Here is a 121,896-nt window from a genome sequence, read left to right on the forward strand (position 1 = left end):
CTTCCATTTTTTTTTTTGGGTGAGGCAGTTGAGGTTAAGTGACTTGCCCAAGGTCACACAGCTAACACGTATTATGGTCTGAGGCCGGATTTGAACTCAGGTCCTCCTGACTCCAGGGCCGGTGCTCTATCCACTGCGCCACCTAGCTGCTCCTGGATTCCATATTTAAGAGAGGGCTTACTCTTGCAGACAACTAAGAAGACAGCAGTATTGGACCTCCTGCTGTCCAAACATCTGATTTAGAATGTCCTCATTCCCGGTAAGTTACAGGATGGAGGTCTCCATTTTATTCTATCTGTAATCAATTTGCTGCATTCTCCCATTTCCCCCACAGGATTCGGTAAAGTTTTAAAGAAGATCAACAAGGCCATCGTCTCCAAGAAGAATAAAGACATTGTCACAGTGGCTAATGCTATGTTTGCAAAGAGCGGCTTTAAAATGGAAGTGCCTTTTGTTACAAGGAACAAAGACGTGTTTCAGTGTGAGGTCCGGAATTTGAACTTTGAAGCTAAAGGCTCTGCTGCTGATTCTATCAACCTCTGGGTTAAAAATGAAACGAGAGGTGAGTATGTGCAGCACCCTGAAAAATACTTAGGGTGAGACATAGTGGATGAATGGTGAGGTATGAAGATAGATTCTGAACATCTAAATGGGTTGTCCCACTTACCCCTCAATAGGGGAAGACCTCATTAATCCAGATCTTGCTAATTCAGAATTTGTAATCATTTCAACAGCCATTTATAGTTATAGACAGCTGCCCCAGATAGTCTCTTCTTCTTAGTAAACATCCTCATTTCCTTTGGCAGATCCTCGTATGACTTGGTTTCCAGTTCTTTCAGCCTCTACTGGGCATGTCCTAATTTTCAATGCCCTTCCTAAAACATCAGAACTAACACAGTGACACACGTGGTCTGACAAGCATCAAATACAATGTGTCTATAACTTCCCTCATTCTAGACACTGTGTTTCTATTCATGTAACCTAAAACTAAATTGGTTTTCATTAACATTCTGTTGACTCGTGAACTTCCAGTCTACTAAGGTGCCCAGGTTTAGTCAGAGAAACAGTTGTCTAATCACTTGTCCTTTGTACTATACTTTGCAATTCATTTTTTAAAAACTGAAGTATGAAGCTCTGCCTTATTAGAATCACACCATCATTCATACCTTGCTTATCATTTTGGATCCCTGTTTTGCTGTGTAACCGATTAAGCCATCCCTGCCAAGTTCAGTTATTCAGTTCAATTCAGTAAACATTTATTAAGCACCTACTGTGTTCCAGGCACTGTTCTAAGGATACTAAAAAAGGCAAAAAAAACCCCAAACCAGTCCCTACCCTCAGAGAGTTTGCAATCTAATGGAGGCCACATTCAAACAAATACAGACATAGAACGCTACATATAAGATAAATAGGAAATAATTCAATTAATTAGAAAATAATTAAAAGAGAGAAAGTACTAAAGTTAAGAGAAAGGTAATTAAGGGAAGGTTTCTTGTAAAAGGTGGGATTTTAGTTGAGATTTCAAGGAAGCCATCTGCAAGATGGATAAACATTTTTTGTCAGCGAACTGGATTCAGAAATAAATAGTGTGGCTAGCATAATAGGCAAAGGACACAACCTAAAAGCATTCCACTATGGATCTCCCATAGGTTAACACTGATCCTTAAATCACCTCCAGCTTTTCAGTCAGGGCCTGGTTTACCTAACTATAGTATCATCTAGCCCCTCCTTGTCCACAGTGATGTTATGAAAGACTTTGAAATGCCTCACTGAAATCCAGGTATAATGGGTCTGTAGTAGGCCAGAAGAAGGCCAGCCTTTTAGTAACCTTGCTTGAAAAGAAAAGAAAGAACATATTATGAATCTGTCATGACTTGCTCTTGGTGAACCCAGTTCATACTGATCATAGCTTCCCTTTCTCAATGTTAACCACTTTGCTGTGAATGGAAGTCAAAGTCATCTGCCTATAGTTTGAAGAAGCTCTCCCCATTTTGAACATTAGTGTTTTATTTTCCAGTCTCTAGTCCTATGGCACTTTTTCCTTCCTTCATGATTTTGCCCCCCAAAAAAATCAGTGGAATCACAGGATTATAGATTTAGATTGAAGGCTCAGCAGTCAGATGCACAATTCTTTTAATGCCTTAGGATGCAGCTTTATCTAGGTTAGATGACTTGAATTCAACATATCTATCAGGTAATATTCTCTTACCTATCTGTTAACCAAACTGTCGGTAAGTTGGGGGGGGGGTGTCTACACCAACCATGTGAAGACTTCCCCAGGTAGAATGGGAAGAACGATTTGTTTCAATGGCCATGAAAACAACTAAAGTAGGTGCTGTAGAGTGCCTAGAGCATGGTCAGACTTAGAAGACACAAAGGTCATCCATTGCAGTTATCTTGACTTTTGTCCTTCCACTGAACTTCAGTGACTCAGGAGGAGTGAGCCTAATGACTTTGTGCAACTCTGCCTCACTTAAATTCAATTCACACACAAGTCAAGACATTACCCCATGATGTCATTGGTCTCCTTTGAAAACAAAGAATAAACAACAACCAGCTCCTGATCATCTTATGAGAGGGAATGTGGCCTTGGAATCAGGAAGATCGTGGATAGAATGTTGGCCCTGGAGACATACAGATTGAGAGAGAGCTCATATGCTGATGGGGGAACACAAGACATAAAGGTGCCGAAAATGGAGGCAAAGAGGAGAAAGAGCACTCCCCTGGGGCAATGCCAAGGAGGGAGACTGTAGGATGTGACATCGAAGCCTGGTTCCCAGCAAGCTAAGGCAAAAGGCTTACCTCTCAGAACCCAGGGGGAGCTAAGGGTAGATGCAAGAAGTCTTTGCTCCACATCCTACCTTTGACCCTTAGCAACCATATGATCATGGACAAATCACTCACCTTTACTCAGTTTCCTTATCTGTAAAAAAGGACTTAAATGAGGACATGTATTACAAAGCACTTTGTAAATTTGAAATCACTATGTGAAAGTCAACACTTATTATCTGCTCACTTACCTGGCATTCTGCTTACCTGTTACCCATATGTTCTATGCATCCTCTCCAAAGGTCATTCTTCTTTTGTAGAAAAAACAGAAGCCAAGGTAACAATGCCTTATAAAGCCATCTAGTCCTAGGCAGCCATTCTGTCACCTCTTTGACCCTGAGTGACATTGAAGAAAGGAGAGGCAGCTGGTGGTGCAATGGATTGAGTGCTGAGTGAGCCTTGAGTCAGGAAGCCCTAAAGTCATAACTGGCCTCAGATACTGATTAGCTCTGTGAACCTGGGCAAATCACTTAACTTCTGTTTGCCTCAGTTTCTCAACTGCAAAAGTGAGGATAACATTAAATTTTAGATAATATGCATATTATCTAATATTACATGTTATTTATATAATATATATGATCTATAAAATATATATAGTTTATATATAAATATTACCTAATATAATTATATTATCCCCATTATATAATATATATATTATTTAATATTATATAATGGGGATAATATACTATCACAGGGTTATTGTAAGGATCAAATGAGATAACATTTGTAAAAAGTTCTTAGCCCAGTGCCTTGGCACATAGTAGGTGCTATATAAATACTTATTCCCCAGAAAGTACATTGACTTTGAAGTTGAGCCTAGACTCATCTAGACATTAAGACTTGCCACATGAGCCAGGGCAAGTCACTTTTTATAACTGTAAACCTCGGTTTCCTCTTCTGTAAAATAATATCAGTCATGATAGCTTCCATTTATATAGTACTTTAAAGTCTGCAAAGCTCTTTACAGGCACTGTCTTTTGATCCTTGTAACAGCCCTTTGAGGTAAGTATTACAGGTATTATTATCACCATTTTATAGATGAGGAAACTGAGGTTCAGAGTCAGGTCAAAGAACATGTCATAGTCACCCAGTTGGGAAAGATCCAAGGTAAGATTTGAAATCTTAAGTCTTACACAGCATCCATTGAACCCATCTGCCTCTCCACAGCATAGGTGCTTAATGTATAATTTTTAAATTGCTAAAGTTCCCAAACCGTCCTTGGGTTTGTTTTTTTTTCTTTCAACCTCATGACATTGAACGCTAGAATTCTGCCACCAATGCTTCTTTCTTGGGTCCATGGTATTCTGCTCCTAATAGAATCTAGAGCCATTCCAGCTGGGCTTTCTCCCTTGAGACTTTGAAATGATAATTTTTTTAAAAACTGGACTGTACAGTCAGTCCTCAATTGAGGAACACAGAAATTTTGAACTGGACTTCAATTTCCCGCAGAATTATTCATACAAATTGTGGTTAGAGTCTTTTACCTTGCTTACAAAATAAGCTTGCAAAAACTGATTTTTCCCATAAAAGAAATGCAGTACTGTACAGTAACAAGAAATGGTAGAAAACAGGTCCCTCTTCTCTATTAAATGTAAAATATATTTAAAGGTTTTTTTTTCTCCCTGCAATCCAAAGTACCTTCTACATGAAGGGCCTGGCCCTGAGCCTTGGCCTGAGCAGCTGGGAGCTTGCTGGCGCTGCCCATTACCTAATCACTGCAGCGTGCTACAGGAGGGGGATGGGTGTGGGGGCACTCTGACCCTGGAAGGGAGTGACTTCCATTCCCATAATAATCAAGGTGCTGTTCTTCCTGCCAAGAGGAATAAAAAGACCATGACAGAAGTAGTAAGCCTGGGATTGAGGTGAGAGGAGTGAACTGTCAGCATAAGGTACAGGCAGAAAGCTAAGATAGGAGGTAGCACCAGTGTGCCTCCTGAGGTCTGGTGCTATTGTGTAGTGTGGTGTTTTCATAGTGTGGGGAAAATGGGGATAGGCAGGCAGGAAAAAGATAGTTATTCTGGTCCCTTCTCTCAACTGATTATCTCTACTTTGTCCTATCTATAGCTGGTAGGCACATATTTGCTTGTTTTCCATGAGATTGTAAGCTCCTTGAGGGCAGGGACGGTTTCTTTGTTATTTATATCCTCAGCGCTTAGCACATGTGCCTGACACATAGTAGGTACTTCATAAATGTTTATTGACTGACTGGTGAGGAGAAAATTAGAAAAGCTCTTGTGGTGACCAGAGCATGGGGCCTTTGTACAACAAAAGGATATATCCATCAGTTGATCAGCAAGCATTTATTAAGTGTCTGTTGTATGCTAGGCACTGGAGATAAATATATATATATATATATATATATATATATGTATGTATGTATGTATGTATATAAAGAATGAAACCATCTTTGCTTGCAAGCATGTATGCATCGGCACTACCTGCATTTTTGTCGTTGCACTACCTGAGGAGATGCTTCAGGACTGTTGGAAATTGGAGCACGGGTAAGCAGCCAGGACATGAGTGCTGATGGAGACTGTTAGGAACGGCTTCCTTTTCTCTTCTGCTCTCTTCCTTTCTCTACCCAGGCCCGCTGGCACCCTCATGGTAGTCTTGAGGTTTCAGGAGCTAACTGTATAGTATACAGTTGTATGCTAGGCAGCTAAGAGGTACAGGGGACAGAGGGTTGTACTTAGAGTCAGGAAGGCCTGGTTCAAATCCTGCCTCAAACACTGATTAGCTGTGTGACCCTGGGCAAGTCGCTTAACCTCTCTTAGCCTCAGTTTGCTCATCTGTCAAATGGGGATAATAACTGCTACGAGGATTAAATGAAGTGATATTTGTAAAGAGCTTTGCAAACCTTAATGCTCTCTATAAATGCTAGCTATTATTATTATTAATTTGAGGGTGATTAAAATGGTTTGATGCAGGGCAGCTAGGTGGTGCAGTGGATAGAGCACCAGCCCTGGAGTCAGGAGGACCTGAGTTCAAATCCGGTCTCAGACACATAATACTTCCTAGCTGTGTGACTCTGGGCAAGTCACTTAACCCCAATTGCCTCACTAAAAAAAAAAAAAATGAATGAATGAATGAATGAATGAATGAATGAATAAAATAGTTTGATGATGGCTCTACTGGGATCATAGAAACATTGATTTCTAAGAAGGAACTTGAGATATTTCCTCTTCCAACCCTCTCATTTTATAGATGAGGAAATTGAAGTTTAAGTGATGGCAGAGTTAGAATTCGAACCCAGACCCTCTACCTCCAACTCCAGTGTTCCTTAGGATGCTGTATATAAGCTCCTTGGGCTTTCACCTTCAAAGTGCTATTTAAAGTTGTATTGGAAGTACCCTCTTGTGTTAAATCATGACAGAAATGAAATTGGCTCACAGGGGCAGGAAAGCCAGTGCACAGTTTGAGAAATTTTAGCAACTTACAGAGATATCACTAAAAATAGTTAATATACCCTGCAGTGATAGGAAAAGCTTCAAGTATTTTTAAATTAAACTTAAATTTTCAAGGACCCTGGTCTTTAAGCTTTCTGTCTCTCCAGAGCAGTTGGTATCACTTCTGTTAACTAAATGTCAAAATGCTACAATAGCATGTTTGCTGCTTGGTTTTTAGTATCTAGGCAGAAACCACAGTTGGAAGTCTTTAGAGAAAAAGTGAAAGGAATTTTTAAAAATTATTTTTTGACCAGAGTTCATGTATTTTCATAGAAGCTGGTCTCCTGTGCACAGAGACTGGGTTGATGCCTTTTGTGACTTTTAGTAAGTGATGTAGGCCATTTTCAACAACTTGAGATCAGAAGGCTGGAAGCCAGGACACCTGAGTTCTAGACCCAACTCCTTTATCTTGAGCAAGCTGCTTTTTTCTGGACCTCTGTTTCCTTGCTTGTCAAACAAAAGAGCCATACTAGATCCAGGTTCTTAACCTGGAGACCATTGACCTCGAAGAGTTATATGTATAAATTTCAGGGGGTCTGCAAACTCAGATGGGAAAAAAAATATATCTTAATTTTTACTAACATGTAAATGAAATTTAGCACTTCCTCCAGTTAACACATTCTGAGAAGGGGTCTGTAGGTTTCACCAGACTGCCAGAGGGATTCATGATATATGTATGTGATGGACTGCTATTATGCTCTAAGAAATGATGAAGGGGATGGTTTTTAAATGACCTGAGCAGGCTTGAAGCGAGCAGAATCAGGAGAACGATTTATACAATAATAAAAATACTGTAAAGACAAACAACTCTGATTTCCACAGTAGAACCAACCACACGGTTCCAAAAGACTCAAGATGAAAAATGCTATCCACCTCCAGATAGAGAGGTAGACTCCACAGATTGAAGCATTTAGATAGATATGTGTGTTTATATACATATATAGATATCTATTTTTATTTATATTTATTTTGGGGCATGGCTAATGTGGGAATTTGTTTTGCTTGACTATACGTGTTTGTAACTAACTTTGTTTTTCTGGCTTGCTCAGTCGATTGGGGAAGGGGCAGTGTGAGGGAAAGAATTTGGAACTGCAAATAAAATATTTTTTTTTAAATGGAAGATCCATGTCACAAAAATAGTTTAAAGAACTAGATGAATGAGTGGCAGAATGCTGTGATGCCTAGAGCACTGGGCTTAGAGTCAAGAGATCCAGGGTTCAAATCCTGCCTCAGATATTTCATTTGCGTGAACCTTGCTTGGCAAACCACTCTTTACTTCAAGTTCTACATCTTCACGGGCGGGGGATGGGGGGGACACATGGACTCAGTGGCCTCCAAGGTCCTTTCAACTTAAATCTATGATCCTTTGAACTTCCAGTGCTGCCCATATTGTCTCTATGATCTCTAAATCCCTTCTGCTTTCTCATCAACGGACCCCTTTGAATTTGTTCTCTTACTGTTTTTTTTTTCCTTTTGATTTTACAGGAATGATTGACAACCTCATCTCCCCAGATGTTATTGATAGTGTGCTCACCAAGCTGGTGCTTGTTAATGCAATATATTTCAAGGGTTTGTGGAAGTCACGATTTCAACCGGAAAACACAAAAAAACGCATGTTTATGGCTGGTGATGAGAAGCCTTACCAAGTACCAATGCTGGCTCAGCTGGCAGTGTTCCGATGTGGTAAGCTCACATTCAAATGCCAAGAATTCAAAAACAAGGACAGACTTTTGGAAAATCCATTGTTTAGAACAAGGGCAGGGTAATAAGCCAAGGTCTAGTACATATGAACAATTGTTGTTTTTGCTTTTTTTTTAAGTAAAAATAAAAAGCTTAGTTGTGAGAAGGCTCTCTTTTCTTAAAAATAATGTCATAGTCTGTTGCCAGGCATTCATTTAAAACCTTTAGAGCTTAGTAAGACCTGTGAGAACCTGGCTTCTTTGAAAGTCCCTAAAATCACTTACATACCTGAAGAGTGTGGGCCATGTGATGGCTATGTTTTAATTATCTGAGGACTAGCCTGGGGGGGGTGGGATGCTCATTGCCAGAAGTCTGGCAATGAAAGTGAAGATTTTTAGCCACAGAAGTTTAAAAAGGCCATCTTAGAGAAGTTACAATCTCTATCCTTAGGAGGATTTAACACAATCATAAAATTATAGATCCAAGGTATTTTTTTATTTTATGTATTTTATTTTTAACATGTGTTTTAAAAATTTTGGGTTACAAATTTTCTCTCTTCCTCCCTCCCCACCCAGCCTCATTGAAAAGGCAAGCATCTCGATACAGGTTATAGATGTGTAGTCATGCAAAGATCCAGGGCATTTTTAAGGAAGAATGGTATAATGGTTAGAGAGCAGTCCTCTAAGCCAGGAAGGCCAGCTTCAGGTCATATCCCTCTGGACAAGTCCTACATCCTTTCAACACTCTAGTCCAGTGGTATCAAACTCAAAAACACAGATCCCTGGGGGCTACATATTGACCAAGAAAACCACAAATTAAGATTATCTATGCTGTATGGCATTTTAATTTATTTTGTTATAATTTTCCAATTGCATTTTAATCTGGGTTAGGCTGCACTCACCCAGAGTTTAAGACGTCTATGGTAGTCAGCCCTCTGAAATGGAAAGATATTAATCTCAATTGGTAGAGGGAGTTTCTTGCTCTTGGGAGTTCCCTGTAACAATGAAATCACAGATCTAGTACCTATCCCTGTGTAAAGATCGTGTGAACTTTCCTGTTAATGACTTAAAGACTTCTGTGCTCATTATCACTGCGTGAATGAATGAAGGGCCAGTCTCTCTTTCTTTCTTTTGTAATCCTGGCTATTCTGAACCGTTATCACTTCTATAATTTGGTAAACTCCACTGGCTCCCTGTTGTCTCCAGGATCAAATAGAAGGTCTCCTGTTTGGTTCACAACCTGTTCCCTTCCTACCTTTCTAGTCTTCCTATACCTTACTCCCTTCCACCTGCCCAGAAGTCCAGTGCTACTGACCACTTTGCTCTTCCATCTCCTGACTCCAGGCATTTTCTCTGTCTGTCCCCCAAGCCTGGAACTCTATTCCTCTTCATCTCTGCCCCCTCACTTTCCTGGCTGCCTTCAGGTCACAGCTAAAACCCTACCTTCTACAAGCAGTCTTTCTCAAACCTTAATCTTAGCATCTTCCCTCATAGATTACTCCCAGTTTATCCTGTAGAGATCTCGTTTATCACTGCTTGTTCTGTATGTTCTCCTCTTCCACTTAAATTGTGAGTTCCTTAAGAGCACAGTCTGGTTTTTGCCTTTTTTTTTTTTTTTGTAGCCCTAGGGTTTTTTGCAAGTGCCTGACGAAGAAAGTGCTTAACAAATGGAGTTGACTGAAATACACAGGAGCCAATTTAAATTAGTAGTGATTACTGCTTGAAAATGATGACATTTATAACTTGAATCTAAACCTGGACATTTGGTTCCCAGTATTACATTTTTATATATCCTCAAACAATTTAAACTTCAGTACTCAAATTATTCCTATATGACTTCCGTCCAGGTACACTGTCTACCTGAAATCCTCTGAATATACCAAGGATATTTTAAAATCTTTTTTTTTAATTGGTAGATATTTTCATTGTTAACCCAAGGTGAAACTGTGGGCTATTCCATTAGTTATCCCAATTAAGCCTTAATATAGCTGTGTAAATAGCCACTTGGAAAGAACAATTTATTTGAGATAACATAATTGTTCCCTTTCTCTTACTACCAATGTGCCTCCTAGGAGGAAGGCAGTCTAGTAAAACTTTTGCTTATTCAAGAAAGTGTTTTTTGGCTGTAATCCACTTAACTGGCCTTTCCCAATTCTATTCTGTTACCTCCAGATTGCCCCTGGCCATTTCCCACCCTTGATCCTATCTAGACTGTACTCTCCCTGGGCTATGTGGTCCAGGTCCCTGGCCATTCTATTTGCCCCGGCTTACTGGCCATTCCCATCCAGATTCTCCTTAGACTCCTCCTCCAGTCACCCCAAACTACTTGCCCACTCCTGGATCCCTCCCACAGTCTTTCTATATATAAGGTCCATCTTGTCTCCTTGAAGGTGCTAAGATTCTTAAAATCTCGCCCGCTTGCATTAGCGATACAAATGCTTAGATTCCTTAAGAATCTGGCCAATATGGCAGATTCTTAAAATCTCCCCCCACCCAATGATGTTCTAATAAACCTTGTCTTTGGCTGAGAAAAAAAAGTGTTTTTTCGAGCTCCTAACATGCTTATGGCATGTCCTTGGGGCTATTGAAATACCAGAGACAATAGAAGTTGGTCTAATATAAACAAAGTTGTCTAAAAGTTAGGCTGTTTGAAAGTGAATGGAGGGATGGGTATCTTAATATCTTTCTCCAAAACTCAACAGCATTAGCCCAGTGTAACTACTTTTCCTCACCCTTAGCTTTTGCATTGTTTATAGTGATCTTGCCAGATAATAGTACATATGTCCTTATCAGTTTTTAGCACAGGTCAGCCATAGGTACTTTCTGGTACCAGGCATGGAGTCGAGTTGCTATTTGCAAAGCTCTTTTAGGTAATCTTTGTTATGTTGTCTGGAGGAAGAAGTGTACATGTTATATTTATGGATCTCTATTAGAAATTTGACAAATTATATCATGCTCAATTATGGTTAAATCATAGTTAACGATGCTAAAACAAAACTCTAATCATTAGAGGTTGAAATAAAGTGCCAAATTCTGCCATTCCTTTTTAGAGTGTAATTTGTAATAGAATGAATAGAATATTAATAGAGATTGTTTTCTAAAAATGGTACCATGTTAAGCTTAATAAACATTTATTTGTATCTATTACATGTAAGATACTGGGGACAGAAAGGCAAAAGCAACATTTTTTCTGCCTCCAAGAAGCTTACCTTCTACTGGGGGTTAAGGGAATGCAACATTTACACAGGGAAGTTAATACAGAGTAATTTTAGGAGGAAAAGAATGCTAATGAATGAGTCTCAGGAAAGTGTAAAGAGTGACTCTTGAGCCATTCTTTAAAGGTAGCTAAAGATTCCGTGAGGTAGAAGTGAAGAGACGGTGCACTCAGTTACATGTGCCCACTTGTACAAAGACAGAAGGAGGAGAATAGAAGGTTGTGTACTGAGAATCGCTAGCAGGTGAATTTGACTGGAATAAAAAGTGTGCACAGAGATCTATCAAGTAATACTGGAAAAGTTGATGGGAGCAAGACTTGGACATTTTGGAAAGTTTAAACTGAAACCTACTCCAAAACAGTAAAATAAACAGGGGTCTAATTACTTTTATGTCTTATTTAGTTGAGTTAGATGAGTGATTTCCACCAAGTGGGTTGGAATCATTTTTTGTTAACTGAACAGATTTTCCTATAGTCACATCATATCGATGTATTGACCCTGGGGATAAGAGAATATAGTGGTTTATGACAGCTACCATATGCTCTGCTCCTAGCAAGCATTTGTGCCTGTGGCAAGAGTCAGAATCATTGCCCAATCAATGATCTGTCCGAGGTGACTAAGGAGAGCCTAGTGAAAATCATAATCCAGATTTGGGCAGGCCAATCACCATTATCTGAGTTTTATCTGGACAGACTTCAAATTACTTGGGTTATCAGTTTTGGCAATGTAATTTTTTTTTCTATGTGGGTTTTTAAAGAAACATTCTTATAGTTTGCCCCATTCATTTTATCTCTGTTTTCCTGATTTTTTTTTCAGAAACATTGAAATATGCACCAGAAACATCTCATTGACCCATGGGACAAACTTTAAATGCTGGTAGTTTGAAACAGCCTTGGCACTTAGCATAGTGCATGGCATAGTAGGCCCTTAATAAATGTTTACTGATCGATTGAAAATCATAGTTTCATAGTATCATAGATTCAGAGTTGGAAGGGCCCTTAGAGGCTATCGATTTGAACCCTTTCATTTTATAGGTGAGGAAACTGTGGCCCAAAGAGGTTAAGTAATTTTTCCAAGATCACACCAGAGTAATTATCAGAGGCCAGATTTGAACCTAATTCTGTTGTAGAAGGGGCAGCTAGGTGGTGCAGTGCATAGAGCACTAGGCTTGGAGTCGAGAAGACTCATCCTCATGAGTTTAAATCGAGTCTCAGACATTTAACCCCGTTTGCCTCAGTTCCTCACCTGTTAAATGAGGTGGAGAAGGAAATGGCGAACCACCCCAGTGTCTTTGCCAAGAAAGCTCCAGAAGGGGTCATGAAGAGTCAGACACTACTGAAAAACAACTAAACAAAAAACTATTTTAGGAAGGACGCTAGCCATGCTTCTCCTCAATAATGCCTCCCCACACTCCCCATTCCCCTTTATATGTTCTGTTCCCCCATTGGAATAATAACTCTGATCAACGCAGTGACCAACCAGAATTGCGAAGGATTCATGATAAAACATGCTATCCACCTCCAGATAGAGAGCTGAAGACTCAGTACAGATTCCTTTCTTTCTTTCTTTCTTTCTACATGGCTAATGCAGAATTTGGTTCACATGACCACATATTTGTAATGGGTTTTATTTTTCTTGCCTTCTCATTGGTCAGGATAACAAGGAAGAGGGAGAAAATTCAGAACTGAAAAGAAAATCAAAGTAAATTTTAAAAATAGAATAGAAGCTCCTTTGAGGGTAGGAGCTTGCTTTGCTTGCTTGTATTTGTATCCTCAGAGCCTAGCATAATACATGGCACATAATAAGCACTAAATCAGTGTTCTTTCTAGTATCCAAAAGTTTTTGGCACATAGAAGGCACTTTAATAAATGGGATGTCTAAAGAAATGTATATCACACAAGCCAATAATGTAGATTCAGGATGCGGATGAATACTAACCTTGTTGATATGATAACTAGATTGATTTCTTCTGGTACTTCAAATTTTTTTTTTAAACAACAGATCTTCTAGGTGTTAACCTAATATTTTCATGAACTAGGAAGCCATATTTAGTTCCCACTGTTAGCACACACATGCACAGCACTGCACTGTTGTCTTAGAAAGTAGCTTCTTGATAGTCCTGGGAAGACATTTGACCACATGTGATGAGAGTTGATCAGTGTGTAGAGAGCCAGAAGAGCTGATTTCCTGTGTAAAATCTTCCTAGAATTATTTATTTGAAAAGAAAGAAAGCTGTATAAACTTAAAGTTATTTCTTTTCCTTTGGGTTAAGAAACAGAGCCTTTTTTTTTTCCCAGAAAGGATGTGATTACCTTTTTTATATCTTCTCTTTGGAGGCTAAGAATAGAAATGAAGTATAATTGAATGGGCTTCCCCATAGAACCACATACTGGAATACATAAAGGCTCTCTAAGTATCTATGGTCTTTTTGATACTTTTTCATTCCTTAATTTCTTATTTTTCATTCAAATCTTCTTGGTTATAATTCCTTCAAGGAGAAATGTTTATCTTCCCAATGTTTTTCTTTGCAGGCTATCGAGTGAGATTGCCTCCTTTTTGACAGCATCCTCAAAATCTTCTAATTAGGAAAGATACTGAATGTCCTTTAATTCCCAAGAACGTGGAACAAAGTACATAGAATTTTAGAACTGGGACATATCTTAGTGGTGGGGAAAGAAATGTTGTGTTCTGCCAAGAGGCTGCCTGCACTCCCTTTTGTTCCTGATTTGATTCATTGTTTTATGGAAACAATAACTTTCAGCTGAAGCTGGTGTGGTTTCTTTTGGTCACTAAATTATCTTGTGTTTAGAATACTACTTCAGAAGTGAAGTGGCATTCAAGAAGATTAGGATTCTAGAAAATTTCCATAAAATCATGCAATGAATTATTCCTGTCTTTTAAAAAGTGATGAGGGCAGCTAGGTGGCACAGTGGATAGAGCCTTGGAGTCAGGAGGACCTGAGTTCAAATCTATCCTCAGATGCTTGATACTTACTAGCTGTGTAACCCTGGGCGAGTCACTTAACCCTGATTACCTCACCCCCCCAAAAAAAAAGGTGGTAAAAGAATATAACTTAGTCTCTGAAAAAGTAATCTTTTATTTTTTGGAGGGAGGCTTTTAGTTTATCTCCTCCTCAAGCCCACCTCATTATTCACCTTATCCATCTTATATGAACAAACACTGACAGATTTGTGATTTAGAACATGTAGATACAAGATTATATGGGAGACCAGCAAGGCAGTTGTCATTGGCTATATGCAGTGATTAGTACTACAAATGGAAATCAATAAATCATATATATACACATATATATCTTCATTCCCATACACAGAGGTGCTTTTATGTGTGTACATATACAGAATGCCTCCCTGATTGTTGACGCTGTATTCTTCATACTGTAACAGATTTAAAACTAGAAAGGATTTCATTAGCCATCTTTTCCAACCTCCTGCAAATAATGGCTGAGTAAAGTAAACTCCCAAAGTGGTGAATTGAATTTGTACAAAGCCACATAACATTTTACTCCTGACCTCTCTCTCTCCATCATTAATGACTTAATCCTGCTGATTAAAAAAATGTGGCTTATTAAGAAAAAAAATTGCTCAGGTCTTCTAAACAGTCTTAAAGTATTTCCAAATTTCCAGTGAAATCACAGGGACTCTCATAAAGTAAATTTCTGGCAGAATTAAGACTGAGAGGGTCATCATTCCTTTCCAAGGAATCAAAAAAATACTAATAGTCCTTACTTTGCCTTTGACAATTCAGCTCATTTACTTGAGAATATTTAGTGCCTAAGGCTAGGGAAAAAAATAGAGAATCCTCTGTCTTTTGTGTTCAAGTAACCAAAGGACAGAGTCACTCATATCCTGAGAGTTATTATGTATCCTGGAGCAGTGGCTGAGTGTGCTGAGGTGGCTGAATGCTGTGACTAGAGAGAACACTGTGTTCCAAAAGGTTACACTAATATGCTTGTCTAACTGTTTCCTTTTTAAAGAGAAACTAGTGTCATGCATTCCACTAGCTGGACTAGTTCTGTTGCATTTTATGGTTCAAGATGTTCTTTGGGTAACAGAGTGCCCTATGTCCCACATAGGGGCAAACTCATTTATATTTTTGATAGGTAGACTTTATAGCAGACAGAAGCCTTCCAGAATCTGTGGAAGAGGGCAGACAACCCCAGCAAACAGTTGCCCCTGATAGAGAGGAATTAGCTCAAACGCCATCTTCTGCAAAAGTTCTTTCCCAGTCTCACAAGATGCTAATGCCTTCTCTGCTAAGATTACTACCTTCCATCTGCTCTGTGTATATCTTGTATAGACCGTGTGAATTATTGCTTGTGAACATGTATTTTCTCAACCATTAAAATATTAGGTCCTTGAGGGCAAGGAATTTTTTAAAGCATTTTCTTTGTATCTTCAATAGTCAGTGCAGTGCCTGGCAACATTTTTTGTTCAGTTATTTCTGTTCTGTCTGACTCTTCGTGGCCCCATTTGGGGTTTTCTTGGCAAAGGTACTGGAGTGGTTTGCCATTTCCTTCTCCAGTTCATTTTACAGATGAGGAAACTGAGGCAAATAGGGTTACGTGACTTGCTAGAACTCTGGAAGATGACTCTTCCTGACTTAAGGCCTGGCACTCTATCCACTGCACCACCTACCTGCCCAACATAGTAGACTTTTAATAAATCCTTCTTGAAGGATAGATGAGAGTTCTGGTTTCCTGGAAAAAATTGATTTCCCTCTAATGCACTGATTCATCTTCCTTAAAGACAGCAAAACTCAGGCTGCTAATACCTCTATTTTTTCTGCAACATCTGTATTCTCCTTTGATCTTCTATACCAAGCTTATTAGGTAGTATGAATGGTTTGTTTTTTAAAGTAGGATCTGTGATTTCATCCATGTAGAGAACTTCCCGAGATGCACCCCAACTTATTATGCTGAAGAGTTGCCTGGGGCCCTGAGAGGCTAAGTTTGCTGTGATTTGCTGTGGTCACACTGCCAGTAAGTGTCAGAGACAGAGCTTGAACCCAGGTTTTTGTGACCCTGACACCAGCTTTCTACCAACAGTACTATTCTGCCTCTGAAGTTAATATAGTTTAGAGAGGTGGGGGGAACACCAGATATGGTGTTGACAGTCTTAGCTCTGTAACTTGCTATCTATGACCTTGAACTAGTCACCTCACCTCTAAATGCCCGTTTACTTATCTGTAAAACAAAGGAAAATAGTATTTGTACTACTCATATACCGTAGGAAGATTAGGAAAGCGCTCTACAAAAGTCCTTTGATATGTCACTTTGTTGATGGATCTGTTGTGTCATTGATGGGCAGCAATTCACCCACTTAAGTCCTGTGGACCTTCTCATTAGGTCCCTTGACATGGGCGGGATAATAGCTGGACACATGTACTCTTCATCAGTCATCCCTTCCTCTTGCTACATGACTGGCCCATGGCTTTTTCTAGTCATTAGGATTTCTGGTCTTCTTTACATGGTTCCCTTTGTGTGGTTCTTCACTGACCAGTTGTCATACCCTCACACACCTACTGCGAAACTCTTAAATGAGGGCCACTTACTGCATCCATTTTAATGAAGGCTATTTACATGAGTTCTAGGAGGGTTTTGTTTGTTTATTTTGTGGGGTTTGTTTTGTTGTGGGGTTTTTTTGCTTTTTTTTGTGAGGCAATCGGGGTTAAATGACTTGCCCAGCGTCACAAAGCTATTAAGTGTCAAGTGACTGAGGCTGGATTTGACCTCAGGTCCTCCTGATTCCAAGGCTGCCCCTAGGAGTATTTAAAATGAGAAGACTTGATCAGTTTCCCCTCTATCTATTTAGATTCCTACCTTTGTCTGGGAAGGCCTTTCCAAAGGAGTAATTATGGGCTTATACAGTATCCACGCTGGGAAGAGAGGGCAAAAAAAAAAACCCACACCTCAGTTTGATATCAATCAATATGCAATATTATCCATCAAGCAAAATGCATTTTCTCAGAATCCAGTGTGGAGCACTTAAAGCTTGGTCAGGCATCAAGGACACCAAAGTCATCCACTGTATCCCAGGCCATCACTGGTTGTCTTGATTTTTGTCCTGCCACTGGATTTTGAATACTCAGAAAGAGAGAGAATGACTTTGTGTAACTCTCACTTAAATCCAATTCACACACAAGTCAAGACATCACTCTGTAATGTAATTGGTCCTCTTCAAAAACATATACACACATATGATACAAAGGCCTTTTGGGAGAAAGCACTTGGAGCTGGGATGGACAGCAGTACAGGGAGGAAGTACAGGTCGAGAAAGACTTCATGGAGGGGCAGCTAGGTGGCGTAGTGAATAGAGTTCCGGCCTTGGAATCAGGAGTTCAAATCTGTCCTCAGACACTTGACACTTACTAGCTGTGTGATCCTGGGCGAGTCACTTAACCCTGATTGCCTCACAAAAAAAAAAGACTTCATGGAGAAGTTGGTACTTGATATAGGGGGTTCTAGGAAGCAGAGGGGTAGATGGAGAGATTTCAGGCACAGAACAATGGCCAGCATGAAGGTATAGTGGTGGAAGATAGAATGCTGAGTGTGAAGAACAGCAAGTAGACCATTAAGGCTATAATAAAGAGTGCCTGGAAGTGGAATGAGATCAGACTGAGATTAATAAAGGATTTTCCATAAAGCCAACTGAAGGAGGGCTGAAAACTGGAAGAATCCTGTGGTCCACGAAGGCTTCATCCAGGTTAGGGTGGTGATGTGGACCTCCTTTTAAGCTAGTTCTATAGCTTTTTCCTTTTGTACAGGAAATGTTCTCTCTGCCTTGATTTGCAAGAGTTGGGAAGGGGGCATGGCGGTCAGGTTATCACTGAGGAAGCAAGGTGGTTTCTGTTTACCTCCACTTTAAAGTCCGCATTTTAGAAGTTTTGAGCATTATAATTGATTGGGAAGGAAAACGGAAAGAGAATTCGACCCTTCATATGGCTGGCTTTGAGCCTGTTCTCATAGAGATTTGGAGATTCTTCTTCATTGCTTTGGTTTGACTTCTGAGAAACTGTCACCTGCACAGGTGGTCATGAGCTCATACAGCATGGTGGAGTTGTTTATGACCCAATCTTCTGATTTAACTCTTATCTCACCTTGATCAGCCTCCAGACTTAAAAGTAGTGATGTCAAGCTCAGATAGAAACAGACACCACTAAACTATACCTAAAGCTCCCCAGAAGTGCATATTGACTTAGAAAACATATATGCATATTATCAATGTTCAGTTGTTAAATATTTACCAATTATGTTTTAATCTGGTTTGGATTTCACTCAGGAGGCTATTTCACTCCCCAGGCTATGTGTTTGACATTTCTGCTTTAAAGCATGCTATAGGTACAGTGAATAATATATGGCATTTATTGAAGGGGCTAACAGATAATTGTCCAGGGCGTATAAACACTGATGTACATTGCTGTTTGGGGGATGAATGAGTAAAAAGCATTTAGTAAACACTTACTATGTGCCGGGTATACAAAGAGAGGAGTCAGTCCCTGTTCTTCATGAGCTCACATTCTGATGGGGGAGACTGCACACGAGGAAGGCTTCAGCTACAAGTCGGCTGGAGATTGTGGCCTTTTATGACTCCCAGGCTTACAGCATCACTAGAAGAATGTTGATGTTAAAAAGATGCACTTTCACTTCAAGGAGAATCTTGGAGAAGGGTCATTGAAAGTACTGCATAGTTCCTCAAAGTCACTCCAATCTATTCTTCCCAATTCAAAGCACAGCACATTATCCAATCTGCATGTACTGATGGACCAGCTCAGTGGGTAGTTATATACACATATACTGTATTTAGTAATGGGCCAGCTCTAGAGGTTAAACACAAATCTATTAGTCACCGTTTTGTGTATCTTTACGGACTCTGGATGCGTTTACTAGGATGGCTACAGAAATGAATGGAAAACATCCCTTGTTATCCTCCTGTTCGCAACCTATGGCAAATGGATTGACACCATGGCAGCCTGGATTCACTCTTTTTTCACAAGGTCTCTGCCCTTGCATTTCAGCTGAATTCCACACCAGGACAAATGCGGTGATTGTGAAACACAGTAGCTATGTTATTCAGGCATCCTTTTAATTTGAAGAAATGTAAAGCTGCACGGGGCATGAAGATGTAATTATACTTGGCCTTGTTCCTTCAAGGGAGCCATTGTCTATGGAGAGGAAATGTCAACGTGAATTGCTCTCTTCCCCTGGGGGATGTCCTAGTGAACACTTTGTTGCTTTCTGTTGGCACCATTGCACACGGGAGTAGGACAGTCTGTGGATTTCTAGGAAACCATAGAGGCTGTACTGAAGCTGACTGATTTCTTTTTCCCTGTTTAGGGTCAGCAAGCACACCTAATGATTTATGGTACAATTTCATTGAACTGCCTTACCACGGAGAAAGCATCAGCATGTTGATTGCCCTGCCAACAGAGAGCACCACCCCACTCTCTGCCATCATCCCTCACATCAGCACCAAGACAATACAGAGCTGGATGACTAACATGGTACCAAAGAGGGTGCAGCTGATTCTGCCCAAGTAAGTAGCACTTTGTACTGAAGTCAAAAGCTTATTGGATGGAAGTGCTCAACAGACATTTGTTGGATTAAATTTGGGTGACAGATGGAACTCAGAAATAGACTTACCACTAGAGTTAGAATGGTCTGGTAGAAAGGACATCTAGTACACTGAGAGTCATGTGATCTGGGTTCTGGTCACAGAGCCGCCATTTATAGGTTGTGTGACTTTGGGCAAGTCATTTACATCTCTTTGAACCTCCATTTTCTCTGCTCACAAAATGAGAATGGTTAGACTCCTGAACATAGAAGTCACCTTCGGCTCTTGGATTGTGAATCTCAGAGACCTCCAATTTGGGGTGCTGAGAACATATTTCTTCCCTGAAGCATCAACTGTTTGCCAAGAAGTTAGGCTAGGTATTCCTGGACCTAGTTTGTTACAGTCACCTCCATCTACCGATGGAGAAGCATTCATTCTACGTCATACATTTCCCATGTGCTCTGAATTAGATGATAAAGAGAATACTTTGGAGTCTCTTTCCCTTTCCCTACCCTGCCCCCCAGGCTTAAGTAGAAGAGGACACTGAGCTTTTTCTCCCTTGCTTCCTTTTCATATGTACAGATTGTCTGTAATGCCATTGTTAGGGATTGCTTTTATTTGCTTGATATTTAAATTTGGGGCTTAAAAATAAAGATGCCAGTTAAAATTCCTATTTTTAAATTTGCCGCTGGGTACTAACCATTTATTTCCTAGGTTGTTTCTTTGTTGAATTCTAATAGTACGTTTGTTCTGTTTTTTGGGTTTTTTTTATTTCCTTCTCTTGTACCAGATTCACAGCAGTAGCAAAACTCGATCTGAAGGAGTCCCTGAAGGCTCTTGGCATTACTGACATGTTTGATTCATCGAAGGCAAATTTTGCCAAAATAACAAGTATGTTCGACAAGTTTTAGTTCCTAAATGAGCCTGTGCTTTCAGTTAGGAGTAAAGGCGCTAGTAGATAAGATACAGGGCTGGGCTTTAAGTCAAGAAGACTGGGGTTCAAATCCCACCTTTGAGAATTTCTGGCTATGTGCTCTGGGCACGTGTGTGTCTCAGCAGCTGCCTATGAGGTACCTACTAATGTCCTTGCAGATTCTGACTAGGAAGAGGGAAAGAATTCGCATCTGAGAATTGTAGATCCTTTACATTCACTTACATGGGAAGCAACCAGAATTTAACATATGTTACAACTCTCTAGGTGACCAATTCAAATTTTAATTTTCGTGCTATAGACAAGACAAAATGGTCCAATTGAATATTGATGATAATTATAATCTTACATAAACACTTGATTAAACTTATCAGAACTTAATCTTTAAGTTCTGGAAGACTTTCATTTTGTAAAGTGGGCATCCAAGCTATTTGACTCTGCCTTTTACATTCCTCCCAGTATCTCAAAGCTCTGGGTTCATTGTTAGTCTTTTCAAATGCTCAAGTGTGAGGTTGGTAGCTATAGGATTATCCTGAATCCAGAAGTTCTGTTTCAAGTATGTTTGTATCTGTGAATTTGAAATGAAATCCCAAAGATGAGCTTGATTATAGTTTGCTTTGAATTAAGAGAAAAATGTTCCTTTTGCAACCACTTTTAAGATTTACAGGTTTGAAATTACACTTATTGTATCTCACTTTATGTAACTTTCCCCCCAAAATAATATTTAAAAGGGGTGATCTCAATACATATATATGTATATTTTACCTCTTAAAATTTTGAATTTGTTCTTTCATTTTTGGAAGTAAAAATATCTAAACACTTTGCACATATATGTGTATGTTTATATGTATGTATATAGATTATGTATGTGTGTATATATACATACATGCATATATATATATAGTCATTCCCCTCAAAGATTAAGAACTCAACCAATTATCATTAATCCATCAATCAGGATACAGCTGTGGGTGTTCTCTCCCCACCCCCACCCCCAGCTGTATATACCTACCAGGTGACAGATGTGCCTGACAATGTGAAACAGCAGCTGCCTACGTGGGTTTGACAGAGCACTTTAATAAGGATGCTGTGCCTATGACTTTGTCATCCATGTGTGAAATGGATGCTGATGCTGATGGTGGTGGGAATGCTATGCACAGAGCTCCCTTGTGAAGGTCCTCTTGAGCTCTTGGAGAAGTGTTTGGGGTACAGTGGAAAGAATGATGTTGCAAACGTTTGGAGTCAGAGAACTTGGGTTTCATTCCCTGTTCCCACTTCTTACAGTCTGTGTGACCTTGAGCAAGCCAATTAGCCTCACTGGCCCTCAGTTTCCTCATCTGTAAAATGAGGTTGGATTAGATAATCTCTACTGTCTCTTTTAGTTCAGAATTTATGCTCTCATGATCTATGGGGCATCAGTCACCTCTGAATGGAAAGTTTAAGGTCATTTGACTCCTGCTACATGACTTCTCATCTCACTAAGCCACTTCTCTGGCCCTCAGTTTCCTCATCTGTAAAATTAAGGGGTTTTATTTGCTGGTCATTAAGGTTCCTTTCAGTCCATAGAATTGTTGTATAATTCAGCAGAGACTTAAAATTATCTGAGGTGACACTGCGACAATAAACTTTAGTCATTGGCTCACCCTATTACCTCCCCTGCCACCTTCAAGAATAATGGTAATAATAAATAGCTAGGCCTTTATACAGTGTCTGCTATGTGCTAGGCACTGCATTAAGCACTTTACAAATATTATTTCATTTGATCCTCACAACAACCCTAGGAGGTGGGTGCTGCTGTTATCTCCATTTTACAGATGAGGAAACTGAGGCAGACATCGGGTTAAGTGGCTTGCCCAGAGTCCCAGAGCTAGCAAATGTCAGAGGCTGGATTTGAACTCAGTTCTTCAGCTCCCGGTGCAGCATTCTCTCCACGGCACCACCTAGCGGTCTGTAAGAATGATAACTTGCGTGGGTTTTGTACACACTAGCCCAACCACAGAGACCAGCAGTGGTTTGACTTAAAATTCAATCTTACTTTGTTTTGCCTGAACAGGATCAGGAAACCTTCATGTTTCTCACATTGTGCAAAAAGCAAAAATCGAAGTGAGTGAAGATGGAACCAAAGCTTCCGCGGCGACAAGTAAGTGCGGAGTGCGGAGTGCGGACGCCGTGCAGCCCTCCTCCAGCTGCTGGGCCGGAGAAGCAAGCGTGGCTCCTGCTCATGGTCGTTCTTCACTTTGGATGCTAGGAGAGGCCGTACTTTTCAGACCATGATCCAGAGGCGGCAGAACGTATTCTTTCTCTAGTGCGAAGTAACCTCCCTCTCTGTCCAAAGCAAAGTGAAGGGTTGACCTCTGTCTGATAAATCCCAGCTATGTGGTTCATCCATTCAGCAACCTTTCATTGACAGTCTGCTGTGTGCAGGGCACCACACTGGGGAAGAGGGAAAGTTGAGATAAGCCACAGCTCCTGCCCTGTGTGTGTTAGCACAAAGTTAACAGCCCAGAAAGCTGAGGGTAAAGATGCAGGGTAAAGACGGGCAGACAGACAATCAGAAAGAATCATCTAGATAGTGCCGTGGACCTGGAGTCAGAAAGACTTGAATTCAGATCCAGCCTCAGATATGCTTAATAGCTTGGCTAATCACTTAACCTCTGCTTGCCTCAGTTTCCTCATCTATAAAATGGCAATGGTAATGATAGCACTTACCCCCCAGGGTTATTGTGAGGATCAAATGAGATGACATGTAAAGCACTTGGCAGACCTTAAAATGCAACATAAATGCTAGTTATCATCATCACCATCTTCATTATTATTAGAGAAGCAGAGAACACATGACTTTTCTCTCCACAGCTAACTATGTTTGAGTCATCTTTCCAATCTTGATCATTGCGATGCCAAATCTACTTTTCCCCCCCCATCGTTTGTGTAATGTAGGAGAAGAGCAAAAATCAGTGAGTCGTTCACTTAATTTCTCCATCTGTCCAGCAGTCAATGAGGATTAATGGTTAGATGAGCTCCTTGCACATAGGAATTGTTTCATTCTTTTATGTGTATCCCAGGCACCTCAAACTGCCTAAGAATTTGATTGATTAAGCACCTAGTGTATGCCAGATACACTGCTAGAAACTGAGGCCACAAATACAAACAATGAAATGATCTCTACTCTCCAGGAGATGACATTCCAGTGGGGGGAAGGGGGGAGTACACATACCCAAGATTATAAAACTAGAGAAGTAGCTGGAATTTTTTTTAGCTGAAACAGATCCCCCCAAACTAGGCAGTGTCACAAAGTACAAACCTTCATAACAACTGCAGCCTTCGTTAATATATTTTGGTCTCTGAATCTAGGCCCTAATCCAGGTTGGATTAAGTACACTTTTGTTTTCAGTTGTATTTTAAAGGATAGTGATAAAAAGTCCTGGACATCTGGAAGGTTAGGAAAGTCTGAAGGCATGCTTTTTTTTCTTTTGTAAATTATTATATTTTGAATTTTATGTTAATATTTAGTTCTGAGTCATGGTCCCTGAACTGAATAAGAAGGGGAAAAAAAGTTGCTGTTTGACTAACACTGATAAAATATAAACGTATAATAGTAAGACTGTAGTTGATCAAATCTGGACTCTGACACTTGAAACTTAGTAGCTGTGTGACTCTGGGCAAGTCATTTAACCCTGATTGCCTTACCAAAAAAAAGGGAAAAAAATGACTTGTTAGTCATTAAAAGAGCAACAGAACCTCGTTATTATAGAGTTGGTTTTTAGTAGATTAAAATAAGCAGTGTATCAATGAGTCATATGTAAGGGACAAGAGCGGCAAGATGGGGAGAAGATGGGTCAGGAAGGGAAGAGACAATAGTATAAGGCACACTCCTTGTTTTTAATGGTCTTACAGACTAGACTGGAGGAGGACTGGATAGAGTCACAAAAAAATAAGTTTACTTGCAAGATTATATATCATCAGTGTAAAATAAATGGCATCTGAGTATTATAAAAAAAGCAGTCATAGTGGGCTAGAGAGGTCAGAGAAGACTTCATAGAGGTGGCAGCTCAAAAAAGGCCTTAAAGGATGCTTACCAGGTGGGCAGACTAAAAGAGGATGGGGAGGCATTATAAACAAAGGCAATGACATTAACAAAGGTGTCACCATGTGTCAAATCATTCTCACCAAACCATATCTGACAAGGGGTGGGAGGAAAGAGCCTGGTGTGACTTGGTTCTCTAGTAAGAGAAATATTAATTCCACCCCAACCCCCTTTCCCCCTATGTCTTCTTTAGATTACTGACATTTTCCTCTTGTTTTTTCATACCTTTTTCTCTTTTTTTCTTAGCTGCCATTCTAATAGCAAGGTCATCACCTCCTTGGTTTATAGTAGACAGACCATTTATATTTTTCATTCGACACAATCCTACAGGTAAGTGATTACTACTGATTCTATCATGTACTGAATGTTAGCAAAGATGTATGTGGGGAGAATAGCTCTATCAAGGCTTATAGCCCAAGGACTGTTCGACTTAATACTGTAATTACTATATGGCAGCAATTACCTAGCTTTTGTATACTATGTCAATCAACCTTGAAGATCTTCAGGGTGGTGTTTTTAAATCTAGGAAACTTTTTGGCAAGAGCTCATTTGTGGCAGCATGCTGCCAGAGAATGATGGGACCTTTCAAAATTTGGCAGAATCGTAGGTAGGTTTCTTTTTGTAATCATTTAGGGCAGGCATAACATTTTAAAGGCTTGAAACTAAAACCATCTGGATTTTCCAAAGGCTTAGAGGTAGTGATCAAATTTAGTAGGAAATTTCACCTTTTTGTGTAACACCAGTGAACATGTTGCAACACTCTGACCCATACTTAACATGTTCATTGACTGTAGACTTTAATCTAGCATGTCTTTCATATATTGCCATACTGGTCCAAATACAGGCCAAGCAACTAAAATGAAATCTCTTTAAAAGGAGAGTAGGGAGATAGAGATATGCGTATAGAGATTTAGAGATATTTCTAATACACAGATAAAATTATTGAAGTGATAATACATACTTTCCTAGAAATAGAAAAAGGTTTTCCTGTTCCTTATGATTCAAATTTGATTCATTATTATTCATTATTATGATTCAAATGATTCATTATCATCGTCTTTGTTCTTTGTCTTAATCACTTTGAATGTCATTCTACTTTTCATAATCCCTTCCTACCCTATAATCTTTACTATCATCTATGACTCTACAACCTTGTGGAGTGGAAAGATCAGAGTCAGAGAGGACCAGTTCTGCCATTTAAAACATTGGCAAGTCACTTAACCTCTCTAGGCTTCAGTTTTATCATCTCCAGAATGAGGGGGTTGGATTAGATCAGTCGATCAACAAGCATTTTGAAAGGGCCTGCTGTGTACCAGGCTTTGTATATACAGATACAAAGAATGAAGTAGCCCCAGCTCTGTGCTCCAGTGATCAGAGGTCACGATCAGGTTTTATGAAAACCAGGTTTGGAAGAATCCAGTATTTGGATCCGTTTTATCACAACTCCTGAATGCCATAGTATCTGTTTTCATAGGTTGCTGTAGACAACCACCTTTGTTACCTGGTGGCCAGCTACCCCTCTGATAAAAAGCAGGTCCTCAGCCGACACTTGGTTGCCAGCCCTGGGCTGGATTTTTGCAGCTAATGAGGACCTACAAAAGCTTTTGTTCTAGAGGCATAGACTTCGAGAACCCAAGGTCATCTCCATGTCTCCTTGCCTGTAGCCCCAGAAGCCCCTGTACTTCATGCCTAGGCTAGACAGGGATATCTAGTCTCAAAAAAAAAAATTAACAAATGAATGAATAAGGATTGAGAGTTTTTTCATGAACTGTGTAACAGCTTTTTTTCCCCCTCTTTACTTCTCTAGGTGCCGTTTTATTCATGGGACAAATAAACAAACCCTAAAGAATATGCAAAAAAAAAATGCAGTTTTTCTTTGAGAGGCAAAAACTCCTTTGCTGTGAAGGAAAGACTCCTTGACTACATCTTTAATAGTTCTGTTGAATATTTTTGTACATTACTCTGACTCTGTTCCAAAACTAGGTCTTAGGAAATTTGGCTGTTTTTTTTTTTTTTAATAGCGCTTCCGCTGTAGAAGCATTGCTGTTCTGGGCTAAATGTCCAAGGGGGAGAAGGATAGGGATGGTTGGAGCATTGCAAGGAGTGAATAGAAAGGCTTAAGACTTCAAAATGTTTAAAAGATTCTTCAGACTACTGAATGGTTACCTAGGTTAACAAACCTCTTGAGTATTTACTGTCAGGTTCGGGATTTTTTTTTTTAAATTTTTTTTGAAGCTGTGGCTTTGGGAGAAGCAGTTTAACCAGTGTGACTAAAATTTTTGTGATAGTGTTGACTTTTTTTCTATGGAAAAAAATTGTTGGATGCCTTTTTAATTCTCTTCTTTGCCCCTCAAAGACTTGACAGTAAGCATTTGGGGGACAAATAACTCAACTCTCAGCCTTTTGTGTGTTTTGTTTTTGTTTTCTATAATGCATGTATTCACTAAAATAAACTTAAATGAACCAATGGCGTCTTTGCTAGACAAGGTTTGCTATTCTGTGGTGGGCCTGCCCTTGCTGGAGTGTGATTTTTCCTGGACTTGCATTTTTGTATTTTGTACAAAGGAAACAATAAAGTGTTTGTAAACAGTGGGAAAAAATGCTCCTTCAAACCTCATCCCCCTCCCCAAAAAAAATCCTTTGTGCTTTTTTCTAGCATTTGAAAATAAGACAAAAGATTTGTGGGAGTAGGACCACAGAGCAGTGATACTTTGATCTGACAGCAAGCTTTTCCTCTGCCCTTACCAAAACAACAAAAAATCCAACACCTCCACATCTTTCATCTCCTTTTTCCTCCAAGCCCGACAGCTAAAACTTAATTCAGTCCTTCAATGCTTCTTTGTTCATCTAGGATTGCAGAGTGGTCTGAAAGGTGACCCGTTTTAATCTCCTCTGCACCCCTCCCCACAACCCCAACCCCAAGAGAAGTCTGTTTAGGCTTCCAGCCAAGGGAAGACACTCTTCTGTAGCAAGTACCAAATGAAGAAGTGGTAACTTTGGTAACTTGAGAGAGTGGGTTTTTTTCTTTTCTTTTCTTTTCTTTTTTCTTTTTATACCAAGACTCTTTCAATGCTCTTTGAAATCCTAGTTTTCTAAGGTAAACTTATAAACAATTTTCATAAGGCTAATGTTACCACAAATTCCTTTCCGTTTTGATTAAGGGACTTCTTAAAACCCTGACTATGCCTAACACAGGCAGAATACTTTTAGAGGTTTCTCACCACAATTTATAAATATGATTTTTCTCCTGGACTTTTCCTCCCACTTCTTCAATCCACAGGTTCTATTTGTCACCCTTCAATGTGTACATGAAAACATCAGACTTGGAACTGAGCTAATTTACAACTTGCAATAATGCCAGTGTGCTGACTGAGTGGAAGTTTACTGCTTTACATCAGTTATTTTAAAATACCATTGGCTAAGCAAAGAGTAGAAGCCAGAGGAATGCTTACTTAAAAAACGAAGACTTAGGAGTTGGCTGCAGGGCTTCTTTCACCAGCTGTTTACATGCAAAAGTGTGGTGTTTACATGCAAAAGTGTGGTAATTACATGCAGTTTTCAGCGGTTTATTAAATTACTGGAGTCTGTAAGACACTTAGTTTCCCTTATCCTTGGACTCCATGTAGACATGACTTTTTTTTTTTTGCTGTACAAAGCATGATTTAACAGCACACATCAGTGACAAAATGGCTTAGTTCCACGTAGGACATAGTACAAGCAGCTTTGGAGACTAATCATATCCATAGCAGAAAGCAAATAACCATAAACAGCAAAAAAGCATATCAGTACCAATAGCCCATAAAACTAAAATAATTACTGTGTGTACAAATCAACTCTGGGCAACACAATTAACAAATGAATATTGCTATACTACAAATAGTACTGGTACATAATCAAATTAACATGATGGCAACAATAAAATAAGCATAACTCATGTATATAATAATATGTGCTCTATTAAACTTATATAATGACATACAGGAGACATTTTACATGGGCAATCTCTAGTACTGTCTCCTGGATATGAGTGTAACTCTTCAGGTTTATCATGAGATAATTACTGGCTGGATGGGTCTATTTTCTAGCTCACCTTTTTTTTCTTTTTTTGAATAATAAATTTATTGATTGATTTTTAGTTTTCAATATTCTATTCCATAAGATTTTGAGTTCCAAATTTTCTCCCTATCTCTCCACCCCAAGACAGCATGTAAATTGATATAGGTTTAACATATGCCTTCATATTAAAACTATTTTCATATTAGTCATCTTGTAAAGAAGAATTAGAACCAATGGGAGAAACCACGAGAAAGAAGAAACAAACAAAAAAAAAACCAGAGAGAGAGCAAATAATATGCTTTGATCTCCATTTAGACTCCATAGTTCTTTTTCTGTATGTGGACAGCATTTCCATCATGAGTCTTTTGGAGATGCCTTAGATCCTTGCATTGCTAAGAAAAGATAAGTCTATCAAAGTTAGTCATAATACAAGGTGGCTGTTACTATATACAGTGTTCTTCTGATTCTGCTCACTTCAATCAGCATCAGTTCATATAAGTCTTTCCAGGTTTTTCTGAAGTCTGCCTGCTCATCATTTCTTATGGAACAATAATATTCCATTACATTCATATATCACAACTTGTTCAGCCGTTCCCCAACCGATGGGCATCCTCTCAATTTCCAATTCTTTGCCATCACAACAAAAGCTGCTATAAATATTTTTGTATATGTGAGTCCTTTTCCCATTTGTATGATCTCTTTGGGATACAGACCTAGAAGTGGTATTGCTGGGTCAAAGGTTATGCACAGTTTTATACCCCTTTGGGCATAGTTGCAAATTGCTCTCCAGAATGGTTGGATTAGTTCACAACTCCACCAACAAAGCATTAGTGTTCTACTTTTCCCACATGTTCTGCAGCATTTATCATTTTCCTGTTTTGTCATGTTAACCAATCTGATAGGTGTGATGTAGTACCTCAGAGTTGTTTTGATTTGCATTTCTCTAGTCAATAGTGATTTAGAGCATTCTTTCATATGACGATAGACAGCTTTAATTTCTTCTTCTGAAAACTGCCTGTTCATATCCTTTGACCATTTATCAATTGGGGATAGAAATGACTTTAGAAACAAGATTTAGAGCTGGAAGGAAAGAACCATAGGAAGCATATGATCTCCCCTTCCCTTCTTTTACAAATAAGGAAACTGAGTTCCAATTAGATCACTATAGAATTGTCACAGAATTTAGCAAAGAAACTTTTTTAAAAAAAATTTAAATGGAGAATATAATTCTTTTTTCTTAATAGTTTTTTTCCAATTACATGCAAAGATAGTTTTCAACATTCATTTTTGTAAAATTTTGAGTTCCAAATTTTTCTCCCTTCCCAAGACAGCAAGCAACCTGATATAGGTTATGCATGTACAATCATGGTAAACATATTTCCACATTAGTCCTGTTGTGAAAGAAGAATCAGAACAAAAGGGAAAAACCATGAGAAAGAAAAAACAAAAAAATGAAAATAGTATGCTTCGATCTGCATTCAGACTCCATAGTTCTTTCTCTGGATGTGATTAGCATTTCCCATCACGTCTTTTGGAATTGTCTTGGATCGTTGTATTGCTGAGAAGAGCTAAGTCATTCGTAGTTAATCATCGAATAATGCTGCTGCACAGAAACTTTGGAGACCTCATTTTATAGATGAAGGAATTGAGACTCAGGATTATATAGCTGGTAGGGTCTAGAGACAAGAACCCAAGTGTCTCTACTATAACTTGAACAGGCTTTCCTTCTAACTGGTCTGAATTAATGAAGTTTTACTAGGACATTACATTGTGATTTGTTCTCATTGATACAACTGGATTTGTTTCTGAGGCTTGTGGAAACTGAACAACCTAAGATATTGAAAAGAATGCTTGATTTGAAACCAAATTACCTCTCTTCAGTCTTCCAACCCTAATCCAGAGCCACCCAGCCAGACCACCAGAGCTAAATACCTGAAGAATATGCCAACCTCGCCAGTTAGAACCCCAGGATGATGAGAAAACAAGAAAATCACCCAGGCACTATCTTGGCCTCTCTTTTTTAGGAGTCCCTCAGTTGAAGTACAGGTGTGACTTTTTGCCCAACCCCACACTTCCTGTGTCCCAGAAATTTTCAAAATGCAATGGGAAGCCTAGACCATGCTCAAACAATGAATAAATATTAAGTACCTACTATGGATGTGCTGAACACTGCTAGACACGGGTGATACAAATAGAATAAAACAATTTCTACTCTGAAAGAGTTCATAGCAGGAGAGCTGTCTCAGGTAGGGGGTTGCATTCAGGAAAACTGAATAAAGTCAAAAGATTTGAAGGCAAGAATAAAAAATATAGTCCACTGGGGGATGGTGGCATTGACGCTGTTTGCCTGAACTTGTGTGCATATGGGCTTGTGCATGCAATTAAACATACAAAGCAAATGGTTTCTCACACAGATTAGATGTCACGCTGAGTTTGAAGGGAAGACAGGCAATTTTCAAAAGTAACGGTGGTAGTGGGAAGGACAATGACAGGTAGACCCACTCATCTCCACATTGAGCGCGTGTGGTGCTTTCAATTGGGCCTCCAACACAATGCATTGAAAAACATTAGAGAGGAGGCATTGACCCAAATAATTGTAAAGCTGTATGGTGTTGATGGCCTACAAAAGTCTTTGTCCTTGGAAGGCAATTGGAAACAAGCCACCTGAAAAATCATTCATGAGAGCTTTTCAAAAGGACACAAGGGAGTGGCCCTTTGTACTCCCTATAATTTTCTGTTCTTCTGAAAATGAAAAATCTCAATAGCATTAGTTTAGTACTTAGAAGCACTGCAGAAGGGAAATGGGAAATTGAAAGAGGTACACAGAAGACTTGTTTTCATCTTTGGTTTTCACTCTATTCTTACATAGTCCTGCCCACCTCCTGAGATGAACTGGAAAGAACTTCTAGAAAAATAGATGAGGTCTGTTTAAGCTAGTAGGGCTTCCTTCTGTGGCCATGTCCTGGGTGAGGTGGCTTTCTGGTACAGTGGAAAGACCCTTTTACTTGGAAGCCAAGGGACATAGGTTCAAATGAACATCTAATATTAGCTATGTGACCACTAACAAGTCATTTAACTTCTTGGGGTTTCAGTTTCCTCATCTGTTAAGTGAAGTCTTCTCTTTCTTTGAGTTTCTCATTCGAAGTACATGTGTGTGACCTGTTATTCAGTTTTCTGTAATCCTCTCAAGCATTTCAACCCCATACTTGCTGTGTCCCAGAAATTCTACTAGACTATGTAGCCACTGAAGATCCTTCTAGTTCTAGACCTGTGTTCTCAGGGTGCCCAGGACTATGGCTATATAGTTGTTCTCATGCTGTTTCCTCTGCCTGTTCAGACTATACTTTCTGGGACCATAACCCATCAATGCATCACTAGCTTTCAGAGTTCTTCTCAGATCCCATAACACTTTGGAAGCAGGAGGGAATCTCTGATCTGCCTCTAGACCCCTGAGCAATCTTGGAGAACAGAGCTGAAAGAAAGCAGATATAGGTTGTGACTGTAATGCAAAGTAACTGGAACATATACTCACCATTCTGGGTAGTACCAAGCACAGTGCTAATGCTTACAGGTTAAATGGTTCAAGGCCATAGTGCCGTGGTACAATGGAAATCCAACTCTTTCCTCTCTTTATACTTCCCTTGTCAGTTCTGGACCAACTCCAGAACCCAGAGATGGGTAAAAGGAGAAGGATGCCATACATAATGATTTTCCCAAAGTACAAGTTTGACAATTTCAAATCCCTACTCAGTAAATTCTAGTGGCTCCCTATTACCTCCAGGATAAAAATATAATCTTATTTGGAACAGAAAGTTCTTTACAAATGGGCCCCTTCCTACTTTCTAGTCTTCTTCCACCTTACTCCCTACTGTGCACTCTAGGATCCAGCCTTAATGGTTTACCTGCCCTTCCATACACATAATACTTCATCTCTTGTCTTGGTGGCTTTGCATTGACCATCCCCCATACCTAGAATACTTCCCCTTTTCAACCCCACCTCTTAGAATTCTTGGTTTCTTTCAAAACTCAGCTCACACACCACCTTCTCTATGAAACCTTTGTAGATTCCCCCAGATGCCATTGCCTTCTCTCCCCAAATTATATTCATTTTTCTTACATAATCTTATGTTCATTTTTCATGCAATAACCGAGGCCACCTCTTGGCATGTACAGAGGTGTTTTCCCAGCTGCTTCCAGCTGGTGTATGACAGAGCTCAAGGGCATGATGCTCTGAGATGACAAAGCAATCCCCTTACTGGCAGCTGAGCAGAAAGAACTGATGACTTACAGAATCATGGAATCACAGAATTTGAGAGGTAGAAGTGTCCTCAGTGGCCAAACAGTCCAACCCATGTATCAAAGAAATCCCCACTATAACATATCTAATGAATACCATAGCCTCTGCTTGAACACTGAGCCCTCTCTTTCACCCTAATTACCATACATCCATGGCCATATGGTATCTGAAACTTATATTTAGCCTAGTTAAGCCTAAGCTTGGGTTTGGAGCTGTCTTTTTTTGTTTGTTTTTTTCCTTGTCTTGAATAAGCATCTATCTCATGATAGATGTGTCTGGGTATGGAGGTGATCTTGTGAGTTCTAGTGATCCAGAGGTCCTGGGTCCTTTTGGTTAGAGCTGACTGACAGCAAAGGAAGGAGTCTCCAACAATTAATTATTCTAGCACTCTTGGAAACAAGAAGTACTACTGAGAGGTTTGGCTCAAGCCCAGCCTGTTTTATTAGAAGGCATGAACCAGTTTGTTTAGACAGTGCAAAGCCAAGGTAGAATGTACAATGTCTAGGCAGCAATAATTCAAACGGCTTCATGTTTAGATGGTTCAAATTCCTGGCAGAACATAATAGTACTACTGCCATCTGTTCAACTTTGCTTTTGTCAAACATGTGCTTGTAAATGTTCTATGTTGAGCATTTCTTTTGTGTGTAGGAAACAAATACCTGTCCCATACTTGATTTACATTGTACATTGAATGCCTTTTTATTCTTCTATTTTTGAAAGGCCCTAGATCTAAGACAACTCGTACGTTCTAAGAATGTCCCCCTGAAGTACCAAGGCATAGGTTCTTAAGAACCATAGAGTATGAGAAGGGAACCTAACTATTCTCATTATAGCCCAAGTACTGCCAGGACTGAATCTGGTCCAGACCACATGTCTAGAGAATAGCAGCTCTTTAGTGGAGAAGGGACTAGATATAATACTGTATCCTCTTGGTCCTAATAATGGTTCTTGGAGTGGATGTGGTGTTCAGCTATCTTTGGTGTCCATCCTCACCCAACTCCTGCCTGTGGCTCTAAAGAAGCTGTAGCATGCTCAGTGGCCACACCCTGGTAAACCATCTTGGCACAGGGGCTAAACCAGGTTGAGAGTAACCCGCAGGCCTCAGACTGGTCAGTGAGTCAGGGGGACGTCTGCTCCAAGCATGTAAAGATTTCTCCCGGTGGAATGAGAGGATGAGAACAACTTGTTCTAATAGCCATGAAGGCAACTGAAGCAAGCTCTGTGGAGCACTCAGAGCTGGAACGGACATCAAAGACACCGAGGTCACCCACTGCATCCTGGGCCATCGCCAGTCCTTCTCACTTTTGTCTCGTCACTAGACTTTGATGACTCAAGAAAAGAGAGTGAGGCTGACGATTCTGTGCAACTCTTTTCCACTTAAATCCAATTTACGAGCAAGTCGAGACATCACCCATAACATCATTGCTCCTCTTCGAAAACGAAGGATGAACGACAGTGGTTCTTGAAGTTTGATATATTCGGTATAAAACAGGTACAAGCTGTCTCCTCCATGAGAACTGTAGCCTTGAGGGCAGGGACTTCTTCACTCTTCTTTTTGCATTCCCGACGCTTACCACAGTGCCTGACAGATAGTGGGTGCTTGATCAGCTTTGTTGATTAATCAGGTGATTCCTCCAGAGAATAAACTTGGGGTTACTACTTGAGATCTCAGATAATAGAAAGTAGGGAGGAATTTCATGGCCATAATTGCCAGAAAATAAATCCTTACGGTAGTTAACCAGATTTCTACTGTTATTATCCTCCTTATTGTTACTGCTGCTAGCCTCATATGCTATCATCTTGTACTCAACAAACTGAATCTAACATCTATATAACTGATGTAATTATATCTTCATTTCCCTTAAGTAGAAGCGTGTCTTGCTCATTTGAGTAGCTGTTTTCTGTAAAGCAAATCTTACTTTAAATGGACCCCATTTCCCCCTTGTTAGCATTTATTGAACTCGGAGCAGCCATGTGTTAATTGTTCCTAATTTACAAAATACCATGTGTAGATGAATCTTGTTATTATTTATCTAGCTCTATAAAATATCCTCTTGGGATTTTGATTGGAATAGCCCTGAAGAAGCAAATTATCTAAACAGCATTGTCATTTTTTACTATATTGGCCCTCATTATCTTGTGCCTGAACTACTATGGTAGCCTGCTAGTTGATCTCCCTGCCATAAGACTCTTCCCACTCCAATCTATCCTCCACTCAGCTGTCAAATTGATCTTCCTAAAATGTGAATCTGATCATACCACAATGCTCTTAAATAAACTCCAGTGACTCCCTATGACTCACAGTATCAAATATGAAATCCTCGTTTGGCTTTTATAACCTGGCCCATTCTTCTTATGCCTTTTTCCCCACCACATACTCTTGGATGCAGAGACATTGGCCTCCCTGCTATTCTTCAGACATGACGGATACTCCATTTCCCAAGTCTTAAATATTTTCACTTGTTGGCCCCTGCGCCTGAATTCTCTCCCTTCTGTCTTCTAGCTTCTCAGGCTTCTGTCACTTCTAAATATCTTTTTTTTTTTTGTACAGTGGTGGGCTTTTTTTTTTTTAAATGGTATTCTCCCATTAGAATATTACCTTCTTAATATCAAGACCTGGTTTTGTTTTTGTTGGGGGACTTTTTTTGGAGGGGGCTTTCTTTGTATTCTCAGTTTGTTGTACTATTGAGTTATTATTTTAATTTCAGAGCATTCAGTTCTTTAATGAAGTTTCCACCGTTTTAATGTGTCGATTTTCCTTGCTATTCTGTACTCCCTTAATTTTCCATTCTTGATCTCGTTTCATTCCTTCCAGATATAACTGCAATACCTTTAACCAAGGCATGATTTTTCTGTGATGCTCTTCCTAGACCTTTTGTGGGGTCAGTATAAGCCTTTACAATAACTTCCTTATTGAACATGCTATCACACCTTCCAGGAAAGTGTGGTAACTTCAAAGCCTAAGGTGTTGGAAGCAATGTAGGCAAAATCCAGGATTCTATCTACATTAGAATAAGTGAAGACTTGTCCTAGACTCTATTTAGATCTATACCTACCCACCTAGTCTATGTGAATGCACAAAACTGGAAACAAATAAATAATAACCCAAAACAATTAGTTATTTGAAGGTTGAATGGGCTGCCTTTGGAAATAATAGGTTGCCACTTCAGATATAGGTTCTCAAGCAGCTAGTGAATTCGGGAAGACCTGAGTTCCAATCTTGGCTCAGATAACTGACTAGCTGTGTGACCATGGGTGAGTCACATAACCTGTCTCCTTCAGTTCTGTCATCTGTAAAATAAGGTTGGACCCAATGACCTCTGAGGGCCCTTTGAGCTCTAAATATATGATGTTATGACTCCGAAAGACCACATGAAAGAAAGGTAACCTGTGCCAGGCATGACTATAAACTTTTTAATTAAAGTTCTCAAAAGTCATTTGTAAAGTGAATGACAGTAGGCAGACTTCAATAATGAGAAATGTGGGAGAAGGCATTTCAGGTACAGAAAAGTATACACAAAAAGAGAAGAGGAAAAAAAGGATGTTTTGGGGGAACAGATTACCTTTGCCTGGTTTGCCTAAAACCTAAGCTTGGTAAAGGGAAGAAATAAGGGAAAGCTGGAAAAGCAGGTTTCTGACCAGCTAACATGTTCTGAAGTGCCAGGCCAAGGTGTTAGACTTTATTTGGTAGACGATGTCTAGTTCATTAAAGGTTTAGTTTTTTTTGTTTTGTTTTAAAGCAGTAAGGGCAGGTTCACAGTTGTCACTAAGCATCCAGAAGAAAGAAACCAGAAAACAGGGTTAGCTTTTTGGTTAGGGTTGGGGTTGTAACAGATGAGAGAGAAATCTGGTTATAAAGCCAGACTATACCTTTTCTATTATCCTTATTATCCTTAATATAAATCACTTAATTATTGCTTTGGAAGATCAGCTTTTCTTTCATAAGATTAAAATAACAACCCCTCTATATAAAAAAGAAATGATCACAGCCCCATCTGGTGGTCAAGATCAGAATGATTGACATCAAACCACCAATTTAGGTGATCTGTTCTTTATTTGGAAAATAGTCATACTTCTTAGTTCACTCTTTATAGAATAAACTTAAGTTTAATGCTTAAATTCTCAGGATAGCCGTGCTGTGCTCAGATATCCAAATATGAAGCAGTGATAGGAAGTGATTTGTTATTTTACATAAAGTTTTTACATTTTGATATGTTTAGATATAAAAAGTTCAATTTGGGGCTAAACAGTTTTTTAAAGAGGAATCATATTATTATATATTTAGAAAACTAACCAATCTCAAAAAAAAGTATCTAATATCCTTTTCTTCTAGTCCTGACTTAAACTCAAGTACTGGCTTTATATTTTTTATAAATTATGTAACAAGTCCTTGATGGTACCTAATTTTCTTCTTGGCATGTCTGAGACTAACCTACTAAACAATTTTTTTTCTTTTTCCCTTCAGCAGGGGACCTATATAATCTCTCTCATTGATATCTGTTAGATCTATGGAATAAATCAATTGTTCCTTTTTCTCTGTTTGCATTTTAAAACTCATAGTAGGGGCAGCTAGGTGGCACAATGGATAGAGCACCGGCCCTGGAGTCAGAGGACATGAGTTCAAATCCAGCCTCAGACATTTGACACTTACTAGCTCTGTGATCCTGGGCAAGGCACTTAATCCTACTGCCTAGACAAAAAACAAAAAACAAAACAAAACAAAAAAAACCTTACAGTAGGATTTACTCTGGGCAAATTTAACAGCTGAATGGCCCAAGAACTGGTTGCAAATTTCAAGTTTTTTTATACTATTTTTTTTCAAGTATACAAAGAAATTATTAGACTACTTCCTTTCCAGGTCTTGCATTTTACTAAAATGCTTCTTTAAAAAACAATTTGTAATAAAAAAAAAATTGATGCTATCCACATCAGATAAAGACCTGATGGACTCTAAATGCAGATTGAAGCACACTTTTTTTATGTCTGTTTTCCTTCCTTGCTCTATTTCTTCTTTTACAACTGTGACTAATATGGAAATATATTTTACATGATTGCACATATATCATCTATATCAAATTGCTTACCATTTTAGGAAGAGGGGAGGGGAGAGAGGGAAGAAAATCTGGAATTCAAAATCTTGTAACAATGAATTGTGTTTACATATAGTTAAAGAAAAGAGAAAATACTATTTAAAAAATAAAAAAAAATTGCAAACTGTTTTACAAAGGACTTTTGAGAATTTTAATTAAAAAGTTTATAAACCACTTTATTTCAAAGTAAGGACATATATGCAAATGGTTTTTTCCCAAATAGCAAGATCAACATTTCTGATAAAACTACTCTAAAATGACGATACTGAAGGGAAAGCTTTCTCCTCTAGAAATTACAGAAACAAAAATGTTTGTATTTATAAGAATACATTATCTGAATTCTAAATTCATTGCGTTAACAATTATTTACAATCTTCAAAGTGGTCTTAAAGTTTATATTCTTAGGGTGATTTTGAAAAATAGCCTTGAACATTCTCCTTTATTTACTACTTCAGAATTCTAGTTTACTGCCTTATTAGCCCACAAAATTTTAAGCCATTCACCCTTACTGTATAATTGTCACAATTTGGCTTTTGCTTTTCCAGTGATGTCAAAAGTTATACCATAGTGTTTTGTTTTATTAAGTAGGCCTAATCAGTTGACCTGTTAACAATATGCTTTAAATTAAATTGGCAAGTAACATTTTGGAAAATAAAGATTAGTTGTATTCAAAAAATTTTTTTAAATTGGTATTATTGGGACTTGAACTAAAAAACATTTCTTTAGGCCATAACACTTCAAAGCTAGAAGGGAATAAATAATTAAATGAAAAAGCATACCATTCTACAGATCACACAGTGATAAATCCAGAACTTTAAGAGCAATTTCTTCTAAAGAGGCCAACAAATAAGACTTATCAAACTTGAAAGGATTTCACAGTAACCATTTTTGAACAGTAACTGACTCTTGTAATGTGACAAGCCCCTGACACAGGAAGATGTCTCTGAGCAATCTGGAAACTGTCATATTTTCCAAGTCACTTTGAAGTTTGCGTCTCATTTTTCTGCTCCTTTGGTGAATTCAAGTGCTAACATGCTTTTGGCCAATTAATTCGAGGCAATAACTTTTTCCGCTAATTTTTCATTGGGTTTGGAATAGTCCCAAGGCCGTCTATTCTCAGCCAATCCATAAAGTTTCCTTAGGGCTACCCGAGCAGCTTCTTCTTCTGCAACCAGTACTGTTTCACCAGGTCCTTCTGCAATCAGTTTCTTTTCACTGGAAAGAAAAAACAACCATTAAATATCAATATTCAATCTTACTATATGCAGGCATCAGACAGGCCTTCTGAATGCCATCTGGAGACAACATTCATTAGAACTAGGGATCTTAACTAAGGGTCCATGAGCTTGTTTTAATATTTTGGTAACTATTTCAATACAATTGATTGGTTTTCTCTGTAATCTATGTATTTAAAAACATTATTCTGAGGAGTCCATAGGCTTTTTACCAAACTGTCTATGGGGGTCTATGACAAAAAAAAAAAAAAAGGTAAAGCAAACCTGCATTACAGGTGACACTGATTTTTTAAAATACAGATATTTTTAGATTTTGGCCACCTAGGTGTTACAATAGATAGAGTGCCAGGCCTGGAGTAAGGAAAACTCATCCTCCTGAGTTCAAATCCTGTCTCAGACACTTACGACCTGTGTGACCCTGGGCAAATCACTTAACCTTGTTTGCCTCAGTTCCTCTTCTGTAGAATGAGGTTAAGAAGGAAATGGCCAACCACTTGGCATCTTTGCCAAGAAAACCCCAAATAGGGTCACAAAGAGTTGGTCACAACTAAAACAATTTAACAACAACACTTTTGGATTTTAATGGATTCTGCATCATCTTCATTATAAGAAGACCTTTACTAAGATTTCAACATCATTAACAAATCACTCACTGGACTAGGCTTTCAAGCTGGTCCCTGTGAAGGTCTATTACAGATAAAGAATTGCTACAAAACTTGCTTTCTAAATATCAAACAACTGTACTGATTTAGCAACACTGCCTTACCTTGTGCTGAGATTAAGATTAAGGGACATTAAAATGTAAACCAAACTGAAACAACGGTATATGAAGGAGCAAGGGAACTAGAGCAGGGTAAGAATGTGTTAAACACATACATTTCAAGAATCCGTGATTTCATTTATATAGGCAGGTGCCATCTCCATGGGCGCAGATCACAACCCTCTATGACTTGGTAAAGGATTTTCTACAATTGCCATAGGCAAAAAGCACGATAAGCCTCTTGCAACTTAGCTAAGCTAATCCCTGGACTACAAGCACAGTACACCGTCAGGCCACAACTAAAGCCTTTACGGCTTGGCAGGACCCAAAAGAGCTCGCTGTTGGTCAACAGTCTTGGAGAACGTGCATGGAAATTTCCGTATCATAACTGAGAATCAGAGTGAGACCTCAGTAGATTAACAATGTATATAAAGTTTTAAAAAAGAGGTATTATGCCTTTTGAAAAAATTGTGAACATTCTCATTTATCAGTGTACAAGTTGATTTTTAAAGTAAAAAACAAACTAAAAACTTCCCAACTTTGAACTGAATGCAGACAGTAGTTCTTTCTATAGCTGAACAGAGCCTCCCCTACTAAAAGCCAACTGGATGTTGGCAACCAGGTCCCTCTTGGTTACAACAGCTAAGTGCCAAGAGTAGGGCGGGGTCAATTAATACAGCAAATGTATCTCAGACCTTGAAATTTTATGGAGAATCTTTGAGGTCATCAAATAGCTTACAAAACTCAGCATTGGAGTAAAACTAACAGAAGCTATCAACAAAATAACAGGTCGTTTCTCAAGACAGGTGTCATGCAGATTACTCAGTGACATCTCCAGCAAAGTAGGATCTGAGAAGCCATCTTTCTCTGCAATAAGTACATTATATTTCAATATAATTTTGTTAAAATTTACAAACAAAAATACCATAAAATAAAAACGCAAAATTTACTAACCAGTATAAACCAACAAAATACAGTGGCAACACTGTGCTGCTTCCAGACTGCCTGGTAATTCTGGGTTCAGGAGCAGAAATATTCCTCTTCGTCAACTCATCCACTAGTAGTCCCATGGGATTTACAACCTTCCACATCTCAAAAAGTTCTTTTCCAGTCATCTGTGTAATTAAGAAGTCCTGCAGATAAAGATAACATTACAGATATTAGGTAAAGGGAATGAAAGCCATCCACAATTCTAATGATGCTATCATGTAGTTCTTCCTGCATGATCCCGATCATACTTCTCTAAAAATAAAGTTCCCATAGAACAAAAGGAATTCCAATTTCCAAATGATTGCCTATTTCAAGCCATATTCCTTATGAAACTTCAGTGCAATGAAAAATGTGAATAGTCTGAGTTCAATTTACTAACATCATTTACGTAGCACTTTAAAAATTAAAATTCTTTGCATACATTATCTTCGTTTGATTATTATAACTATACTGTGAGGTAGGTGTCCCCACTTTACAAATGAGAAAGTTGAGGCCCAAATAGGTTGAGTGACTCCTGTGTCATACAAGAAGCACCAAAGGCCAGCCTCAAACCCAGATTTCTACAGCCATCAAGTCCGACCTGTACTGTCCCTCATTCAGATCTGACCTGTATTACAGAAAAATGTGAAAATATTCCTGAGGCTACAAGTTAATAACCTCTACTGATGTGTGGCAAATATGTTTTAGGTAGTCCCAGATTTGTTAATTATCCAATTATTTTCTTTATATATGAAGTATTTATTTGCAAAAGGGAATTTCACAAGCTTTTATTTACTTTTTAAGGGTGGTCAAAGTAGCTAACTCAAAAAATAATCACCTTATGATGGATATGCTAAATAACCATATTTTGAAGCTTCACAAAGATGAGAATCAAGAATGAATAATCCAAGAAAAATGCCAATGTTCATTCTTTTAGTATCTGTTCAAATGAAAATGGAACATACTAACACCCACGAACTCTAGAGTAACCAGCAAAAACACTGTGAAAAACACTGACCTAATAGTTAAAGCAATTTATTCAATTAGACATACTGTTTAAATAAATATACTTATATATGACAAGAAGATGGTAGTCCAGATGAGACCACAGAAGTGTAGTGAAGAAAGTGTTTGAACTGGACCAAAAAAAATCTAGATTTAAGCTAACATTGTTAGATGGTCAAACTGCCCTAAAGCCTCAGTTTCTTCATCTCTAAAATGGGTGTAAAAAGGATTTTTAATACCTACAACCTCCCAGGGTTCTTGCAAGGTTCAAATACCATAAAATAACAAAGTGCTCTGCAAAATTTGGCTCAATCAACAAGCGTTTATTAAGTGCCTGTCTACTGTGTACCAAGCTTTGTGCTAGATGCAGTGAGAGACCTGAAGTAGGGAGACCAATTATGAGAGTCCTGCACTGGCCCAGGGGAGAAATGGTGAGGGCCTGAACTAGGGGATGACTGTGTGAGGGGAGGGAGGCACACGACTGTGGGAGATGTGGATGGAGAATCAACAAGACTTAACAAATACATAAATATGTGCAGTGATAGGAAATTAGGGAGTGGAGTGAGACACCAAGGTTGTGAACTTACATGACTGGAAGTCTGGTGATGCCCTTGACAGACACAGGGAAGTGCAAAAGAGGGTTTAGGAGAATGGAGAATGAGTTCCATTTTAGACATGTTTTGAGGTACCCATGGACCATCCTATTTGAACTATTGAAAAGGCAGGTCCTGGAGCTCAGGAGATGCCAGAGCTAGACAGACACATCAGGGGGTCATCTGCTATGTAAATGCCAGTTGTTATTATGTGGAAATATTTGTAATAATTTATTATTATCTAAATAAAATGTACCCACATTTTAGCAACACTGAGCTAACACTCAAATTCCATTACAGCATATCTCCAAAGATTCTATGAAGCCAACTGGAGTTGTGTTGAGCTTTTTAAAAATCAAATATCACTTCAATTAGTGGGTCAATGATAAGAAGTCAGTAATCTTCATATACTGATATTGAGTATAATGTACAATTTGGGGGGGGAGGCGGGGAGGGAGGTTATCTACGTGGTGCTGCAGCAGATAGAAAGCTGGGCCTGGAATCAGGAAGACTCATCTTCCTGAGTTCCCATCTGGCCTCAGATACTTCCTTGTTGTGTGACCCTAAGCAAGTCACTTAATCCTGTTTGCCTTAGTTTCCTCATCTGTAAAATGAGCTGGAGAAGGAAATAGCAAACCCTTCCAGTATCTCTGCCAAAAAACCCCAATGGGGTCATGAAGGGTTGGAAACGACTAAAACGAATCTCCACCACCACAACTTCTTGCACATGGCAGGCACCTAATAAATACTTATCAAACTGAATGAGAACTTGTGCATACTTGGGCAGATGGTTCTAAAGAGAGTTAGTGATAGAACCGCTCATAATTCTGTCCAACATTTTAACAGAAACAAAAACAAAAAAAGAAAAGTACAAAACTATTCCATCACTCTTGATTTTTCTTGCTGTTTTTACCTAGTTTTGGGAACTGTGTTTTTAAATTATCCAGGTATCTTCACAAATAACCAAGTATCAGAAATAAAGACTGCATGAGTGCAAAGTGTAGCTGTTTAAATAAACTCCACCTCAAAAGCATGAGTAATAAATAATTACATACCCTGATGAAAACTGATGTCTTCAGTGGCCCACTGCTTTGCAGCAACGCACCTATTACTGCAAAGAAAGTCTGCTGGAGGACTGTCTGGGGGACTGGAAATTCTGCACTTAGTGTTAACTGCTCCACAGCCAAGTTTCTTGCTACATGACACACAATGTCCTCACTGGTAAGAAAATCCACAATTGCTTGTACACCTTCTGAGGGCAGGCTTGGAAATGCATCTCCAAGGAGCTGTGTGAGACATGTCTGTGAAAAAGTTCTCCCTTGTTCTGAAAGTTCCCGATTATCTTTAAGGTTGAGAGCCACAGCTTCTTTGTCTACTCCCAGTTTCTGTCGTCTGGATTCCTCACTTTCAATGTAACATCTGTTAACAAAAGCAGTTTTGAGAAGCTCTAAAGAAAAGTCTTCATGCAGTCGGTGACAAAATGCCTGGATTTCTGCATGATAGTCCCAGTTGGGCTTCTCTGAACTGAAAATGGGAAAAAAAAAAGAGAACAAGAGATTAAACACTGAAAATGCAAAACTATAAATTTTATCTTGAAAGAATAATTTCCCTTTTAAGAAATGTCATTCCTATCCTGGGGGCAGCTAGGTGGCAAAGTGGATAGAGCACTGGCCCTGGAGTAAGGAGAACCTGAGTGCAAGTCCAGCCTCAGACACATAACACTTACTAGCTGTGTGACCCTGGGTAAGTCACTTAACCCCATTGCCTAGCAAAAGAAAGAAATGTCATTCCTTACTATTGTGCTATAAGAAATGATGAACATGGTAAAATAGCCATAGAAAGAATCCACTGATCACCTCCTGAAAGAGTTCCCAAATTGAAAACACCAAGGAATATAGTAGCCAAATTCAAAATTACCAGGTCAAAGAGAAAAGACTGCAAGCAGACAGAAAGAAACAATTTAAATATCATGGAACCACAGTCAGGATTACACAGGACCTTGCACCTTCTACCTTAAAAGACCGTGGGGTGTGGAATGTGACATTCTGTAAGGCAAAGGAGCTTGGATTACAACCAAGGATCAACTACCCAGCAAAAATGAGCATAATCTTTCAGGGGTGAAGATGGGTATTCAATGAAATAGGGGACTTCCAAACCTTCCTGATAAAAAGACCAGAGCTCAACAGAAAATTTGATCTTCAGGTACAAGACACAAGAGAGACATAAAAAGGTAAACAGGACAGAAAGAAACATGTTATTAATAAGGGCAAACTGTTTACATCCCTACAAGGGAAGATGACACTTGTAACTCTTGAGAACTGTATTGTTATTACACCATGTTAAAGGGGTATAAATAAAGGAGGTGGGTATAAATTGACTTTGATATAATGATGAAAAAATCTAACCAAGTGGGTTAAATGGATCCCAGTAAGTGAATTAATCTGATCTAAGAAAATGTACTGAGAGAAAAGGAAAGGAGGAGGCAGACATGGGTAAATCACATCACAGGAAAAGGTACAAAAACCTATCACAAGCAGAGGGAAAGGAGGGAGATGAGCATTGTTTGAACCTTACTCTCATCAGATTTGGCTCAAGAAGGGAACAACATAATCAGTTAGACATAGGCAGTAGGAGGGAAAAGTGGAAAGAAAAAGGAGGTGGGCCTGAGGGAGACAGTGGTCAAAAGCAAAACAGTGAGGAGGGAAAAGGAGAAAGGAAAAAGAAAAGCATAAACAGGGGGGGAAAGGATGGAGAGAAAGACACAGATAGTAATCATAATTATGAATGTGATATATGAATGTAATGGAATACTATTGTGCTATAAGAAATGATGAACAGGCAGACTTCAGATAAACCTGGAAAGACTTGTATGGTTTGATGCTGAGTGAAGTGAGCAGAACCAGGAGAATGTTGTACACAGTAACAGCCACACTGAGTGATGACTGACTTTGACAGGCTTAACCCCTGTCAACAATACAAGGATCTAAAGACATCTCCAAAAGCCTCATGATGGAAAATGCTATCCACATCCAAAGAAAGAACTATGGAGTTTGAATGCAGATCAAAGCATACTATTTGCTATTTTTTTCTTCTGTTGTGTTTTGTTTCCTCTTTCTGGTGGTTCCTCCTATTAGTTCTAATTCTTACTTACAACATCACTAACTTTTTGTAAAAATATGTTTGATAGGAATGTATATATATAGCCTATATTAGACTGCACACCATCTTGGGGAAGGAGGTAGGGGGAGAAAAATTTAAAACTCAAAAGCTTATGGAAGTGATTGTTGATGGAAATTAAAATAAATTAATAAAAAAATTGAAAAAAAAAAAAGATGAGCAGGCCGACTTCAGAAAAACCTGGAAAGCCTAACATGAACTGATGCTGGGCAAAGTGAGCAGGACCTGAATGTTGTACCCAGCAGCAGCCACACTGTGCAATGACTAATTTTGATAGATTTAGCTCTTCTCAGGATTGCAAGGATCTAAGACATCTCCAAAAGTCTATGATGGAAAATGCTATCCACATCCAGAGAAAGAACTATGGAGTTTGAATGCAGATTGAAGCAGACTATTTGCTTTTTCTCCCTTCAGTTTTGTTTTGTTTCTTCCTTCTTGTGGTTCCTCCTATTGGTTCAAATTCTTCCTTACAACATTACTAATGTGAAAATATGTTTAACAGGAAAGTATAGGTAAAGCCTATATCGGATTGCCATGCTGTCTTGGGGAGGGAGGTGGAGAAAAATTTAAAACTCAAAAGCTTATGGAAGTGATTGTTGAAAACTAATAATAAATTAATAATAAAAAAAAGAAATGTCATTCCTTCTCCAACTACAAAAAACGGCTATCCCTACTTCTAGGTACAGATTTTCAAAACAAATAAATCAAGACTTAATAATGGTTGTAATTTTTTGAAATTTAAACAGCTAGATTAATTTTTTGAAAAGGAGCTCTAACCTGGTAACTCCTCGTGGTAAAAGTGTCTTAATTTAGAAGCTCTAGATTTTACCAAGAATCTTTATCTCCTCCAATCCATGGAGTTTTCAAAGTACACCATTTCCCCCCCTCTGCAATGTCTTTTTCTGGCTCATCTGGCATGGTGACGGTCACATCATGTAACCCCTCTGGGTCAGCTATCTTTACCTATTAAATGAGAGGGTTGGACCAAATGACATAAAGTCTTTCCTAGATTTCTAGGATCTTCCCCAAACAAGTCACATTACCTACCCCTCAGGGATCCTAGAGAGGGATTCCCAGGCCTGGAAAGCACAAATTATGGAGGTGACAGCTAGAGAAATGGAAAGAGAATAGTATGTCCCAGTGACTTTAGCCAGGTCCAATCACTCAGAGTACTCAGAAACAAGGAATATCAGGGTTGAAAAATGAATGTCATTCTAATTGCTCTGCTCCCCACACCCCTTCCCCAGCTCCCTAGTACCTCCAGAATCAAATATAAAATTCTGTTTAGTATTTAAAGTCCTTCATAGTCTAGCCCTTTCCTACCTTTCTGGTCTTACAACTTACTCCCCTCCACCTCACTGTTTTATCTATCTACACTGGCTACTCACTACTCCTCAAACATGTCATGATATTCCATGACATGATATTCCATCCACATGTGACACTCATGCCTCTGTACCCCCATGCCTGGAATGTTCTCCATTCTCACCTTCCCCAAAGACTCATCTCAAATCCCACCTGCAGAGGTACACTTTCACCCAACTACTAGTGATTTCCCTATGAAATCACCTCCCAATTACACCAGATTTATCTTCTAGGTACTTATGGATCTAACGTTGAACCCATTTGTCTATGAGCTGCTTGAGGGAAGGGACTGAGTTTTTGCCTGACTTTGCAACCCCGGCACTTAAAATGGAGCGTGGCACATAAAAGGGAAAGGATCTGTACCTACTGTATGCCAGGCACCATCCAAGATACTTTTTACAATTATATCATTTGAACTTCACAACAACCCTGCCAGATAGGTGCTGTATTACTAATCTCATTTTACAGCTGAAGAAACTGAGGCAAACACTGATTGGCTAAGTGACTTATCCAGGATCACAGAGCTAGTGTCTAAAAAGTGCTTAATATGGGGGAAGATAGGTGTTGCAGTGGTTAGAGCACTGACTCTGGAGGCAGGAGAACCTGAGTTCAAATCTGGCCTCAGACATCTAACACTCACTAACTGTGTGACTCTAGGCAAGTCACTTAACCCCAACTGCCTCACCAAAAAAAAAAAGTGCTTAATAAATGCTTGTTGACTGACTGACCTCATAGATCACAGGATTTTTACTGCTAATGCCTATTTGGCAAAAAAAAAAGAGATACTGTTTTTAGCCTTCGGTAGGGAAGAATATGCTTTTTAGTCAACATTTTACCTTGTTTCAGTTTTAATAAATTATAATCGGATTAGAGAGTGATCCGCTGGAATAAACATGGGTTCTGGAGTCAGAGGACCTGGACTCCAATACTAGCTCAATCAGTAAATATTTATTAAGCACCAATTATGTGCCAGGCACTGTACCAACTGATGGAAATACAAAAAGAGGCAAAGCCAGCTCCTGCCCTCAAGGAGCTCCAATCTAATGAATGTCAAACATTAACCAGCTGTGTGACACTAGTTCCAGGACCTGACTCCCTGAGTCAGGACGACGTGAATTCAAATACATTCTCAGACCCTTACTAGCTATGAGACCCTGGGAAAGTCACTTAACCTCTGCCTGCCTCAGTTTCCTTAATTATAAAATGGGGATCATAATAGCACCTAACTCCCCACCCCGCGCATGCGCACGGACACACGCTCGGTCACACTACCCGGGCCCCGAACCTACCGGCGCACGGGAGGCGGAGGACACCTAAGCTGCCGCAGCCGCTCTACCTCCTTCCGGAAGCGGAGCGCGGCGCGCATCCCGCCCTTGATGCCCCGGCTAGGCTGGACGCGCTCCGGGGTGGCTGAGGCTCGCAGGAGGCCGCGGGGCCCCCGGACAAGCAGCCGCACCAGTCCAGATGCCATGGTGCACCAGCGCGGGCGGAAGGAGGGAAGGAAGGAAGGAAGTGGGTCGGGACGGTGTTACGGTGACACCATTCCCTGCTTCCTGAGCGGGGGGCGGAGCCTCCTCAAAGAGACGGGAGGTGAGGCCAAGCTCCTGGGGGCGGGGCGGGGAGCAGGGTCTTGGAGGTGGGGCCAAACTCGCGAAGGGAGGGGGCAGGGGCGGGCAAAGATCCAGGGGCGGAGCTAAGTCTGCAAGCCTCACTCCTTGGGGGCACAGAGAAGGCGGGGCAGCCTCTGGTGGGCGGGGCCTGACTTTGCTTCTCGGCCTCTCCCTTCTTTCCTCCCTCTGCTGGCTATTTCGCGTGATGCTTCAGAAGCGGCGGGGTCTGGGCGGCTCCTGTCCCAGGGCTAGAGCAGCACAGATGACCAATCCGGGTGCAGGAACTGCCCACTGTCCTATGGTAAAGCACTGTGTCCCCACTTAAAGTGCAGAAGCGCTTCTACTGCTTCTGGACAGAGCACTTCTCAGCTCGCTTAGGATCACTTAAACATGTCCATTACCAAGCAACTTTTGTTCAGCTGGTTAAAAATTATTTAAACTGACCCTAAAATACAGATCTGAAATAACAACTATCATTGATAGAGTGCTGTAAGATCTGCGAAGCACTTTACAGATGCCTCATTTTATCCTCAATGACAACCCTGGGAAATAAAGGCTATTATTATCACCTTTTTACAGATGAGGAAACTAAGGCAGTCAGATTGAATGACTTGCCCAGGATCACATAGCTCTCAAGTGTCTGAGGGCACATTTGAACAAAATGCTCTACCCAGTTCACCACCTAGCTGCTTATAAATGGGCTGCTTATCTCAATGGACTGCTGACCACTCTTCTCTCAGGGTTTTCCTGACATTGGTCTCATAGTTATTCTCCCACCTGTCTGACCACTCTGTAAGTTTTCTTTTCAGGATCATCATTCTTGTCTTGTCTGATATGTATGGATCACTCCAAGGCTCCATCCTGGCCTCTCCTCCCCATATACTTTTCCAAAGAGATCTCATCAACTCCCATAGGTCCAATTATACTTTCATGCAAATAATTCCAGATCTACATATTCACATCTTTGTTCTGAGCTATATTCTTCCATCACCAACTGCCCTTTGGACATCTCCACTGGCAAGTCAATCAATCAATATTAATCAATAAACATTTATTAAGTGCCTATTAAGTGTAGGCACTGTTCTAAGTACCAGGGATACAAAAAGAAACAAAAGACAGTCAAAAGACAACAGGGTTTTGGTTTTGTTTTTGTTTGTTATGGATGAAATCAGGTTGCTCAGGGTCACACAGCTGAGGCTGGATTTGAACTCAGGTTCCCCTGCCCTAAAGGAGCTTACAATCTAATGGGGAGACAATGTGCAAACAAATATATTCAAGGAAAGCTACATACAGGATCAAAAGGAAATAATTAAAAGAGGAAAGCACTGGAATTTAAAGAGATTAGGGAAGGCTTCCTGTAGAAGGTAGGATTCTAGTTGGGACTTTAACCAAGGATGAAATGATGAGAGCCTGCATGAGAGTGGTGACTTGGTCGAAGGAGAGAAGAGGGTTATATTTGAGAGATATTGGAAAGGTGAAGTGCCTTGGCAACAACTTAGTGATGGGGGTAGGCAGAGGTGGGGGAGTAAGAGATAGTGAGGAGTCCAGGATAACTCCTGGGGTGTGAGCCTAAGTAATTGGGAGGATAGTGTTGCCCTCCACAGTAGTAGAGAAGTGGGGAGAGGGAAAGATAATGAATTTGGTTTTGGATAAATGTCTGCTGGACATCCCATTCTAAATGTCTGAAAGGCAGCTGGAGATGCACCATTGGAGGTCAGGAGAGAGACTGGGGGCAGGAAAGGTAGATCTGGGAATCATCAGCATAGAGATGGTAACTAAATCCCCGGGAGCTAATAGGGATCTCGAATTAAACCTACATGTAGAAATATATTTTGACAAAATCTACCCTGCTTCCTGGCACATACTAGGTGCTAAATAAATGCTTGTTGTTTGTTTCCTAACTTCCCTATTTTTGATGCGGGGTTTTCCTAGTATCATAGATTTAGTGCTAGAAAGGACCTTAAAAGCCAGATAGCCCACCACCTAATTTTACCGATGTGAGAACTAAGGCACAAAGCAGTTAAGTGACTTACTCCACTAATTAGACTCTGAAGCAGGATTTGAACTCAGGTCTTCCTGCTTACAATTCCACTGTCCAATCCACTGTACCATGCTGCCTTTCCAGCTTTCCACTTGTTTGAATTAGTTACTCTTCTTTAATTGTCATTGTTATTAATTTCATTATTGGGGGTATACATGGAGACAAATGAAGAAAAAAATCTTTTGATTGCCAATGTTTGAATCCTGTCATGACTTCAGGGCATTCAAACAGCCACCACATTAGCAGGCAAGCTGCGAACAAGTTCTGTTTCTCCCTTTAAAGAGCTGAAGTCACCCTTGGTGACAGCATAGTAACTCATATGATCAACTGCTTCTATAGCCGGTGCTGTGTGTTGGAAAGAAGACTCCTGGGAACCTTCCTTGGCAACCTTTGTCCTATCCTCAGGGCCAACCAACATCACAGCAACTCCTGAAATTTGCTAGGAGGACCATTTCATTCCATCAAACACAAACTTTAAAAATCTTTTTGAGGAAATACATATGGATAAGTAGAATATGTGAGCTAACAAATCATGTTTTGGCTTGGAAAGATATTAAATATTAGTAACCTTTATTGGCTGTGTCTTTTTGAAAATCCACAGAGATCTGAGTAGAAATTTAATTTGTCTGAACATTTATTAAGCATCTTTTATGTGCCAGGTTCTGGAGATACAAAGATAAAAAAGCAAAACCACTTCTGTCCTAAAGAAACTTACATAAGAATAATAATAATGATGGCTAGCACTAATAGCTCTTTAAGCTTTGCAGAATGCTTGACATTTTATTTCATATGATCATTACAACAACCCTGTGATGTAGGTGTTGTTATCACATCCAGTTTACAGATGAGGACACTGAGGCTGGGAGAAGTTAAATGACTTGGCCGGGGTTATACACCGTCCCCTCTCCCCCCAAGTATCTGGGGCCTTCCTGGCTCTAGGTCCTTCACTCTGTTTACTGTGCCACCTAGTTACCTATAAACACAAAATAATTTAACAAGTACCTACTACACAGTCCAAAGCCCATGAAGGAAGCTTGAAGAAAGGAAATATGGATTGTGACACAGACAGATGAGAGGACAGAGTGTTCCAAGTATGAAGACTGGGCTTGTGAGACGCTAGTGAAGCAAGAGATGAATTGTGACATTCAGAAACAGCCACCTCATGTTTGGCCCTGAAAAGTCAGGTCTAATTTGGCTGGAAAAGAGAGACTGTGAAGAATCATTGATTTGGAACCAAAAGGGCCAGAAGTCATTGAATCCAGTCCTTTTATTTTATAGACACAAACTCGGCTGAAGTGGCTTGTCCTGGATGAGCAAGGAGAAGTCAATAAGCTGGGTTTCAAATGGTAGCTCTCAGACTTCAGAGACAGCATTCATTTTGCTGTTCCACTAGCTAATCCAAGCTGAGGAGCACTAGGGAGCCCCTGAAAGTTTTTGAGCTGAGAGGTGGTATGTGCCTTACGAAAAGTATTTGGGTAGCTGTGCGGAAAATTAGATTGGAAAAGGGAGAGATTGGAAGTAGGGAGATGAATTAAGTGTTTTTTACAAATCCAGGTGAAAGAGAAGGAGGGATTGAGATAGGGTGGTTGCCAGAAGTTGTGGAAGTAGAATTCACAAGAATTGGCAAATGATTGGATGGGAATGGGGAAGAGAGAGGGAAGAGTCGAGGGTGACTGAAAATGCATGAATCTGAGTCACTAGGCAGATGACAGTGTTTTCCATGGAAATAGGGAAGTTTCTTTGAGAAAGGAAATTTTAGGGGGGAAAAGGATTTTAATTTTGGACATTCTGACTGTTAAAAATGATTTTTCTTGGTAATCTGTGTTTTGGAGACTCAGAGCTCCACCCTGCCAGCCTTCTGTCCAAAGTTGTTCCGAAGGACAACTCTGATAATGAGAATGCATTGAATCTTCTTATCTTGGTCAAACTGGAACCCAGGCCAGAATAGATTTTGTCCTACTCAGGTTTGAGTGGAGACAGACTTCCAAGACTAGGGGTGGCATTTCCTTTGATGGAGGTCAATATCAGCCCCTGTGGACTGAGTGATCTAAGGAACCCACCCATCTCCTAGTATGTCGACCAATCACAGTTGATTGACACACCCTTGGGAACACCTACTTTTCGAAGGGCGCATAATGCTATACCTCAAATCCCAAACCGAACTGGGGAGCCCAGTTTTGGACTGAACTCCCACGTATTGCACGTCAAGCCACTTTGAGAAATTAAACCGTGGACTCATGTACCCCAGTTTCATTTGTCTCTTAGAGCAGATTGTTTCAAATTGTCGTTTGTGGGGTTCATGGAGTTCAGGGTTCACATGACTTTGAGATGCTAACAGGACATTATGAGTGGAGATGACTGAAGCAGTTAGAGATGAAGGACTAATATTCAGGAGAGACATTAGGGCTGGAATACATGATTTGGCAGTCCTCTTTAGATAATAACTGAACCCTTGGGAATGGATGTTTTCAAGGAGAAAAAGAATGATAGAGGATCTAGGGTAGAGTCTTGGGGGATGCCTGTATTTAAGGGGTGGGATATGGATAATGATCCAGCAAAGTAGGCTGAATAGACAGGCAGGTAGGAGGAAATCCAGGAATAGCTGCAGAGGGGTAAAGTAAAATCAGGAATAAAAAAGCCATAAGGCCTAGCAGTTAAGAAACTGATGGTCAGCTCCATTGGAGGAATGGGATCATAAGTGAGAGTATTAAGGTTTCAGAAGTGAGTGATTTGACTATTATTTCCAGGAATTTGATAGTAGAAATCAGAAATGATTTCCAGGAAAAGAATTTATGGTGAAGTGAAAGTGTTTGTTTTTTAAGGAAGCCTTAGAGTATGGTGGAAAGAAAACTGGCTCTGAAAATAGAGAATCTCCAACGCTCAGCATTTTCATCAGCTTGGGCAAGTTCTCTCTGTGCTTCCATTTTCTTGTTTGTATAATTCATGGCTCGATGTCTTGGCTTCTAAGGTCCCTTCTAGCTCTAAAGCTAAGATCCTGTGATCTTCAGGATTGGTGTGATCTGAGCCTATTTATAGGCAGTAGGAAAAACTTAGTAGAGACTGAAGATTGTAGAAAGAGAGATCAATAGACTCCCACAGGAGGAGATGGAATTGAAGGTGCAAATAAAAGAAGACCATTGATTTCTCAGTAATTAGAGCAAAGGAAGAGAGGATGGGTGATGATGAAGATGGGTTTTGATTAAAAAAGAAAGATAATAGACCTAGAAGGGGACCTTAGTTCATATTTAGGAATGAGGGATTGGAGGGCCAAAGAGTTTAAATGACGTGCCCAGAGTTACAGAGGTGAAAAGAATCAGCATCAAGATTTGAACTCACAACATGTAACTCCAAGTTTTGTGCTCTTTCCACTGTATCGTGGTTATGAAGGAATCCAGTTCAGATGGCCTTACTTTTCTTAGTAAAAGAGGAGATGATGTCATCTGTTGAGTTTGGGCTAGCGTTGGTGTGAGGTGAGAGAAAGACATTTGAAATAGCAGTCATTGAACACTGACAGGGTGGAATGCTGACAGTTGTTGTAGGAACTCAAAGGGAGAAGACAATGTTTGTGATTCGGCTGGCTACATTTAGGATCAAGACAATGGAAGGAGGAAACTTGTGCCAGAATGTGAGTGCAAGGCAACGAACAATAGGGTTTGTTACGTTCTGCTGGTGGAAATTAGAAGATCAGAGAAGAGCTAGGACCACTTTGAGGGAGGAAGGGAGTAAATTTTAAAATGTCTTCCAACAATGGAAGGAAACTCTTACTTTGACCATTTTTTCTGCCAAGGAGAGTGATCTTTGGCTTGGGACATTTAGAACAAGAATGCATAATAGTGAGCTGATAATCAAGACAAGTCAGGAAACAGGGGAGAATATGTGATTTCCCTTGATTAATTCAAATCACCAAGCCCCTGGGTCTGCAAGAGTGGGCAGCTGTGACTGTTGACTCAGCCAGAGATTCTTGGTGGTTCTCATTTATTTATTTCTGAAATAGATGTCACTTTAATAAAACCATGCATTTCCATTTTGTTTGGTATTTGTAATCATTTGTGGCAAACTTTGAGTCATATCCTCTCTGCATAGTTTAATTTGCACTCTTATAGAGCCTTCTTCCCTCTGGTTTGTTTTGTTTTTAAAAATATCTTGTTAACTGTAATGGTTTTTTATTCCATCAGCATCATTTCCTACTGTCTCTACACATTGGTCAGGTCTGAAAATGCATACTTCATTCCAGATACATCATCTACCACCTGTCTGCTGGTGTGTGGCAATATTAGTCTTTTGTCACATGCTATGACGTATTCTTTCCACTGTACCATGCTTATGTAGGAGTTCAGTTCAGATGGCCTCAATTTTCTCAGTAAAGGAGGAGGTGATGTTATTTGCTGGGGTTGGGATGGTGTTAAGGTCATTTTGTTGGATGGTGAGCTCTAAAGAAACACCACTCCTGTGAGTGGCTGAAGTGGGTGGAAATGACGGAGATCATGGGAATAACAGACATTGGTTGATTGAGAGGCCAGGATGTTCAAAGGAACCTCAGTTGTGAGTGCTAGTATCAGCTAGAATGAAGGCACGGGTTGGGGGTAATGAGGAAAACAGTGGGCCAGGTACAGAGATGCTTCTTGAGAGAGGAAGATTGACTTGGAAAGTGGTAGATGAAAGAAACAAAAACCCAGCAGGGTGATAGAGATGAATGGAATGGAACTCAAAGAGGATTCTGGGTGTCAGTGGCAGAGAGAAGGCCTAAAATTGGTAGGGCTCTGGAGCAAGGAGTGTGCTGACTCCTTATGCTGACCTAACGTATTATAGGACATGAAGGAAGCAGTGACCAGTCCTAGAAAAGTGAAGCAGTGGTGAGATATCTTTTGGGAAAAGTCAAGTTTCTCTGTTAGACATCTTATAGGGACAAGTAGTTGGGAAAGGGGCTTTTTACTTTGCAGAGGGCAAGTCTGAACAACAAAGGTTAGGGAAGAAGGAGTAGGAATGTGCTAATCATAAAACTGTAAATGCCAGTTGATTTGAATTTGGTTGTTAATCCTTTGTTTCTGAAGAGGACCAATGACATCATGGAGTGATGTCTTGGCTTAAGCATGAACTGGATTTAATTTTTTTAATAACTTTTTTTTTTTGTGAAGCAGCTGAGGTTAAGTGACTTGCCTAGAGTCACACAGCTAATGAGTGTTGTGTGTCTGAGACTGGATTTGAACTCAGGTCCTCCTGACTCCAGGGCCAGTGCTGTATCCACTTAGCTGCCCCATGAATTGTATTTAAGTGAGGCAGAGTTGCACAAAGTTGTCAGCTTCACTCTTTCTTTCTGAGTCATCAAAGTCCAATGGTGTGACAAAAGTCAAGATGACTGCAGTGGATGACCTTGGTATCTTTGATGCCTGACCAAGCTCTAAGAGCTGCACAGAGCCTGCTTCAATCGCCTTCATGGCCCCTGGAACAAATTGTTCTCATCTGCCCATTTCACATCCCCTTGACTCACCAATGGGTTTGAGGGCTGCCAGTTACCCTCAACCTTACCAGGGTGTGACCACTGAGCATCCAACAGCTTCTTGGAGCCACAGGTGAGAGTTGAGTGCTAAGTAGACACCAAAAGTGACTGAGCAGCCCTGAAAAGCGCCCAGCAAGCCCTCAGACCTGAGTCCTCCTTGAACACACGATCGAGCAGGTTGTATTTTATCCTGTAGGCAATACGGAGTCTTTCAGCCAAACAATAGAATCGTCATTTTGTCAACTGTTTTAACAGCTGGAAAGGAGAGCTATGGTGGGTATTCTGGAGCCACCTTGAACTTAGAAGTGTGTCCTGTATACATTTTTTGCCCCTGGAGAACTGATTGTTAAGTATTTACTAGCTCATCCTGAGAAAGTCAGGGAGGGTATATTAGGGGACTGTTCCAGTAGTCTATACAAAAGGTGATAAGGGCCTGAATTAAAGTGATGGTAGTATGAGGAGAGAGGAGATATCCAAATGATGTTGTGGAGGTAGAATTTTGAACTTTGCAACTGATTAGACATGTGAGGTGAACAACAGGGCAGAGACAAAGCTGATTTCAAAACTTTGAGTATGGGTGACTAGGAAGACGGATGGTGGTACCATCAACAGAAATAAGGAAATTGGGAGCTGCTTTTTGAGAAAACATAATTTTAAACCAGTTTGAACACTACATTACTAGGTGAGAGCAAGATGCCTCTGTACCGAGTTCCTAAACATTCGCTCTGGTTTTTTGGGCGTTTAATTTCAGAAGATCCCAGAGTTCCTTTCCACCAGTTTTCCCTCACTGTATTCATCTGGTACAGTGCCAAGGGAGGAACTCAGAGAGGGAATGGCTAACTTGGCCTTATTCTCACTTTGGTTACAGAGGGGCCAATGTTGAATTGGGTGTGGACTCTGGACTCCTTCACCACTTTGACTATAGAGGTGGTAGATTAGAAAAAATGTTACCTGCACTCCTGCTCTCTTGGTTCGTTAGCCTTCTACTCTATAGATAAGAGACCTGGAAAATGGGATAAAAAGAATTTGGGAGGATCTGGTAACTAAAAAGGGGAAGGTGTAGGAGGAGGGCATTTTTTTGGTGAACATAAAACATGATTCCCCTGCCATCATCCTGAGACAGAAAGACAGTGTATTGTGTGCCTGTATGTGTGTGGTGGAGGGAATGGGAGGGAGCTTTTTTTTCTTTTTATTCATCTAATATTTATTAAGTTTAGTACCTTAGCACATATTCTTCTAGATGCTGGGGACTCAAAGATGAACAAAACAAAGTTCTTGCCTTCAAGGATCCAATTGGAGACACAAATTAACTGTAACTCTAAGTAGAATGTAAAACTTCCATTAGGAGAGTTACGACATGCACAGCAAGAATTAAGGTGGGAAGATGACTTTTGGCTAGATTATTAAGGAAGGCTTCTGAGAGGAGGTGGCACCTCAGTCAGTCAAGAAACATTTATTAAGGGCTTACTATGTGCCAAGTACTGTGCTAAGCCCTAGGGGAAAAAATGAATATAAGCAAAAAGAGACAGTGTCTGTTCTCGGGGAATTTACATTCTAATGAGTGAAGACAGCACATAAAAAGATATTGGAATGGGGGGGGTGGATGCAGCAGGGATTGGAAGAGATACCCAGGATGGAGGTGAGAGGATGTCCTAGTGTAGCCAAGTGGGAAATAAGGAGCTGACTGGTTAGGACTTCTTCCTGAAATGGAGATTTTGAAAAGACCCAGTGAATCACAGAGAGGGGCCTCAGGGTACACCTAAGGTGGATCTCGACGAAAAAAAGGATTTTATCAGGTTGGGTGGGAGAGGGCAGTGGAAAAGGAAGGAGTCTATTCTAGGCATGTTGAGGAAGACTGCAAAAAAACAAAACAACCCAAGCACAATACAAGAACAAAAATTGAAAAGAGGGTATGTGGAAGTGGAGATTTCAGATAATAACGTTTTAAAGCCCTACACCCCTGGTGTTTTTTTTTTTTACAATCCAAGGAGATCATACCTGAAATGATTATTTGAGAGAAAATGTATTGGAACAAATCGATTAACACCATCTGGAAGACATCATACGAGGACCTGGGTACATACAGTCCAGGGAACTTTAACTAAACAACACTCCAGGCTAAACTGTTGTCTAGAAAAGAATGATGTCTTCCTTCTTTCGTGGTGTGATCTAATGTTTCTCCAGAATGCGGCAAGTCCTGATGAGAAAGAGCTTTTCCAAAAAAGGAAATCACTTTAGATTCAGTTTTCTGCCTGGTTCACCGATTTTTAAATGCTTCTGGCTATGCAAATAAAAAGTGTTGAAGGGTTGTTGACAGTCCCTGCTGAAAGAAGCTTACCAAGGTCTTGGAGAATTATTTCTTAGCGTTTGGGGAGATCCACATTACATTCTTCAAACATTTCCAGTTAAAAGGCTAGACACCATGCCCTATTAGAAATACTGCTTGCGATTTGGAACTATACCCAAAGGGCTACAAAACTGTGCACATCCTTTGATCCAGCAATACCACTACTAGGTCTATATCCCAAAGACATAAAAAAAAAAAGGAAAAAAGACCTATTTGTACAAAGTTATTTTAGCAGTTCTTTTTGTGATAGCTAAGAACTGGACATTGAAAGAATGCCCATCAATTGGGGAATGGTTAAACAAACTGTGGTATATGATTGTAATGGAATGACAAGCTGGATGATTTTGGAAAAACCTGGAAAGACTTACATGAACTGATGCAAAGTGAAGTGAACAGAACCAGGAGAACATTATACATAGTAATAGCAATATTGTCTGATGAAGCACTGTGAATGACTTAGCTATTTTCAGCAGTACAATGATCCAGGACAATGCCAGAGGACTCATGATGAAACATACTATCTGCCTCCAGAGAAAGAACTGATATTATTTGAATAGAGACTGAAGCATGCTATTTTTCACTTTCACTTTCTTGCATTCTTTTTCTTTTATTTGAGTCTTCTTGAACAAAATGACTAATATAGAAATGTTTCACATGATTGCACTTGTATCACCTATATCAGATTGCTTACCATCTCAGGGAGGGGGGAGGGTAGGGAAAAAAAGATAGAATTTGGAACTCCAAATAAAAAAAAATGTTAACAATTGTTTTAACATGTAATTGGAGGAAAAATTAAAAAAGATATATATATACATATATATATATATATGCTTGTGTATAGTTTTCAAAATTGTTATTAGTAAAATAAATTAATTTTTACATAAAATAATTATATGTAGTATTTAATTTTTTTCAAAGCATTTTACAATCAATCCTATTAGATCAGGAACTTTATTTTTAAGAGTATGAAATCTGAAGGAGGGAAATCACAGGAAGATTAGAACAGAGACTTCAGGTTCTTACCCATCAATATAAACTGTGATCCATAAGAATGCTCTTTGAAAAAAAAATTGAACTACACACATACAGGAATATCTTGTATAGATATTGATCATTTATTTTATGGAACAAGAAAGCATTTATATTATATCCCATAATTGGGAATGATGTCTAACAAGTTCTGTAATTGCATATTTGAAGCAGCTTGGTGTTATATAAGGGACTGAATTTGGAGTCAGATGACCTGGGCTCTTATCTCATCTCCCTAACAGCTGACTTGGGTTCAAATAAGCTTTCATCATTTTCTTCGATGAAAATGTGACAGTCTTTTGGGGCCAGTCTTTTTATCTGCAAAATGAGGGGATTGTATTAGATAATCTTTAAAACTCTTTCCAGCTTGAAATCTACTTTTATGAGTTTCCTTCTCAGTGTCTTAATTGTAAAAAGTGAGCATTAGGGGCAGCTAGGTGGCACAGTGGATAGAGCATGGGCCCTGAAGTCAGGAGGACCTGAGTTCAAATCCGACCTCAGACCAAACACTTGACACTCTCTGTGTGACCCTGGGCAAGTCACTTAACTCCAATTGCCTTTAAAAAAAAAAGTGAGCATTAGACTTGATCTCTGATAAGATATGAGTTCCTCCCATCTAAGGTTCTTGAGGGCAAGAGTTTCCATTTTTGTCTCTGCATCCCCAGTGCCTAGCCAGAATAAGCAATTAATACACTATTAATGATTAAGATTGAAATCTAACAGAATTTCTTGTAATTCTAACTTTCTTTAATTCTGAAATAACACCAAAGATTGAATTGGCCCCAAAGCATTTTTCTCCTTCTGTGTTTATCCACAGAAAGTTAGAGAACTCTTCTTTGATTTAGGCTTAGAGGAGGAGCCAAACAGGGGGACAAAGACAATTACAGAAAAAAATTGAATTCAGCACAGATACTTGATAAAAAGGAATCCAAAGCCTCTCTCATCCCCTACCCTCAAATCCATTTAGTCACTCTGAAGATAAATACTTAATTGTTCTGGGAACTCAAGTATGCTTACTGTGAACTTAATGGTTAGCTACATATCCAGATGTTACAAAGGCAGAATGAATTCAAGTTCCTTTTCCAAGAGATCACTGAAAGTCAGGTTAAGTAACCAAACAGGAAATGAACCAAACACCATAATTTCCTTGTATAAAACAATGCAAAGGGATATTTAGGGGTTAATTGTCAATGCAAGGCCTTCCTAGTTACAAAAGTGAAAAACCAAATACAAAAAACCATGGATGTTTTAATTTAATTTTATTATAAACTTCACAATTTATTTTTGTTTCCTTTTTTATATTTCAATTTTAATTATTTTCAATAATTCAATTTTAATTATTTTTCAATTCCTAATTCTCCCCTTATTCCGTTTCCCTTACCCATTGGGAAGGCAAGAAAAATGAAACCCCTTGAAAATATGTATAACTATGCAAAACAAATTTAGCCTTGTCCAAAAAATATAAAGAAAAAGAGCCGAGAAGATGCTTTCATTTGTGTTCTGAGTCCATGAGTTTTCTCTCTGGAAGTGGATAGCATGTTTTATCATGAATCCTTTGGAATTGTAGTTGGTCATTGCATTGATCGGTTACTAAGTCTTACAAAATTGAGTTTCTTTACACTATTACCATTACTGTAAAAATTATTCCCCTGGTTCTGCTCACTCTACTTAGCATGAGTTCCTATAAGGCTTTCCAGGTTTTTCTAAAACCATTCCCTTAATTATTTCTTACAGCACAAAACACACCATGACTTGCTCCAGCATTTCCCAAGTGATCAGCCTCCCCTCGGTTTCTAATTCTTTGCCACCATGAAATGAGCTGCTATTGATATTTTTCATAAATATGGATCCTTTTCTTCTTCCTTTGATCTCTTTGGGGGTATAGCAGCAGTATTAATGAGTACAGGTGATGGGGATGGGATCTGAACCCCTAAAAGGAAAAGACCATGTCTTTGGGATCTGGACCCCAAAAAAGAAAGCCCTGTACTTTCCCACATGGCCAAGTCTTTGGCATTTACCTGAGACTGTAATCCTATCAACTGGCCTTTTATTTGCCCAATTTCCCAATTCTCTGTTACCCTTAACCTAGCCTAGCCCTCCATTCTCTTACCTCCCTATGGCACCTTGGGCCCCATCCCCCTACTTCCCACCCTTAATCCCATCTAGGCCCCGTTCTCCCTTGGCTCCAGTGGTCCAGGTCCCTAGTGCTCTGTTACCTCATAGTCACCCCAGTTTACTGGCCACTCCCACCCAGATCCTCTTTAGACCCCTCCTCCAATCACCCTAGACTACTTGGCCACTCCTAGATCCCTCCCACAGTTTTTCTCTGTAATCTCTATCTGGCCTCCATTAAGGTGCTCAGATTCCCTAAGAGTCTAGCCAAGGGCTCAGATTCTTAAGATCCAGCCCACTTGCATTAGTGATGCAAATGCTTAGATTCCTTAAGAGTTTGGCCATTATGCCGGATTCTTTAAATCTCATCCACCCCTGATCGATGCTCTAATAAACCATGTCTTTGGCTGAAAGAAGGCTTGGGTCAAATTCATTCGGGCAGGACCTGTGTGTTGTGATTTTGGCGTCCCAGCGCCCCTAAACCTCTAAACCTCAACAAAAGGTATACACAGTTTAGTAGCTTTTTCAGTTTAGATCCCAATTGCTTTTCAGAATAGTTTAATTAGTTCACAACTCTGCGGAGGCATTAGTGTACTTGTTTTCCCACATCCGCTCCAGCATTTGTCATTTTCGTTTATGACCTCTTAGTCAAGTTGACATGTTTGAAGTGGTACCTGAGAGTTGTTTGAATTTGCATATCTCTAATTATTAACAATTTAGAACATTTTTCATGGTTATTGATAGTTTGGGTTTCTTCCTCTGAAAATTCTTTTCACATCCTTTGACCACTAATTTGTGGAATGGTTCTTATTCTTGTAATTTGATTCTTGTAAATTTGATCAGTTCCCTATGTATCTTAAATATGAGACCTTTATCAGAGGAACTTGTTCCAAAGATTTTTTTTTCTGCTTCTCTTCTAATTTTCATGACATTGGTTTTTGTTTGTGCAAAACCTTTTAAATTTAGTATTATCAAATTCATCTATTTTTATCTCCTGTTAGTTTCTCTATCTCTTGTTTGGTCATAAGCTCTTCCCCTTTCCATGGATCTGAACAGTAATTTTTTTCCAAGTTCTACTAATTGGCTTATGATATCACCCTTTATGTCTAAATCATATACCCATTTTGAGCTTATGCTGGCATACAGTGTGAGATGCTGGTTTATGTTTGCTAGATGGCTTTCCAGTTTTTCCAAACATGTTTGTTAAATAACGAATTCTTCCCTTACTGAATGACTGGGATCATTGGGTTTATCAAACACTAAGTTACCGTGCTCATTTGTTTCTGTATAGTGTGTATCCAATCTGTTCCACTGATCAAATTCTCTATTACCCAGTGCCAAAACACAAACCTTTCAATAAGCAAAGAACAAAAAGAGCTTTATTAACATATGGCATATTAGGTTTAATAAGGTAATAACCAAATCATCCTTTTTGTGGGCCTTTCTGAACTTTTCTGTATTAAAAAAATGTTTTATTGATTTTTTTGCATACTTATTGTTACCCAGTAACACTCTCCTCACCCACCTCTGAACCCCACTTAAGCCTTGACAATACTAGCTTTCTGAAGATCCTAGATTGGGGTGGGTGGGGTTTAGGGCCAACATTCTTTTTCAAATTTTATCATATTAAATATGATAAAATAGTAGGTTGCAACAAAGTTGCCCAGTTTGTGTCCCATCTGAACTTTTTTTATGTATTAAAATCATTTTTGTGTATCTATTATTATCCAGTAACTCTTTCCCTCTCCTACCTACAAAGTCTCCTTTGAAAAATACTAGTTTAGGCTTAGATTCTTACAATCTAGCCACTGCTTACTCATGTTCAGACTCCTTAAGAGTCTGCCCAATATGACATATGTTCTAATAAACCTTGACTTTGGCTGAAAAAAAAAAAGAAAAATACTAGTTTTCTTAAGAACCTAGATTGAGGCTAAGTGGAAACATATAATTTGTTTACTTAAAAAGGATATATAAAATGTAATAAAGTAAAAAGTAATAAAATTGCCCTATTTGTGCCTCCTTCCGGGCTATTAAAAACAATTTTTTGCATAGTTATTATTATCCAGTAATTCACTCCCTCTTCTGCCTATACAAGATCTTTGACAAGTGCTAGTTTTTTTAAGAACCTAGATTGGGGTTTGGGGAAAATATTCGGCTTGTTACTTTAAAAGGGCATAAATTAAATGTAATAAAGTGGTAACAAAGTTGCCCTGTTTGGGCCGCCTGGATTTTTATGTATTAATTTTTCGGGGGGGAGGAGGGGCATACCCAGTCACTGACAGCCCATTCCCACACAAGCCCGCCCCTCAGAATCACAAGTTTTCTGAACATTCTGCCTGGAAAGGCCTGGGCCACAGCTCCTGGGCCCTGCCTCCTTTTGGCCGAGGCGCAGCGTCCCCAGACAATACGGCGGGTGGGCGCGGCGCTATTCGCGGGTGTACGTCCCGAGGATCTCCGGCTGTCAGCTGACGGGCGGTCGGCGGGGAGGGGAGGCCGCCGCCGTCACTGCCGACGCCGCCGACGCTGCGAAGATGGCGGCGGAGATCCACTCGCGGCCGCAGAGCAGCCGCCCGGTCCTGCTCAACAAGATCGAGGGCCACCAGGACGCCGTCACCGCGGCGCTCCTCATCCCCAAGGAGGACGGCGTGATCACAGCCAGCGAGGACAGGTCGGGGAGCTGGGCGGGGGGAGGAGCGCGGCGGCGCCGTCCGGGCTGCCGGCTCCCGTTAGCTCGGAGCCCCTAGCCCGGGGCCGCGTGCCCCTTCCGCCTCGGTCCTCGGGGGCGCCTCTCGAGCCCATTCCTCCAGGGCCCCCGAGTTCAGGTCGGGCCGGGTGCCTTCTTCCGGCCGCTGCTGCCCGAGGCGGGTGCCCTCCCCGCCGTTCCGTTTCCTTCTTTACTTGCTCCCAATTGCCTTTCTCCCATAGGCATTCCTCTTCCCTCAGTGCTCCAAAGGTTAACTTCTTACCCAGATTTCTTCCGTCTCTAAGGTAGATGATGTTAATAACAGTTGCACTTACAAGGTTTGCAAAGTGCTTTGCATTATCTTATTTATCTTGTTTGCAAAGTGCTGTGTATTACCCCACTTGATCCTCGCCACAATCCTAGGAGACTGATGAATCCAAAGTAGTTGCTGTTATTAATCCCCATTTTACAGATGAAAAATCTGGCAAACAGCGGACCTGCCCAGCTAGTGAGGATCTGAGGCAAGATTTGAACTCAGGTCTTCCTGATTCCAACTCTATTCTCCTCAGTCCAGTAATGGTATGTTATTGACAATATGGTCCCTTTTGCTCTAGAATTTGAGAACTTAAGTTCTCAAATTCGTTTGCTCTAGGAAATCAAGGAGGATGCTGGATTAGATGGCCCCTTGAGGTCCTTTCCAGCCCTAGGGCTAGGCTCTCAGAATTTGTCTTTGGCTTGGATGCCCTGTGTATTCGGGAGAAAGAAATGAGATGACATGTTAAGGAGATAGCAATATAAATGCAAGCTGTTTTCATATTTCTTTGAGGAAGTTTTTGGGCATCCTACAGATGGTGTTTATTTAAAAACAAACAAAGAAACAACAAGCTAAACCCTCTTAAAGGTTTCTGAAAGGTCAGGAAAAGTAATTTTCTTCTTAAGACACTACTGAAAAAAAAAACCCAAAATATAAACCCCATCTTTCCAAGTAAGTAACTTGGGACCTGGTCTGGATCAAATAAGAATTAATTCTCTCAGTTCAAGCTTAGCTTCTTATCTTTATTCTTTGTCTCAGCTTGATTATAAGTTAATTAGGGTAGAAGTACCTTAACTTTCTTCAGAGCCCAGCACACAATAGGATCTCATTCAGTTTTTGTCGATTGATTTGGGGGGGGGGTCTGTGGGGAGAGAGGACAGGAAGAAGAAAGGAAGGTAAGAATGAAAGCTCTGAATGTTGATGTCAGAATTGTAGGAGCCTAATTTAGACACAGTCAGTACTTTGGTGATGATATTTATTCATCAGAATGTTTTGTCCATGGCTGCTGCCTGATGGTAAGTTGTTGAATATTTGAGTTTTTGGCTGGCAGCAATGGTCATAAATATTTTATGGTGATTGTTTAGTTGCTAAGGGAGGGCAGGATATAATTTTCAGGGACATTTTGTATAAACAGTTGACATAACTGCTTATTGCTTAGCCCAGCAACAACAGTGACTTCAAGGACTACTATACTCTAGTGTTTGAATTCTGATGTTCTTTCTTTTGTTTTAGATGGCTATCACTTCTTGAGGCAAAGGACAGTCTTTTAATGAACTCCACACCTTGGGGATTTGAAATTTGTACCCTGATGCTCTCTTTTTGTTTATAATCTTATTGTCATTGAATTTAGTGATACTCATTGACTAATGGTGGCTTATGAACCATCCACCTTAACTGAGCCACAACTTTATTCTCTTTTTAAAGCTGGAGAGAAGATAAAATAAATTCTGACTGTAATTGACCACCCATACCTCTAGACTTTATTGTCTTGGTCATTCTTAATTTCCTTAGTCTTTCTTCCCACACATTTTCTGTTTCTTCAGAACTATTTTTGGTGCAACTTCTGCTTTATTGCCCAGAAACTTAATTTTTTTAAAACTTTTTTTAAAACAAAAACTAAAGGACTGACATAATTTGGGGAAAAGGTAAAAGTTCCTTATATTGTGTTGAACTTAAAGTCCACTTTTTGGACTTTGGAATTAAAATACTTATTACAGGATGTAAGAGCTGGAAGGGACCTTAGAAATCATCTGATAAAACACCCTCATTTTCCAAATGAGTAGACTGAGACCCAGAGATTGACTTGGTCAAAGTCACAAGTTCAGTAGTAGATTCGAATCCTAGAAGACTTAGGATTTGAACTCATATCTGACTACTAGTGCAATGGTCTTGTGTTCTTTTTTCCTCTTTTCATAAAGGAAAGCTATTTATGGTCATTTGTTAGCTTTTCATTAAGGCCCTGTTCTTTATATATGAAGATGCTACTAAGATTTGTAACTCACTGTCAGTAGGTTATTCAGTTGGAGTTGTCTTTAAAGCTTATGTAATGTTTGTTTGGCATTCTAGACATTGACTTATTTCCGACTATGATCACTGGGTTAATCAACTTATTTCCAAGAAAATACCTTTTCACCCAAGTCATCCTAAAGAGTATTCGTTCAAAGTAGATTATAGGAATTAAATTCTTTTGTGCTTGAGGGGGGCAGTGGTCATTGTTACCTTGGAAAGTGAGGCTTGTGGGTCCATTTAGAAAACTCTAGGTATAATTAAGCAGGTAAGGTGAGTGGCTGCAGACGATGGAGTATTCCTTTCATAGCTTTCATTTATATTTTGCCAGGGAAATGTGCTAAAATATTTGACTGACCTTGTGTTTATTATTGTGGCATTGCAGTAAGCCCACTTCTTCTCCTCCAACGCCCATTTATTTTTTTCTATCTTAAGTCAGCATAAAAAACCAAAGGGTGATTGAAAAGTTCTGTAGTTGTCTTTATAAAAAGTCACCCAAGTAGAAATTGCATTCTTTTTCAATGAGAAGTTAACTATAGTTTTACTAGTTTAAGTATCGCTATATAACAACCTAGTGGATATAAAGATTAACTTAAATAATTAGACTTAAGAATTTAATTGGTTACTAGCTTTTTCTTAGCATGGAAGATAGCAAACTAGACTGCTCACTTCATAAAAGTTGAGAAGCAGCAAGAACTTATTCCTTGAATAGCTTTATTTTTTTAGAGTCTTTTTGTGGTATAATGAGAGCTGCCTTGAGAGGCCAGAAACTTGGATTCCAGTCATGTCTCTGACACATGTTTGCTTTGTGACCCTTGGCTAGTCATTTAACCTCCGTAGATGAGTGAAAGAGGAAATGACTGAGGAAACAAAGGTTCGGCCCATCTGAGCATTTTGATTTATTAAGCAGTGAATGCCACTTGCCCAACAAATCCAGATCAGTCTCCTTCCTCAGCATTGGCCTGGACCCTGAATACATGGGGCGACATTCTTTTATACATTAAAAATAGATTAATTAAAACCAGGATACAACATTAGGTAATCTGATTTCTAGTTGGAGGAAAAATTAGGGACTTTACAAGTTGGGAGGGGAGAGTGGGCAGGTGTAATTCCCTGAAATCAGAAAAAGATGTGTCCCACTCCTCTCAAGTGTCCGCACATACAGGCCAGTTTTCAGAAAAGACATGGGTTGTACAATTGTGTACAATTGTGAGAAAACTCCTTGCATCGATCTTTGGGTCTGACTGGGTTTCTGAACAGCATAACCTGGGTCCTTAGTTAAGGGTCTCTAACAGGTAGAAGTGGTCTAGCTTCCCAGCCACAATAAAATTAAAACAATACACTAAGGTTTTCTCCCAGTTCTTAGGGTTGAATAAAGTTTTCTTGCAAGAAATCATGCAACCCATGATTGAAAAGAAAGGGAACTGAGCTAGCTCCAGAATTGAGTCACAAGACAGACTGTAGTTCACTCAATTCTCACAATTAACAACTAGACTGTCTTAATCTTTACCCTTATTTCCCTCATCTGTAGAGGCCATTGGGTAGAAATGGATCCTGGGGGCTGCCTGCTGATTTAAAAAACCACAAAGTAGCAATATCTGTGTTGTTTTTTATTTATTTTGTTAAACATTTCCCAGTTACATTTTAATATGGTTCAGGCTCCCTGGGGAGTTTGACACTTCTACTGTAGAGAAGTCCAGGAGACTTTAGTAGATAAAGTTTACTTTCACCTTCAGTTCCTTATATTAATGAAATGAACGGATTCTAGAAGGAGAGAAAATAGATTTCTCTTAATTAAAAAAAATTCAACAAAAATAGAGAAGGGGAAGTACAAGTGTGAAATATTGCATGAACTTTTGTATGAGATCACTGTCAAAGGTCTCTCACAAGCCAGAGTAATCTGTAAATGTAAGCAGTGTAAAAGCAAAACACGTCAATAGCCTGAAAGTAAGAAAAAAAATGAAGGATTCAGGCATTCATCTGGAGAAAGGGAGGAATTTAAAGTAGATAAAGACTTTATTATAAGAAAGTTTAGGCTGTAGGCCTGTTACTTTGATTAAAAAGAAAACACAGATTGCATATCAGCATGCTTATAATGAAATTGCTGCCGGGGTATTGGTCTCTGCAGGAAAGCCAATTTTGTTTGGCAATAGTGAACAAAGATTCCATTTGGCTGCAAATATTTTAGAACATTGTACTTCATCTATGAATTTTCTTAGTGTCTATTGTCTTTTAACATATTTTAAAATCTATTTAAGAGTTCTGTTCATCTATGTTTAACCAAAATTTATAAACTTTTTTTTTTTTAAATTACAAGTGATTGCTACATAGAGATATCTTTGAAAAATTTTGCAGTTAAAAAAACCTCCGCTGGAAACAATGTTAAGCAAAGTTTAAAAAAAAAGTTGGAAGCTAACAATGTGATGGTCTGGGAAACCTACAGATAGATGACTAAGTTGTTAGTTTATAACCAGATCCTGATGATTGCTAATGTGTTTTGGTTCTCATGGAATGGATGAAAATGGCATCTAAATTTGGTTTAGAAATCAAGACTTAAAGAACAGAAAGGCAGGAAACCTGCAAGAAAATGAGTTCATTTCCCCATTGTTAGGGTGCTTGTTTTCCATGTAGCCATCTTGTTTTTCCTTTCATTACTTTACTTCAGCAGTGCTCCAGGATGGTTCTGTTTCTGCTGCAAGGATCTCATGAATACATCCCCTGTCTCTGTCACTGGTTCCCAGTCACCCAAGCTCAAAACTGGGGAGTCATTGGAGTCATTACTTTGTTCTCATAGTTAAAATCTTGTCAGGTTTTCCTTAGAAATTGTCCCTTCTGTCATTGCCACTGTGTTTAGATCTTCCATCGAGACTTGGATGACTGTGGCAACCTAGAAAATCTCATGGAGTTTAGATTTTTCTCCATTCTGTCTAGCCTTCCTGAATAAACTTGACCATCTTTATCATGCCCCATCCTCACACAAGAACCTTCAGTGGATCCCTCTTTTTTCCCATGTCAAGTATAATCTCTTTTCCCCCTTCTTTTCAAGGGCTCCCATAATCCATCTCTCCCCTTTTCTCTAGCCTTAGCTCAGATTATTCTCTAGCCTAGTTCTGGTGTGATGCCTCTGTCAGGGCAGTTTTGTCTCTCTCCTGGAACCTGCTGTATTCCTTCCTGTTTGTATTTTCCTGTTTCTTGGTGTGTTTATCTTCACCAGGACTTCTCTTTTCCCACCTGTCCAGATCTTCTGGTCTTTCAAGGTCCACTCATATGCTAACATGCTTAGTTCAGCAAGCACTTATTAAATCCACACTCTGGGTGCATTGCATTGAGTTCTCCCAGACTACTCTCAGCCCTCAATCCATCTTCCCCTCCTAGGGGCCTATAGCATTCAAAGCCTAAACCATGGTTCTCAAAGTGTGGTCCAGGGACCTCTAGGAGTTCTTGAGATTGTTTCAGGTGATCTGAGAGGTCAACATTTTATAAATTCTAATATGATAAATATCAGTAGATGTAATCCACATCAATAAAAGCTTTGTGTGTGAGATGTTAGTCTTCAGGAAATTTAAAGAATGAACCAAGGTCCTAAGACCAAAAAGGTGAGAACCTCTGGCCTATAGCATGCACTGCTTCTCAGATTCCAGCTTCTCTTTGGTTTTAAATTTGTGTTTTTTATGTCATCCTTTCTAGTGAGCTTGACCCTTTGCCCCACCCCTATTTTATTCCAATTAGTATTCAGTTTAACGTGATTCCATAGGGGTAGTGATTATTTCTGTTAATATACATTTAGTCAGTTGCTTTTATAATCAACTTATATTTAAGGATAATTAGATAAGGTTGGCTTCCTTTTGGTTAAGCAAGTGAACTTATTTAAACTATGGGTTATAGGGTCACTTGCTTGACCATAGGAAGCTAACTAAAAGACCTCCGCCCTTTATGCCTGATGACTCAGTGACCAAGCCAGTATGGCTGAGATGTCCTAATGATGTGGAAAATCCCCCAGCTCCTTTTTGTCCCTAGGTCCTTCATCTATATATTTCTCTTTCTCTCTCTCTCTCTCTCTCTCTCTCTCTCTCTCCCCCCCCCCCCCATGGGGAAGCAGTCATGAACACTTGGCCAGCGGATGACCTTTGCCCATCCTATGACCATCAGCCCTACCCATTTTTCTCCTGATGTAGATGCTTTCTACCAGCTATTCTGGAGGGTCAAGGAATACATCTGTCAGCTAATGAGATCTTATGTTTTTTACTGGGCATTCTCTGTATCATCTTGCCAAACAGTATAAATCAAGGCTCTGGAGAAATGGGCATCTCAGATCATGAGAAAGATCTGAGGTCCTGTTCATTTAAGGGAGACAGGTCCCTTCAATTCATGGCTATTGGCTCAGAGTTCTGTCTCAGCTGCTTTTATTGCAGATTGGACATTTTTGGGCCCACATGACCTCATATTGGTTTTACTCTGGGCAACCTCTGTGAAGGACTGGATGGATCTGCAACAGAGATGATTCATCTCAGACGGTTTTTAGCTTGAAATTGTTGTTCCTTTTTTTCACCTTCAACATTTTTTTGATCTTGGCTCACTCATCAGAAAGAATGCAGTGTATTCAGTGATGGGGGTCCTTTCCCTTTTTTTTTTTTTGATCTCTGCGGTATTAACAGTTATTCACTGATCTCATTCCCTCACCTGTATTAGATTGTGAGCTTCATGAAGTCTAGATCTGTTACAGGTATCTTTGTATCCCATTTCCTAATACAGTGCCTTGCAAATAGCAAGTGCTTAATAAATGCTGAAATAGAATTGACTGTTAGCATTGAGGTTACAGAAGCAGGAGGTGGTCTGTTAAATTAAAAAAATCTTTTCAGGTAGAAAACTAATTATCCAACTTTCCTAGAGGCATTACTGGAACCTGGGTCACCCAGTAATAGTTGTGGAGATCATTTAAGTATACTTAGCATCAAAGTAATTTATAGCCAAATATAAGAATGACTAACAGTCTCAAGCTGAGTGACTGAAAACCTGCATGCAATTAAATCAGTGACTTTATACTTCCTTATTTTTACCCTTTTTGTGCTACCCGTTTTCTCATCAACAAAGTATAGCAGGGAGTAGAAATTGAGTTGAGTTTCTTTTTCCTCCATCAGTACATTTAAACTTCCTCTTTCAAAATGAATATCTCACTTTTTTTTAGCATGTAGTATTCACTCACTGGTGTTTTACTTGGTAAGTCAGGGAGAAAAAACTTGAAAGAAATTGCTGTTTCATGAATTGCACTTGCATGGATGAGCATAGCAATTGTATAGTATTGTTTAGGATGACATGTTAGAGAAAGCATGAGGCTGCTGAGTTTATACATACAGCCTCTTCTGTGTCCCTGGGAGATAGGGACAAAGTGAGAAAAATTGTTCTTCCTATCTTCGAAGAGAAAAAAATGATTTGATTAACCAAGATAATTTATAAGCAGGACTTAGAGGTACTAATAAAAAACCTTATAGAGTAGCCCTGAAATAAAAATGTGTGCCCAAAGTTTCAAAGAAATAAGGCATTGTTCCAGAGATAAATTCTGTGTATAGTTTATTTCCTTTCTGTTTAGAATCTGCAGGGGAATGTTGAGTCTCTCTGGTATTAGAAAAAGATTGAGTTGCCTTCTTTCAGTATCTTAGGATTAGTTGGGAAAGAAATAGAATTTACAGACCTCAAAGAATGTAATCTGATAATTTTTCAGAACTATTTGTGGTTCTGTTCAATTTAACTTCAGCAACCACTTATTAGTCATGACAGGCAAAGCCTTGGGAAACAAAAGAAGATAACTCTTACTCTCAGGGAAAATACTGTAGAATGGAAGCAGTGAAATGTACATCAGTTATCGTGCTGCTCTAGAAGGAGCACCCTTCTTGGAGTCTGCAAACCTGGATGTCACCCCCAGCTCCACTACTTACTGTCTGTGGGATATTGGGCAGATCACTTCACTTCCTGGGCCTCAAGTCACCTGATGTCTAAAATGAGAGGGTTGGATGCTAAGGCTCCGCAGGCTCTTTCCAGCCCTGAGTCTGTGGCCCTTGGGGTCCTGGCACAGTAAAACTGTTGATCCCAGTGCCGGCCCGAGTTTCATCATCAAAAGGGATGTCCATTGAGCTGCCAAATGGAATGAAATCTTTTTAAAACTACATTTGTAATGTGTTCCTCAAATGTGGATGTGTTTCCTTTAACCATTTTGGTGTTGAGCTGGAGTGTTTGGGAATAGTTGAGCCATATACTGGAAGAAAAATGCTGTTCTCCATTGTGTGAAGTAATACTCTATCCCATGCTTGCAGTTTCCAGAGCCCTTCTATGCAGTATTAGGGGATCAGAAACAACATAATGCAATGGCAGTTTTTGGTGCCATTTCCTATTCTCTTAGAAACTTCGTTAAAGGCAACATATTTCTCATACCATACAATTTGTCGGTTTGTTTTTCTTCATCATTTTCTCCCCATATCTGCTCAGATATGGGTTAGAGCAGATGGCTTACTCCTGAAAGTTATCCACCCTGTCTAGACAGAAGAGTGCGGCTGATTTAAGTGGGAAGTAGAGACTAGAGACTTATGTATTTTTAGCCTGTGATCTCATTGATACAGGTACACCCTCCAGCATTAGAGTAGGATTCTTGAAGGCCGGTACTGTTTTTGCTTTTTGATGGCAGGAGAGGGATATCTGCACCGCTTAGCATAGGGCTTACTTAGCATGTTTGTTCATTTTTCAGTCCTGTCCAACTCTTTGTGACTCCATTTGGGGTTTTCTTAAGAGGCAGAGATACTGGAGTGGCTTGCCATTTCCTTCTCCAGCTTATTTCGCAGATGAGGAAACTGAGGTGAACAAGATGAAGTGACTTGCCCAGGGTCATTGTCAGAGGCCGGATTTGAACTCCAGAAGACAAGTCTTCCTGACTCGAGGTCTGGCACTCTATCCACTGTGCAGCCTAGCTGCCCATGTGCTTAGCATATAGTAAATGCTTAATAAATGCTTGTTGATAGTACATGTTAAGATTGACATGACCTTTAGTCATATATCTTCTCATTTTTCACTGGATAAAGCCTTTACATTTGGAGTGCTGATAGCTAATAAAAATGGCTTGATAAGGACTGCTCCCTGCCCCCTTTTCTTCTGCTCTTCCACCACCACTGTAGAAGCAACAGGTTGTTTGATTAGGGCAGAGAGCCATTTTGTGTTGTCTTCATTGTTTCATTGCTTGGTGTGGCCAGCTGTTTGGGAGATAAGCTTGTCTGCACTTAACTAGGCTGGTTATCAGAAAACACGTGCTTTGGAAGACATTTGATGTGTCTGAACATACCAGAACTTCTAGTCTCCTGGCACAACTTTCAAGAACCCAGAGTGCTTTCCATAGACCACAGTGAGGCATCAGAGGGGGGACTTTTTGTTTGTGCAAAAAAAAGAAAATAGCAATGAAAAACATTTTAATGAACCACTGATTTTTATGAAGTTGTGTCTGCACAAACTACAACATGCAGTAGGTGGTGGTAACTCAAAGCCTCACCTGCAAGACAGTTTTCTTCTGAAAAGTACGGTAGTAGGAACTTTTAGAATGAGTTGCCTTTCAAAACTTTTTTGCTTTTTCTTTTATTTCTTTATTCTGCCTTTGACTTTAAATATTATTCAGATGAAGGCCCACCAAATTTGCTTTGGATCTAGGAACTTTTGGTTTCATAAGAGTATGAGATTTGAAGGAAAGAAAAGGGGGCCGCCCTTGTCTGTGCTCATCAAGCTGAAAACAGCATTTTAGTTAACTTTGAGTTTCTCTCAAGTCCTCTGAGAATACCTTATTCCTTGTCACAATCATGTACGTAATTTTAAGTCTAATTTTTTTTTTAAACTTTTTTGGTGAGGCAGTTGGAGTTAAGTGACTTGCCCGGGGTCACACAGCTAGTGTCATGTGTCTGAGACTTAGATTTGAGCTCACATCCTCCTGACTCCAAGGCCAGAGCTCTATCCACTGTGCACCTAGCTGCCCCTAATTTTTTTTTTTAAAACCTGGGCAATTAGTAACATCCTTCTCATTTCATAAATGTGGAAAGTGAGATAAAGTAACAGGCCCAGAGTTATAAAATTAGTCAGTGACAGGTTGGGGTGAGGATTCTTGCTGTCTAGAATTAGGCAGAAAGGTAAACTTGTATAATCACCAAGATTCATCCCTAATAATTCCTTACCAAGGACCTTTTCTGCTGTGTGTCTTTGGATATTGGCTTCTTTGTACAATGGGCAGAGTTGATTTACTTCAGGAAAGAACAGAAGTCTTGTTGCTTACTGTTATTAAGGCAGTACATGCTTTGTGGTCTTTGCATGGATGACAGTAAATACCTAATGTTATTGCTCAGTTATAAAATGATATCGTGGGATCAGAGTCCTAGCTCTTAAATATAAAGCATTCGTTTGGAGCAGATGGCATTTCCTTGTTGAATGCTGTAGTTAGACCCTGCTTCCCTAAAGTTAGCACTGAAGTAGTCCTGTTTTAATTAGGGATTGCAGCTTCTATTGGGAGAGTAGTTAGGGATTGTTTTGGCTGATTATTTAGCGTGTGTAGAAGCTTGGTTCTTTTTGGGCCTGCCTGGGTGTTGTTTAATTAAGAAAGAATCTGGAGTTGTTACTCTGGATTTTCTAGAGTGTGCTATGGTGCTCATGAGGTGGTACTTGGGGAAAATCCAGTGTGAATATAGGAACTTTCACAATGAATTAACTACCTTTTTTAAACAAAATTTTTTTCTTTTGAACTAAGTCTGCCTGTTTTTTCCTTTTCACAGTTTATTCAAAACAGAATTTAATGCATATTTGTTTTGGATCCAGGGTCAGAGGACCTTTTCAGCTTTCAAGGAATAAAAAAATGAAAAAGGGGTGGAGAGAAGAAAGAAAGAAACTGCTGTAGAGCGTGGATTTTCATCCTCAGGTAGAGCAGTGGTCTCCAGAAGAATTTTGAAGCATCTTTTGAAAAGGCTTCACAAGGGAGCTCAGAGCATATTGGGAACCAGCTATATTGGACAGAAGTTCTGATGACCAGTGAGGCCTAGTCCAGGGGTGGTTTTGTGAAGTTTGGATTCAGTCAAAGGGCTGAGTTTGAGGACCTAGAGGGCCACACTTGGCCTCAAGGTTGCAGGTTCCCCACTTCTGACCTAGTCTGACATTCAGGTTCTTCTAAGGCCTATACTAAACTAGCCTTCTGAACAATCTTCTTGCCTGAACCTGGTAAGATATATGTGAAAGTACCTGCATAAGAACACATGTGGGGCTTTTTAAAGGAAGGGATCTATATCTAGCCTCATTTCTATTTGTCAGCACAGGATATTCTTGAACCTTCCTGCAGAAATCTCACATAGGTAGTCATTGATAGGCTTACCCATGGGCAAAATCTTCTCCAAAGTGTCAAAAATCTAAGTAGAATCACTGTTTAAGGACAGTGCAAATCAGCAGAGTAAGATTGCTGAGTAAGGTACTAACAAAACCCGACTGTTTGTCTCTTAGTTTGCAAAAAAAGAAAAAAAGAAAAGAAAAAAGAAACTGATTTAACCATAGTTGTGACACTCTCTGATTCCTTGATTATCTGCGGCTTTGTGGGATTTTCTAGGCTGCCTGTACAGGAAATAGATCTCAAATTTGACCTTCCCTTCTTTCCCAAATAGGGAAGGAGAACAGCTTAGTCTCACTTACCTCTTTACTTATCCTGGAGAGGTGACTTACAGACAGAACTTAGCTGAGAACCAGGATGTAAACCCCAAAGAGCTCGGGACCAAATAAATGTCACTGATCCAAGAATCACCAAACTGTACCAAAGGGTCCCTGTGGGCTACACATTGACTAAGAAAACCACACGTTTATTATATATTTATCTTTTTTATTAACGCATTAAAATCAGATAGAAACTGCGTTTTAATCTGTTTCAAGCCTCATTTGGAGTCTTGTGGACTCCATACTTGATTATCTTTGCCTTAGGGTATTAACTGTATTATGGCAAAGGATTGTAATGGATTTTAATAATGGTAATAGTCATCAAGAAAAAGTTGAATTGTGTGCTGTATTTAAGAAGGCAAGGAAATAGTTGATACATATGAAAAATATTTTCCTCTGAAATGGTTAAAAAATGGTTAAGACCCTTTTTTTAAAGGGTCTTAGTGAAACACTTTCTGTCCAGATATTAAATTAGCAAGATGGCACAATGGGGTTTGAATCTTGCAAGATGAATGAGAAGGGGAAAAAAAAAGATTGCCTTATTTAGGGGTTGTTATAAGGAGATGCTAGGCTTCTTCCTGAAATGTTTTTTGTAGATCTGTGCAGGCATTCTTTTCTAATTGGGAAGGTGTACTGGATTGTATGGGTCTGGGAATAGTATCCTATGGAAATGTGAGAACCATTTGTTTGGAGGCAGCCCTGGAGGTAGAAGACTTGAGTTCAAATCCCACTTCTGATGATTGCTCCCAGTGTGACTATGTGATGTTATAGTGTGGAGGAACATTTTCATTTTTCTTGGATTTCGCAGTACATACTGTAGGACCAGGAAAATCATCCTTTACTAACTAAGATTTAAAATAGGCATCAAGAGAAAATAAAATAGGACGCTATAGGCAGAACAAGGGGTAGAGCCCAGAACCTGGGATTGCTGTTTGGTGGTTCTTCCTGCTGTGACAGTGCTAGCCAGCCATTCCTTCCCTAGGTATGTAAATACCTACTGTTTGCTGGGTGTTAGGCTAGATGGGTGGAGGAATAAGGTCAAGTGTGGGCGTGAGATTCTGTTTCCAAAACAAGCAGCCTTTTCCCAGCATTAAAATATTACAAAGACATTTAAACTGAGAACACATTCTAGAGATAGGATTGAATGTTTTTCTGGCAGTTTTCTCGTCTAGTATGTGCAGACCAGATTGTTACACTGGAACTTATCATCTTGGGGAATAGCCTTAATTTTAAATTCCCAGTTCCAATTTTCTGAGGATTTTAGAGGTAGAGCTGATAGCATGAGGATAGCGTGTGGGAGAGGAAATGGGCCTAACAGAAATAAGTAGTGTCATTGGAGAATAAGCAGTTTTCTTAGGCAGAAGGGCTTGGTAGTGATGTTTAGACCTGATATGTCAGGCAGAGTGAACTGAGGAAGGCCTCTAAGTACAACGTGACTTCTTGAAAGTGACATTTTATGAAGATTGGTCCGGCAGCCCCTCTGCAGGATGCTGTAGAGGGGAAGAGGCGAGTCAGGTTTTTCAGCCAGGAAGCTGATTCAATGAGCTGGGTATAAAATGTTGAGAGTGTAGAATAGGAATGGTGTCTGTGACTGTGGAGAAATAAGAAGAAAACATAAGACCTTGTGACTGATTAGATTTAGGTTTGGAAGGCTGAGGGAGAAACCAAGAAAGGCGCTCTGCCTGATGACTAAACACTGGTGATTAAGAACTGCCTGAAGCTGCCCTGGTGTGGTCCCTGGCCCTCCTCATTTCCAGCCTCTTGATTATTTTGTAAATCTACCAAACTCTCCCCTCCCTAGCTTTCTTTGTGGACTTTGCTTGTTATGCAAAACAATTTACCTGGTAAAACTGTGAGATCTCCACCCCTCCCACTTGCAGCCTAGTCGTTTAGCTCTACTTGCATAGTACCCTATATAATTTAATAATATATAATATTAATAATAATTATAATATATAAATATAATATTAATAATAATTATGATATAATATAATAATATTCCTTAGTATCCTGTATAAATCCTGTTCCCAGCCCCGTCCTGGGGTAGTAGCACTTGCTGTGAGGTACCACAAGCTGCAGTTTAATTGAACTCATTAAAGACCTCAGTTTTGGGGGCAGCTAGGTGGCAAAGTGGATAGAGCTCTGACCTTGGAGTCAGGAGGACCTGAGTTCAAATGCGGCCTCAGACACTTAACACTAGCTGTGTGATGCTGGGCAAGTCCAAAATGACCAAAAAGCAAAAAAAGTAAAAAAGAAAAAGAAATGTTAAAAAAACACACCTCAATTTTGTTATATTGTTTTCATTTAAAATTCACATTGACACTGGGAAACCATTAGATTGTGCCCCAAACAATGTGAGCTTGAGAATGACCTGTGAACACCATCATATAGTTCTAATATAAAAGATTTGTGCTCTGAGGTTGGTACTTTTACCCCAAATTATGACTCTATTTGCCCTTTCTTTTGTAGACTGGTTTGCACAGTCCAGTGGGAGTAATGGTTCTAGCTCGATGGGTTCTCTGTCTGGTTAAAGTGATGGTCAAGCTTGGACCTTGTTGGCTCTAGGTACTTAAAGGAGAGCTAGATCCCAGATGATCAGAGTGCTGCTTGAAATCAGCAGAGGCATTGGTCTTTTCTTCCTGAGAAACTCTCAGAATAGCAGCAGTCTTTTGGTGGGTGGGCTTTGTTCACGGTCCTGTTAGATATTCTTCAGGTCTTCAGGGTACACAGTGCTCTGTACAGGAGCTGAGGCTTGGTGAGCTGCTCCTGACCAGCTGCTTTCCAACTCCATCTGGTCCTAATAGCCCTACCGGGAATGGGATGAGGCTCACACTTTTAGTAACCAATCTGACACTACTTGGGGTAGTTTTTAGTTTTTATTTTTTTTTTTTTATTTTTAGTTTTAAATATTTACTTCCACAAGATTTTGAATTCCATATTTTCACCCCATCTCACCCCTCCCCCCACCCCAGATGGCAGGCATTCTGAATACCCCTTCCCCTAGTCTGCCCTCCCTTCTATCCCCGCCCCATCCCCTTCCCTTTCCTATAGGGCAGGATAGATTTCTGTACCTCATTTCCTGTATTTCTCATTACCCAGTTGCATGTGAAACTTTTTTTTTAAGCATGTGTTTTTAAAACTTTGGGTTCCAAATTTTCTCCCTTCCTCCCACCCCATCCATCCTCATTGAAAAGGCAAGCAACTCAGTACAGGCCATACATGTGCAGTTATGCAGAACACTTCCATAGCAGACATGTTGTGAAAAACTAACTCTGTTTCCCTTAATCCTATCCTACCCCCCCCATTTATTCTATTCTTTCTTTTGATCCTGTCCCTCCTCAGTAGTATTTCCTTCTGATTACCCCCTTTCCCAATCTGCCCTCTTCTCTGTCATCCTCCTGCTCTCTTGTCCCCTTCCCCCCCTATTTTCCTGTAGGGTAAGACAGGTTTCCATACCCAATTGAGTGTGTATGTTATTCCCTCCTTAAGCCAAATCCTATGAGAATAAGATTCCCTCATTTCCTCTCACCTTCTACCTGGGGTAGTTCTTATGCAGATGGGCAGTTGTGGTCAATCCCAAGCTATTTATACTCCAATTTGTTACAGGTGAGGCTTAGTCTAAGAGATCTTTGTTTACAATTGGTTAGCCGGCCTGTGCTAACTGTGCCACACATCTGATGAGATGGGGCCAGGGCCGAAGAGGATCAGGCCAAATCCACTAATCAGGGCCCTCACGGGCCTAGGACTGACAGAAAACAAGGTAAGTAGGAGAGCTGGAAAGGGGAATCTTTTTGGCAGCAAAGGAAGGCAAAGAAGATGAAGGGCGTGTCTATATTGAGTTGTAAATGATAGAAACTAAAAACTAGAAACTGTACAAATCTGAATAAGAGGAATTAGCTTTGGGACCAAGGGGTCAAAAATGGATTCTTGTCAGAATGTAAATGAAATAATTACAAATGTAATTTGGCCATGTTCTATGCATTCAAGCAGCATTTTCCAATTCAGTTTTGCTGTAGAACGTTTTAGGTAGATAACCAGTAAATTCTGGTTTGGGAGGGCTCCAGGCTGGGGAAGATTGGAGCAAAATAGAGACAGTTGAGGCTATTGCCAGACAAAAAATGCCTGAGATTAGAATCTTGATACATAATTTAATATTTAGTGCATAGGTTTTAATATATCACTAACATAAGCATTTTTTTCCCCACAAGGCTCTTGTTCATATCATTTGAACACCAGTCTTCTGTGGAGCACAATTTGGAAAGTCCTTATATTGGGAACAAATAAAGGGGAATTTTACTTGGGAAGCAGTAAAACTTAATAATTGCACCCAAGCTCTACTTACTGTTCTCAGTGCGTATTGGATACCTTTAGGATTCTTAGATGATAACAGAAAATGCAAAAAAAAAATCAAACTTCTAAACTTTAGAATTAGGGTTAGAAGGTAATCTAAAGAACTTTTCACCTGTGCTCTTGTCATAATTGGTGCTAAAAAGACCTGTAAGCAACTCGTGTCTTGTTTTCATTATTACCTTCTCTCTGTCCTTAAAGCAGCTAATGTCTTGTTTCCTTCTCCTTACGGAAAAAAAAATCTTATCTAAGAGAACTCATTTTAAAAAGGGAAGGAGGACATGATGCAGTATCAGTTATACCCCAGTGATCGTGGATATTTGCTGTTTACAGAAACTCAGTAAGGGTATCTGAGCCATCTGGTAATCCTGATTGTGACACCCGGTGGTTGGTTACATTGCTGTCTCAGAAGACTATGCATTTAGAGCTGGAATGAATTGTAAAGGCCTTGCAGACCATGAGGACCTAAAGCCCAGTGAAGATTGAGTGACTTCACCTTAGCTTGTCCAGGTCATTAGTAGCAGAGTAGAGATTTGAACTTGGGTCTTCTGGTGCCAAGGCTGCCGTTCTTTCACTAAAGTTCCTGAGTTTTTGCTTTATGTGATATAATAGTTTTGTGAAAAAGAATTGTTACAGTATTAACATGGTAGTTTTGTGTGTAGGAGAGAGAAACCAGAAGCTACTGATGTTAGAGCTACACGTAACTGAAGGCTTGTGCTACAAAACAAATAGAAACCAAAGAGTAGAGTTTTTTTGGTCCTTTCTCTGTGGGGACAAAACCCCCAACCCCCTTTTCATAAACAGCAGTTCAAAGGATATTTCAAGAAATGTTAAATATTGGTTCACCACCCTATTTGGACATTGTTTTCTCTTGTTTAGAAAGGGAGACCTGACTACAGATCAGCTTCTATCAGTTCTTCACTTCTTGACCCTGGGGAAGTCATTTAAACTATCTGCCTCAGTTTCCACATCTGTAAAATGAGGCTAATAATAGCTCCTGCATCCCAGGGTGGTTGTGAGGGTAAAATAAAATAATCTTTGTCAAGTTCTGAACAGTGCTTGGCACATAGTGGTACTTAATAAAATGCTTATTTCCTTCCTTCCTCTTGGCAGGGGAGTGCCAAGCAATTTCTATCCAACTATAGGAACTTTTCCCCATTTCATGGATACAGGTATATCAACGTATACATATATATACATACACATATTCTGGGTACTCATTCTGACCAAGTGGTTTTGGTATATAGGAATTTGAACATTCTTAATAGGTAAGGATTATATACATCTCTTTATACATAATCATAGGTATATGGGCACACCCACAAAGTGAGTGTATATGTCTTTTTAGAAGTCAGTTTACAATATGTACCTCCACTTTCTCTCCTCTCACTTTGTTCTTAATCCCTTACAGTCTGTCTTCTGACCTTATTATTCCACTGAAATCATTCTTTCTAAAGTTAACAGTGATCTCTTAATTGCCAAACCCAGTGGCCTTTTCTCAGTCCTCATTCTCCTTGACCCCTCTGCAGCCTAGGATACTGTTGGTCACTCCTCTTTGATGCTCTTCCCTCTTGGTTTTAGGGACCTCATTCTGTCTTGTTCTACCTGAGTCTTCTCTGTTTTCTTTATTGGATCTTCCTCCGGATCACACCCTCTAACCACGGGTGTCCCTCAGGCTCTTTCTTAGACTCTCTTCTCTTCTCCCTCTATACTGCTTCACTTGGTAATTGCATCAGCTCCCATAGATTTAATTACGGTCTCTATGCTGATGATTCTACCTATCCTGCCCCAGTCTCTCTGCTGACCTCTATTCTCACATCTCCAAGTATCTTTCAGACGTCTTAAGATGTCTGGTAAACATCTTAAACTAAACATGTCCAAAATGGAACTCATCTTTTCCCCTAAACTCTCCCCTCCTTCTACTTTCTCTTTTGCTTTTGAAGGCATCACCATCCTCCCAGCCCCTTGGGCTCACAAACTAGAAGTTTTCATAGATTCCTCACTATCTCTCACCCCTCCCCCCCATATCCAAGCCCTGTGTCAAGGCCCATCAATTTCATCTTTGCAACATTTCTCAAATAAGCCCCCCCCCCTTTCTCTGAGACAGCCACCACTCTGGTACAGTCCCTCATCCCCTCATTCCTGGGCTATTGCAATAGCCAGTGGTGGGACTGTCTGCCTCAAGTCTCTGTCCACTACAGTTCAACCATCAAAGAGATTTTCCTCAAACACAGGTCTGATCATATCACCCTCCTGTTCAGCTCAGATGGCTCCCTGTCATTCCAGGATCTATCTGGCATTTAGAGTCCTTCATAACCTAGTCTCTACCCTCCGACCCCCTTCCCTTCCAGTCTTCTTATACTATATGCCCTGCCATATACTTTTTGATCCAGTGACCCTGGCCTCCTTTCTGTTCCATGAAGAAGACACTCTAGCTCTCACCTCTGACTATCTCTAATGCCTGGAATGCTCTCCCTTCCTCATCACCTACTGCCTTCCCTGGCTTCCTTCAAAGTCCGTCTAGAATTTTTTGTTTTTTACAGGAAGCCTTTCCAAAACTTCTTTTTAATTCTAGTACCTTCCTTTTGCTAATGATTTCCTATTTATCTTGCATATAGCTTGTTTGTATATGTTTGTTTGCATGTTGTTTCCCCCATTAGATTGTGAATTCCTTGAAGGACTGTCATTGCCTCTTTTTGTATCCATAGCACTTAGCACAGTGTGTGGTACATAGAAGGTGCTCAATAAATGTTTCTTGATTGATTTTGCATGATGTTATATATGCAATAGATGCCCAGTATTAATTGAACAATGAGTGAATGAAGGTTGGCAGCTAGTCTTTGTTTCTAAATCAGTGAACACTCAAGTTTGTGATTGCTCTTTTAGGCATTTAACTTCCTTTGTAAATACTGTAAATTTGTAAATTACATTCCGGACATGAACAGGGTCCTCATTTGTATCCAAAGAAATCTAGGGATGTTAAAATGCGTTTCTCTCTTGTTAGTGTTGATAGCTATCTGGTCTTGTTAGTGAATCCCAAATTGTACTCTCAGTCTACAGGAGGGGCTTTTCTTTGAGTCATGGGCCCCTTCGATTGACTGATGAAGCCTGTGGACTCTTTCTCAGAATAAGGTTTTTAAATGCATAAAATAGAACACGTAGGATCACAAAGGAAACCAATTATGTTGAAATATAGTTATTGAAATGTATTTTACAAAGTTGCAGACTGCTTGAAGCATTCTTATACTTTGAAGGTCATTTTCCTCTACCTCTTCTTATCCTGTGCACTCACTATTTTTCGATTATGCAGGGAAATCAAATGGCAAAGGTCACACAGCTTGGCTTTACAACATAAAGAAACCAAGATTTCGCTCACGTAAGTTAGGAATAATTAGGACCCCAAATTAAGCCAAACACAGAGTTAATTCAAATATTCAGCTGCTGTCATTTAAATGGCTACGGGTTTTATTGTTGCTTAACATTTCTGAATGCTTTTTAATGCACTTTGTTCTCCTCTCCCTGTTCAGTAGTTTTTATTCGAAATAGAAAGGGGATCAAGAGGCAAAAACTCACCAAGCCTGGGCTTTGAGTCACACCTTGATCCCTTCCTTCAGTCACGAAAGGTTTTTTCTAGTTATCTTTTCTATCAGTCAATTAACAATACTGTGGAGAGAATGGAATGACAGCTCTCAAAGACTAGCTTTATGGTAAATAAGACTAGGATCGCTGCAAAGATTCCATTAATGCAAAAAAAAAAAAAAGACCTTTTGAAAGCTTCCACTGGGAGTTTCCCCATTTGCTTAAATTCTTAAAACAAAGCAAGGGATTAAAAAACCTTCCTGTGGCAAATAAATAAAAAGGGTTAAGATAAAGTGCAAAACTGGTATTTCACTATTACTGAATCTCACAGACCTAATTCTTTAAAACTTCTAGCAGAAAAGAACCTAAAAAGTGTAGAAGGCAGCTGGAGTAAGGTAGAGAATAAGTGGGAGGCAGGATTTTGGTTCACGTGTTTGCTTTTTGTAATAAGATCGTGTGTGTGTTTTTAAAGCATGTTTAAAGGTTCTGTGTGCTTTGTGTCTCTAGGTGGGGCAGATCACATGTAGGTCAGAGGCATACTACAACTTGGCTTCTGAATAACATAGGAATCTTATTTAAAATACAAATAAAGCCCATGTTATAAAAGTAGGTTCAACCTGAAATTCTGCTGAATGCAATTTAATAATAGGAATCTAAAATGAACATAGTTTAACAGACAATTTCTCAAGCTGTCAGGTCTATTATGTTAAGTAATGTTTACAGTGAACAATTTTTCTCACCTATTCTGCATTTTCAAACATACTTTTAAAAGTGTTATTTGGCAAATATACACTAACCTTAATACATATATATTATGATATGTGTGTGTGTGTGTGTGTATATATATATATATATATGTGTGTGTGTTGTATACATAGCATGTGATATCTGTCATACATATTATGTACATGTGCAGTAATATATATACACATCCTATACTATGTGATATCGATAGTTATATACATGTGCAGTAATATATATGTACCCCATACTATGTGATGTCTAATATATAGTATTAGATACATATGTAATAACATATATACATCCCATACTATGTGATATCTGTAATATATAGTATTATGTACATGTGCAATAATATATACATGCCATACTGTGCAATATCTGTAATTATGTACATGTGTGTATATATATATGTATATACACACATATATATACACACCCCATTCTATGTTATGTCTGTAATATATAGTATTATGTACAAGTGTAATAATATATACACTGAGTTATGGGGGTGCAGCATATGTGTATCTATATCTAAAAACCTAGATCCAAATCTGTTCTCTGGAAAGAAAAATAAAAGTCTTTAATCCTAAAAAAAAAAAGAAAGAAAGAAAGAAAAAAAAAAGAAACCAAGATTTCTAAGTTCTGTCTTCATTCATTCCACAGCTATTTAGTGAACATCTGCTATGTGTAATTTCTCTACCATGTCTCAGCCATGGACTGTGGGTAATCAAACTATTCCCTGCAGATGATTGCCTACTCTGTAGAATAGGCTGCTCAGGACAAAGGGAGTCAGCATTTTGATCTTTTTTTTTTTTGGTGAAGCAATCAGGGTTAAGTGACTTGCCCAAGGTCACACAGCTAATAGGTGTCAAGTGTCTGAGGCTGTATTTGAACTCAGGTCCTCCTGACTCCAAGGCCGGAGCTTTATCCACTGCGCCACCTAACTGCCCCTGGAGTCAGCATTTTGATATGCCTGGGCCCTCCCTCTCGTGGAGCTCATTCTGGTGGGAGGATATGACACAAAGTGACTACATGATAGGTGCCTGTTGTTGACTTACTTTGCTAGCTCTGTGACCTCCGCACTGTGGGTGTTCATTGGATTTGCCAGTCACAGCCTGTGCTGCCATCTCATGCTGTGTAGCTCCTTGTCCCATGAACATTCCAGGCCTTGGGGATGGGGGAAGGTCTGGTCTCCTCTGTGTTATGAGGGCTTTCCTCTCCATCTCTTGACAGCTCATGTGTATCATATCAGTGGAGCACTTGACTGGTGTGTTATCTTGTGTTTTCCCATAGAGCACGTGACTTATGTGTTGATTAGTCTTTACTCTAATGATCTGACTTGCCTGTCTCCATTTCTGATCATACATTTTTCTGATACCCTTTAGGAGGCTTATTCTCTGTAATTCCTTGTTGGCAGCACAGTATGTTGCCATCAAATGCCTGCCCATGTGAAACAGTGTCAAGAACCACTGTCTTTCAAGTCAAGGGATCTGGGCTCAAATTTTGAGCAAGTCTTAATCTCTCTGAGCCTCCAGGTATAAAATGTATGGGACTGAGCTCAGTTCAGTGGTGTTTCAGGTCCTGTCAAGCCCTAAATCTGTGATACTATGACCCTATGACCATGGACTTCTCTGTTGCCCTTTGGGTGACTCTCAGCTTTAATTCTGTTCAGTGACTTGCAGCCATAGAGCATCACCATAGGGGCAGTTAGGTGGCGCAGTGGATAGAGCACCGGCCCTGAAGTCAGGAGGACCTGAGTTCAAATGTGGCCTCAGACCAAACATTGACACTTACTAGCTGTGTGACCCTGGGCAAGTCACTTAACCCCAATTGCCTAAAAAACAAAACAAAACAAAACATATAGCATCACCAGAAGAATATTGAAATTTAAAAAAAAAAAGAATGGAGCCTCTGTTTTGAGGAGAAGGCTTTGGTCATTAAAATGAGCACTATGCAATTTCCCAAGGGGAAATCAGCTCACTTGTAGTCTCCTGTTCAGTTCTGGGCCACTACATTGGAGTCAGGACCTTGGCTCAGATCCTGCCTTTGACACTCTCTGTGATCCTTAACCTATTTCAGCCTCAATTTCCTTAACTGTGAAATGGGGATAATAATACTTGTAGCACTTCACAGGGTTGTTGTAGGATTCACATGCAATCATGTACAGAAAGTACCTCAAAATGCTTTATAAATATGAACTGCTGTTTTAGTGCTGCCCTTGGCTGCCATATCCTATGTTATAATCAATTTCAAATGTAATTTTTGGTGACATTACTTGGTGGTCTAGTACCTTATGAGGCTGTGAAGTAGAATTGTGGATAGTGTTGGACTTGGGGACAGGAAGGCCTGAGCAGGAATCCAACCTCAGAGATGCCTACCAGCTGTGATCCTGGGCAAGTCACTTAAACCTCTCTCAGCAATGATTTCTTCATCTGTAAAAATGAGGATGATAATAGCCACTGTTCCCCAGGGTTGTTATGAAGATTAGCTGGGATGACATGTATTAAAACCCTGTGTAAGTGCCATCCTCTTCTAGCTTCTTCTGGAAAGGGTTCAGCTATGTAGTCCTGAGGCTTCTGTAAGTCTTTGACCTCTCTTGCTTTTTATCCTAGAACTATGTTTTCCAAAATATTTTTTGATACTGTACGACCACCTTTACTTTGACAGATGGGTTTTTAATCTGGAAAGTCTTACTGGATTTTCAGAATTTCTCTACCCCTTCATCCTGAGGTGTGGTGTCCTCCAGCATGCAAGAACGCGCGCTGAATGGAGATTCAGAGTACTTCTGTGTTTGATTCCTAATTCAGCCACTTAAAGTCTTATGATCTCGGTTAGATTGTGAGCTTTCCAGGTCTCAGTTCCCTCATCTCTAAAACAGTTGTTTTGGTCGTGGAAAAATAGACACATTAATGTACAACTGGTCTAACCATTCTGGAAAGTGGTTTAGAATTATGCCCCAAAGTCACTAAGCTTGGAATCAAAGAGATCAAAAGAGATCAAAAAAGAGGAAAAGAACCTACATGTCAAAGTGTGCGTGTATACAGACACCTAAATATATATACATATATACAAAAGTGTATATGTTTACATGTTTCTGTGTGTTTGCTTTGTGACATATACATACATAGCTCTTAACTGGTTGTTGATAAATAATAAATGAATGAATAAAGAGATTTGTCTGGATTAGTGTGAGGAATACTTAAAGGTTACCTGGATAGCAGTACCTTAGGTAATAGTCCTAAGGTGTAGTAATGAAGATGATAACACGGTAGTGGGCGGTGGGGATAGGGAAGAGGAGGCATCTACTGGAGAGTTGTTAAAGAGTTAGAATTAACAGAAGTTGGGAACTGTTTGGAAAAGTAACACAAGTGTTTTGAATATGGCAGATAATGGTGTTGATATAGAGAAGTGAGAAGGAAGAGCAGTGGTTTTGTTTTGGAAGCGAGGGAGATGATCTCAGTTTTGGACAAGTTCACTTTTAAGATGTCAGTGAGAGGTAACAGTGTACTTGGGGATGCTGGCCTGGACACTAGAGTGCTGAGATGATAGTTAAAATTGCAATTACGAGATTACCTATGGAGAGTATAGAAAATGAAGAAAATGCGGAAGAGATGGCCCCACCTCTTGAAAGAGTAGTTGTAGAGTGAATGAAGCTTAGCTCTCTATTTTAGTTTGATGTTTTGGAGTAGATAGGTAAGAAATGTGAAGAACCATTCAACATAGGAGTTCATGCTTTCATCTTGATTATTTGCTGGAATTCATTTGAAATCATGCCATGGGCACATGCGAATTGATTAGGGGGGGTATAAAAGGGTCGCTCTGTCACAGAAAAGTTTAAGAATCCCTTGAGATTGTCCTCAAGTTCCATTCTCACTCTGATTCTGTGATTAAATGATGAAAGTATCTAGAATCTGTTAAAAAAGCAAAAATGTCCACCTTTACAATTATATACTAATAGACACTCTGAGCTGTTTATCCAGCTATATACAATAGTGTGGAAAATTTTGTATTTTTCATCCAGTCTGTGTTTCCTGTGTGAATGTTTAGATTGACCTCCGAAAGGAGGCAGGTGATGGAGTGGCTAGAATGCTGGACTTTGAAGTCAGGAATACAAGTTCAGATTCTGCTTTAGATGATTATTAGCTGTTCAAGTCACTTAACTTCTCTTGTCCTCAGTTTCTTCATCTGTAAAATGGAGATAATGACACCCTATGCCATCACAGGATTGTTGTGATGATCAGATGGGAGATAATCTTTGCAAGCCTTAAAGCATTACATAAATGTTAGATGTTGATGCGGATCTTATTTAGGAGCCTTTGGCAAATACATTTCCTTGTTGAATCACTTGTTAAAGTCAGAAGTTCACTAAACAAAGTTTATCAAACAAAGTTTATCTCATGTCTTTCGAGGAATATTGCATAATTTAGGCATAAACTTGGGAGACAGTTTATTGAAGGAGGGCTTTGAAAGTAGCAATCTACCAAATAAAATACTTTTCCATAGCCAACAAGATACACAGTGGGATTTCATATGTTCTATACTATTCAGTCATTTCTGTGACTGATTGTAAAAGCAGTTCTTTGCTGCCAGCCATCATTTGCAAAAGCCTGCTTATTCCTTTTGTATACCATAAGGAAGCCTTCTATATATGTACGTGGATTGTCATAAAAGTTGTAGTGATGGGAAAAGGAGATGTTTGAACTGCAAGTTATCATGGCATTTTGTATCACTTTTTTTTGGTCATAGTAAGGTTTGAAGTTATTGTTTTTTCCAGAAGTGTTTAGTAACCTCCTGTCTCTCTTGAGAACTGATTCCTCAGTGCCTTCAAAATTTTGTCGTCCCTAGTATGGAGTTTTTCTGTGTATTCTGTAGTACCATTTTAAATTCTTTATACAGCATATTTGGGATGAAAATGGTGGTGATTTTATTATAATTTGTGGAGAAAGGAGTTTGTTTTAAAGTCTTTGCAGATCTTTTTTCTTTCTTTATCTGTTCTATTTCTAGTTTCTGTATTTTCTTTAAATTTGTTGTTTTTTCGTCTTCATCATTGAGCTGTTTTATAAGATAATACTGCTCAGAATCTTCTATCTACTGTTCTCCTCTTTAAGATAATTACAAAGAAATTTATACTCCAAGCTGATTTGCCTTTAGAATTTTGTGGGCTTTAACAACTTAATTACTGGTCAAAAAGAGATAATTTAGGAGGCTGTTGCAACATTCCAGATAGTGAGGGTGTTGACACTGGGCATGGAAAGAAAGGGTACAGATTAAAGGAGTTATAGGACTTGGTAATTAATTGGAAGTGCCCGTGAAGGAAAAGGATTTACTGATTATTTGAATGAAAGATTTTGAAGGAGAGTGTGTGTGTGTGTGTGTGTGTGTGTGTGTGTGTGTGTGTGTGTGTGTGTGTGTGTGAATTGGCAAGATTACTGACATTAGTCAGTCTTACAAGGCATTCCTCCCTAGTGGGTAGATCTACCCAGGAGACCAAATTAAAGAGCGTTGCTAAATGACTAGAATTAGAACAAACAGAGTTGGATATTCTTAAAGTATATTTCCTTCAGATTCTGGTACAGTGAATTTTTCTTTGGCACTCTATCTGTGACTAAGTAGTCTGTGCTGTCAGTGTCCTTTCTTATAGTCAGTAAACACTGACACCTACTCTTGGACTAGCTTTTTCTAGGCTCCAGACACCGCCCTTCTGTTGGGAAAACATTATCGTGGGCGTGTTACCATAAAGTGGAAGAATAAAAGTGATAATCTATTCAGTCAGTTACATTCCATTCCAATAATACTTTTTCCATGTCTTGATTGAACTTTGAAAACTAATGTTCTTAATTTGTTATCTCTCAGCCTATAGGAGATCTAAAAAACATATTTACATGGTTAAATGTAAGGGAGATTAGAGAAAAACTCAATCTTACTTATCTCTTAGAATTACTTATGCTATATGTGTCTATATAGTATATATATATGTACAATGAAATAAATGTATAATAGTATACTCAGTATAAACCCCAGTCAGGACACACTCCCCAGAATTCAGTAACCCCAGATATGCTCTCTATATTAGGGCACATTACTGTATCTTACATTTGGGTCGTATTTACAACCTGCTTTTCACAGACAGTGTCACCTACGTTGAGGTAGGCAGGACAGTTATATTTATTTCCATTTTACAGATTAGGAATGGATTTTTAGAGGTGGATGTTACATACCTGGCCTAGCTCTACTAAATTATAAGACCCTTAAAGAAGGGACTATGTGTTAAATTTGGAATTCCTAGGGTTTTAATTTCATTGATATTCATCATGTACACTTTTTTATATCTTTTTTTATCCCTACAAAAGGTGGATGGGGCAGGTATGTTGTTCTCAACATACAGATGAGGTCACAGACACAAAACATTTTAGGGACTTGTGTGAGGCAAATGGCAGGGGTCGGCCCTAATTGAATTGGCCCTGTTACTTAATTGTTGCTTGCTCCTGGGCAATTACTTAACCTGAGTACAACCACACTTTCTCAACTGTAAATTGTTATTGTTATAATCTCCCTTCCAGCTCTTTGGTTCTGTGGCTAACATAGATAATAAAATATTAGAACTCAGGTTTCTTGATTTTCACCTGAGTATTTTCATTATACCAGTCCATTTCTGAGAGTAGGATAAGTGTATTCACAGTTTGAACACAAGCTTGATCACCAAGTCCCAGAATTCTAAAACTTGAAGAAAGTCATTCCTTCTTTATATGTTGAAAGATGACCAAAAAACCTCACCCTCAGAAAATAAAAATGTGCAGTCTGTCTTAGAAATACTCTGTCTTTTTGCACGATCATTCTCTAACACATTATAAGGGAAAGTTACGAATAGTCAACGAGTATTTATTGAACACTCACTGTGTGCCAAAATACTTTTGTAATAATGTCTTAGGTACTAAAAAAACGATCAAACTTCATATCTTGGCGTTCAAGGGACATCCCTGCCCACGCCTTTCCCCCACCGCCATGGGTTTCTAGAGCAAAAAGAGACAGTGTCAGTACAGACTCTCACCTTCTTTTCTTGTCTCTACAGAACAATCCGGGTGTGGCTGAAACGAGACAGTGGTCAGTACTGGCCCAGCATTTATCATACAATGGCATGTAAGTGAACTTTGTTGTTTGGGGCCTAACAGTCCTTACGACACTGCAGGATTTGAGTGCTAGTGTCTTCAAAGGCTGAGGGCTAAGGCAGTAAAATATGAAATTTCTTGGTTGTTCATTTACCTTTCTTTTTAATTGATATCTGTCAAACTTAACTTGAAGCAATTTGAACTTAACTGCCTATTACTGGGCAACTCAGTTGTTATAAAAAGAGGGTCATTGTGTTTTCACCCATTTTACTTAGTGTGTGATAGAATGTTAGAACTGGCAGGAACCATGGAATCGTGTAACACCTCTACCCCTCCCATTTCATAGATGAAGGAGCTCAGGCTCATTGAGGCTAAATCATTTAGTGAGGTTTTCAGAAATTAAAGAGGTTTAGTTGCAAAGTAAAACTTGGGGAATATGTCATTAATCATAGTAGGCCTAGAAGAGGTGATTCTGTTACACGTACATGCTTTAATAGAAGAGTCCATGTAACCTTTTTTTTTGCGGGGGAGGGCTGGGTGATGGGGTTAAGTGACTTGGCCAGGGTCACACAGCTAGTAAGTGTTATGTGTCTGAGGCCTGATTTGAACTCAGGTCCTCCTGACTCTGGGCCTGGTACTCAATCCACTGACCCACCTGTTGACAGTAGTTCCAAGAATTGAAGAAGGCTTCCCATATAGATAAATGCATTTTTAATAAGAGTTACTTGCCTGGTTTTAGATCTAGACGCTGGTCATGGTTGTACTGTACATGTGACTTTAGTTATTGAGCCTTTTTGGGACTCGGTATCATTGTCTGTACAATTAAGAGGTTCGACTGCAAGGCTCAGAGGTCTTGCTCTGAATTTTTACGTTTCAGGTGAGTGTGAATACTTGAAAGTTGAGCTCTTAAGGAATTCCAGAGATTATTAGAAAGACAAAGGGAACATTTAAACAGATTTCACCATTTAGCCCTGGTCTCCCTTCCAAGCAAACACCTTCTTTCTCTTTTTCACCAGCTTCTTTTTACCATACCTTTATTTTCCATGCTTATGGTATGTGTTAATCCGCCACGTAAGCTTTCACAGGGCCCTAGGGTTTAGAACTGGAAGAGGTCTCGGCCATTTAGTCCAAACCCGCCCCCTCCCCCCCTTCCCATTCACATGATAAGGAACAGGCCGGGGAGGTTGTGACTTGCCCAGGTCACTTTGGCTGTAATAAAGGGGTGAGATTTGGACCTGAATCCTCCGACATTAGATTTATCACTTGTCCCCTGCACTGGAGAGAGGCTACTGAGGTTTTTTGCTGGCAAGCTGCCCTGCTTTTTATCTTTGCTATATATTATATATTCAGTGAGATTAAACAGTTATTCTTGATAGGTGAATTTCTGAAGCATATGCACAGTACTTCTAGAAAATGAAATTAAAGCTTGCTCTGCAAAATGAAACTGCCTCTTAGCTTGTCCTACAACTAGACACTTGGCTTCCTGGCTTCTCTGTTTATACAGCGGTGGAATCCATATCCACATAACACTACAGGGACCCATTTTGTTTACAGTATAACCACAGAAGCTTTCCTTTCGAGCTCTGAGAAGGTTGGGGGCACCAAGGTCTTCTGAGTTCAGGCTGTGTGTTGAAAGAACTGTTCTTACAATAGTTCATTCCTCTCCCTCTGGTAGCAGGGGCCCAGGGTATCTGCTTTAGAAGGAGCTGACTATGAGCAGTTAGCGATTGAGTAAAGTACTCTAGTGGTTATGAAAGTCTTAGGACACCTGCAACCTGTATTTTTGTCTATTTTGAGGATGATTCCTGTCATTGTCTCGGTGAGCTCTTAATTCCATTTCTCATGTTTTTGTGTAAAGTTGATGTCTCATTCTCCCCTTATAAAATGTCTTCTGCAAGCAAAGCAATGATGCTTCCTCAGCATTATCGCAAAAACTGCTAGAAACATCAGGAGTCTGAGGAAGTGGGACCCCCGACCTGGCTACTACTGTACATTCATCTCTTAATGGAAAGCCTTCTTAATGCTACTGGTTGGTTGGGTTTTGCCTGTTTTCAGGAATCTTAGCTTAATCTCTTTTAGGCCTTAAAGTTGGAATCCATGCTCATTAGAATGACCTAATCTGTTTACTCAGGATCTTACACTTGGGACTGGAAGGGACCACCAAGATGAGCCCCTACTTTATACAGGCAGGTATGGGGTGCAGTGGATAGAGTGATGGCCCTGGGCTCAAGAGGCCTTAAGTGGAAACCTACTGTAGACACTTACTAGCTGTATGATTCAGGTCAAGTCACTTAACCTTTGTCAGACTAATATTCCTCATCTTTAAAATGGGGAAGAATAACAGTCGTTTCTAACTTTCTGAGGTGCAAATGTGGTTAACATACATAAAGTGCTTTGCAAATCTTCAAGTGCTCTATATATGCTAGTTGCTAATTGTTATTATTATGATTATTGCAGATCATAAAAACCAAATGGCAAAGCAAAGTTCAAACACATTGCTCCCAAATCCATTACTCCCCACTCATTTTTTGCTTGTCTAATGATGCCATCACCTTTTATCAACGACAACTTTGGAATTAGGTGTGACCTAGGTCACTCTGGGCATAGAACCAGACAGGTCTTCAGGAACCATCTCTCTTGGTACATCGCTTTGGCTTCCTACTGTAAGGAGAAGATTGACTTTTATTCCTGCTTTCCTCCTAGTCTAACAGTAATTATTGTAATAGCTAACATTTATATGTAGAATTATGTTCTGCAAAGCGTTTCATATGCCTTATTCAATTTGATCCTCACAACAACCTCAGAAGGGTTATTATTATCCTCTTTGTATCAATGGGGAAGGAAACTTAGTCTCACAGAGGTTAAGTGATTTGTCCAGGGTCACAGTTAGGAAGTATTTCAGCAAGATTTGAAGATAGGTCTCTCCTGACTGCAAGTTCAGCGCTCTTTCCATTCTACCACCACATACATGCATACCTATAATATAGTAGTTCCTTGTTAGGGATGGAGAAAAGAGTAGACGTATTACCATTATTATAAAATAATAATGAGGATCTTCTTAAAAGCAAATCTGACCAGTTCAGTCCCCCAATTCATATAAATTCTAGTGACTCCTTATCACCTCCAGGATCAAATAGAAAAGCCTTTCTTCGATATTTAAAACCCTCCGTAATCTGGCCCCCTCTATAACAGTATTTGAATGAGCCAACTTCTTTTTTTTTTCTTTTTGTGAGGCAGTTGGGGTTAAGTGACTTGCCTAGGGTCACACAGCTAGTAAGTGTCAGGTGTGTGAGTCTGGATTTGAACTCAGGTCCTCTTGACTGCAAGGCTGGAGCTCTAGCCACTGCACCACCTAGCTGTCCCATGAGCCAACTTCTTGATAGATGTTTTAGGATTCTGAGTAGGCTTTTCTTTTTTTAGTGACATGTGTTAAAAAAACCCAAATCTTGAAGAAAAGCTTCATTGTAACATTCTGTTTGTATCACACAGCTGCATGCCTTCTTTAAAAAATACTAAGACATTTAGTTTTCTGAAGTATCTCCACCACATTTCAGAGGAGGAAAACAAGTTTATTACTATGTGAAGTTATTTAATTATTTTTTAAGCTTTTAGTTTAGCTGTTTGGGACATATCATATGAGAAATGACTTAAAAATTAACTCTGTTATTAATCTGGCCTTGGGTTTTTTGGCAGCTCCTTGCTCAACTATGGCATACCATCATGATAGCAGAAGGATATTTGTGGGCCAGGATAATGGAGCCATAATGGTAGGTAGCTCTGGGAGTTTAAGAATATTAAATGCATATGAACCACTTGAATTTTGTCTGTAACACAGTTTTTCTTTATTCTGGCCTCTAAGCATTTGTTAGTTTTAGACATTGTAAATGCAGTTATCATTATCTAATAGATAATTCTGACTATGTCAGAAGCATTCTCAATTCGTTACAGAGTTATCCCCATTTATGAATGGGTGTGTTCCAAAAGTTTCTCTGTAGGAACTTAGAATGCATTTCCCCATAGAAATAGTTATAATTTGTAGTTTCCTTGACCTTCCCACAAAAGTATTTTGCCCTTAGTGTGCCTGGCACAACATTAATAGTATGAGCCTGAGAGGCATTGCCTGGGGCAGAGGAATGAATGTGGCCCCAAGAATGAAGAAGGTGGGAACTCTGTAGGCAAGTGATGAGTTTCATGTGAAAGACTCAGTGGACAGAGGCAGGGTTGTTAAAATATTTGCACTTCCTTTGGAATAAAGATATGATTCTCCTTTGTTGTTTTTCCTTAATTTGTTCTATCAGCAGTTTGTACCAGCTGTGCCCTCCAGGCTGTGGAGAATGCAAAGATCAAACTCATCCAGCTAATTGAAAAAAGTTGCTTTCCTTCTCATTCTCTTTTGTGGCATTTCCCCTGTTGTTATGGGGTGGGAGTTGGTAAAGTACTTTGTCAGAAACAACTCTCAGCAGTATGGTTTGTTTTATTCATCTTGAGCCATTTTAGTATAGACAAGACGGTAGAACAAATAAGTGGCACCTTTTAGGTGCAGAAGAGGTAGAAGGAAACCCTCAAAGAAGACTGACTAGCTCTCTACATTCAAATACAGTAACTGTTAATATTATAGATACTTGGTTTTGCCAGTAGACCTGGGATTCTTAACCTTTTTGGTGTTGTGAATGCCTTTGGCCATGTGGGAAGCCTGTGGACCCTTTCTCAGAATAATTTATTTAAGTGCATAAACTGAAATACATAGGGTTATAAAGATAGCCAGTTATATTGAAGTCATTATTAAGATATTAAAAATTTATGAACTTTAGGTTTGAACATTCTGGTCTAAAGTGTTACATATTAGAAATAATAGTTTGAGGCTTTTTTGCTGAAGCATTTTAATTCATAGAGCTGATCTCAAAAATCTTCCATCTTTTCATAGACTATACTTGCATTTTTTTTGAAATTTATCATTACCTTAAATGTTTAAAAATATAACTTGTTTATTTGCTATGTTCAATTATAGGAATTTCATGTCTCTGAAGATTTTAATAAGATGAACTTTGTTAAGACCTACCCAGGTAATACCATATGCACAATTATTTGCTTTAGTCTTTAAAGCATTTAAAAAAATTTGTAGTACTACTCACGTTATCCAAATGAAGTTTTTATACCACGTGGCTTAGTTATCGGAAGTACTGAGGAGGCTGTCAGCCCTCAGAAAAGGTATCTCATACCACCCTCCTCGCCCTGCCCTGGGCTTATTGCCAGGTATAATGTATTTATTAGTTATAATTAGTTATAAGCCTTTAGCTTCGTAGTCAATGACCAGTGGCAGTGGTCCCATTTTCAGGTTAAAAAAAATTCTTGTATTCCTGGCCTTTTAGGTCTAGGAATTCTAGGCCTGTGATAATCTGCATGATGTAATATTGTGTAAAGGTTTCAGGTATTTCTTAAGGTAAAATTGTTTACTTAAGGCAGAAGTTTGGGTCAACATGAACCCATATAGTTCTGTGTAGGGCCCAGGAGAGCAAGTACATAGTTAATATTAGGCCAAAGCAGTGCCAGATTTGACTATGTGCAGATTGCCCATTCTGAGAGAACATAGTGCTGGGTCATTGAGTCCATAATCCTTATGAATTTTTCAGAGTTCTTGCTCATAGTTAATGGATTTAGAGTTTAAACTTTTACTTTGACTACATAATTACTTTTCTGTATGAATTGACGTAGTTATGGAATCTGGAAAGATGTTTCTATAAAATAAGGCCAAATTGCCTTTCCTGAGGCAGCTGGGAATCATGCTATATTTAAAATAGGAAGATGATGTAATAATGGTGGAATAATGTTAATTTGGAGAATGTCAGTGGTACAAGTTGTTTTTTCATTTGACTGAAGTGATATAATGCTTTTTCAATTTTGGGTAAATGGACAAACTTTATAACCAACTTGTTAGCTGCCTCAGTTACTATTTGTGCAGATTACCTTTTGAAAGGATCTAAAAAAATGCTTCCTGCTTTCTTCTAACATTTTGTCTTTTCGAAATGTGTCTCATGATAATGAGATGACTTTATCTGTATTTTGATCATTACACTTCTAAGGTCTATTTTGATCATTACGTCTTTCCTCCTCAGTGTCTGAGGTGATGTTGCCTTGTTTATAAAATAAATAACAATATTACCTTTTACCCTTTTCAGGAGATTTCATTCACTTCTTAGAAGTGAATATAATTTTTTTAAAGATAGATCTGACATCATCTAAGTTTTAGAAAGATACTGAAGTTAAATAAATTAACTCAGGATTTTCCTGTGTGGTCTATACATCTAAAAATAATGTTAAAGGTTTTTTCTGGCTATCATTTGCTGTCATTATTAGCTATATTTCTGAGTTCATTTAATAAGTGTTTATCAAGTACTTACTATATACATACCACTGTGCCAAGTTCTGTGGTAGTTCTCTAGGAAGAGTTCTTGTGGATCTCAGGGTGGTGAGCATGTTGGAAGCCATTTTAAAAGGCTGTACAGAATGTACACGTTCTGAGGCATTATTTCAGAATAAAAAATGTTACAAGTGTGGAGCTTACACCAATAGTATGTGCCAAGGGATTGTTCTTGCAGTCTGATATGTGAGTTCTCCTTTCTCCTGCTGTTTTATGCCAGTTGTAGCAAAGGTGCTTATCTTTCTTTAATATGTTGTAGATTCTGATTGTCTTTGACCAAGGAGAGCTGCTTAGTATCCCTTTTCAGGAAGAGAATGTGGATGAGACTGCTTCTTAAATCCGAAGGCATTTGAACCCATGATGTGTTGGCAAACCTTGAAATGTTTGAAACCTACAAATATTCAGAAACAGGAATGTAGAATTTGGAGGGCTTCCTGGATTCTAAGTGCTAAGGAATTTGAAACAACAGGCAGTGATCAGTGAAAGCTGAGGTTATTTGCTATCCCCATGACCTTTTGCACCTTAAGTCTTTTTGGGCAGAATGTCAATTTAATATCGAGGTTGAGAAGTTAAGCCTTCTTTTCTGGTATGGTTTTTTTTGTTTGTTTTCTGGCTAGGCAAAGTTAAGTGACTTGCCCAAGGTCACACAGCTAGTAAATGTCATGTGTCTGAAGCTGGATTTGAACTCAGCTCCTCCTGAATCCAAGGCCAGTGCTCTATCCACTGCACCACCTAGCTGCCCCAAGCCTTCTTTTATAATAGTAAGTGGTGGGTTATTTCTGGTGATAGTATTTCTAACCAAAATAAGCACATTTTTTCTTTCTAATCCAATAGCTCATCAGAACCGGGTGTCTGCAGTTGTCTTCTGCATGGGAGCAGAATGGGTCATCAGCACAGGTCACGACAAATGTGTCAGCTGGATGTGTACCAGGAGTGGGAGTATGCTTGGGAGACATGGCTTCGCTTCTTGGGCTTCATGCTTACAGTATCCTTTCAAAATGTTCTAATTCCTTTATTGGAGAGATGAGCTTTCCAATAAATAATTTTGAAAGCATGATTATATAATATGAATATATTTCTGAGTATTAGTTTTGAATTCTGATCACTAAATGTTGAATGAACTTTTAAGTCATTGAATAATTCCTATACATTTTCTGTTTGCACTGGCAACTTTGCAGATTTTTTTCTTCACTAAAAATCAGTTGAACCTTGCCTTTTATTTTTTCTTCCTTTTTTTTTTTTTTTGGCTAGGCAGTTGGGGTTAAGTGACTTGCCCAGGATCTCACAGCTAGTAGGTATCATGTGTTATGTGTCTGAGACCAGGTTTGAACTTAGGTCCTCCTGACTCTAAGGCCAGAGCTCTAGCCACTGCACCATATAGCTGCCCCTGACCTTGCCTTTTCTTACAACAGTGTCATATCACAGCTTTTCTTGATCCCTCTTAATCTCGGTGCCTTCCCTCTATTGATTATCTCCAGTTTGTCCTATATAGGTCTTGTTTGTATGTAGCTGTTTGCATATTGTTTCCCTCATTAGAGTTCCTTGAGAGCAGGGATTTTTTTTTCTTTTTTTGTATCCCCAGTGTTTAACACAGCACCTAGAACATATTGGGCATTATTAGTCACTTAATAAATGTTTATTGATTGACTAAACAGGGTATGATGTACATAACTGACTATGATAGTATGAAGAGTGAGAGAGAAATAAAGAAAGGACTAGACCAGAAGTTCCCAAACTTTTTTGGCCTACTTCCCCTTTTTAAAAAAAAATTTATTCAGTGTCCCCCTGGAAATCTACTTTCTTTAATTTTTTTTGACATATGCATCATTTCAAAAAAATATAAAATATTTTTCTTCAAAAATCATGTCTTAAATTTAATAATTTATTGTAAATTTTTGGATTTTTTTCTTGCATTGAAATTTTGATGGCATAATATTCCACTATGTAACCATATATTGTATTATAAACAAGTCATTACACACACTTATTCCTGCCTATGCATGATGGACTTCCCGCCAATCCGGGACATGCTCACATGTCAACACTTGCTTGTTAAGACCTGTCGGCGGACTTAACCATTGATTGGTTATAACTTGCATTTTGTGTGTTTATTTGGAAAATCATGTAATCACTACAATTTTAACTCTGTTACACAACAGATAAAACATGTACAAATGATTTTTCTAAATTTTCTTACCTTCTTTTTTTCCTTTTGCTTCTACCACCCCCCTGCAACGTTCTAGTACTCCCCAAGGGGAGGTATTGCCCACTTTGGGAACTTCTGGTCTGGACAAAGAGTTATGAGAAATTTGAGAAAGAAGACTTTTGCCCTGGGTGGGATGTGGGAGTGGGTCCGGAAAGTTTTCATTTAGACAGTACTCTTGAACTGGCCCTTGAACAGAGGGAGGGGTTTTAATACATAAGGACCAGGACAAAGAACTAATTCCCTTCCTGGGGTAAGTTTGTATGCAAATGTGTGCCCACGCAAGAGAGAGCTACAGGAGACTTAGACTCAGAAACTTGAGCATAATTTTAGTCTTGTACATACCTACTATTCATATTTTCTTCTGCATAGCTTTAAGACCAAAGTTGATAGTGGTTTGTTTTTAAAGAAGTAATTTGAGAATAGTTATTCATTACTTATCCTTGACTAATTCTATTCAGATATGACTTTGATACTCAGCATGCCTTTGTTGGAGACTATTCTGGGCAGATCACACTGCTAAAGCTTGAACAGAACACCTCTTCAATTATTACAACCCTTAAAGGGCATGAAGGTAAATTGTTTTCACACAGACTTTTCCACCTTGTTTCAGAACCCAGATTCCGACCTTTCTACCAGAGTAATTAGTTCCTGATGACTAATTATAATTTTGAACTTTTGGCTAGACCAGCACAGGCCTCTTTAACCTGGGGTCTATGAACTTCTTTTCTTAAAAAAAAATTTTGATGGCTGTATTTCAACATAATTTATTTCCTTTGTAATCTGATGCATTTTGTTGTATGCCCTGAAAAACATGATTCTGAGAAGGGATTCATATTTCATCAGACTGCCTAAGGGGATCCTGATACAAAAACGTTAAGAACCATTGAGCTAAGGGTGTAGATTCCAAAGGATGAATTGGGATTGAAAGAGGATGCTTCCCCTTCTTAAATATATTTTTAAATTATACTCTTTTTTTCCAGTGACGTTACTTACTTTTAATCAAAATTTTTTTTTCAAAAACACCTTGTAAAACTCATGCAAAGAAAGGTAAAACCTTTTGAGGAATTGCTTTTTAATTTGTTTTTTTCAGGATTCAGGTCAGTAAGGAAGATTGGGCTGTATATAATACTATGTATGTTGAACAGATCTCAGGGACTAGAGCTAACTAGTGGGTATGGAATTTATACAAAGATGTGGCATTTGAAAATTTCTTTAATGTGGTATGAGCTTCCTGCATTATGGCAGGCCTGTGTGGCAGGGCTCCAAATCCCTTTAGTTGGATTTGAGATTGCTTAATGAAAAAGTTTATAGTAAAGAGTTTCCTTGGATGTCAAATTATCCCTTCATGCGGTTAAAAAACAGAAACAAAAACAAACCAGCCCACAAAACATGATTTTTATAAGAGCTCTAAATTAGAAATTTTGTAGCCATCTGTTTGAATTTTAGGAAATTCAGGGCTTCTGGGGAAAGAATCAACAACTTTAAAAAAAATGAATGTTGTTTTTGGGGACTGTGTTTTTGCCTTTCTTTGTATCCTCACTGCTTAGCACAGTCCTTTGCACATGCTAAATGCTTAAAAGATGCTTGTTGGCTGACTAACTGCATCTTTCCTGACTCATTTGCTCCCGGGAGTGGGGATTGGAAATATACATCCAAAGGAAAGAAATTGCTGAGGAAAAGAAGGACTGGGGAGAAGTGACACCATTAGTGTGGGGCGTGGGATTTGGCAAAACCAGGCTGTTACTGCTATTGGCTGTGACTAGTTCCCTTCCGACTCTTCTTTGTCCTATTTAGGCCACTTAGGGCATTGTTTCGTGGTGGCTGTGATGAAAAGCTCAGGGGTCACAACTGCTAAGGCTCTCTGTCAAAAGGGCAGGACAGTGACTGAAGGAGGCCTAAAGCTGATGTGAAATTAGCTACTGTAGCAAGGTTTTCAGATTTATTCTTTTCCTTCTTTTGTTGGGATGAATCGAAGAAAATGAATGTAGAAGGCTCCTTTTGTTGTTTACCTTTTCATTGTGAGAAAGGTCAGGAAATTTACAGAAACAAATTTTTTTTTTAAAGGCAATTGGAGGGGCAGCTAGGTGGCACAGTGGATAGAGCACCAGCCCCAGAGTCAGGAGGATCTGAGTTCAAATCCGGCCTCAGACACTTGACACTTTCTGTGTGACCCTGGGCAAGTCACTTAATCCCATTGCCTAGCCAAAAAAAAAAAATTAAAAAAACAACAACAATAAAGGCAATTGGGGTGAAGTGACTTGCCCAGGGTCACACAGTTAGTAAGTGGTCTGAGGCCGGATTTGAACTCAAGTCCTGACTTCAGGGCTGGTGCTTTATCCACTGTGCCACCTAGCTGCCCTGGAAAGTCTTTTTTGAAAGACAAGACCACATTGCTTCAAACCAAGAATGCATCACCAAATTAAGTAAGTCAGGCAGTACCAAGCAGAAGTAGGTGTAAAAGTTTAAATCTTGCAGCTGAGCTTTTTGTATAGTTTGCAGTAGTCTGGCATATTGGATTAGCACAGTCTAACCAGTCTGATAAGTGCAGACACTGGACTTGTGTCCCATGCCAGATCTCTTCTTGGTTAGCTTTGCTAATTTTGGGCAAGCCACCTCCCCTATATAGGCTTCAGTTTCCTTTTTTTTTTTTCCTAAAGGGATGATTCTGTGATTTGGTAATCACTAAGGGCCTTCCCAAGCCCAAGAGTCAATTTTTTCTATGAAACACCTAGTTAGAATTGAAATTTAACCTGCTCACTTTCAAGAAGAACTCTGATTCTCAAGGACTTGGAAAAATTTAGTAACTTAGGCTCATGGCTATCCTACAAAAATGAAAGAAAATTTTTTCCTGATTTATTAAATGCTAGGGTACTTTTGTTCTCCGAAGCCAATAGGTTTGTTAACTTCCAAGTCAGTCTCTAGTGTTCAGTTTTTGTTGCCTTATTTTTTTGTGGTTAAGTACAGGGAAGATGTTTTTGAATATTCATACTGTGTTCATAGAATTCAGTAGGTAGCTGGCACAGCTGCTGCTCATTCTCTTTATTGTGAGCCTCCATCTCCTGTCTTGTAACTCATGAGAAGGTGGCCCGGAAACCCTTCACCCAGTGGGAGCTTCATTTTTGTTGTGTGTCTTAGCTGTTGAGGTAAGACTGAACACACATGTTTATCTATGTGCCCGCAGGCAGCGTTGCTTCACTGTGGTGGGATCCTATTCAGCGGTTACTCTTCTCAGGAGCGTCTGACAACAGCATCATCATGTGGGACATTGGGGGAAGAAAAGGGCGGATGCTGCTGCTTCAGGGCCATCAGTAGGTGACCTAAATGTTTTCATCTCTGAAGGAAAGTTTGGGGCTCTGTGTATTTTTCCAAGAAACGTGTACTAATGGAATGACATGCAACTGCGTGCCCCTCTCCAATCATTCAACAGGCGTTTATTAAGTATCTGCCGTGTACTGAGTACCATAGTCTCTGTCCTCAGAGAGTTCATTTTTAAAAACTTTTGCTGTCAAGTAAAGCGGTCTTCAGTTTTTGCTGCTCGTTTCGTTCAGAGCTGCTTTCCCTTTTTCCTTTCTTTCCTTTTTAAAGTTTTATTGGTGTCTTTTGTTTTCGTATCACTCCATTTCCCCATGTATCTGTCCTTCACGGAGATATCCCTTATGCCTAAGAATAAAAAAGGAAGAGGAAAGGGGCTATTCAGCCAAATTAAGCAGCACCATGTAGGTCTTATAGGAGGTGTTGTAGCCCTCTCGCCTCTGCCAGAAGGGAAGGAGATACCTTCTTCTCTTTCTTGTTCAGGGCCACATGGAGTCATCAGAGTTTTACGGTATTCAGTTCCGATTTTGGTGGTAGTTCTTTCTGTTTACCTTGTTGTAGTCATCGTTTTGTTTTCCTGCTTTGCTTACTTGGGTTTGGATCAGTTCGTGTAAGTCTTCCTATGCTGCCCTTTATTCTTCTGTTCTCGTTGTTTTTCTTTGATGTTATTTGCTTTCAGAAGTGGATTTGAGATTGCATTTGGCACAGGAAGTTTCTGGTGAGAAACTCCTGCAGATGCAGCATGGCACTCACTCTGCAGCTTTCAGAGCAGCTTGGCGGTACTGAAAGGATAAATAGCACACGCAAGATAGGGTATGTTAAAGGCAAGACTTGACCCCAGGTTCTCCTGACTCCAAGGCCAGCTCTGTGCCAGCTGGGCTATGGTGCCCTATTCCCTGTAATCTTCACATTAATCATTACTCAGGTTATTGCTTTATTTCAAATAAAAACTTTGGTATTTCTGAGAAAACAAACCCTTGTAACAAATATAAATGTCATGAATAGATCTTTTTTTTTTTTTTTGCTTTTTGGTGAGACAGTGGGGGTTAAGTGACTTGCCCGTGGTCACACAGCTTGTAAGTGTCATGTGTCTGAGGCCGGATTTGCAGGGCCGGTACTCTATTCACTGCGCCACCTAGCTGCCCCCGTGATTATAGCTTGATGGCATGCTAAGGGGTCCTTTGTAGTTCCCTTGAATCTCCTAAAATGCTTCAGGTCCTTTTATAACACAATTGGTTTTGTCTGTGGGGTTCTTTGTTTTTGGTTCCCTATACAATTGATGATTCAAACTTAGTAATAACCTCAATCTAAGGTTAATGAAGTAGTTGTTACCAATCAACAAATTTTTTATTACGTGCCAGGCATTGTACTGAACACTAGAGAGACATTTTTTTTTGAGAGACAATTACAAATATGAAACAGACCTACTCTCTAATGACTTCCATCCTAATGGAAATGAGACAACAAAGGCATGTATAAATGAATGCAGAATATATACAAAATAGATACCAGGGAGTATTGGGAGGGAGAGAGGGCACAAGCAGCTTGTCTGGGGCATGAGGAAGGGTGTTACATAGAAGGTGGCATGTCAGCTGAGTCTTGAAAGAAACCAGAGATTCCAAAAGGTAGAGATGGGGAGGGAATGAATTCCCAGCATGGGGGACAGCCAGAGAAGTGAGAGATGGAGTGTTGTGTGTGTACAACAGTGAGAAGGCCAGTCTGGCTTTAGAGCTTTGTGTGTGAGGTAGTAATGGTTGAGAAGACTGGAAAGATAGACAGAGTCCAGGCTGTGAAAACCTTTACATTCCAAATAGAGAAGTTTATATTTGTGCCTAGCGTGGGCTGAGTGAAGGGGATTGTTTCAGTAGTCCAGGCCAGAGGTGATGTGGACCAGGATTGTGGATATGGAAGTGAGAGAGGTCATGCAGATAGAAATGACAAGATTTGGCAACTGATTGGGTGGTGGAGATGGCAGTTGAACCCATGTGTGCTCCTGAGATTGTCATAGGAGAGTATCTGGACAGAAGATGAGGGCCTAAGAGGGAGCCTTAGGGTCAGACCACACTGGGTGGGCAAAGCATGGGTGATGAATTGGTAAAGAAGACTAAGCAGGAGTGGTCATACAAGGAGGAGGAGAGCTAGGCAAGAGCATGAAAATACAGGGAGATGAGAGGATTCTGGAGAGCAGAGTGGTCAGTAGATTTGGTGTTACAGAGGTCATGGAGGATTAGGACCAGGAAGAGACCATTCACTTGGCAGTTGAGAGAATTGGTAACTTGGGAAAGAGCAATTTCGATTGAGTGTTGAAGTCGGAAGCCAGATTTCAGGGTAAATAAGGAGAGAGTGAGAAGAGAAGGGGAAGCGCTGAGTGTCAAACAACAAAAAACAGGAGAAATGCTTTCTTGACCAAAGGCCTGGTGCAGGGAAGAGGGCAGTGGGGTGAGAGGTGGGAGCTCCCAGCTCTCAGCCTAGTTCTGTCTTTAATTAGCTCCGGTACCATAGCAGCTTATGTCCCTTTCTGGACTCTTCCTCTCTAAAATGAGGAGTGACCTTTAGGGACTCAGCTCTAAAATGTGACGATTCCAGTTCTAGAGTTCTTTGACGCAGGAGGAATTCTTAGCCTTGCCAGGGGGCTTTTCCTATGAGTTTTGAGGAATGATTGAGGGTCCCCCCCCCTCCATCTTCCTAGCACCTAACAGAAGGAGAAATAGAACCTATTGTTCACTGTACTCTAGATACTCCTATCTGTAGTTTCTGTCACAATATTGAAATGGAAAAAAAAAGTTTGTCCTCACCCTCCAGGCCTCCCATTTCTTTTTTTCATCTAAGCCTTTGTGATTGAAGTTACCACAGCCAGAAGAATTTTTTTCTCCACTTTAAGCATTTCAGTAATACACATTTTGGAAAACCATCGTGCCTAAATCAGAGAATCTTGAAACTCATCCCATCTTCTCAAGTAGAAATACTTAGCTCCTTTTCTATTTTAAAATAATTTTTATTTTTATTATTTTTGAATTGATTAAACAGCAGTTTACTTGAGCATTTCTGCATTCAAAGAACAGAAAAAAGGGCATATATAGCTGAGAAGCTCTACCATGAATAGCCTGACCCTCTTTTTTTCTTTAACAATGTAATAAACATGTAAATTCCAGAGCTGTCCTGCTTGTTTGTATCTCCTTCTATTCTTTTGTATGTGTTATTAATGCTTCATCACATTCCCTTGACCAATTCCCTTCCCCCCATTTGAAAAACAGCAGTAATACTTCCCTCGTATCCAATAATTCCTGTCACACAAAACAGATTCACACATTGGCCACTTCTGAAATCGTGTATCACACTTTGCATCTCAAGTCTGTTCTGTCTGTGGCAGGAGGCGGGGGGCAGACTTCTGTTGTTGGTCTTCTGGAAGCACAAATGGTTATTGCATTGCTCGAGTAGACTCCTTTAGCCTTTCAGAGTTGTTTTTGTTTACTGTGTTGTAGTCACTGTATAAAGTGGTTCCTGGGTCTGCTCACTTCATTTTGCATCGGTTCTTACAGGTCTTAGATTTCTCTGAATCCATCTCTTTTGTTGTTTTTATGTTCCTGTACCATTATTTGCTTAACCATTACCCAATTAACAGTTCTCTCGTATTTTCCAGTTTTTGCTGCCATCAAAGTGTTACTATAAATATATTTATACATAGGAGTCCATTCCCTTTTTCTTTGAATTCTCTGGGATAGAAGACTAGCCTTGTTTCCACTAAGTCAAGGGAATGAGCAATTTTTAGCTACTGATTTTCAAAATTCAAATGTGTAAACATTTGTCAGATATCTTCTGTGTGCTAGGCAGGTGCTGGGGATACAAAGGCAAACAAACGTGAGGTTGTCTTTGCCATCATTTTGCAGGGTCAGGTCCCTGGTCTCCAAAGCTCCCTTCTGGGAATAGCTTGTGCCACTCCAGATGAAGTCTCTTCTAGACTGGGTTGTGATGTCAAGATTCGGGGTTCTGGAGAGCAGAGGCTCGAGCGCAGCCTGGCTAGGGCAGTACCTTGTCTTTCCCTCTTGAGAAAGGGGTCTGTGGTGTGTTTTGTTCACAGTGACCGGGTGCAGGCTCTTTGTTACCTTGCGCTTACGAGACAGCTGGTTTCTTGTTCATCTGATGGGGGAATCGCTGTCTGGAACATGGATGTCCGAAGAGAAGAGGTAAGAGGGCAGCTGTGCAGATGCTGTGGGGCCCCATTGGGGGGCCACTTGTCACTGTTGTTGCAAGAGTCCTCCCCTTCTCTCATTCTGCTTGTTCCCCAGGGCCTAAGAAGCATGGACAGTTCACTTTGTGCTGCCTCACTTTCCCCTTCCTTACTGAACTCTTCACTATTTTCTGACAGAGATGTTGAGCATATAGCAAATAGAACAAGATGTGCTCAGTAAGAATAATAATAATAATAATTATAATAATATTGATAGTAAAGTCATAAGAGCAATTACATAGCGCTTTAACATTTGCAAAGTGTCTCATTTTGTCTTCACCACAACCCAGGGTGGAAGGAGGGTGGAGAGATTGGTGCTATTATCTTTATTTTACAGATGGGGAAACTGAAGCTGAGAGATAAAAGTGACTTGACCAGGGTCGCTTTAGACACGGACAGCTAGTCAGTTCTGTACCTGATTTGTGCCATTCTGCATGAATTAATCATGAGTCTTAGAAGTTCGAAAGTGAGTTAGAAGCTGGAAATGAAAGTGAACAAATTGAACAAAAGCATCTTATAAAAGAAATGACTTTAGACTCTGTCACCTCCTGTCTATAATTCTTGTCTATTGTGATCTGTTGGGTTTTTTTTTTAAACAGTTGGCTAAAAATATATAGGAAAAGTGGGTAGCCTATGACTAGCAAGTGTCTGGCCTTAAAGGGGAATTTCTGTCTTACTTGAGGAGCCAGCCTAGGCAGAGGATTACTTGGGTCACACTTCCATGACTGGTTGCTTTTTAACTTCCTTGGGAAGGCTTTGGGAGCTCATTTTACCTACTGATTTGCTCTCTCTCTCTACTGGAGGATTGAAAGAAAGTCTGTTACTGTATCATTTTTGAATTAAAGACAGTGCTCTTGAAAATAAACACTTTAGTCAGGAGGAGGATACATGCAGTAGAATGTGAGCACCAGTCTGTCATTTTTGTTGAGATCAGGATAAGGAAAAGGAGGTAGGTTATAGAAGACAGTCTACTGATGAAATGTTGGATTAATGACCTTTGTGGCTATTCTTAGAGGACAAGATGCCGGAGGGTGTATGACATAACATAGCACAGAAATAAAACTTTCTGTGTCTATAGAGGATTAAATACAAGACAGCCCAAAAGAGCTGTCACTTTAGTCTTCACTATTCTTCCCAAGCGTTAAAAGAAGCAAGTTTACTGCTCTTAAACTTCTCAAAGAAATCATTCTTTTCTGGTCTCTGGTGTTTTTCTTAGTGGCCATCTTAGGTCATTTTAAGTATGTTTCTAGTTCTTTTTTGACATGTGATACTGAACATAGTGAGTGGTTAACACCATCTGGGTGGTTTTCTTGTGAGCATTCTTCATGAGCATTGGAGTAGGAGATGACCAAGTGCCCTAAAGAATGACATTTTCTGTTTCCTTCAGATATGTGATAAAAGTCAACTGCCATTCCTTTATTTGCCTCTTCAAAGAGAAACTAGGCACTGTACTTCCCATTTAGCTGTAGTTTTCGTCTTCTTATTTCATTTATTATTATTATTATTATTACCTAGTTAGAACGGTGATATAAATCAATACCAAATTAGAGAATAAACATAAAAAGATAAGGCTTGTAAATGTGGCAGAATCCTGGTCAAAGAGGGATTCCCTGTGAGTAATAAATCATTCAAATGTTCCTGCTTGTAGATAACATTGTGTGGGTTGTATCAAGCTCTGTAGCATGGCAGAGCTTCCTGAAAAAAATCCATAATCAGAGGGTTTGTAGTCTAGGCACACAGGGAAGTGGATGAAAAATGTCTGTTGCCCAGATTTTAACATGTATTTGCATAGACACCCTATAGAACTTGCACAACAGTATATGTATCTGGGACAGGCAGTACAGATGAACGGTGAGTTAGGACCAGATTTGAAGATGAAGAGGAGGTTGGGATAGATTACTCTGGGAGATTGCAAAGCTCTGTTACTGACTCCAAGCTTTTCATGAAAGCAAAGGCCATTCTTTTTTCATTACTAACAGCTCACTGATATTGCAATTTGGCAGTGAGATAGGAATATAACTGCTTCTGAAGAATTAAAAATGGTTATCACATGGGGGGGCAGTAGAGACGCTCATGGTGCATTTAAGTAGACTACAACATATACTAGATGAGGAATGGACAAGAAGATTACCTGGCAGGGAGAGGGGATGACACATGAACAGCTTACCAGTGGAGCAGTGTCAGGACAAAGTAAGGAAGTTGCCCAGCATATTATGATAAGGAAAAGAGTTGCGCAAGTTGGGATGACATAGATGGATTTCCTTCTTCCTTGTTGGAGAGAACTCCCAAGTCAGGGAGATCACAGATCCATTTGATCACTTTGGTCAGTTCAAGTCACTGGTAATATAAGCATTTCCTGACCTGTTTTGGGTTTGGGGCACCATGGGATTGGTGAGTGGGGCCGTAGGGGAATCAATTAACGCGCTCTTCATAGAAGTAATGGTATTTATATGTAATGTCACAAATTAATCTCAGGTATGAAAAGGTAAAACAATTAGCATTTTCTCTTCTTGCTTTATTAACATCTATAACAGTTTTATTTCTTATTGAGCAGTCAAACTGAAACATTTAGATAAATTTGTTTGTTTTTCCTATCCAGGCTCCTCAATGGTTAGAAAGTGATTCTTGTCAAAAATGTGAACAACCCTTCTTTTGGAACATAAAGCAGATGTGGGACACAAAGACACTGGGGTTAAGACAAGTAAGAGGCCAACTTCAAAGCTTTACTAATGCATTTGCTGCCCTTTTTTGCCTTGTTTTTCTTAATTACATTGTGATTGTGTGTTGAACCTCACTTTGTTGAGTTCATCTATTTTTAATGGTCACTGCCACTTGGTGTCCATCCAGGAAAGACTGGTTCAGTTCAGCAGATATTTAAGTAGGTACTTTAAGAATTTAGTACCTTAATATGTAAGGCAATGATCTTGCACTAAGAAAGGTACCAAACTCTTTGCTTGTTTTTTTAAAAACAAAGCTATTCAGAAACTCAGATGCTATGACCATGAGTGAAGTGGAAGATCTTCGTGGAGAAGAGTTATTCATTGGATGATCGGCGGTCATAGATTTAGAGCTATGAGGGAACTTAGAGGCCATTGAGTCCAATCCCTCTTATTTTACAGAGTGGTTATGTGATCTGCCTAAGATCACACAGGTCACAGAAGCTGTTTTTGAACTTTGTTCTTATTTCTCCAAATCTAAAGCTTTTCCCACAGTATCATGGTCCTTAAGAGTAACTCTGTTCTCCATATGAAATATATTATAATTATATAACTGAGGATGTAAGATGTTAGAATATAAGATAAATATTTAAGATTCTTCTGAATTTTTCCACACACTTGACCCTACAGAATTTTCAAGATACGTGATTCGAGACACAGGCCAATTTGGTTTAAAATTAAGGATTAAAGAAATAGCTTATATTTCATATAAAATTTTTGAAAGTTTCTTAGAGTTAGGTATTCATGTACCACTAAAGTTCTGCAAAAATATATTTCTACAGCAGCTTTGAAAATAGCCACTCACTCAGGGCGAGTATGAATTTTTGCTGGTTAGTAGAATAGAATGTTGACTCAAATGACCAGTATACCTCTGTGGGAAGCTGGCTCAAAGTTTGTGTGAATTGGCAAATTACTTTCTGGTGTTACTTACAAGGCTGCTCCAGAGTGAAGTGATATTTTAAGATTGGCAGACAGTTCAGGAAATACTTATGTATATGTAACATTCTAATGCACCAAGATAGTTGGCATCTTTAGCATTCTGTTGCTAGCCTCTGTATTCTTAGTGTTTGCCCAGCAGTACTTTTGATCAGTACACTGTAGTTCATAGGTAAAGTAACTCCTATTTCTAATGGAAAATATTGAAATTTAACTGTGCTTTTCTGAGCTAACCACTAATATGTGTAGAGAGTGGAAGTGTCCAGTCACAAAACTCAAAGGGGTTCTGGGAAGAGTCAGTCATTATAAAAGGAATCCAGTGATTGACAGTGGAGTTTACTTGAATCTCATATCTTCTTATGTTAATTTGAAAGATTAAAAATTGAGAATCTATGATTTTTTTGGTACCAGTATATTAATCAGGAAATATTTCATCAAAACCTTTCCTTAAGGACTTTTTTTTCCTTTTCTGGTGTTCTGATTGTTCTTTCTAAAAATGTTTGTGTGTTATTTGGTCTCACCCATATATACTTTCTTAACTTTAACCCTAGCTAATCTCTTGTTACTTGCTATAAAAAAGTAATAGAGCTTTCCGCTGGCTCCGCCATGTTCGAGTGAGTCACCAAAATGATGAACACAAAAGGCAAAAAAAGAGGGACTCGAAACATGTTTTCTAGGCCCTTTTGAAAACATAGTGTTGTCTCTCTGGCTATGTATATGCGAATATACAAGAAAAGTGGTATTGTAGAAATCAAGGGTATGGGCACAGTTCAGCAAGGAATGCCACACAAATGTTACCATGGCAAGACTGGACAGGTCTATAATGTTATTCAACATGCTGTAGGCCTTGTTGTAAACGAACAGGTTAAGGGCAAGATTCTAGCCAAGAGAATTAATGTTCGTATTGAGCTTATTAAGCATTGCAAGAGCAGAGAGAGCTTCCTGAAGCGGGTACAGAAAAATGATCAGAAAAAGAAGGAAGCCAAAGAAAAAGGCACTTGGGTTCAACTGAAGCGCCAGCCTGCTCCACCCAGAACCAATGGCAAGGAACCTGAGCTGTTGGAACCGATTCCCTGCAAATTCATGGCTGTAAAATAAAAACAATAAAAAATTCTTGGGTTAAAAAACAAAAAGTAATAGAGAAGGAAAAAAAATTTAGACTCAAGCATTACAAGGCAATTTGCAAATTATTATTCCAGAGTAGGAATGGTCTAATGTTTAAAGCACATTTGATTCTTAGATTTTATGTAACATAAATGTAAAGGTACATGTGTAAAAGTGCAAAATCTTAGCTTCCTTTTTTTTTTTCATAACACTTTGAAGCATCACTGTAGGAAGTGTGGGCAAGCAGTGTGTGGAAAGTGCAGCACCAGGCGCTCCACATACCCAGTCATGGGCTTCGAGTTCCAGGTCCGCATGTGCGACTCTTGCTATGACTCCATCAGAGACGAAGAGTAAGGAGCTTCCTATCTTGGCTTTGTTTTCAAATGAAAGTGTGAGAAGCAAGATGCATTTCTTACCAAAAGGTCTGCTTGAAGAAGTTTTTTTTAAACTTTAAAAAATTCAGTTGTCAACAATGACAGATAACTCCAAACTCGAAGAATAGGAAAGAGGACTGTATAAAAAACTGCGAACGTCTGTGTAAACATCTGTGCTTTTATGTTTCCTTAGAAAAATTAAATTACGTGCACGCATATGTATACAAATACATGTATACATATATAATACACATGTATTATGATATGCACACACATACACACACGCAGATATGTGAATGTCTCCAAGTAGTATCACATAACTGTGTTTTTTACCCCCTTTGGACCTCCTTTTTATACAGCTTTTACAATGCTTTATTGATATTCTTGTTGCTTATTTCTAAAGAGGTGTGTGATCATTCTCACCTTGGATAAGATAGTTTAGGTGCCAAGTGGACACATTGTTGGACTGGGAGTCAGCAAGGTCTGAGTTTGAATCCTGACACACACATTTACTAGCTCTGTGATGCTGGACAAATGATGTGACCTCTCTGAATATCACTTTCTTCATCTGTTGAATGAGGAGGGTAGGGTCCCTTTCAAATCTAGATCTATGATTCTTTGAGCTTCATAACCCAGCACACATCTCTATCTCCACCTAGTGGTTTCTAGTCTACAGTGAATGGTCTGCAATAGCCGTGTACTGATTGTGGCTGATCTAAGTCACTTCATTCTTTTCTTCCGTTATATTTGTATCGATTTTGTAGTTATGAAAACTTTGTAGAGTAAACTTTCTTGTACAGAAGCAAAGTTAGTGCAGAAGATTATTACTAAATGACTGCCCATGATCCTGTCACAGTTCTGGGCTAGAAAACTTACTCTAACTGGAGTTCTACTCCAGTTTTGTTTTGTGATTTAGAATGACAAGATAACCATGTTCTGGATTACTTGACCTTTTTATCAGCTTGCTACCTAAAATAATGATATTATAATATTAGCAACTTCAGATTTTTCTTCTGCTCATCAATCAGAATTCATTCATTCAATAAATATTTACCACATACCTACCATGTGAAAATCATAGTACCAGGAACTTACAGAAGTAGATAATAAGATACAACTCCTGCACCATAGCAATTTAGGTTCACATAGTAATTATTAGATCATCAATGCTTTGAGGAGTTCAGGACATCTAGCAAAGGAGGCATCCCCACTCTACGAAGTCCTTTTGTTGGGGTTCTCCAGCTTTGGTGCGTAGCCCTTCTGTTGGATTGTTTGTACAGCCTCCTATCTGCCCATTGCAGACACTGTGGTCAGCCCCTCCATTTTAAGGGAAGTGGCTAGGATGCTGAAGAAATAGCCTCAACCTTTTGAAGTTAATAAGGCTCCTCTGGTTAAAAGGGGATAGGACGAAGGCCACCCTCTCTACTCTCGACTCTCCCAATCAATTCTTTCTCAGGTTGCTCTCTCACCTAACATCCCTAGATGGCTTGAATCTCTTCTGAGCTTTTAGATGCTCAAATCTCTGATTCCAGCTAGCTCAAAGGGCATGATCAAGGCCAATCTAAACGATTCCTGTTGCATATTAAGGCATAGCATCTTGGGATGGGATATGATACGATTGATTTAATTCAGTTGTTCCCCCTCTTACTCTGATACTTTTATAGCGTTTTAAAGAATAGACAGGATTTAATATGCAATATCTGCTATGATACAACAGTTTTTTTTTAATAAGTGTTGAGTATTATTCCTACTTTACTGATGAAGGAGCTGAGTCTAAGAGAGGGTGTTATTTGCCCTGAGTCAAAAAGCTAATAAGTGTCAAAGGCAGGGTTTGAATTTAGATGTTCCTTACTCAAAATCTAGCATTTTATCTATTATGTCTCCTAATGACTCATAGCCCATGAAAACTTTTAGGATTAAACTTAAGAGGCCTTCCTTCATGTGACTATACTCCCTCATGCTTTAACTATCATAGTTTCTCTTTTGCCTTAAATATTCTTAAAATTGTGAGAATTTTCTAAATAGGAGTATGTGTTCACTCTCCCTGTGAAGAAATAAAAATAAAATGTGAGAATTCTTTAATCTGTTACAAAAGCCTTGCTTTTGTCTTACCTTGTAGTTATGGCCTTTAATTGTGAAACAATTTTTAGAGCCATCCAAATGTAGAAATAACACTAAATTCTGATGACAGTTTGCCAAATGAGTTTTACATCTGATGTTTTCTCTTTACTAGTCGCACTTCTCTGGCAACCTTTCATGAAGGAAAACATAACATTTCTCACATGTCTATGGATGTTGCTAGGGGACTGATGGTGACCTGTGGGACCGATCGTGTTGTAAAGGTAACTTTTAAAAATTGTTTCAGGTACTATCTAGATTTAGAGTTGGCTTTTTGCTTTATTCTGTTATCACCATTTCATTGACTTGATGAAATTAAAATTAAAAGCAGTTTGTCTTCTATCTTTTGTTGGCAGTATGATTTCGAACGTGGCATCTGTTTTCTGTAAACTGTACAATGTCCATTTAAAAAGCACAAAATAGTTATAGTTTTTAGTCCCCCTTAGTTTAGTTGTTGACTTTCCTATGAAGTTTCTTCCGCTGCTGGTGCATTTTTTGGACTTTCTTATTATTGGCATACTCTTTCCTCTTCTGACTAGCTGAGGGGTTCTGTGTTGGTGTGTTCATCTTCAATGTTGATGCCAAAACAGCCGCATTTCTTAGACTTACTCCCCAATTAATAGAGGGAGCCTCGTCTGCATATACCCCAGCTCCTGCATGTTCCTGTGGAGTCCCTTTTGTTTTGTGCCTAATCTCCATCATTATTTTTCCTCTAACTTTCCTCCTCCTTCCTTGATTTAATTTTCTTCTTGGCTTGTGGTCTTCCTCTGGATGTCTCATGCATCTGTAACAGGCATGTTTATGTTCTAAATTTAAAGTGTAACCAGATATTTTTTAATTAAATTCCTGGGCTTGTGGCAGGTAAAGTAATTGTATTTGGCATGGTTCTTGATTGATACCAGCATTTATTTGGAGGGAATAAGGTGAAGGTGGGAAGAAAATATAGTAGAACCCTATCCTAGCATTATTAGAATGGCTTTAAGTCCCATCCTTGCAGAGGACCCTATTTATCAGCCATCTGAGGATCAGACTTGGCTAGGTTGGGTTGGACTCGTGACCAAAAGGTTGACAGTGGACAATGCATTTTTTTTCTATCCATAGCTATTTATCAAGACCATCTATTAAGGCTTAGAGGTGTTATAACCTTTTTTTTTGTGGGGAAGGATTTCCTATATTGATGAAATAACAGAAGTTCTTAACCTTTTTTCTGTCAGGGATCCCTGTGGCAGTCTGTGGCCCCCTTCTCAGAATGTTTTTAAATGCATAAACTACTAGGATTACAGGGGAAACCAATTATACAGAAGTATGGTTATCAAAGTTTTTTTTTAAAGCTCAAGTTCATGAATATAGGTAAGAACCCATTACCTAGGGGATGGGATCTGAGCAACAGTGAAATTGAATCTGAGGTATAGAAAGACTTTACTGTATTTTGAGACAATCCATAGTCAATTGTAAGTCAGTTGTGACTGTGTGATCATGGTCTGAAAATCTTCAGCCTGATCTATTACTGTACCTTCCATCTCTCCTTTTTGAAATGAGTTTCTTTTTTTTTTTAAAGGCAATTGGGGTTAAGTGACTTGCCCAGGGTCACTCAGCTAGTAAGTATGTCAAGTGTTTGGTCTGAGGCCAGATTTGAACTCAGGTACTCCTGACTTCAAGGCCGGTGCTTTATCCACTGCACCACCTAGCTGCCCCTTTGAAATGAGTTTCAATTCCTGTTTTCCTTTGTGACTCAAAAAATGCCCAGTATTATAGGCTGAAGGAGATTTGGGACTATTGTGAGAGAAGAAGAAACTGGAAGAATCTAGTTTTTCCTAATATGAATACTTTTCATTTTTATCAAGTATGTGTCTTTCCAGAGCTGTCATTTACTGTGATGACCAATTTTGCCTTCTCCCACATTCCCTTTTCTCTTACAGATATGGGACATGACACCTGTAGTTGGTTGTAGTCTTGCAACTGGATTCTCCTCCCGCTGACCTAGGACTTGGGCAATTTATGCACCTTATGGACAGCAACAAGCACCAAATGAAGTCCTTCCTCTGAATAGCTCCACAATTTCTGGTTGCTTGAATGTCCAGTAACCATTTAAAAAACAAAGTTAAAAAAAGTTTTTGTTCTGTAGGACACTCCTGGAACCACCTCGATGCAGATGTGCCTCTAAATGTCTTGGTAGGATGGATACAAAGGATTATCTGTAATGTGAGTCCTGGAAAGCAGACTTAACTTCAACTTAGTTTGCATGTGAACAGTGTGTTAAAATGTCCTGAAAAAGGAATCAGATGAGAAGGTTAGTGGAAAACATTGAACAGAGACATAAAGGACTTTCAGTAAATGGTTCCCATAGGATTCTAAATCTACTCACAAACCAGTCTAGCCAGATTCCCAAAGCACTTTTCTGGCTATACAGATTGTTGGAGCAAGAAGGAAGAGCAAGGAAGACACAGAATCGCTGGTTTATCTTTCTTGAGGGGCAGTGATTGAATTTTGAAGTGCCAGAGAGTCCCATCTGCTGCCGGAACTGGAGTATATTCTGTAGTGTAGTGATTGCCAAGCCTCCTCAAGGCGTCTCTTTTTCCCAGGCCATGTGATAGTCTGCACATAGTTTCAGTCACCTTCAGTCGTTTGTAGCTTCTTTTTTTTTTTCCTGGCTCATATACATGGGCGGCTGTTTGTAGATGTTTGTAAGTCAGTCATAAACTCTCTCTGTCCCCAGAGGCAGTCCACAGCTGGCCATTTACCACCCAGCAGTTAGTTTGCAGACATTTCTATGGTGCTGTTAAAATAGGAAACACACTAAACTGCCTCGCTTCTCTTATTGCAGTGAAGAATGATTATGGTACCAGCATGACTATATGGGAAACAATCTGTGTGTTCCATCCAACAGTCTGGTCCATTTGATACTGAAAACCTCTTTCTAGTTCTAAATGGAGAATTTGAGAGATTGCGGTAGCAATTCAGTATGCACTTCGGAAGATCGAGCTGGTGTTTAAGCTCTGCGGCTTTTTTAGTGTTCTTCGTATTTCTTGGCACTCCTTAAGAGTGGTCAATGACTCAAGACGATAGTTCTAAAATCAGATTTTGCACAGTAAGCACTGACTTGCTGATATGAGACCTAATATTTTCTTTTAGTTGTTAACCAAGTTTAGTGTAGAGGCCAAGTCTTGTTAAAACTGTTTAGCTAATTGTTTCCTGGACAATGTCAGCATTCCATCCATTTTAATATTAAAATATTTATGATTTATTGCCTGTTGGGCTGTAGAAATGGGCACACTTTTTAGTATACTTGGTTAGACTTTTTGAAGGAAGAATTTTAGAGCAGTTGGTAATGCTGTCTGTTCCTGTGCACTGATGTATTTGGATTAAAAGGCTCTGCTAGTTCGTGGTTAATTTTGTGGGATTAAAATAAGTCATAGACTCTCTTTTATACTAATAGTTAAGTGGAATATCAAATTTAGGAAATTTAAATTAGAATTAAATATTTTAATGTCCAGCTGACATGAACGAAGAGGGGGTTGGAGGGAGGGCTGTCAAATGCATCATGTTTTGAATTAGCTTTCATTTATTTCTGAATAGCAGTCAATTTTTGGTATTAAATACTGTTTTTTGGGTTATTGTACTTAGGAGAGGTTTTATTTTTGAAAACTTATTGGACTTTCTGCCAAAGGCCCCACATGTTGCTTACCGAAAATGTAATTTTAAAAAATATGTAACATTGAATGTTAAACATCATATGGTAATTTCCATTTGAACAAATGTTCTTCCCCTGTGTTCAGCCCGTAAGAAGATGCTATCCTGGGGATCTGATTGGTCCTTACAAGGAAGCTAGCATATGATTGACTCTTTGCTTTGTTGAAAAGTGCTGAACTCTGGTTTTGTTTTTTCCTAAACTTTTTTCCAAAATGTCATGTTTCTTCTCTGTGATAGACAGGACACATTATCAGGGCTTTAGGCAGGGTTGTACAGTTTTGAATTATTTCCATTTTTGAGATACTTAATGAAAAATCCAGTGTTCCAGAGAGTGACACGATGTTGCTATAGCAACTCCTAAGGTATTAAGTTAATATAAATCAGGGAAGAAATGGATGTTAAGCTAAAATGGAAGTGCAATATCTAGGGAAAGCAAAGGAAAATGGTTCTTTTTTTTTTATTTGAGTTTTTATTAAAAAAAAACAACCCCACGCGTTACAGAAATGTCTTATCACTATCACAAATTCAGTGGCAAAAAAGTGTAAGTAATACTGTTTAGAGGAACAAATAAAAATTATTTTCTTAAGTTTACTAGTTGGAAAGAGTACTGGTAAGGTTATATTATAGATACTTCATTAGTTTCTATTTGTGGAGAGGAGAGGGTTATTTCAGGTTGTTCAGAAATGGCAGTTTGTTGATCCCTTCATTCCTACATGCTCACGTTCACAAATATTATTAGGAATTTCAAGCTCATAATATTGGAGAGGGAGGTCCTTAGGTTAAGTGCTAGTAGAAAGTATCGTGATAAAGAAAGACCACTTGCTTATTTAATACAATTCCTTAGTTTCCCTCTGTTAGTCTCAGTGGTAAGGCCAGTCCCCTTAGCCCCTGAGCATCACATAGATACAGATAATTCATTATTTCAAAAATCCCTCTAAGAGTGTGTCCTAGTTCCTATTTTGCTGCCTAGGGCAATTAAAAATTATTATAGCACTTTCCAGTTCTTATTCTCTTCCTGAAGAATCCAAGTGAGTTGTATCTTAAATTTGCAATTGTTTAAACTTGCCCCAGTTGTGGTTAAAAAAAATTATATATATAATATAGTAGTTAAAACTTAAGCAGGTATTTTCTAAAACCAATTTGCATTTAAATAACATCTGTTTAAGTTATTGATTCTGTTATCTCCAGAAATTGAACAAACTCGTCGCTCTTGATGAAATACCAATTACTCATTGTAAACTTGAGGTTTAGCAGTGAGTAATGTCTAGTATATGTATTCAAGTGTCTATTGTTTTGTTGTTAAATGCAAGCAGATTATTGAATGCCTACTGTATTTTCTGCAGTTTACTATACAATACCAATTTAATTGTGTAAGAAATTTGTATTTAGGATACAATTTTAAGTGTTTTTTTCTTGTAGAGTCTTTTTCGAATGGGGGAGTATAGGGTACTACTAAGTAGTGTATTTTAGTCTCTTACTAGCTGTTTTCTGCAAGATACTGTGCCCTGCATAAGTTGGAGAGACTAGATAAACCTTTTCCCTTGCTCCTCTCTATTTGTGGGTTTTGTTTTTGTGGGATTTTTTGGAATACATGTACAATAAAAAATGTTTCTTGCTTGTTAATACGTTGTCCTGATGTTTTATCTGGATACATGTGAACAAAGTTTGGATACTGGATTATAATGCTCACTAACTATGTAATCTGTAGTTCCGGAGAAACAGTTTTTCATACTGTAGCATTAAGTTAGAGCAGTATTGACTTCTTTATCACCCTGTCCGGCTTCTTCACTGTAGCCAAGAAGTTCTACTTTAAGGGAGAAATGGTGTTTGAATTGCACTAAATAACAAATTTGTTTTTATGAAATTATAAACAGAGGTGCCAATTATTATGATAGCTTCTGTGAGACCAGTAGCACGCCAAAAGTTAATTAGTCAGTGCTGGAATATGCGTGCTGAAAGAAGTAGTAACCATTGGTTTATTTGATTTCTTACCAGTCTCTAGAGAAATGATTGTTAATCCTGGTCTTATGATGACCAGGGATCTTTTCACTTATATTGCATGTCATGAAATTCTCAAAACTTAATTGTTTATTTCAAATAAAATGCAAGGAAGGGTTGTTGTAAAAATCTAGGTAATGATAAGGGTGTCACCCTTCAAAGACACAGACAGTTATTGCTCAAGAGAATAGATTTACACCTTTGCCACTATAAAGAACTGTCAGTTAAATCTATTTGCCCAAGAATGGGAAATGCTGACTTTTCCCAAAATTTTTTTGTTTTATCAGACCTATGAGTCCTAGTATGAAAGTCTGCTAGATTGTAAGTTCCATGAGGGTTGCAATAATTTCTTAATTATCTTTGCATTTCTC

At 39.3% G+C, this 121,896-nt stretch overlaps 3 protein-coding genes across 4 annotated transcripts in view; 2 read left to right on the forward strand and 1 right to left on the reverse strand.

Moving 5' to 3' along the window:
• Window positions 1–27,221, forward strand: part of SERPINE2 (serpin family E member 2) — a 76,325-nt gene extending 49,104 nt beyond the window's left edge. For both annotated transcript variants that reach the window (XM_078147608.1, XM_078147607.1), the window contains exons 3-9: window positions 335–562; window positions 7,761–7,958; window positions 19,523–19,721; window positions 20,530–20,630; window positions 22,724–22,810; window positions 25,001–25,084; window positions 26,562–27,221. In XM_078147608.1, coding sequence (XP_078003734.1) covers window positions 335–562; window positions 7,761–7,958; window positions 19,523–19,721; window positions 20,530–20,630; window positions 22,724–22,810; window positions 25,001–25,084; window positions 26,562–26,599 — 935 coding nt within the window. In that variant the 3' untranslated portion in view covers window positions 26,600–27,221. The remainder of the gene's footprint in view (window positions 1–334; window positions 563–7,760; window positions 7,959–19,522; window positions 19,722–20,529; window positions 20,631–22,723; window positions 22,811–25,000; window positions 25,085–26,561) is intronic.
• An 11,103-nt stretch (window positions 27,222–38,324) lies between these two features.
• On the reverse strand, window positions 38,325–48,812 carry MRPL44 (mitochondrial ribosomal protein L44). Its single transcript, XM_021002886.1, has 4 exons — window positions 48,591–48,812; window positions 43,815–44,283; window positions 41,147–41,325; window positions 38,325–39,412 (listed from the first exon to the last, which is right to left on the reverse strand). The coding sequence occupies exons 1-4, from the start codon at window positions 48,770–48,772 to the stop codon at window positions 39,244–39,246; spliced, it is 999 nt and encodes a 332-aa protein (XP_020858545.1). The 5' UTR covers window positions 48,773–48,812; the 3' UTR covers window positions 38,325–39,243.
• Window positions 48,813–64,209: 15,397 nt separating this feature from the next.
• WDFY1 (WD repeat and FYVE domain containing 1) lies at window positions 64,210–121,150 on the forward strand. The gene is made up of 12 exons (XM_021002760.2): window positions 64,210–64,605; window positions 92,388–92,455; window positions 96,118–96,191; window positions 97,433–97,487; window positions 99,677–99,827; window positions 101,507–101,619; window positions 104,230–104,356; window positions 108,439–108,544; window positions 111,188–111,289; window positions 113,565–113,695; window positions 115,953–116,061; window positions 117,757–121,150. The coding sequence occupies exons 1-12, from the start codon at window positions 64,469–64,471 to the stop codon at window positions 117,814–117,816; spliced, it is 1,233 nt and encodes a 410-aa protein (XP_020858419.1). The 5' UTR covers window positions 64,210–64,468; the 3' UTR covers window positions 117,817–121,150.
• The last annotated feature ends 746 nt before the right edge of the window (window positions 121,151–121,896 follow it).

The sequence above is a fragment of the Phascolarctos cinereus genome, unplaced genomic scaffold (assembly GCF_003287225.1).
Source record: "Phascolarctos cinereus isolate Bilbo 61053 unplaced genomic scaffold, phaCin_HiC Scaffold_7;HRSCAF=346, whole genome shotgun sequence".
Classification (NCBI taxonomy): Eukaryota; Metazoa; Chordata; class Mammalia; order Diprotodontia; family Phascolarctidae; genus Phascolarctos; species Phascolarctos cinereus.

Bases quoted from the DNA above. Each gene is read 5' to 3' on its own strand.
- MRPL44 (XM_021002886.1), bottom strand. From the start codon at position 48,772: ATGGCATCTGGACTGGTGCGGCTGCTTGTCCGGGGGCCCCGCGGCCTC. The intron at 44,284-48,590 runs GTAGGTTCGGGG...TCCCATTTTCAG, and splicing joins CCTCCGCCTCCCGTGCGCCG to TTCAGAGAAGCCCAACTGGG. The intron at 39,413-41,146 runs GTTAGTAAATTT...TTTTCTTTCCAG, and splicing joins TATTTTGTTGGTTTATACTG to TGAAAAGAAACTGATTGCAG.
- WDFY1 (XM_021002760.2), top strand. From the start codon at position 64,469: ATGGCGGCGGAGATCCACTCGCGGCCGCAGAGCAGCCGCCCGGTCCTG. The intron at 92,456-96,117 runs GTAAGTGAACTT...GTTTTTTGGCAG, and splicing joins CATTTATCATACAATGGCAT to CTCCTTGCTCAACTATGGCA. The intron at 111,290-113,564 runs GTAAGAGGCCAA...AACACTTTGAAG, and splicing joins AGACACTGGGGTTAAGACAA to CATCACTGTAGGAAGTGTGG.